The sequence below is a fragment of the Mus musculus genome, chromosome 11 (genome assembly GCF_000001635.26).
Source record: "Mus musculus strain C57BL/6J chromosome 11, GRCm38.p6 C57BL/6J".
NCBI classification, from domain to species: Eukaryota; Metazoa; Chordata; class Mammalia; order Rodentia; family Muridae; genus Mus; species Mus musculus.
The window spans coordinates 79,589,850-79,730,114 of NC_000077.6; the positions used below are offsets into that span (position 1 = coordinate 79,589,850).

Here is a 140,265-nt window from a genome sequence, read left to right on the forward strand (position 1 = left end):
GGTGGGCTCTGAGAGACATTTTTGCAGCTCCCACCAGGGGGCAGGCCCCAGCTGCAACCTGCTTTCCATTTATCATTCATTCATTCATTCATTCATTCATTCATGTGTTAGTACCTCACAGAGAGGCATCCACCTACCAAGAAAAGAAAAACAAAAACAAAAACAAAAATCACTTTTCAGGACGGTACACCTCCCCTCTCTAGTGGTTGACTCCATGAACACGGTAGACTCTGATCCTTAAAGCCACAAGGCTTTCTTCCCAGGGAGATTGGACCTCTGGAAGAGTAAAGCATCAAATGGGGGGACAGCCTGGCTCACCCTTGGAGTCCTGACTCCAGGGGAGACTAAGCAGTCGCCACTCAGGACATCCATATTTAAGACTCATCCTGAAGACCAGAATGGAATTGGAGGCTCAGAGAGGGAGGCCCTGTGTGGTCCTTGTGCCAAACTGGGTACAAGTCCCCTGCACTCCCTGTTCACACCACTGAATTGCTCTGGGCTCACACTTGACCAGAGATCAAAAACATGAGGACACTAAGACATAGCATAACCCTTAGAGTTTCCCACCATGCACACCCTAGCAAAGTTTTAGAAATGCATGGGGATTTGGAAGAAGGGCTCAGAACTGAGGTGAGACAGACTGAGGAAGAAGCCTGCGCATATCTGGGGGCTCAGGCAAGGTCTGTGCTTGAGTTGGGCGCAACCACTCCTAAGTGGTCTGTTGTGCTGAACAAGGTTGATGGGTAGACGGGAGACTAGGCTTGACCTCTGCTCAGTTGAACTTCACTAGGAGAAGGCAAAATTGGTTGGGTCGTCCACACCCAGGATGGAGTCCCGAGCTCTGAGAGGCTGCCAGCAAAATAAGAGAGGACAGGAGCTACGGGTTCCCAAGCCACCGGTGTTTCTGGGCCCTGTTGACACTAAGCCTAATGGAAGACACTTCCTCCCACCACCACTTCTAGTCCCCTCCACCCGCCACCATTCTAAGGTTCCCTGCTCCTCCACACTGCGCCCATCCCTTTCCTTCAACAAGCGGAACGGCTTCTCAGGGGTCTCCGCTTCCAGGGAAGCGAAAGCAGCAATCGAATACTAGGCAAGGAACACCTGCAACACCCAGCGCTGACAAAGGACGCGGCCGGTGCACACTGGCTAGCCGCGGGGTGCACGGGCCGCGCTGAGTTCCAACCACCCCCCACCCCCCAACTCCAGCTCAGGTCTAGGAGGGGCGGAGCCTGGGGAGGCTCGGGTCCTTTTGTCTGCAGCCCCGCCCCGCCCCGCCCCCACGCGGGCCCGCGGCGCGCGGCAGACACGAGCGGCTGACACGAGCGGCCGCCGCGGGCGGAGGCTGCGCGCCGCAGACCCGGGCGGTGCGAGCGCGATGGCGAAGGCGGCAGCGCGGGGCTTGGGCTAGCTGCCGGCGGCGCGGATGGCGGGTGGCGCGGGCTGGGCGGGCGCCCCCGCGGCTCTGCTGCGCTCCGTGCGCCGCCTGCGCGAAGTGTTCGAGGTGTGCGGCCGCGACCCCGACGGCTTTCTACGCGTGGAGCGCGTCGCGGCGCTCGGCCTGCGCTTCGGGCAAGGAGAGGAGGTAAGGAGCTCGGGCGCGTCCCCGGGCCGGGGAAACCGCAGGGACCCCGCGCAGTCACATTCCGGGCCTCTCTGTGGATCACATGGCATGCCCGCGGTGGCCGGCCGGCCCACCTGCCGTTCCCCCTGGTCTGTCTCCAATCCCCCTTGATGTTTGGGGAGGGGAAGAGGTGCCCTTAAAATCCAGTCTCTGAGCACCCCCTCCCACACACAACCAAGTCACAGGGCTATGTGTGCACCGTGCCAGGCCTACGGGTGACAGGGATAAGCAGGGATGTTCTGCAGTCTCTGGTCCTTAGCTGTACCTACCCAACCTAGAAAAGAAGGGATGTCTGCTCCGGGCCACCCTGGATTCTGGTCCAGTTCCTGGTGACCTTCCACTCAAGCTAAATGGGCAGGCCTAGCTGGCAGCAGACTGTGCTGGCTGCAGAGGGCCAAGCAGGACCAAGCCGGGAGTGGTTAGCTGAGCCTCTGGTGTTGGTGTTGGGCCGCATGGGTGGCAGAGAGCAGAATTGTGGGTACTGTCAGCCAATGTGAAATGGCAGGGTCTGAACTGCCAGTGTGTAACGAATACCTATGCGTTGGGCTAGTGTCCTCCTGCCATCCTCACAGGGGCTAGTATCCGTGTCTGAGAGAAGGGCAGGACACCGTGTTAATGAAACCCTGCAGTGTTGAGCGTCTCTGGATTCAAAAGACCTGGTTGAACTTTGGGTTTCTAAGGTCATCTGAGACCCTCTGGGCCTTGGTTTCAACTGCTGTACTGGATGGCAAGTGGGAGGTGATGACAACCCCTTTCTAGGTGGCTGGGCACTCGCCAGAACCTGGAAATCCCCGAGAGCAGGAGGTGGAGGAGGGAGGCAGGTGTCAGGTGTGAGGACTCTGGTCCCCAGTCTCAGACAGCTTACTACTGCAGTTCTCCTTAAAGTCCTTTATCTCCTCTCTGGTTTGCTCGGGAGCATCTCCTGCTGCTACCTCAGCCTTTCTTCTACAGAGGATGCCAGCGTCCCACTTCTTGGCCAATACCTTCTACCTGAGCAGGCTGAGCAGCCCAGGAGGCTACAGGCTGCTGGTGTGGAGAATTCTCCTTGCTTTGGGCGGAAACCTGGGATCCAGAATCAGAAAACCTCAGGCATGGGGATGGCCCCCACTGGGGCCTCTGGCAGAGGGCTGGCTGGAGCCGTTTAATAGTATTCCTAGGCTGGACAAACACCTCCCATCCTTAGATCCTCTTCCCTCCGCATTCCAGACACCAACCAGCTTGTCACTGGGTCATTGTGGTTCTGCACAGGAACCTACCTGGGTTTCCCTTCTGCACTGTAGCCTATAAACCTTTGAAAACATCACTCCTCTACCCTTGTCCCTTGCCACCCTTTCACCCCTGTCTGAAGCTCCAAACCGTTTCCAAGCCAACTACCAGGAGCTAGATTCCTACAGAGGCTGCTGGTGAATTGTCAGACTGTTTTCTTAGCATTAGTGGGCCTGGACCTGATCAATACACACTCATGGGGTGGGGGCTACCTTTTCAGTGGTCCTACACACTCTCCACTCTTACCAAGTTTCTGGCTACTAGAACCTCTGGAGATGTGTTTGGAAAACTTCTGCCTAGGCAGAGCTCCTCTACCCTGGGGCCGGCCAGCGGTTCTTGTGCTTTCCTAAATCCACGAGTCGTAGCAGGAGTTTCTGTGACTACAGCAGGTTGCAAATGTGGACAGTCAAAAATAGATCCGTTATATTTCTGTCCCCCAGGGAGGTGACACTCTGGTCACCTCCTTCACAAGCTGCTCCTGTGCTTGTATGTAGCGTTCTCCATGAAATGAGATCATACTGCACCATGTATTCTAACCTAGTGCACACACACACAACACACACACACAAAGAGAGAGAGAGAGAGAGAGAGAGAGAGAGAAAAATGATCCTCATATTTGACCTTATATAAGCTATCATCAAATGTACTGTGCAGACCTGTTCCACGTGTCTCTATTTGGCCCCAAAATGTCCACTTCTGATGTTTTTTGTTTTGTTTTAAGCTGTGCTGCGCACCTGTTCCATGTGACCCTGGCACGGCCCCCTCCAGTATCCTGACTTGTTAACGAGGTCAGGCCGATTGTCTCTCATTTGTTTCTTAAATCTAAACCGGTGGTGCTTCCCTTGTTCCTACTCAGTTTGATCTTGTCTTCCCGCGAGACCCTCCGTTCTGACCCACGGTGCTGACTGCAGCAGCTGGTGCTGTCCATGTGGGAAGCCAGGGGCTGAGGGAGGAGGATGCAGGGCAGGACCACGGACAGGGTCTGCAGCTGTTCTGCTCACACACACACCAGAGCACTGCTCCTTATAGCACTTTCACAAGTGCTGTGGCTCAGAGTGTTTCTGTTGTTTGTTTACACATCTGCGGTGACATTGACTCCCCAGCCCACTGGTGTTCCAGACAATAACCAACCACTCGTTAGACATGAGACTCAACCTCTACATTTTACCAACTGCCCTGGTATACCACGGAGCCTGGGATCAGATGCAGTAGGTCTTAGAGACTGAAATAGCCTTGAGAGTCTAAGGAGTTGATGAATTAGTAATGCAAAAATCCCCCATACAGGAGAAACCCAGGGGCTGGGGATGGAGGGAGTGCTAGCCTATTTTCCTAGCACGTAGGAACCCTGGATTTGATGCTCAAAACTACATTTTTTTTTTTAAATTAAAACATTTGCCAGGCGGTAGTGGTGCATGCCTTTAATCCCAGCACTTGGGAGGCAGAGACAGGTGGATTTCTGAGTTCGAGGCCAGCCTGGTCTACAAAGTGAGTTCCAGGACAGCCAGGGATATTCAGAGAAACCCTGTCGCCAAAACAAAACAAAACAAAAAACAACCTCCCCCCCAAAAAAAAACCCAAAACAACAACAACAACAACAAAAAATTTAAGAAATGGATATTGCTATACACCATTGAGCCCGTCAAAATCCTGTCATGGTGTGGGGAGGGACCCACAAGGCCTTAGCCCTCCATGTACATTTATATAGGCAGTTAATAGTAGCCATGGGGGAGGGGCTTATGAGGTCTTGCCCCTCTCTAGAGCCTACAGGCAGTTAATGGTTGCTGGGGGGGGGGGGGAGGAAGAGTCATTTTCTTTAATGATGTAGCTGCTGGCGAGGTGGCCATGCTTCTGTAAATAAAATCTCTCACCCATGTTCCTGTAAGCATCCCTAGTGGAGTCATTCTGATGAGGAAGGGGGTGGGGGTGAGGACATGAAAGGGGAGAGAGGTGGTTGGCTGAGAAGGGGAGTGTTAGTGGGAGGAGGGCGGGAGAGGTTAGTGGAGGTTGAAAGTGATCAGCATACATTCCATACCTGCACAAAAATGTCATAGTGAATCCCATTATTATGCATATTAATACAGGCTAATAAAAACAAACAAACACACTGAATTTTAGAGGCAGACACAGCATCACACACCTGTAGAGGCTCTTGGGAGGTAGAGACAGAAGGATCAGAAGTTCAGGGTTGGAGCCTGGAAGATGGCCCAGTAGAGACAAGCTTGCTACAAAAGCCTGGTCAGTCTCCCTGAGACCTTACTCCTGGAAGCTGTCCTCTGAACTCCACGTGCACACAGTGGCACTTGTGTGTCCCCACATCACAAAGAAAAGAAATTTAATGCCATCTTTAGTTACAAAAGGAGTTTGAGGCCAGCTGGGGATATACAAGACCCTGACTCTAAATAAATAAATAAATAAATAAAGCAAGCTAGCTTTGGCAGTACATGTATTAAAATTGTAACTATACAGAGAAGATTAACACGGCCCCTGTGCAAGGATGATAAGCAAATTCATGAAACATTCCATATTTAAGATGAATACATATGTAATTTGTATGAGATAATTCCACGGAGGAGAAGCCTGTCTCCCCATCCCTTAAGTACAAGTTACTTTAAGACTTCCTCAGAGTCTGGTGGAAGAAGAGGGAAAAGGTAGCCTGACAGTGAAGGAAGCTGACAAATGCCACCCTAGAATGCCACCAGATGCTTCTCCCCTGCCCATAGCTACGGTGTGATTATCCCTACGTGGTCGTGAGAGAACGATCGGGCAGCCCCGCGCTGGGACTCGCAGCTGCTCCTCCTTCCTTGGGTCAGAGCTCCAGTGCTCTGGAAGAGCATGTTGGGCATACTGTCTGGGAAGGAAATGCAGAGTTAGGGCTTGTTCCCCGAGGACCCGGTGCCCCTGGCACTCACGCAGAGACCCTCTCAGCAGAAGCACTGGTATTCCCCAGGCCTTTATATGGGGTGTGGTAGGAGGGGTATAGTTTTGGCTCTGGCTTCTTCCTTCCTACTCCAAGCAGTCCTACCGGGTTGAGTAGACAAGGAAACCCGAAACCTTGAAAGCTGTCTGGGCTTGAGAGCTGAGCAGAGCAGAGCCTAGGCAGGGTGCAGCAAGCAGCGGCCTGAAAACATGCTGCAGGCATCCCCACTCCCAGTCCCAGCAAGCAAGATTGTAACGCCTCATATTTTCATAGAGTGGTCATCTTCCTTTTGGTTTTTGTTGTTGCTATGCTTTGCTTTATTTTTCATATGGTTGTACTTAACCTAGGCTAACCTCCAACTCACTGTGTAGCAAGCACGACCTTGAACTCCTGATTCTCCTGCTTATACATCCTGAATGCTGGGGTTCAGGCCTGTGGCTGCACCCAACTCTACAGAGTAATTGTGAAGGCTGTCTCCTCCATTACTCTCAGCATGTTTCTAGCGTGAAGCCTGTTTCCCTCTGTCTCTTGTGTCCCTGTTAAGGGCCAGGGCTGGGAAATAGCGGGGCTGTGAGCCTAAGCTCTCCTGAATGGGGCTAGAGCCATGGTTGCAAGAGACTGACAGCCAGACATAGTGGTGCATTCCTTTAATCCCAGCACTTGGCAGGCAGAGGCAAGTGGATCTCTGTGAGTTCAAGACCAACCTGATCTACCTAGAAAAGCCAGGGCTGTGTGGAGAGACCCTATTGGGGTGGGGTAGGGAAAGAAACAAAGAGACAGAAACAGAGACAGGGGAGGGAGGGAGGGAGGGAGGGAGGGAGGGAGGGAGGGAGGGAGGGAGGGAGGAAGGGAGAGAGGGAGGGAGGGGAGAAAGGAGAAAGAGAGAAGAGGAAGAAAGAGACAGTCAGGGAGGGGGATGGACAGAGGGAAGGAAAGAAGGAGCAAGAGGGAAGAATGGGAGGGAGGGCAATGAGGGAGGGGGAGAGAGGGAAGGAAGGAAGGAAGGAAGGAAGGAAGGAAGGAAGGAAGGAAGGAGAAGGGGAGGGAGGGGAGAGAGGGAAGGAGGAGTTAGAATGTCTGGCTGGCAGCTTACAAGTTGTCACCCTTAGGGACTCTGCTAAAATCCATTACTTACAGCCTCTGTGTCCTCAGGGACAAGGTAGCAGAAGAAATCAAATCCCCAAAACCTGTCCAGCAGGCCTCCAGGTAGCCATAGGCCATCTTATCGCAGTGAGAAGGTCTCTTCTTCCCTTTGGACTCCTGTCCAAAGTCCAGCCCACATCATAGTGCTCCTAGCTTAAGCCACACAACTCAGAGAAGAGTGACAGAGTTCTTTAGAGGCTGTTCCTGTGACCTGTAGTGAGCATTGTCCCCAAGAGGGTCCCAGGCTAAAGTCAGCACCCAGACTAGGCAACAACAAGGCTCCTATACACAAAACCCAAGCCTGAAGGTGGGGAGGGGTGGCGGGGGTGAGGGGAGGTGAGGCTTCTCCATGAGACCTTCCATTCAGTGCCTGTGTCTTTCTAGAATAATCCTACAGGGAATTGGAGACTCGCCACTTCCAAAGCCAGGCCATCCCGTCTAGGCAAAACTCTTGAGTCTCTTTGATGTCATGACCTGAGGCTGTATTCTAGCACTCCATCCTACTGTCTGCCCATTCATCCATCTGCCCACTCACTGGGGAATCCATTCGTCCAGCCACTCTTCCATCACCCACTCACCTGTCACCTCCCGTATCCAGCTTCTACTTTGCAGATCCATCCGTCCACTGAACCGCCTGTCAGCAATGTCTTCCTCCACTCCTCATTCACTGTATGTTTAGTTAGGGTTTCTATCGCTGTAATGAGACACCATGACCGAAGCATCTTGAGGAGGAAAGGGTTTAGTTGGCTCACACTTCCACACCGCTGTTCATCCTTGAAGGAAGTCAGGGCAGAAACTCAAGCACGGCAGGAACCTGGAGGCAGGAGCTGAGGCAGAGACCACAAAGGGATACTGCTTACTAGCTTGCTCTTAGTGGCTTACTTAGCCTGCTTTCTCCTAGAACCTAGGACCACCACCCACAGTGTGCTGGGCCCTCTCACATCAATCACTAATTAAGAAAATGTCCCGAAATTCCCTGCAGGCTTGCGTACAGCCTGATTTTATGGAGGCATTTTCTTTCACTTTTTAAAAACTACTTGTTTCAGTTTATTTATTTATTTATTTATTTTTATGTGCATTGGTGTTTTGCCTGCACGTATATTCAGTGTGAGGGTGTCAGATCCCCTGAAACTGGAGTTACAGACAATTGTGTGCTGTCATGTGGTTGCTGGGAATCGAACCTAGGTCCTCTGGAAGAGCAGCCAGTGCTATTAACTGCTGAGCCATCTCCATCCCAGAAGCTTTTTCTTAATTGAACTTCCCTCCTCTCAGATGACTTTAGCTATGTGAAGTTGACATAAAACTGTCCAGTACACCCACCGTTCTTTAGTCATCTGCCTGTCCATTCACCCACCCACTAATGCAGTCTTTGCTTCTACGGTGCATATGGCCACGTACAGACTCAGGAGTGGGACCTCATTGTCACAGGATGCCAAGTGGCTGTGCGTAGTTAAAGTCACAGGAAGGGCTTGGAGAGTGAGGACTGAGGCCGAAACAGGGGCAGATGGTGACCAGAGGAATGAAGCAGGACTGTCTGGTTCTTGTGTTTAGAAGGACAGCACATCCCAGTACGTGCTGTCCCAGCTGGCATGAACTATTTTTATAATTTCTCAGTTCTGCAGGCTGTTGCCTGTAGAAAGGTCTGGGGTCATCTTGAAAGGAGTTGCAGCCTGGCTTCTTCTTAAAGGAGCTCATTAGGAGGGATGGGTCTGCCCACTTCTCTATAAAGGTAGAGCTCACGTGGCTGAAGGGACAGCTTAGTGTGGCTGCTCTTGCAGAAGGCTTGGGTTTGGTTCCCAGCACTCACATGCCAGCTCACGGCCAGCTGTAACTCCAACTCCTGGGGATCTGGCATCCTCTTCTGGACGCCAGTTGTGGCTGCCATGTGGGCACTGGGAACTGACCCAGGTCCTCTGGAAGAGCAATCTATGCTCTTAATTCCAGCCCAGATGATTTTTGGAATTGTTTGTTTATTTTTTTCAAGACAAGATATAACCCTAGCTGTCCTGCAACTCTATAGACCAGGCTGGTCTCCAACTCAGAGAGATCCACCTGCCTCTGCCTCCTGATTGCTGGGAATAAAGGCATGCACCACTTCTGCCAGACTTAATTTTTTTTAAAGATTTATATATATATAAACACATACACACACACACACACACACACACAAAATTGCTCTCTTCGGACACCAGAAGAGGGCATTGGATCCCATTACAGATGGCTGTGAGCCACCATGTGGTTGCTGGGAGTTGAACCCAGGACCTCTGGAAGAGCAGTCAGTGCTCTTAACTGCTGAGCCATCTCTCCAGCCCCTGATTCAAAATTTTATAATAATCTTTTCAAAAAGGATTCATAAAGTAGCAGTCAAGGCGATTTTTTTGGAAGGCTAGCATAGACTTACCATACCCTTCCCAGAGTGCCCTGGACCATGGAGGTGTCTCTAACGTCCCTCAGTCCCAGATGCCGCTGTCGCTTTCTGCGTGGTACTTTCCACTGCAGGCTCTCTTGTGCAAGAAGAGAGTTCTTCTCACCTCCACTGGTGGTTTTTTGAACAGGAAGAATAAGGGACAGACAGAACCATTTGTCACTGGCCTTTGTCTTTCTCCATTCATCCTCCAGCAAACAGAGGTTCCAAGGGCTGAAGTGACTTGTGCAGGACCCATGAACACAGGTCCCGCTGGTTCCAAAGCTGCCTCCTTGCTGCCTGCAAGATCTGGGGTCTCAGGCTCTCAGAGGCCAGGGATGGGGAAACCACAGCAGAAGGCTTACCTGGCTTTTTGAGCCTGGAGTGGCCTGGTTGGAAGCAGGACTAAGCGGAATTGGGTTGTGATCTGTGAGCCCTTTTGGAGCCCAGCAGCAACCTAAGTGTTCTGGGAAGACAGCCGGCCTCTGTGGAAGGCCCAGAGGCTGGAGGATTTGATGCTTGGGGTGGAAGAGGCTGCCAGTAACCACACCCTGTTCTGTTAAGTAGGCCAGAGAATGTGTTCTCGGGCTCCTCAGCACCTCTGCTTTCTCATGGCTTGCTCTCTGCTAGCAGCCTGTTCTGTTTATCCCACCTGCATCTCAGCTCTGGCCAAAGGGCCCTGCCTTCAGGGGGGAGAGGCACTGGCTGCAGGCATCTCCCCCCCCCCCCGCCCCCCCCCACTACAGGATCCCAAGAAATCACTGCTCTGGCCCCCTTGCTGCAGTGGGGTGCTCACTGCAGTGCCTGCTGGGTCCTACAAGTGACAGTTAACTCTGTGCACTGGCTGTGTTTGAATGGGTGAGATGTCCATTTATTTTTTTCCATAGGCCTTTTCTAGAGCCTGCCCCATGTCACACTGGTGGCTACAGAGCCACAGAAGAACAGGGCATTCCTCTGCTTAGCTCCCTAATGTGGGCAGGAAGGCTAGGAGAGAAACCTGGGGTGGGGGGCATTTTTACATTGTGCATGTGTGCATGCGCATGCGTGTGTGTGATTTGTAGTTGGGAACGGGGATGGCGTACAGCATGACGCTTCACTACATAAGTGTACTGTGGAATGAGCCAATCAAGCTAATTAGCCTACTTCCTCCATTCTCAGCATTTCGGTTTAGTGAGAATATTGGAACCCACTCCTGACATATGCATAGTTATTTGCTGTAGCCACCTCGCAAAGGAGCAGAGGGTTGGAGCACAGTTCTCTTGTCTAACTGGACCCCTCCCCTCTCACAGTGATCCCTTTTGCTGGTGTAACCTGATGAGCCTGGACCCTGGCGGGATGGAGTCCCTGGGTGCAGCACTCCCCAGAGGGTGGAAGGGTCCTGTGTCTGGAACCGAAGCCCTAAGGGAAGACTCCTGAGCTGTTCCCACTAGGCTGGGCCTCCTTTGTCCCTGCTCACTGTTCTGTGGACATGACTGCTAGCCAGAGGACTGGACCAAACTGGACTATGGTGTGGGTGTCTCAGAGCCCGGGCCCCAAATGCACACTGCCAGCTACATTCTTTCTCCTGCTCTCAACGGTCAGGATATAACCTAGGGCTTCAGCATGCTAGGCACAGTGACACCGAGCTAGGCCCTCAGCCCTACATTTTCATTTGTAACTACTGCTGTGGCTGTTGTTACTATATGTGTCTGTGTGTGCATGCCTGTATGTGTGCATGCATACATTGCTGAGAACTTGGTCTAGTATTGAGCTGTCCCCACCCCATCTTCTAGGTCCCCCCCCCCCCCCAGTTCATGGATTCCTCCCTTTCCCATAGGCTATAATCCAGGTCACTATCCTTTTTGATGCTTAAAGGTTTCTTTTGGTTTGTTTTAGTATAGAATTGAAACATGTTGACATTTGATATAAAATTTTATTTATTTATTTTGGTGCTAAGGATGGAACCCACAGCCTTTACCACAGATCCATATCCTGGTCCATCACTGCCTTGCTTTTTGTTATTGTTTTGTTTGAGACAGGGTCTCATGTGACCCCAGGCTGGCCTCAAACTGCAGCCAAGGATGACTCTGCTTCCAGTGTTCCTTTCTATACCTCCCAGGTGTGGGTATCACTGAGATGTGCCACGGGCTCTGCTCAGGTGCTAGGGGCTGAACCAGGGCTTTTACATGCTAGGTAACACTCTACCAACTGAGCCACAGAGTCAGCCCCTCACCAGCCCCTGTCAAAGAACTCCCTGAGGCTGGGGTTGTATCTCAGTAGTAGTGTGTTTGCCTAGCCTGTGTGACACTGGGGGTGTGATCCCCAGCACCACAAGGATGGATGGATGGATTGGTGGATGGATGGGATGGGTGGATGGATGGGATTGGTGGATGGATGGATGGGTGGGTGGATGGATGGATGGATGGGATGGATAGGATGGATGGGATAGGTGGATGGATGGGATGGGTGGATGAGTAGATGGATTGGTGGATGGATGGATGGATGGGTGGATGGATGGATGGATGGGTGGGTGGGTGTGTGGGTGGGTGGATGGATGGATGGATGGATGGATAGATGGGATGGATGGGATGGGTGGATGGTGGATATGATGGATGGATGAAATGGATGGGTGGATAGATGAATGGATGGATAGATGGATGGATGGGTGAATGGATGGGATGGATAGGATGGATGAGATGGGTGGGTGGTGGATATGATGGATGGATGGATGGATGGATAGATGAATGGATAGGTAGATGGATGGATAGGTAGATGGATGGATGGGTAGGTGGATGGGTGGGTGGGTGGGTGGATGGATGGGTGGATAGATGGATGGATGGGTAGGTGGATGGATGGATGGACGGATGGGGAGATAGAGCTCTGACATTCTCTAACACTTACAGAATTTATATCTATTTATAGATAAAGTCAAGCTGTGTCATCCAGGCTGACCATGAACTCATAATTCTCCTGCCTTAGCCTCCTAATTGCTGAGATTATAGGTGTACACCACACTCCTGGTTTCATAAATAGATTTCAAAGTAAATAGCACTGTCTCAAGGTCTTTAATAAATATTGTATTCAACCCACTAACTTAGACAGCCCTTACTGTATATCCAGTCTTCCTCATGAGAACAAAGTACTAAAAAGTAGCATCTTATGGGGCTGGGGAGATGGCTCAGCAGTTAAGAGTTCTTCCAGGGGACCTGGGTTCAACTGCCAGCAATCACATGACAGCTTACAACTGTCTATAACTCCAGTTCCAGGGGACCTGACACCTTCATACAGATATATATGCAGGCAAAACACCAATGCAGATGAAATAAAAATAAATAAATAAATCATTAAAAAATTAGGATCTTAAAACTATGCTAAATTAATGTTAAGTGTTGAATGTGCTCTGTTACCACTAAGAATAAAGTACGTTTTTCACTCTTTACTTATTTTTAAATTTTTTTTTCTTTTTATGTGTATGGGTATTTTACCTGCATGTCTATCCACAATACTGATAATGTTCAGAAGAGGGCACCCAATCCCGTGGGAGTTACAGACAGTTGTGAACCACCATGTGGGTGCTGGGAATTGAACTCACTACCTCTGGAAGATCTTACTACATAGCCTTCCTGGCTTCAAACTCACAGAGATCAGCCTAACTATCAAATAAATGCTAGGATTAAAGGCATATGTCATCACACCTGGCCCCATTATTATTATTTTTAAACTTTTTAAAAAAGATTTATTTATGGCCGGACAGTGGTGGCATACATCTTTAATCCCAGCTCTTGGGAGGCAGAGGCAGGCAGATTTCTGAGTTTGAGGCCAGCCTGGTCTACAGAGTGAGTTCCAGGACAGCCAGGGCTACACAGAGAAACCTTTTCTGGGAAAAACCAAAAAAAAAAAAAAAAAAAAAGATTGATTTATTTATTTCATGTATGATGAGTACACTATTGCTGTCTTCAGACACAGAAGAAGAGGGCATCAGATCCCATTACAGATGGTTGTGAGCCACCATGTGGTTGCTGGGAATTGAACTCAGGACCTCTGGAAGAGCAGTCAGTGCTCTTAACCACTGAGCCATCTCTCCAGCCCCCATTACTTTTTAAAGCTACATGTTAGCAGCATATAGGAATACAATTTATTTTTGTCAATGTATCTTTATTTGACCACTAGCATGAATTCACTTATTCTAGTAATTTTCTAGCTGATTTCCATGGATTTTTCTAGGTAAGTCTGTCCTCTTCAAAGGTAATTATTGCTTTTCTGTCTGAGGTGTGAGATAGAATGAGCATGGGAGATGTGTCCTTGTGGGAAAAGGAGAGGGGCATGTTGGGACATTGGCCACATGGCCTCATGCAGAATCAGGCGAGCAGGCCAGGTTAGGGCAGATAGCTGGGCACTGCCGCCTGAATGGCAGGCTGTGTTGGGCAGGAGATGATGGATCCTGGAGTCTGAACATGGGCTGCTGTGGGTTAGGGGCTGATGTAGAAGGAAGAGGCCGGGCAATAGTAAGTCAGGAGTCTTGGTTACGGATCTAGTGAGACTCCAGCCCACAAACAAGACAACCTGGACAGAAGTGCAAAGAATGGACCAGTGGATGCTGGCCTTTGCTGGCAAGGCATTATTAATTATTAGCCTTGGGTTCAGAGTTGGCCTTGGGCATCCAGAGCCGCTGTGCAGCCCAGGTAGCTCCCTGAGCTCTGCAGTGGTCTGGACTGCTGGTAGAGCCAGTAGGTGTAAGGTTCAGTGGGGCTGCCAGAATCGGGACTTTTCTTATCACATGTAAAGGGGTGAGCCTGAGAGATGGCTCAGCAGGTAGGGACACTTGTGTGGCACAGGTCTTACAACCCAAATTTGATCCTTGGATTGTTCAAGGTGGCAGGAGAGAGTTGTCCTCTGACCTACACACACATAGTCAAGTGTGCGTGTGTGCACACACACACATAGTTATTTTTTAATGCATTGACTGTAGCATACCACCATTACATTACATTACATCGCATTAGCAGCTGGCGTCTCAGCCCTGATCTTCTTTGGTTTTATTGTAGAGCAAGAAGTTCATTGCTCTCCCAGAGGTCCTGAGTTCAATTCTCAGCAACCACATGGTGGCTCACGACCATCTGTAATGGGATCTGATACCCTCTTCTGGTGTGTCTGATAACAGCTACAGTGTACTCATATAAATAAAATAAATCTTTAAAAAAAAAAGGTTCGCTGAACATACTCCTGCCTACGGCTCTCACAGACGTAGTCCAGGTTTGCCCGCCGGTTGGCATTGGGCAGAACCCACTTTTTGGCCTTGTCTGTGAGGTGGGTTGCCCAGTGGGGGTACGGGGGGGGGCATTACTGTGCCTGTGACTGGAAGAGTGAGGGCAAGTGCTTGGCACAGGACAAAGTGGTGTGTCTGAAGCTCCTTGTTCTGGGAACTATCATTGTGGACACTGTGACCTTAGGCACACTCAGAAGAGATGGTACCCTGGGATGAGGTGGTTAGGACTCTGGCCCCTGGGGACGGGACACTGTGGCCTTGTTTCCACTGTTGCCGTGCTGGCCGTATGACCCAGGTTGATGGTGGTGACGGTGGTGATACCACTGCTCAGCACAGCAGTTTTAGAGCAGATCAAAGCACTGGTAGAGTGCAGAAGAGACCGAGCTCTGGTGAGTTCTGACTTCCTCACTTCCTAACAAGCTGAGGGTAACCATTTCTCCTTAGTAAAAATAGGCCTAAGAATAGCAGCTACTCCATAGGCTTGTGGAGTATGTCTGGAATGATTCTGGTAATGCTCTTAGGAGTACCGGGCTCAGAGCAGCTGCTCCTGTTGTCCGTTGTTATTGTGCCATTATTATCATTACTGTGACTCTGGGGACCTCACTTTAGGGAGCTTGCTGTGGTGGGCGGGGCTGGTAGTAGGTGAGCTACCACATCTCCAGAGGATGGAGTCTGCCCTGGGGTAGAGGTGCGGGTGATGACACGGCCCCTCTGCTTTTCTGTTGGATTCTGGGACCGTTCCCCTTCCCTGCCCCTAACTGCCCTGGAGTTGGCTCAGAGAACTTGAGTGTGTTCACAGACAGGGCCCTCAGCAAAGGCCATCCCTGCCACTCCCTGCCTGGCAGAGTCTAGCGCTGCTCAGCCCGGTTCCTTCCCAGGGGGAGGATTCCGTAGGATTTACTGGGAACTGAACACTCAGGTTCCAGAGGTTCCCTGCTGGCTGCCAGGCTGAGCAGATCTGCGCTGGGATTTAGAACTGGCCTGTGCCCTCAGCCCAGAGGGCCCACGTCTGAACGCTTGCCTCTCTCCTGACCTGGAAGACCTAAGGCTTGTCTCGTGGCTTGTCACCTCCACACCAGGCAGTCTGCAGCTCCGTCTTCTCTGGTACCCGGAACCTTCTTGCTTTTACCCTTCCCGCTCTGCCGCAGCCTCCAGTCCGCATGCCCGCTTTGGGAAAGGAGACCTGAATTATGAATCAAGGCCTGAATCATGTATGAGGACTCTTGCCCTATTTGGTGTTGCAGTACCTGCCGGGGAAGGGTTTGCATCTGCAGAGAGCCCTTGGTAGAACAGACCTGAACTTTTTCTAGTCCCTAAGGAACTTCCCCAGCCGGCTTCATTGCCTCCGGCTATGGAGGAAAAAGGCAGCCACAAAGAGGCAGCCCTGGGCCTGACCCTGGTCCCCTGCTCTGGCCAGGGCTGTAAGAGAGCTGCAGCCATTTTGGGGAGTCCAAAGCTGCTTCTTCACTTAGGACGTTGCTTGAGGACAGAGCTCACCTAGGTTCCGCCCTTCTGAGGCGCGTGTCAGGTACAGTCTGGGAGGAAGCATCCCTAAGAGGCTCTGGCAGCAGGGGATGGGCAGGTGGATTGTGTGTCCTCACTAAGGACCGGAAACCCCTCTCACCCAGATTCTGTCTCTGCTGCCAACATGGCCGACTTAGTGTCATGTGCAAAGCAGCACAGCAGTAAAGGGCAGCGCCCAGGACGTGAGGAATCCTGGTCCTTCGGAAGTCAGAGGGAAGCTTCATGAGCAGGGACAGGGGGTGGGGGAGCCAGTGGAAGCTGACAGGCCTGTGTGTCTCAGACTGACTGATCTGAGAGGGCTGTGTGTGTGTACATATGTGTGTATGTATATGTGTATGTACATGTGTGTGTTTGTGTCTGTACTTTTGTATAGGTGTGTGTGTACGCACGCGCCCACACACACACACACACACACACACACACACACACACATGCTCATGTTAAACCCGACTGTCACATATTCCGGATCCTTTCTCTGTCACTCCTCACTTCTCTTTCTTTCTCTAAGCTGATTAACTAGAACATTGCTGTCACAGAGAAGAGCAGTAAAGGACCTGAGGACACATTTCAGTTTACAACTGAGGACGCTAGGCAGACTGAACCTGCCACACTTGCTGCAGCTCTTGTTACTCCTGGCAGTGTACAATTAGGACTTCTGTAAGAAGTGGAAGAGAGGGCTGGAGGGATGGCTCAGTGGTTAAGAGCACTGACTGCTCTTCCAGAGGTCCTGAGTTCAAATCCCACAACCACATGGTGGCTCACAACCATCTGTTGGGGATCCGATGCCCTCTTCTGGTGTGTCTGAAGACAGCTACAGTGTACTCATATACATAAAATAAATTAAAAATTCTGAAAAAAAAGTAGAAGAGAATTAAAAATTCCCGAAGAACATTTATATACACATCCAGAAAGAAAATCTGCAACATCTTAAGTCTCTTGATTATTTTTTCAAAAAAAAAAAAAAATGTTGAGACAGGGTTTCTCTGTGTAGCCCTGGCTGTCCAACGAACACCCTCAGTAGACCAAGGTGGCCTCAAACTCTTAGAGATCCACCTGACTCTGTCTCCCTCCCAAGTGCTGGGATTAAAACTGTGTGCCACCACTGCCCAGTTTGAACACTGTGTTTATTCTTTGTGAAGTTCATGTGATGTATTCTGATTATTTTTACCTCCCCTCCCCTGACTCCTCCCAGATCCACTCAACTATGTGCCCTCTTTTTAAAATTTAAAAGTCTAATTTGTGCTACCCAAATACCCTTAGGTGGGGCCACCTCCTGCAGTGTTATCCCCTCACCAGGGGTCACACGCTTAAAGCCGGCTGCCCCTCTCCTGGCTGCCTTCAATTGCAAGGCTTGTCTCCGTCTCCAAGCTGGGATTTGTCGAGCATGAGCAAGTCTCTCGCATGCTGTCACAACCACGTGAGTTCATACATGCACCGGCCCTGTTGTGTGCAGAAAATGCTCTCTCCCTATGGTCACCCAGCGCCTCTGGCTCTTACAAGCCTCTACTCCCTCTTCTGAAATGTGTGAGCCTTGGGAGGATGGGTTGTGATACAGATGATCCAGTTAGGGCTCAGCACTCCACATTCTTCTATTCTCTACTCCTTAGCCAGTCCTGGGTCTCTGTGTTAATTGCCATTTGCTGCAAAAGATGAGGGCCAAGAGATTCACTAATCTAAGGGTACAGCCGTAGGTCGTTAGCAGTGGATTCAGTACTTCATTACACCTGACGCTCATTGTTGAGGCTAGGCTGGCTGGCCTGTCTCCTCCCTGGCACCGGATTACAGGCACACACTGCCACACCTGGCTGAGAGAAGGCTTTTCGTTGTGGTCATTCTGGGGATGGAACGGCAATTGTGCATGTTAAGTGTATGCTCAGCCTCTTGAGAACCACTTTTCCTGTGATAGACCTTGAGACTCCTAGACCTTGAGACTCCTAGAGACTGTGGCAAGGGGCTCAACCTTCCTGGGCACAGCTTGCTTCATGGACAGAACTAGGCTGGTAGCCCTCATTGTTTCAGGGCAGGCATGATGGATGGATGGATGGGCCAGCTTAATCTTTGCTTTCTTCATTGGTTTGAGATATCTTCTTGGTAACTCCAGCAGGGCCTGATTACTGAATCCATTACAGGACAGATAGGTTTCTGGAAATCGGCCCTGTGCTGGTTTGAAGGATACTGGCTCCCATAGGCTCATATGTTGGGATGCTTGGTCCCCAGTTGGCAGCACTGTTTGGGAAGGATTAGGACATGTGACTCTTGTTGAAGGAGGTGTAAAGCCCACAACAATCCCAGTTAACTCTCTCGGTCTCATGCTTGTGGATCAAGATGTGAGCTCGTGGCTGCGGCTCCAGTACCTGCTTATCAAGTGCCATGTTCCCCATCATGATGGTCGTGAACTCACTCTCTGAAATTGTGAGCCCCAAATAAACTCTAAGTTGCCTTGGTCATGCTGTCTTATCACCACAATACAGAAATACCTAAGGCAGGCCCCTTTGGTCGATGGGCTGGTGGGGGCAGGTCCTTTGCCTGGCCTGTGGGCACTGAGGTTCCACTCAGGACCCCTGTGGAATTTCAAGAGAACAGAAACTGTCTGGTGAGCAGGACACCATTCCCCCAGTAGCCTTCCTAGGGGCCTGCCTGATTCCCACAGGATTCTTAATAAGCCACTGCTCAAATCAATAGCTTTCAAGTCCAAAATTCTCCTTGGTCTCCATGGTTACAGTGCAAGTTGGCCTTTGCATCCTGGTCATTTCACAGGAGAAAACCCCAGGCTCAAGGGGGCTACAGTTTGTTTGTGTCTGGGTGGGTGGTGAGGCTATGGTCCTCTCCCAGGACCTGTAACCTTTCCTTCATCGTGTGGAGGAGCGGCACCAGGGCTTCTGGCTGGAGCTGCCTTAATTTGTTTTGCCTCGGAAGCTAAAACGTGATTCCCCAGAGGCTGTGAGGTCTTCAGCCCAATTGCAGCTTCTGAGGAAGAGAGGAAGGCATTTCATTTGAGTGTGGGAGAAACCCCAGTAAAGTTCTAGGATGAACAGTGCCCCTCCAGCAGCCCCAAGAATCAGCCAGGCATGGTGGCGCACGCACTCGGGAGGCAGAGGCAGGTGGATTTCTGAGTTCGAGGCCAGCCTGGTCTACAAAGTGAGTTCCAGGACAGCCAGGGCTACACAGAGAAACCCTGTCTTGAAAAACAAAAAACAACAACAAAAACCCAAAAGAATCAACAGTGTCCACAGAGGCCCTGACACTGGGCTGGAGGATACCAGAGACCACTTGCCCACGGTGTGACCCCTAGTGTGCCCCTCCCTTGGGGAAGCATTGTCCAAGTGTCCTTCTTCCCCCTTACAGGCTGAGCTCCCTGGCCCACAGCCAGGAAACAGTTCCCAGGGGTGCGCCCTGCCTTGCCCTCATTAATTCTTAATCTTCCTAAACCTTAAAAAAACCAAAGCAAGTAGCATGCATAGATTGGACCTGGCTTCAGAATTCAGGACTGGGCCATCAATGTCAACTAGAACTCTGCTAGTCCAAGGATGGCTGGGATTGGCCTGGTGCTAGGAGCAGTTAGAAAGGCAGGCTCAAGAGGGAGGGCCAGGGGATGTAGCTCAGTTGGTAGAATGTTTGTCTATCATGCACAAAGCTCTGATTCCCTGCACTTCATGGAGACAGGCATAAACAGTGTACAGTAACAGGCAGCACTAATCCCAAACACGCTACAGGTAGACACAAGATAAGGAGTTCAAGGCCAACCTGGGCTACCTGAGACCCTGCCTCAAAATAAATAAATAAAAACAAAAATAAAAAATGAGAAAGGAAAGGAAAAGAAAAAGGGAAAGACCGAAAAGCAGCCTTGCAAAGTGAGAACCTCCACCCAACTGATTGGTCGAGAGTCTCCCAGTCTCTGTCCTGTCAGTAGCTCAGAGTAGGGGTATCCATGTCTTTCCTCCCCACTGAGAGAACAGGGCGGTGGTGGCTGTGCCTTTGAGCTATCATGTACCCCGATGTACCCTGGGCCTCAAACTCATCTGCCCGCACCCTGTGGACCTCAGCACACCTGGGGGCTGGTGTTGGCTGAGTGACCGAGAGAAGAAGCTGTGTTTGTGGCCTTCCCTGAAGCAGGTCACTGAAGCCATAGGACAAAACCTTGTCCCTCACAGTCAGCCAGAGCCACCCGTGTCCTCTTGGTGGAGACAAGTTCCCTCTTCTGCCACGGCTGCCCTTGCAGACCGGTCTGTGTCATCAGTGAGACAATGGAAGACTGGCCGGGAGGGCCTTGTGTCTGAGAGTCCAGGGGACCTGGATTTGTGATCAGGCAGACATGCCACCCTGGCCGACCAAAACCTACCCGATGCCCCAGGTGCATTGGTCACCATCTCCTTTTCTATAGAGATTCAGGAAATGACCCCTAGGTGTCAACCTGGCCTCCCTGTGTCTGTCACACCAGAAGCAAACTTCCTTCTTTCCATCCCCACATGGCCCTGGCTTCTCTTCTGGACTGGACTGGCCTCATTAAGCTCTACCTGTCTTCCCCCCCTATACCTTCCAGCACCTTCCTAAGTACAAACCTGGGTCCTTGAGCCCCTGCTAATCACTACCCTCACCCCCAGCAGAGGACATGGTGACTTCCTGGCCAGCTTCCCTGCCCTCTGTGTTCTCCAGCCACCAAAGCAGGTGCTGCACCCCCAACCAGCTGGTACCACTGCCGCCTGTCCTGAGCTCCTGTCCACCCCTCCCATGTCTTCTTGTTCTCTCCACCTTTTCTCTGCTCCCCGGTATTCCCCACAACTGAATGTTTGCTGTGTCCATCCTTTAGGTCCAGCACAGTCACATCCTCTGGCTGCCCCAGTGTGAAGTCCCCAGCCCTCTGGACTCTCCTTCCTTTAAATCTCCACCAACAGGACTCCAGAAACATCCAGGAGGTGACCTTATGGCCACTTCTGTCTTAATTACCCCTGAAATACTGTGAGCCTTCCCTTTTTTACTGTCCCCACCACCCTGCTGGGGTTCTTAAATGATCCAATTCCGTTTTTAAATTCAGCAGATTGAAAACTCTTGTGAGAGGAAACGGAAGGATTAGCCACCAGCCAATATGCAGCCGCCAGCCAGCACGCAGCAGAGCAGCGTCTGCTGAGAGCAGCCTCTGAGGAGAGCAGCTCAGGGAGTTGGGACAGTGTTACTTCTCTAGAGCCTGCGTGTTTCTAAATCCCAGCAGATAATGAGGTGGAATTCAGAGGCTGAGTCATTGGCCTTTGCTCACACCACTGGTGAACGGAAAAGGGGGGATTCCAGCCCAGCTCTGTCTACCACAGAGACCTGGGGTGACATACGGCCCAGACGTGTGGGCGGGTGATCAGTCACCTCCATGCTTTTATGCTCTTCCCAAGGCTATTTTTATTTTACTCCTAATGTACAGCAGGACATCTGTCCTTTCCCTGGGGACTTCCTGGGAGCTTGTCATTCTCCCCGTGGAGCTGAAGAAATGTTTGCTGAAGGCAGGGACAGAGGACAGCCTACTTCAGGGGCCACCCACACGCCTGTCATTTTCATTACTATTCAGACACTAAACAAAGCTCTCGTGGGTGGCCAGAGGGACTCTGCACTGTAGCAGCTCAGACTGATTAAGGGGCCGCTGGTGACACCTGGACATGCTGGATGGAGTCTTGAAAGGGCTCCAGCCACAGCTTAGCTGAGGCTACACTACCCAGGACGGGTGGCCTGGGCCATGGTGACAGGTCTCCTTTCATGGTATCTTACCCTAGCCAGAGACGTCCCAATAGTCCTTCTTCACCACCTTAGCTCTTGAAATTTCCTTCATCTTTTTCACCAACAAACCCTGGAAGGGGGAGGGGTGCTGTGTACACGCGCGTGTGCAGGGTTCAGCTCCTGTGAATAAGCAGGGAGGCCAGAGCAGGATGCCAGGTGGGTGTCCTGCTCTTCCTTATTCCTTTGAGGCAGGGTATCTCCCTGAACCTAGAGCTAGACTGGTTGCCAGCAGGCCCCAGTGATGCCCCTGTCTGCACTCCCAACAGCACTGGGGGTGCACATGCAAGCCATACCCAGCGTTTTACAACACGGTTGCTAGGCTCCAAGCTCAGGTCCATGAGTTGCAGTGGGTGCTCTTACCAGCCCAGGAGAGTTTTTCCATCAGGGACCCTCAGCTTTGGGAAGAAAAACCCATATATGGCTCAAATGCAGAGAAAAAAACCTGCCTGTGTGTGTGTGTGTGTGTGTGTGTGTGTGTGTGTGTGTGTGCTATGTTGAGAAAGCACAGCAGCTCAAAGGTAGCTTCCTAAAGTGGCTTGGAGGCATCACCCTTTGGGAAGATTCTTCCCCAGTGTCACCCAAGATGCATCCTCTCCAGGAAAAGAGGGTAGAGAACCTTTCATGACTGGCTCACCCCTCCCCCATCAGAACCCCTGCAGAGTTCTCTTCCTGTCTCATCTCAGTGAACCGAGGTTTAACAGACATTTGCCTAAAGCAAACTCAGGTTTGGCTCAGTCTGCTCTTTCTGGCCCTGACTGAGGTATCCTGTGCACCTGGTCAAACAGGGGTGGGTCAGGAGGAGAGGAGAGCAGCCATCAGGACCTGCTTCAGGTCTTGCCATTATTTGTGGACATTGGTTGAGTCCTCCACAGGGCCCTGTGCCTTAGAGGGAGACACTGGCTACTCTGGTTTTCATCTCTTCCCTAACCTCGTGTGTACCCCAAACAACCCTGGGGAGACACCCCAACTCTATAGACTCCCAAGGCTGCTGGTATTTAGTGTTATTCAGCGCTTCCATTTTTTTCCAAAAAGGGAAACTGAGGCATAAAGAAGAAGGTGCTCTCCAAGACTCCTGACCAAGTACCTTGATGGTGGAGCTGCAGGCAGGCCCCTCTGCCCATTCCTGCCAGAACCTGTTCCCCTCCAGCTCCCTCAAAGCAAGCACCTTTTCACCCAGCATCCTTGGCGAGCATGGTGCAACGTTCGTTATTCCTTGCTTAGTTATTGTCTTAGTTGATCCTGAGAGTCAGCACTGTAGATGTGTGAAAACCAGTCTTCTAGGGGTAATGTGACTGCACAGATTCCACTGTAGACACAGACCACAATGCCCTGAGCATCCCATGGGGTGCAGGCTTTGGGAGTGGTGATTAGGAACTGACACCAGACTCTTCAGCCTGGCCTAAGGTATGGGGACTGAGTGGTAGGACCCTCTTTGGAAACTCTTCCCTCTCTGTCTGCACCTGGCTCTGTGGGAACTCTTGCCTTGCTCCCCTCTCCGCCCTCCCTGAGAATCCCTCCCTGAGAATTAGCGGAGGTCAGTGGCTGCCTGCACCCTTTGTCTTCTGGATTTCAGAACACAGGCCTTATTGTGTGCCTGGGAAAGTGGATAAACAAGCAGCTGGGCCTTTGGCCCTGAGGCCCCAGAGGCCCCAGAGAAGAGTGAGAGCCCTCTGGGTGGGTGGCAGGGGGAAAGACTGGTCTGCAAAGAGAAGAGTCCCGGATGCTAAGGTGCTTCTGCCTCTGCCTCCTGACTCCTCTAATGTGGGGTGAGGCCAGAGGACTATGTGCTGTTTCTCTTGGCCAGTGCTTCTCAATCTTCCTAATGCTGCAACCCTTTAATGCCTCATGATGTGGTGAACCCCAACCATAATAAAATTATTTTCGTTGCAACTTCATAACTAATTATGCTACTGTTATGAATTGTAATGCAAATAGTTTTGGAGACAAAGGTTTGGCAGAGGGGTCTTGGCTAGGTTCACAGGTTGAGAACCACTCCTCTAGGCTGTTGAGAAGACTCTGAGGAAGAGGCCTGGAGATTGTGTTGTTAGGACAAAGCACTGCAGCCAGCCTCCTGTCTGCAAACCCAGGGTAACTGTGACTGTCCCCTCCTCCCACCTCCTGAGTACCGATCTGACAAGGATGCCACCACACCCAGTTCCTGCAGGGGATCTAACTCAGAGTGTCCCATTGCAGCTACACCCTAAGCCTCTGGGCCTCGGAGCTCAGGGCCAGCCCTCCAGCTTTGCTTCAGCTAGCCCAGGCACCAGCCTTTGCTGGAGTCCCCCTTCCCCAGCTTCTTTTGCCATTTGCTATCCCTATATCGCTCTCCTAGCCAGCTGCCGGCACCCTGGCCACAGGTCCAAGGACCCATGCTACCCAAATCAAAAAACCCCAACAAACCTTTGATGAAACATGGAAACAGCTGGGTCATCTTAGAGTCAGTAACTTTGTTACCATGTTTTCCAGTACACAATGTTACCATCTTTTCCATTTGTGTGGTGAATAATTTTGGATTGTGTTCTGGGCATCTTGAAGACTAGAAGACTCTAGGTCTCATTAGATATCTCAGGGAAATGTCAGCATAGTGTAGGTTTCTTTTTAATTAGGAAATTAGTCCAGTTAAGTTGAAGCCTAGCATCTCCGCTTGCCCGCTCTGTAAGCAGCTCTTCTAACGTAGCCAATTCCGTTCCCAAAGCTGGTGCCGGGCTCTTCATAGCTTCCCCATGGATGCACACCCACGGCCGGTCCACTGTCTCCTTAGTCAGCTGCTCAATTCTGAAATGATCTGTTTACTCCTGTCTGCAGCTCAGGACTTCAGTCAGCCTCACACAAGGGTCTCCAACCACTCCCCAGCTCCACCTTCTCAGGGTCCTGCCCTGCCCATTTCCCAGGGGCTCTTTTCCTAATTTCTCTCTCACCCCCTCTACCCCTCCTCTCTTCTCTGCCACCACTGCCACATACACATGACTGTGTGGCTGCTGCCACCACTCAGCTTTGGGACCTAAGCTTGCCTTGTGGGAGAGACAGACAGACAGACAGACAGACACACACACACACACACACACACACACACACACACACACAGAGGAAAAGGGAGAGAAAGAAATACCTAGGGCATTTTCCTTGTTTTTTTACTCAGGTGGGACCCCTCTCCAGCTTTGCATCAGAAAGGTTTCTTTTAGATTTAGAGCCCCCTCTCTCCCCATCTGCTGCACAGGAAATAGAAAGAAGGGTAAAGATAATCCCCCAAATTCAAGGTTTTGTTTTCCCTTTGTTCACCCTGTGGAGCCTTGGCTCTTTAGGTTCCTCACTTAGTGCTCCGGCTGTGGTCTGTGGGAGAGACAGGATGTGGGGTACTTGTGTAGCTCACCCAGAGCCAGGTGTCTTCTCAGGTTGGTTTTATTTGTGTTTGGGGAGGGGGTTGCTTTGAGGTCTCCCTATGTGGACTAGGCTGGCTGGATCTAGTGACCATCCTGTTGGGGGTTACTGCACATGCCACCACGCCCTTCTTCCCAGAGCTTTAATATTGGCATCTGAGTAACAGGCTCGAAGTCTACAGTCTGGATGATGCTAGTGGCCAATCTTTCTTTAGCAGTTCAATGTCTTTTAACTATTCTTTCCTTTACTATTCCAGTTCTTAAGCAAGGATTGTCTGTACTGGTGCAAAATTTCTTAGCTTTGTTTTTTTCTCTGGTCAGAGCAAGGCCTGGAACTTATTATAAGTGATCAAAATTATTTCAATAGCAATAGTTACTGGGGGTTGTCTGGGCTCAGCTGCCTCCTCATGGTTTTAGGACCTTAACCCCAAACATCTGAGCCTAGTGTATTGTCCTCATCTGTAAAATGGGAATAAGAATACTATTCAGGACCCAGAAGCCTGTGAACCTGGAATAAGTCTGTCTACAGCGTGATCAAACAGTGCCTGGCATAAAGGCAGTTGCTCTGCACTTACTTGATTCTTGGTAGGAAGGGCTAATGTTTATTCACTACCTCTAAGTGCTGAAAGCCTGAGATCTTAGAGACAAAGGGCTGCTTGACCTTCACTGGCTTGCCAGGCCTGTGTGGGGGAGGTCTGGGAGGCAGCTGGGCTTGGGAGAGATCTTACCAGTAAGCTGACCACAGCTGGCTCACAGCATCACAGCATCCTTCCATCAGAGACATGCGACTCTGGGGGATAGATGGAAGAAACCAGCCTGAAGAGAAGAGCAACAGAAATAGAAGGGGAAGCCTGGTAATTGAATGGTTCCCAATGCGAAAGATCAGCATCCCTCTGCCAGCAGAACCACCAGTTCCTCTGGCAGCATGCTGCTGGTCCAGCTGTGCGTGTCTCAGCTGTTCCATCACCCCTGCCAGCCCCGGGGCTTGCTCTCTCCTCTCATGGGAGCCAGAGGAGCCCGGGACTGCTGGCTCTCAGTGTTACCTGCTGTACTCCTTGGTGTGAGAGTGAGCCCCTGCCTCTTCCTGGAACTCAGCAGACCCAGCATCCTCTGAGACAGGATCTCTCTTGTAGCCTGACTTCAAATACAATCCTCCAGAATCTTTATATTCCTTTGACCATGTTAGGAAGTGAGGCCAGGGCTTGCACACACTCACAGAGCAGCACCTCAGCCAGATCTGTCTTCACACGTGGGATGTAGGGGCTTTGAGTCGGTATTCCTTGCACACAGGTGGCCCAGTAGAGGCCACTCACTTGCAGAGGGCAGGGAAGCAGTAGAAAGCAGTTGCTGGTACTATAGGGTCAGGAAGCTCCTGTTCAGTAGCTGCCAATGCTGGTGACTGCCTAAATGGCTCAATTTCCCTGAGCCTCGGTGTCCTCAAATGTAACATGGGACTGTTACAACAGCTGCTGTTTAAATAGCTCAAAATGAGTCCTGATGGTCTTGCAAGGATTTTTTTTTCCCACCCATTTTTACAAAATACTGATAGAGCCTTGTTTAAAAAACCACTGTGTCAGGTGATGGTGACACATGCCTTTAATCCCAGTACTTGGGAGGCAGAGGCAGGTGGATCTCTGAGTTCAAGGACAGCCTGGTCTACAGAGCTAGTTCCAGGACAGCCAAAGCTATATGGAGAAACCCTGCCTCAAAAAAACAAAACAAAACAAAACAAAACAGAACAAAAAACTCAAATCAAACCAAACAAAAAACCTAAATAAATGAGTAGATAGATAAGGTAGATAGATAGACCATTGCAACCACTGTTCTGGTCTTTATGGATGCTAATTGTATGTGATATAAGAATTTACTAATTATAGTTTCCACAAAGCTGTCTTAGTAGTATATCTAGCCACTACCCTGGGACCACCACCCTCCTGAGCTCAGTGGAGGTAGCTGAAGAGAAGTGAGTCACTGTAGTTGTAAGCTCTTAACTGCAGTCTGGATCACATCTCTGTCGACTGTATGAAGGTCCTTACAGCCTCACATCTCTGTCTGTCTGTCTGTCATCAGACACCCCAACCCCTACCTCTGAACTAGCTTTCTCTGGAAGCAGAGGATGGACAGCCTGCCCCAGTGATGTCCCCAGGTCCTAGGCATTAGGGATTACCAGTCTGGTAGATTATGGAACCCTGCTGTCCCTCAGAGTGTGTGAGGTCGGAGCTTCTCTTCAGGCCGTTGACACTCTGGAGTAGATGCCTTGGACTTGGCCTCAATTAAGGCATAGGCCTTGGCTTTGGAAAGGGCTGTAGGGGTAAGATCCTAGAGGCTGGGGGTTGGGGTTAGTATGTCCCAGGCCCTCCTTACATTCATAGGCTCTCTTAATAGCAGGGGAGGGGGCAGGAGGAGAGGATGGCCAGTGGAGCCATGGGTGAGCTCCCCGATAGTCTGCAGGTGGCACCTGGGCTGTACTATTCTCAGAAGCCCCATCATTGCCTGGCAGTGTCAGCAGCTTCCTTGGTAGTGGGGATGGGAGCAGGGCTGGCAGCTGCAATGTTGGGGATGCTCTGTCCAGGCCTGAGCTGGCAAAAAAACAAAAACAAAACAAAAAACTCTTCCCTGTTACCTGACATTCTACCACTCCATGGCAGCTGAGGGGAAGGACTGGGGCTTTCTCAGCTTTGGATAGTGCACAGCACTACGGGTCTCTCTGAACCTCAGCTATAGCATTCCCCTGAGAGTTGAGGATATCTGGAGCCGAGGGATGCGCTACTAGGTAGGCAGGTTCAGAAACATCTTAGGACGTTGCATAGCTCCTGGGTTATCCTTTGGATCCAGCAGAGCAGGAAAGCTGGAAAGAGGTACAAAGCCACAGCCACCATGCACAGGAGTGGAGAGTGGCCATGGTGGGAGTTGTGCTCCCCGAAGCCCACCAAGCCAGCCCGTGATGCTGACTGCTGCAGTGACGGGGACTAGGTGCCCGCTGCAGCTGCCATGTTGGACAAGCATCCTGTGGATGTGCAGGGAAGACAATGTGAGAGCAGATGAGTCTTCCACACCTGCCTGTGCTCTGGCACACGTGACAAGCAGAGCTGGAGGGAGGGCAGACCCGGCTGTAATGATGCCAAAGGCACAGCAGTGACAGATCTCTACCCTGCATGTGTGTCTGCAGCCCAGCCAGAGGGGATTCCAGAAAGAGCTTGCCCTTGCTTTCTGAATCTTTCCCCGAGGAAGATACACACAAGCGCTTGCTCCCCACCATGTAGGGCAAGCCAAAGTACCATTCCACCCAAGTACAACTCTCGGGGAACTATTGTGTTTATCGGGCTTACTTGCAGAACCTGGGTAACCCCAAAGCAGCTGTATCATCAAAAAAAAAAAAATTCTCGCTCTACCATGGACGACGGTTTCTGCAGATGGTCATGACTTGGGGGGAAGTTGCCTAAGGAGGTGCATGAGTATGGATGTGTGTACATGTGTGACTATGTGTGTGCGTGTTCATATATGTGTGACTATGCATGTGCATGTTCGTGTGACCGTGTGTAACTAACCAGTTACCACCATCAACACCAGGCAAATAGGAGGTGCACAGTGGACAGCTGTTGAATGAGTGAGTGAGTGAGTGAGTGAGTGAATGAATGAATGAGTGTTAGGAAGGGCCGCTACTAAGGTACAAGCTAACTTGGAAGAAATGTCAAGAAGCTAAAGTACATAGACTAGGGACCTAGCTCCTTAGTAATTTGCATACACAAGGCTGTGGGTTCAGTCCTCAGCATTGCATAAAGACTGGCGCAGTGATACATGCTTGCAGTCCCAGCATTCTGGAGGTGGAGGCAAAAGGCTCTGAAGTTCAAGGTTATCCTTGGCTACCTAACAACTTTGAAGCCAACCTGGGACAAATAAAATGCTGTTTCCACTAAAAAACCCAAAACCCAACCAACCAAACAACCAAACAAAAGTTGTTAGCCAGGCATGGCGGTGCATGCCTGTGATCTCAGCATTCAAAAGGCCGAGGCAGGAGAATTCAGTTTTAAGCTAGTCTGAGCTACATAGCCAGACCCTGTCTACAAAGTAGACAAACAGTGAACCTGGCAGCAGTGTTGGCTTTCAGTGTGCTGTCTTTGGAGAGGCTGTAGGAGCATGCTCTGCACCCTTGAGGCCTCTTTACTTTTTCTCACTTGAGCCTTTTTGTTTGTTTGTTTTGTTTTTTGAGACAGGGTTTCTCTGTGTAGCCCTGGCTGTCCTGGAACTCACTCTGTAGACCAGGCTGGCCTCAAACTCAGAAATCTGCCTGTCTCTGCCTCCCAAGTGCTGGGATTAAAGGCATGTGCCACCATCTCCCGGCCTCACTTGAGTCTTAATCAGAGAATGACATGATCCTAGAGGGAAAGACCACATTGGGAACACTGGTGTCCTTTTGACCTAGTTGGCGAGACCCACCCACCTCCATTCCACCTTCTGCCTGGTGCCCTGGGCCCTTGGGATGTCCAGGGTGCTTCAAGCATGTCCTCTTTCCTTCCCAAAGGTGGAAAAACTTGTGAAGTGTTTGGATCCCAATGACCTGGGGAGAATCAACTTCAAGGATTTTTGCCGCGGAGTATTCGCCATGAAAGGTGAGGTCCTTTTGGGAGCACTGTCCAGATAGGAGGCCAGCACACAGGGTACCAGAGCCCAGGGTGGGTCCCAGAAATGGGTTCTGTTCCTGGAGGGAGCTGGCTGCCATGTCTCTCTCCTCTTAGGGCTTCCTTATGTATTATCTGCCCTCTCTTCTCTGAGCCCTTCCTAACTCCTCCCTTTCTTTCCTCAATCCTCTCTCTCTCTTTTTTTCTTCCAAAATTCCAAAGGCAGTTTTAAGAACTCACAGAATACTCAGCTTTTCTGTCAAGTTCCCCCAAGCCCCCGAGGAAATGAAGCTGAGGAAGCCCAGGCGCCCCTAAGATTTTCTGGAGGCATTTGTTTGTTTGATTCTCTGTGCTGAGCAGGGGGTAGGAGCCTCCTGACCTCCTAAGAGTGGCCCTATCTAGGGCTGGGGGGTTGCTAGAGAACCTTGTGGGCGGCCCCTGTGCAGAGGGAAGTACCTTTTAGCCTGGTGCTTCCCTGCGTGCGCCCAGCATGCTTCTGTATATGTGAGTGTCTCCTCTCTTAGTCCCCGCTGCTGAGGTTCATCTCATGGAAGAAGTTCTTCTCATCAGGTGCCTTTCTGACACCTTGAGTGGGGCCCTGGACCAGGCCCATGCAGCTGGCTGTCTCCTCCCCTGCCACCCGTTCTTCCAGCTCTTCCCTCCAAGGCCCATTAGTCAGAAGAACAGCCTTATGGACTGAGGCTCAGACCACTCACTGCCCGTTTATCTGTCTGTCCACAGGGTGTGAGGAGCTGCTGAAGGACGTGCTGTCGGTGGAGAGCGCAGGGACCCTGCCATGTTCTCCAGACATCCCAGACTGTGTGGAGCAGGTAAGGGCCCCTGCCTCAGCGCCTGCTGCCTTCCGCCACCCTCTGCATTTGCACCTGGGCTCAGCTTTGGAAGGTCTGGAAGGACTGGGCTTTCCACTAATGATCTTCTGGCATCAAAGTCAAAAGACAGCTACAGGATTGCTGAGTAAGGTAGCACCTGCCTCTAATCGTAATCCTCAGGAGGCTGAGGCAGGGGGACTGCCACAGGTTTGAGGCCAGCCTGGGCCACATAGCAAGACTGTCTCAAAATAATCAAGAAAAGAAAAAAATATCACTTTGGAATCGGTACAGTGAAGCCCTTAGGAAGTCTAGTGTGTACACACACACACTAAATATGTAATTAATTTTTTTTAATTTTAAAGTTAGTTTTCATAACCCAGTCTCTAGCCCCTCCTTCCGTCTAGAGGTGGGGAGTTAGAGGGGCTGAGAGTCCCAAGTGTGATATTTCTGTGACCAGCACCATCATGGGGCACCTAGAAACACCCTAAGTCATCTCAGTGACATAAACTCGGGTGTGGGTACCAGGCAGTGGTTAGGCAGAAAAGCCACTCCTTTAGGGAAATAACAAGGCCTCCAGAGCTCTGTGCCTCTTTGCATCCTGCTGATGTGGTAAATGCCATGACCAGAACCAAGTTAGGGAGACCACAACCCAGTACCAGCAGTCGTTCAAGGCAGGGATCTGGAGGCAGGAAGTGAAGCCAAGGCCATGGAGGTACCCTGCTTGCTGGTGTGCTCTCTGCTTCTGTTGAGCTAGCTTGGGGACAGCTGCCCTGGACTGGACCCTCCACCATCAATAAATAATAAGCTGTCTCACAGTCGTGCCCACAGCTCAATCTGATGGAGGCAAATCTTCAGCCGAGGATGTCCATTCTTCCCAGGTGTGTCGGGCTGACAACCAAGAGCAGCCATCATAGAGACCACCTTCATTTTGTATTTGCATATATCCTTGGCTTTAGTTGACCTCTAGTCTCCCCACTCCCTCTGCTCCTCATACTCACAGAAAGGTTCCTAGTTACACGTGTTCCGTTATTGCCTCTGCCCATTTCCCTTAAGGCCTCTCTTGTCCCTCTCTAGTTTCCTGGCTTCTATACACATTAGCTTCCACATAAATGCACAGAGTGTGTGTGTGTGTGTGTGTGTGTGTGTGTGTGTGTGTGTGTGTGTGTGTTTTAATTTATTCTGCTGTTATCGCCAAATGATCTGTTTATAATGCATTGGACTGTTTGCAAGCACAGCTGTGTACCACAGAGACAGTTTAAGTTGCACTATCCACAGTCTCCAGGGAACCTTCCGGCTGGATGAGGACTCTTTTGGTTTCTCACCCAAGTCAGCTCCAAAACCCCTCTGGCTCTGGGTAGTCCCTCATCCTGAGGCCACCTCCCTGAGAAATGGAAGAAGGCTAGAGCCATAGTATTCTGCGTGGTGGTGTCCAACTGGGCTTCGGCAGGGAGGAAGCTATATGAGGTGTCTGGTAATGCTGAGGGTGGCCAAACAGACCGTGTCGGAGAAAGCTAAGGCACTATCAAGAGACAGAAGTGTATCAATTCAGTTGAAGATTGCAGTTATGCGGGCTGAGTATATCCTGGTGTTAGATTATTTACCTAGGTTCTCATAATTGAGCCTGATCAGATTGAGACATACTTGCAACAATGGTTCTCAACCTTCCTAGTACTAGGACCCTTTCCTCATGTTGTGGTGACACTCACATCCATGAGGTCATTTTATTGCTACTTTATAGCTGTAATTGTGTTACTGTTATGAATTGTCATGTAAATGCCTGATATACAGGATCTGATATGTGTCCCCAAAAGGGTCAGAACCCACAGGTAAGAAACACTGACTTAGAAGATTAGGAAAGGCCATTCAGGGTGGGTTGGGGAGGGTGTTTTCAGAGAGGGTTAACTAAAAGGAGATGTGCCCTGAATATACAGGCCCCGCCATCCTGTCAGACGGAATGAAAGGACAAGAAAGGGAAAAGTCGGTAGATCAGGTTCACCACCACCACCACCACCACCCTGCCCTTCCCCACCATGAGGTATGACGCTTCTACCACACATTCCTACTGCCGTGTTACTCTGTCTTACCTCAGTCTCCAAGCAATGGATCCCAGTGAGACTCTGAAACCATGAGCCAAGATAAGTTCGTCCTCCCTCCCTCCCTCCCTCCCTCCCTCCCTCCCTCTCTTCCTCGAGTCCTTCATTGACAACAGGACTAACACAAGATCTAGGGCAGGAACAGGACAGTGGGTTTTGTAAGGTGGGAACAGTAACGGATCTGGTCATTCAGAGATTCACCATCTGACGATGACTTAATTCTAATACAACAGGGTTTATTAAATACTGACCGGGGAGCTGGAGAGATGACTCAGAGGTTAAGAGCATTGGCTATTTCTCCAGACGTCCTGATTTCAATTCCCAGCAACCACATGGTGGCTCATAACTATCTATATTGAAGTCTTCTGGCTTGCAGGCATACATGTAGGCAGAATGCTGTATATATTATAAATAAATTAATTAAAAAAATATACTGGCCAAGACCATTCCTGAGACTCAAGCTCAGAGAATGGCCCCCGAATTCCATTAGTCAGGAGTTTATAAAGGCAAAACTCACGAGGCTACAAACTTCCTGCCTTTGTCCAACCAGGGGCAGGCATATATCCTGACGTACTTCCTGCCTATGTACCTCCTCCGCCTACCCATGATCAAGTGCATATCCTGTGCAGTTGGGGCAACCAAGCTTGTTTACAGAAGTGAAAATGTGTGGTTTGTTATCGTACATAAACTACAGCATTTCAGGAAGTTATCTGTCCTTGAGCAAGTGGACCTTACAGGTTACAGGCTTTTGTTTTGTTTTGTTTTGTTTTGTTTTGTTTTGTTTTTTAGAGACAGGGTTTCTCTGTGTAGCCCTGACTGTTCTGGAACTCCCTCTGTAGACCAGAACGCCCTCAAACTGAGAGAGATCCCCCTGCCTCTGCCTCCTGATTAAAGGCATGCACTACCCCCTGGTGAAGCATTTCTGCTTTATATTTCTCTTAAGCACAGTAATTTAAACTTAAAACATAGTGTTGCTATCACAGGAATAAAGAAACTGAATAACAGGAACAAAAAGCTGATTGGCCAGCATCAAACTGCTATTTTGAAAGGGTTAAGGTAGCAGGAGACTCCCTTACCGTACCAGCTAAGACCCTCCTGATTTCCACATAGCAGTTTAGTTTCCGTCTTAGTGGCACGAGACACTGTCATGAGCAAGGCTCTTTCTGTCCAGTCTGCTTAGTGCAGATGCCTGCTCCTCACAAAGGGAACCTGTAAATTTTGTCTAACAATTTGAAGATGACAGAGACTAAACGTCCAGCCGCTGTGGGGCCAGGGTACAAGTCTGGTTCCAGACTGTGCTCAGCTTGAGAACCGTTAGGGGTAGACCTGGATAACCAGGCTCCAAGTGTGTGTAAGGCCAGCGCTGAGGGCTCCAGAACTGTTTTACTGTGTCCGGTCCATGAATGCATTCAGGACCAATGGAACCAGACCTGGGACAGAGAACCCCCAATGTGGGGCTGACACTAAGTGGCCCTGGACTCTTTTTGGGCCCAGCCTTTGTGGAGGGTGCAGAATGAGTAGGCGGTACCGTCATTTAAAAATGGGATCCGCACCTCACTAAGGCCACTGACTACCCATACAACTTCAGCAAGTTCCCCTCAACATCTCAGAACCTCAGTTTTCTTGGCCAAAAAGCAGGACTTGCCCAGCCAGGCTAGGTCTGATTTAATGCAAGGACAAATCAGGGATCCACAATCATCCGAGTCTCTGCATCCCCTTCACCCTTGAGGTCCAATGTTTCAAAGACATGTCAAAACGAAGCTTGCAGTGAGAAGTTGGAGAACAGAGATGCACTGAGGCCAAGAACCCCAGGGGTACCCAGGAGCAGGGACATGTTCCATGGGCTCCAGCAGCTTCCGTGGCATCCGTACTGTCTCAACCACAGCCAGAAAAGATGGTGCATTTAGCAAAGAGGGGAAGTAGGCTCGGAGGACCTGACCCTCAAGAGGGAATTCTTTATAAGCAATGGTCTTGTTGTATTGTTTTCCCAAAATCCAGAGGTCCCAGAGAGGCAGAAAGACGGAGCCAGCAATCTCAACAACCTGGCTCTTCCCGTCTCCCCTGTAGGACTGTAGAATGTGACTGTGAGTGTTATGCCTCTTCCAGGAAGACAAACCTCTTCCCATCCTCCACACAGCTCTGGCCAGAGCACCCACTGAGGCTGTGTATTCCTAGGCATGGCAGGTGACTTGGTTTGGCTTAGTCAGATAGCTTGGTGGACATGGGCCAATTCCTGCCTGTGGGCTCCTGAGTGTCCCTGAGCCATCCAGGCAGAGTGAATCCTTAGAACTCACCGGAATCCCAGCTCCTGGAAGAGATGGAGCAAACCCATAGCTCATCAAAGTCAGAATTCCGAGGAAGCCAGCTAGAGGCAGATCCTAATGCTGTGGACCAGGCACCCAGCACCTTGCTGTGCTCCAGCTGTCCCCTAGAGGTCAGTGTGGGACCAAGAAGCCAGCCAGATTCTGGTTCTTGTGGGGGGGGGGGGGGTTGCAGTGTGTCTCCAGGGAGTACAGATCTGAGCCTGGGATTGAGGAGGTAGAGAATGGCACACAGCTGGATGTCAGGACTGCAGCTGAGCGCCCTCAGTGGAGGGACGTGAACCCTTCAGGGTGTGGATGTCACTTGCAGCTTGTGGCTTGTTGGGAGTCACCTTGAGACTATAAAGTGCTTTCCTGTTGGCTGTAGGATACATAGGCTTCTGCATCTGTTCCTCTTCCAGGTCCCATGGAGGCCGGTGCTGGGCACCACAGGCCTGGGCAAGTCCACTCTGGATGTTTATTTAACCATTCCTGTGCAGCACTAGATGCTGACTGTGGGGCATACCCTTGTCCCCAGAGCCTGGCACACCTGTTGGGGAAAGTGTCACTGTGTGTTGCTACATGTGCTGTTGACCATATTTCTCAGTTCAGGAAATGTTGGTCTGGTGAGAGGATGCCAGAAGATATCCAGGGATGGTGTCTCCAGGACAAGCTTCCACCACCACCACCCCCAAATACCACTCCCCAGTCTGCTCCAAGGGCTGCCTACTGGCTTCCCTTTTGTGTGGCCCCCCAGTCCCTATGGTAATGAGAGCTGTGGAGGAATGGGCCCATGGGCATCAAAGCAAGGGCATGCTGGCTAGGGGCTGTGGCCACCCATGTCAAGCAGTGAGGCAAAGCCTAACTATGAGAATCTGGGTACCTGGTCATCCACCTATGTGGGAAGATTAATAGGGAACCCATCAAACCAGAAGGCAGCAGGTCACCTGCTCCTGCTGTGTGGCTGCCAGTGTAAGAATCTAATGTTACCATCCATCTAAAGATGCCCAGGTCAAAGAGTCACCCGTGGTACCCTTATACGCTGCAGCCTCCCCTCCTGTGCTCTTCATAATTCTCTTTGTCACAGCTGCTGTCTCCCCAGCCTCCTAGTTCCCCACTGTTCTCTCTCCGGAACCCCCACCACAGCCACAGCAAGTGTCCCTCCCCCCAGGAGGTGAAGTAGAACCTGGGGTCCCACCTGCTTCTCACTGTAGCATGTCTCACACCCTAAAACTTGTGACGTCAAATCTCTCCTAGTTTGTTTAATTTTATTGTGTCAACATGCATGTGTATAGTAGAGGCCAAAAGAGGACATGCAGTGCTGCCTCTATCTCCCTGTTATCCCTTTGAGGCAGGGTCGCTCGCTGAACCTGGGGTCACCGGTGTGGCTGGGATTGTGTCCAGTCTGTTCCATGGGTGTTAGCATCTAAGAGCTGAACCCAGACCTCATGCTTGAACAGCAAGCACTCCCCACCGATGACCGATCTCTCCCCCTCCCATCTACTTACATTATGGGAAAGCCGTGTTCTGTCTCGGTTCTGGGCCTTTGTGATGTTTGTCTTTCTTCTGGGCCATCTGTTCTGCCCACTGATTGTCACAGGCTGTCTGGCATTTCTTTCTCTGGGTCCCCTTTGCTCCACCCTAGAGAAGGATCTGCGCTGGGCCTCCTGGAGGCCTGGGAGCCATCACTGCTCAGTCTTACTCTCCAGAAGGTTCCATTGTACTGTGGGAGGCAGTGATGACAGTGGCAGAGCCCCTTTGAGCTCCTCTCCTTCACAGCAGGCAGCACCTGTGTCCTCGGGGTTTCTCTAAGCATCTAGAAGACTAGATATCTTGTTGCTATTATTGCTTGGAGACAGGGTCTCACTCTGCTTCTACCAGTTTTTGAACTCAGTGTGAAGCCCAGGCTGTCCTAGCACTCACTATGTAGCCCAGGCTGGCCTTGAAATAACAGTCACCCTTCTGCCTCAATCTCCCAATCCTGGTATTATAGACACGAGCCACCAATCCAGCTTAATATACATCTTTCGAGCTAGAGAGATGGTTCAGTGGTTAGAGCACTGGTGGCACTTCCAGAGGATCCAGATTTGGTTTCCAGCACCCACATGACAGCTCACAACTATCTCTAACCTCAGTCCCGGACAATCCAGTGTCCTCTTCCTACCTCTGTGGCCACTGCACGCATGTGGTGCACATGTAAACATATAGGCAAAACATATAAAATAAAATTTTTCAAAGTAGATTTTTAATAGTTTTGCATTTTTTGTTTTTAATATAAGAAGCCAAGAAGACTGTACTAATTATATTTTACCAACTATACCAAAACTGTATAATATACAAGTACTGTTTACTCCCCGTCCCCAAACCTTGATATCCTGCAGTCTCCTCCTCCCGGCTTTCTCCCTCCCTTGTTCCACCAAGAACAACTCATTACCGCTTGTTATTCTGTAGTGTTGACACATATACTTTGCTATAATCTTGAGAAGTAACAAATGCCATGCAGTAATCATGCTTGTGCCTTAGTCTGTCCCCTGACAGTAGCCAAATACTCTGCAAAGCTACAGTAAGCAAAGAGGCGTGGCCCTGTCATGAGAATGGGCAGCCAGCGCAATAGAGCAGAACAGAGAGCCCAGAAATAAGTCCACATATTGGCAGCCAACCTCGCCTTTGACAAAGGTGGAAAGAGAAGTGACTCTGTTTTATGACGCTGAGAAAATTGGATAGCAAATACAGAAAAAAAGAAGAGTAGACCTCTGCCCCTCATCTCAGATGGATTAAAGACTTGATTGAAAGCAGAGAGACACAGATGGAGAAATTTGAGCCTATCAAGAATTTTTTATAAATAAAGTTTTATTAGAATACAAGCATGTCCGTTTGATAAATGCGTTCTCACCCTAACCTCCAACCCACCCCCTTTTTGAGACAGGGTCTCTCTGTTTATTTAGCCTTGACTAGCCTGGCTATGTGGACCAGAGGTCAGCCTGCTCTACCTCCTGAGTGCAGTACCACACCCAGCCCTTCTGACTGTTTTCAAACCATGGCAGTGGATTTGAATTAAAACCAGCCCTTGGTATCCGCAGAGGATTGGTTCCAGGACCAGTAAGGACACCTAAACCCGTGGGTGCTCAAGCATCGGGTATAAATGGCATGGTATTTGCATGTAGCCCAGTCATAACCTCTCATGTCCCTGTTATCATCTCCTGGTTCCTTGTAATACCTAAAGCAATGCAGATGCTATGCAAATACCTACCATAGCTCACAGTTTAGGAGCAAGGGCAAGGAAATAAGAAACAAGTCCAGGTATGTTCAACATGGCTACTTTGTCATTGCTCTGTTGGCTGTTGTGGCTTGGTGCTGGGAACCATCTTGAACCTAGGGCCTAGCATATGCTAAGCACAGCCCCTCCCACTGAGCTACACCTCCAGCATTTTGTTTTCTGCTCATGGTTGGTGGAATGCGATGCAGGACCCAAGGAGGGAGGGAGGGAGGGAGGGAGGGAGGGAGGGAGAGAGAGAGAGAGAGAGAGAGAGAGAGAGAGAGAGAGAGAGAGAGAGAGAGATAGATATGCTGCCTCCGAGTCTGAATGACTGCAGGTTCTGAAATAGGTGCCAATGCTTTTTTTAGGGAAGAGTTGTTTTTTGTTTTTCGAGGCAGGGTTTCTCTGTGTAGCCCTAGCTGTCCTGGAACTCACTTTGTAGACCAGGCTGGCCTCAAACTCAGAAATCCTCCTGCCTCTGCCTTCTGAGTGCTGGGATTAAAGGCGTGTACCACCACGCTGGCTCCCCATGAGTGCAGACTGTTCATTTAAAGGACACAAATACCAAAGCTCCTGATACACCCACAAATCCCTCTCTGAGGAGTCCATCAAGATTACATTAGATCCTTTAAAAAAATTCTTATTTGTGTTCTGTTTATGTGCATATAGGTGTGGGTTTGTGCACATCCTCACAGAGGCCAGAAGAGGGCATTCAATCCCCTGAAACTGCAGTTACAGTTATGAGCTGCCCAACACGGATGCTAGGAAACAAACTGTATCAAAACTGTCTGTAAGACCCGGTACCACCTTCTGACCCCTGCAAGTACCAGGCACATATTTGGTGCACATGCATACATAAGAGCAAACACTTTTACATACAAAAGAAAAATAAATCCCTCTCTCTTGGGCTATTGGGATACCTCAGTGGCTAGGAGTGCTTGCCACCAAAACTACCAGAGATTTACCACTGGGACCCATGGGGTGGAAGAGGAGGGCCAACGCCTCCAAGTCACCCTGAAGCCCTTGCAAGCTTGTGTTTACACAGCCTTCCCTCCCTAACACACACAGTCCAATACAAATGGGGTTTGGTAAGGACCAGGACTTTATCTTAGACCCCAAATGGCTTCCACTCACATTCAGAGATTTTGCAAAACCCATCTTGTCAGAGCAGGTCTTTCTATCCTGTACCCAGCCTGAGAACGCTTCAGGACCCTCCATCCAAGACCACCATCCCTTCATCCATCCACCCAGAAGGAAGCATTCTTGAGGCTGATTATGACAAAGTGCACTTTTCAGTTCTAAGAATACTTCCTTCCTAAGAGACAGTACTGCAATTCTACAGAGCTTGGAGGTTCAGGGTGGCACCCTGTGTGCATAGTGTGGCGATGACTGGAGAGTTTGTAGCTCAGGAGGATCCGCCCTTAATCCATCCTGCTTGTGTGTGCTCCCTCCAAAAGGAAAACCCCTTGCTTTAACCTAAGGCTCAGAGCTTCTGGAAGAACATCCTCGGGAAGTGGTTGACCGCTGAGCCTGAAGGCTGAGCAGACAGTAGGTGCTGAGGAGGCCCTCTCCATTCACCTCCTCTGCCTGGGCTCCCCCACCTCCAAGCTCCGACTCCCTCACCCCACCAGCCAGCCCCTCACCTCCTGCCCTAATCAGCCCCTGGGAAGTCTGGGCTGAGCTAGCCTGAGGTACCTCCCTCCGGGGACAGCCTCACCCTGGTGCTCAGGGGCAGGGACATTTTTATGGGGTAGCCTTACCATTGCAGGGCGCCAGGAAGCTGTAGGGAGTGGGCAGGCGCATAGGTTCCATCTTTCCTGAGCCTGGCAGGGTTCTGGTTTTATTAGCCAGAACTTTCTCCTGTAAACCTGATCTCTCTACTGCCCTCCCCTACCAGTGAGTTAAGGGAATCTCTGACACATGTGGGAAAACACCACGCAGGTGTGTGCACTGAAAGAGGTTAGCTTTCCAAAACACCGCAGGCTAAGCCAGTGTTCTCAGGCCTGGCTGCACAGTGTAAGCATTTGATTAATTAGTTCTCTCTCTCTCTCTCTCTCTCTCTCTCTCTCTCTCTCTCTCTCTCTCTCTCTCTCTCTCTCTCTCTCTCTCTCTCTCTCTCTCTCTCCTCTCTCTCTCTCCAGGTAACCGATTCTTATACAAATTTACTATCTAAACCAGTGTCCTCAAGGTTTGGGACAAGTTAGAATGGCCTGTTAGCTTGTAAGAGTCCCCAGACTCAGGCTGGGCCTCTGACCCAGGAAATAATTCCATGAAGCCACAGTGCACTGGCCACTCTGCACTCTGGCCCATTCCTTCAATGCTTTCTCTGAGTCTAGAAGACTGGACTGGGAAGAAGGGACCGGTCCCTTGCAAACGGCCACTGCCTGACCCAGCTGTGCACTCACGAGAGTTCCTGGTGTTTTTATATTTCTCTGTGGTTTGATAGAAACCTGGCCACAGCCTGTGATTGTTCCCAAGCCCAAAGCACTCGCAGTCCTATAGCACCAACTTCATGGAGTCGCAGTTAAGGAAGGAAGCATTCCTAGTGTGCAGTGAGCCGTGGCTCAGGCTACTAGGAGTCACTGGGATGCTGTATCCTGACTATTTAATTTAAAGTGTTTTCAACTTTTGGAAGAATGATAAGAGTAAAACAAATGCATTTATTTAAACACAGCAGTTAGCATGTTGCAACATGTGTGTGTGTGTGTGTGTGTGTGATATCTGGTTTGTTTGTTTGTTTGCTTTATTTTTTATTTTATATACGTTAGTGTTCTGCCTGCATGTATGTCTATGTGAGGATGTTGGAGTCTCTGGAACTAGTTACAGAGAGTTGTGAGCTACCATGTGGGTGTTTGAAATTGAACCTGGGTCCTCTGGAAATACAGATAGTGCTCTTAACTGCTAAGCCATCTCTCTAGCCCTTGCTTGTATGTTTTATTGCTGGGGATTTTGTTTGCCGCTTTTGGTGGGCTGTATAAAAATCAGTTGCAAATATAATGACATTTGACTCTAAACTTTGTTATTTGTATGAGGTTGGATCTCATGTAGTTCAGGCTAGCCCCAAATTCACTATGTAGAAGAGGGTATTCCTGAAACAGTGATCCTCCTGCCTCCTCCTGATTGGCCTTGATCTTTTTTTGGAGGGGGGGTGTTGAGACAGAGTTTCTCTGTATAGCCCTGGCTGTCCTGGAACTCACTCTGTAGACCAGGCTGGCTTTGATCTCGGAAATCCACCTGCCTCTGCCTCCCAAGTGTTGGGATTAAAGGCGTGCGACACCACTACCCGGCTGGCCTTGATTCTTAAAGTCTTGGTGGTCCCTTAGCCTGAGGGCCCTCTCTCACATAACCACAACAGCCTTGTCTCTTTCAGGAAATTTAGGATGGATGCAACATATTATCTAATTTAAACTGCTTTCCTAGTTCCCAAGTTTCTAGCTTCTGGTCCCAACCTCAGACCTAAGCCAGAAACACACAGCATTTTCAACTGTCGTGTCTCCTTAGCAGCCTCAGCCTAGACTAGCTCCTGAGACCTTCCCCACGCTCCTTTGTGCCAGGTGTTCAGAATTATGTCTTAGCAAGGCCATACCTCCTCCTCCTCTGAGCTGAGTTGAAAATATCAAAGTAGCTTACAGAAAACTTAAGGCAGGGCTCCTAACAGGGACCTCCCTGTGTCTGGTGGCCTATCTGAGGTAGCACCGGACAAGATGCAAGGGTCTGTGTGTGACGAGTGATGGTGCCTTTGCAGACACATGCCTGAGGGTGGTCCCAGCCCGGTGCTGTGCTCTTTAGTCCACTGCCCTCCTCCACCCTGACTGCACCTCGTAGGCTCCCCATCTAGCTGCTCCAAGGTCAGTTGCCATTAATGAGCCCATCCTTGCTTCCTCCCTCCCTCCTTCCTTTCTGTCCTCCCTTCCTCATTGACAGCACTGCGAAGGCCTGTGGGTTTGTTCTAGAACATGTCTTGAGTCTCCTGAGCCTTTCTCCCCACCCTTGCAGAACCTGAAGCTGCCTTCCAACCCACATCCTACACCCTCTTGCCTTTCTACCGCAAACCTTCCATACAACTGCCAGAATTGTCTTCTAGGTCCTTAAGTCAGGACCTGGAACTCGTCGAGGGGCACAGAAGCAGGAGACCCAGCTCCCCTCTGCCCATTGCAGCCTGAAGAGCTCCCCTGATCTTTTAAGGGCCTCACCTCAGGCCAAACTGGAATGTGCGACTTTGACATAGACATGGATTTCAAGGTAGGCCGGATGAAGCAGAGTTGATCTTTTTACTATAAAGCTTTTTGATATAGATTTTAACCGTGAGGGTTAAGGAGGGGAGGTTGCTTAGAAATAAAGACAGACACACCAGAGAACACAGCTGTGGGATTCTCTGAGAGAGACTTACTTCATAGTCTTTTATAGTCCCAGGTAGGACTTTGGTGAGATTTGAGACTATTATCTTCAAAGGGTTGCTTAGAAACCCACATGAGATCACAGGATGGCTCCTGAGTGGCACCTGATGGGATCATACTCGATAAGGTTGCAGAGATACAAGGAGGTAGGCTGTCTTCCCGGCAAGCAAAATTAACTGCCTTGAAATCCCCAGATCCTTGGGAAAGGAGTGAGGCCCTACCCAAGGTCATAAGCATACAGGCCTTAGAACAGAGTCACTGCTGTTGACATCAAAGGTCCACGTCTGAAAGGGACAGTGCCATCATGCCAGCAACTCCACAGCACGTGTTAATTGTGTGGGACTTTTCACCTCTCAGATGGAGCGGCCTCAGCCAGAGCAAGGGGCTCCTCTCTACCATGTTCCCCAGAATTTCCCTTGTCCTTCCATCCTTCTTCAGCATGCTCTTGCTTGAGACCTTCCCATGCTAAATCTTCCTAACAGAGTCCTAGGCCAGAGTCCTGACTTCCTTCACCTGCCTGGGAGAGCAAACTGGTCGGAGAGACCTGCTGGAAAGGCTGGATGCAGGCTTACAGGACACAGTGGAGAGCAAGCACCACCCCCCACCCCCTGCCCCACTGCAGGATGCTGCCCTGAGATGCAGGCTTATATAGAGGAAGAGGTATGATAGTCAGACTGGCAGTTAGTCACTATCATGGCTCCTGCTCTGAGAGTGGTTCCAGAAATCACCCCACTGTTGCTGAGATCAGTCAGGCTCCTAGGAGACCATTGCTCCTGCGTAGCAGGGAGAACAGCTTCCGTTTCCGTCATGGGGGCGGGGAGGGGGGAGCAGTGTTCTCATCATGGATGATAAGTCTGCTAGGATTTTTCTGGAATCCAGACTGAGGGCATGACTGGGTGCTACTCTAGGAGTCTGGAAGAGGACAAGGAAAACTCCGTTACTCTTATCTTGGAGACTTCAGCATTGAAGGGGGCAGGGAAAGTTAGATAACATAAGGGCCACTCATCCTTGCGTCACTAGTGTTTGGTGGCATTCTGTGTGATTAACAAGCTCACGGGCAGAACTGAGCAGAGGTCTGACCAAAGTTTTAAGGCCAAGGAGACAGACACAGAATGAAAGCCGAGAGGCCAGGAATTCTCTTGCTGTTAATCCCATGTGGGCCTGCAGGTCTAAGTGAAGTGATGGTGCTCTTTAAAATGGAGCCGCTAAGCCCCTGTCACACACAATCTTGTTAGAAGAAAGTCCTAACTTCTCACCACACCCTATGGGATTTCACCTCTGCCTGAATTTCTGCCCTGGTCCCTGCCACCTCGCAGGGTTCCCAGCTCTCCTGGCCTTTTTTGTCTTCTTTGCTGTCTATAATTTGCTTTCCACTGTAGTGATAAAGACCACGGTCAAAAGAAACTCAGAGAGAGAAAAAGGTGTATTTTATCTTACAACCTCGGGTCACACTCCATCAGTGAGAGAAGTTGGGGCAGGGACTCAAGGCAGGAACATGGAGCCGGAACAGGGCAGAAGTCATGGAAGAAAGCTGTTTACTGGCATGCTCAGCCTGCTTTCTTATACACATCAGGGCGGCCTGCCCAAAGATGGCAAAGCCTCCAGAAGACCTGGTCTTCCCTCACCAATTATTAATCAAAGCAATACCTGCCCCCCCACCCCAGACCTTTCTATAGGCCAGTCTGATAGAAGTATTCCTTCGTCAGGGATATGCCTAGGTTTGTGTGTCAACTTGACAAAAACCATCCAGTGCATTCCGGTGATTCTCCTACCCAGGACCATGTCCCTCTACCCTAATCAGGTACCAGCACCAGTGTCACCTCCTCTAGGAAGCCTTCCCTGCCTGACCCTTGGTCACGTCAACTACACTGTGCACCGTTTCTCCAGTCCCTCTTGTCCACATCTGGTACCTCTCCAGGGTCACTGAGTGTGTGCCTCCCTGGTTCACAGATGCTCCTGGGACACATGGGCTGGGTGGATGAATACCAGATGGGAAGATCACCCCAGGTGACAAGGTCACCCCAGATGGGAAGGTCACCCCAGATGGGAAGGTCACATCTGGGCTGGGGAGGAACTGGTTCCCACCTAGAAACCCAGGAGCACTAAGGAAATCAGTTCAAAGGCCTCAAAATTCACACTATGCATAGGCACTTGGGAAAGAAATCATAAAACTGGAGGCCCTGAGCCCCTCCCAGCTACGCCCTGGCTCTCATACTTTTATCTCGCACAGGAATCCCCTGCCTTTTTTGATGTCTCTAATGACAGTGGCCGCATTGCTGCCTAAGTCTCACCTGTGCCTCTGTGATTTGAAGGTGCTTTCCCTGGCCTCACCTTAAATGCTGTAGACGCCACGGGAGCAGTCCCTCCTTGCTGCCTCTCTTCCTCCATCCACCAGTGTGTCCTTTCCAGCCTGGCTGTCACTCTCACCTGCAGTGAGGGCCACGGGATTCCTGTCTTCACATCTGCTGCTATGACAGACAAGACTGGTTTTCTGCCAGGAACTGTGCTCAGCCTCTGACTCTCCCTGTACGTCTCAGTGAACTGCTGGGGCATGTCACATCTGCCCTAAGCCAGGCCCTGTCACTGCCAGGGATGGGAAGGCGGTGCCTGTGACCCAGTTGATGCTATTGATTTCAGGAAGTAGACAGATGGAAGCCCACTTGGCTGGTCTTGGGGCAGAGTTGATCCTTGTTTGTTTGTTTGTTTGTTTTTCATATGGAATTCTTCAGAGATGTTCATGTCATTCTTGCTCAGGGGCCCTGTTAATTTTCTGTGTATTTTTGCAGTGTTAGTGTCTGTGCTGTGGAAGCAAGAATTCATGTTGTTTATTTGAGATGAAAGTCTCCCTGTTGTCCAGACTGACTTGAGCAATCCTCCTGCCTTAGCTTCTGAAGTAGCTGAGACTACAAGTATATGCTACCATGCTGGGCTCCAAATTGTGATTTTTTATATATATAAAATTTTTTAAAGAAACATTTATATTTATTACTTATTTATTTGTTACTTAGTAAGTTTTTTGAGACAGGATCTCTCACTTATGTAACTCTGGCTGTCCTGGGACTGGATCCAGGCTGCCTTGAACTCACGGAGATCCAATGTAAGTTTCTCTGAAGCATTGGGATTAAAGAGTCACACCACTATGCCCAGCCAATTTATTTCTTTTTATTTCACGTGTCTGAGTGTTTTGCCTGCATGTCTGTGCACCACATGTGTGTAGTACCCATGGAGGCCAGAAGAGGGCATTTGATTCCCCGGAGTTGTAATCTCAGACAATTGTGAGCTGCCATGTAGGTGCTGGGAATTAAACCCAGGTCCTAAGGAAGAGCAGCAAGTGCTCTTAATCACTGGAGCCAAGTCTCCACCCACTCACCCCAAATTGTAAAATTAAACTTGAGAGCAAGGCATTGGGGCCCGAGGATCCTGGGTTCACCTCTTGATCCTGTCCAATACTAGTAGGGCTGATAGCAAAATCTCAGACTTCCACCTGTGCCACTTTTCCTGCACTAACTGGGAGTGGTAACTGGTGTGGTTCTCCAGGAAGGCCTGCTAACCCAGCAGAGCCTAGAAAATGCTGACATCTCAGGCTGTAAAACAAGTCTTTTGTTCACTGATACCTTTTGCCCCAGGGGTGCTGACCTCCCGTGGTGGCCAAGCCCATGCTTCTGATCTCTACTCAAAGGTCCCCACCCCTGTCATCAGGGGTCCTACCTAATTGGGAAACTCAGCTCAAGGCCTTCCTGCAGGGTGGGGACTACCTGGTCCCAGGGCAAAGATGTTTGGAAGGCTCCCTGGAGGGGAACACCTGAGCTCCTTCCAATCCCTGCCACGTTCTTGACCAGGAAAACAAATATGGCTGAAATACTATGATAACTATGGCTGAAAACAAATATGGCTGAAATACTATGATAACTCTGGCTTTTTGTTGGGAGTATGCTGACACCAGACCCAGGGTCTCTGGTATGGTAATGGAAGCACTCTATCGCAGGCTAGCCCCTCACACTAGGCAGGAGACTGATCCTGTGTGGAGGAGAAAGAATGTTATCTTTCTCTCCCTCTATCTAGAGCCCACAAATTAAACTAACAAAAGATACCTCTCAATCAATCTCTCTCTCCCTTCCCCTCCCCTCCCCTCCCCTCCCCTTCCTCTGGTCTCTTTGTGTGTGTCTGTGTCAGTCTCTGCCTCTTACCCCCCCACACACACACATACAATGTAGGCCTGAGACTGAAGACCCACATCTTTGTTCTTCTCTTCCTGACACAAATTTACAAATTCATGTTGTTGTGTTCCTCCTCCTCCTCTTCTTCCTCCTCTTTTTTTGATTTATATTTCTTACTTTTTATTTTTCTCCCTTCCTTTTTCGAGATGAAGCCTTACTGTATGTAGCCTAGCTTCTAGGCTTGAGCTGGCTGGAATTACAGTCAGGAGCCGAAAGGCCTGCTTCAAGTCTGCTTTATGGAGGGAGATGTGTGACCTGCTTTCCCACACATGAGACAGCAGCAACTTGCTCCTAGTGTCTGCTATTTCTCTGTTGCCTTTAACTCAAAACAATCCTATATCGGCTGGGCATGTGACACATGCTTTTAACCCCGGCACTGAAGAAGCAGAGGCAGGCAGGGGGTTCTCTGAGTTCTAGGCCAGCCTGGCCGAGAGAGAGAGAGAGAGAGAGAGAGAGAGAGAGAGAGAGAGAGAGAGAGAGAGGGAGGGAGGGAGGGAGGGAGAGAGAGAGAGAGAGAGAGAGAGAGAGAGAGAGAGAGTTAGTTCCAGAACAGCCAGGGCTACATAAGGAAGCCCTGCCTAGAAAAAACAAAACAATAATAATCCTATGTCAAAATAGCCTATCTGGGGGTGCATTTTGGTCCTCTCAGGTCCCTGCCTCAGTCTCCCTCTTAGGCCCTTCATACACACAGGCACCTCCATGTCCACCTGAACTAAGTCTCTTGGTCCAACAGTGAGGGAAGCTTAGTGCCTGACCACCCCCTGCTCTGAGGTCTTCACAGGGGCTGCCTCCCTCACAGTCTTTGTTTGTTTGTTTGTTTTTCTTTTTGTTTTTTCGAGACAGGGTTTCTCTGTGTAGCCCTGGCTGTCCTGGAACTCACTCTGTAGACCAGGCTGGCCTCGAACTCAGAAATCCGCCTGCCTCTGCCTCCCAAGTGCTGGGATTAAAGGCGTGCGACGCCACGCCCGGCCTCGCTCACAGTCTTGCCTCCCCACTACACTACAGTTACTCCTTTAGGCCTTACTCTTCTAAGGTGTGTGATGAGGAGGGGGGGTTCTTTGTTTGTTTTGCTTTACTTTTTTTTGTTTAGGTTTACTTATTTTAATTTTATATGTGTGAGTATTTCATTTACACGTACGTTCCCATACCTCGTGTGTGCAGTGCCCAAGGAGGGCAGAAGAGGGGATCAGATCCCCCAGAACTAAAGTCAGGAATGGTTGTGAGCCACCATGTGGTTGCTGGGAACTGAACTCAGGACCTCTAGAAGAACAGCCAGTGCTCAGTGGTTACTGAGCCATTTCCAGAAGGAAGTTCTTAATCTAAGCTAAAGTATTCTAAGACAGTGGCAGGTTGGAGCTGTACTGCCAGTGTTGGGCTGATGTAGGGCAGGTGGCTGCCCTTCCCTACCTGCAGGGCCCCTGTCCTGACTGTGGGCGGGAGCTTAGCTCCAGGAGACTTGGGGCACTCAGCCTCTGGGAAAGGATAGAGCCTCTCTCTTTAGAGCTCCCATCTCTGTCCTGATCTCCTGCTCCAAGCTTGGTTGTCTCTCGTCTCTGTGCCCATTCCCACCACGCCATGTGAAGCGCCCTGAGTGGGAGCCTTGGGAACTCCCTGAGACCTGTCACTAGAGTGCATTTGTGATCTGTACTCTGCTCAGGATGGTCTCCGGGTTTTGCACCAGGTCTTTCCTCATGGAATGAAATCTCTGTCAGATGAGGAGAATCACTCCAGCTAACTCGAACTCTCCCTGGTGAGGCCTGTGAATGCACGCGCTGTCTGTCAGTGTGGCTGTTGTCCTCCTTTGCCTCTGTAGGTTATTTCTATCTTGTTGGTCCAACTCTGAATGTGTCTTTTATTGTAAATAATTATACAGATGTCCAACTCTGAATGTCTTTTATTGTAAATAATTTTACAGATGTCAGGAAAAAAAAAATCCACAATGAAGACTAAGGAAGGAAAGAGACACTGTATTGGAAAATAAGTCGGAAGTCTTCATCAAGGGAGGGGCTGTTGCCATAGGGATGAGACTGCACCCAACTGGCATCTGCCAGCATTACCAGGGCCAGCTGGATTTTGGTTTGGGGATTTGGGTTTCCTTTTGTTTTGGAAGCTAGGTCTCAAGTGGGCCAGGCTGGCCTGGAACTCACTTTATTGACAAGTGTTTTCTTTTAAAACTTTCTTTTGTAAGGTACATACTTTTATTAAGACTATGGGACCCTCGGTGAATTTTTGTATCATCCTCGCACAGGGGCCGTGCTAATCTGCTCCGTATTGTTCCAGTGTTAGCATGAGTGCTGCTGAAGAGAGCACCTAAGGACAGTCCTGAGCAGGTCCTCTTCCCTCCCGGCCTGGGTGCTGGAATTAGGGTGCCCCAGAGCTTCACAGAGGCTGGGCATGCGCTTCACTCCCAGCCAGCTTCAGCTCCTATAGGATAGAGGTGGCCCCAGATGGGGTAGGCGGCAGAGTCACAGAACACCGTGTCCCTGAGACTGACTTCTTCAGGCAGTGGGAGTGGGCTTGTCCTGCTCAAGAATAGTTCCAGGGTTGGGGCTGGAGAGATGGCTCCATGGTTAAGAGCACTGACTGCTCTTCCAGAGGTCCTGAGTTCAATTCCCAGCAACCACATGGTGGCTCACACCATATGTAATGGGATCTGATGCCCTCTACTGGTGTGTCTGAAGAGAGCAACAGTGTGCTTACAAACATTAAATAAATAAAATCTTTAAAAAAAGAATAGTTCCAGGTAAAGAATGCGTTTGAAGGTTGGAAGTATGGAGCCTACTGTCCCCTGCTTGCACCCTTTGCAGATGCAGGACCAGCCTTGCTGGAGCTCTGTTCTGCCCAGCTGTTCCATGTTTATGGACTGAAAGGAGAGTGTTGCTAGAGTGTGGGGCTGGCCTATCCCTAAACTCCAGGAAAGGAAGGGTCCCTAGCCTATCATAGGGCCTTACCCTGCATCCTCGAGAGTCATCCTCATGGCCTGGCTTCTAGCAATCAGCACTGTGGGCCCCTCCTCCTGACAATGGCTTCCCATTTCCACCGTGACAGGAAAGACAGGGGTTACCTCATAGTCCTCAGGAGACCCAGATGGATTGATCGTTCAGGGCTGTACTCCTGGAAGAAGCAGGACAGGGCCTAGTGTCCATTTGCTGGCTGGCCTCACTAGGCAACCACACATTTTACACTATGGCTGCTTTCTCTTCCTTCCTCCCTCCCCCAGTCTCCCATCCCTCTCCATCCCGTCTTTCTGCTGTTTCCCTCTCAGCATAGGGCACCTTCCCATTGAAGCCCTGTCTTGGCAAGAGGCAGACACAGGGTGGGGTGGGCTGTTGGAATGTTTGCAGTGTAAGCCAGGTACTCACACTTTCCATGGCCAATTTCTCTGACTGCCACCCATCCTTTCTGCTTAGGCTATATAGCCCGTTGTGCCCACTGCATTTTGAGGAATCTGAGGAATCTCAGGCACTTGTCTGAGAGATTTGGTGTGCAGTGCCTGGGTTGTCACTCGCCCTGTCTGCACCCAGGACTCCTGGTAGCCAGCTCCTTTCTACTTGCCCTGCAGCTTCTCTGCATCCCAGGCCTCTCCTTGCACTCTGTCCCCGCCTGGGAGAAAGGAACAGCTGGGCTAGGAAGGGCTTGCAGAGCTTGTCCTCGCTCTACAACCTAAGCATCACAGGAGACCCACAGGGTAAATGACAAGGGAGAAGAGTGTCCCCCCCACCCCACCTGAGCCCCCCCCCCCCCAGCCTGCTTTGTTGGCATTGCCTGGACAAAGGTCCTAACCAGGAGACTTTTGTCTGGCTATGGAGCAGGGAACTGTGAGGTGAATATAAATAAGAAACACTCCAGAAAGGGAGCGTGTGTGTGTGTGTGTGTGTGTGTGTGTGTGTGTGTGTGTTTGTGTGACACACATATGGAGGTCAGAGGGTAAGCTGAGGGAGTTTTCCCTTTCCACTGTGTGGGTCTTGGGATCAAGCTCAGGTCTTGGTGGCATCTCTAATCTGCTGAGCCTTTGTGCCTCTGGATTTCAAATGACTTTAGGGACTCCCCATTGGGGAGGAGGTACCTTACCCACCTTATTGGCTCTTGGGACCCCTTTCAGTCCAGACTCTTTGCTGTAGAAATGCAAACCCAGCTGACTCAGGGTGTGGTGTGCAGTGCATTTGGGGCTTATTTGCCACTTCCTCCCCTAGAGGAAACAAAACTTGTGATAACAGTGTGGGCTTGGTAGACAGCTATTACTCAAAGACCGAAAATTGTCCCCAGACTCCCAGTCACGGGTGTCTGCTCCCCCCATCGCTCTGTTCTTCAAGCCCCTGGGCTTCACAGCTGCAAGGAAGAACTAGTCTCCTGCAGTCTGTGGGAATGCCACCTGGGAACCCATGCCACCAAGCACAGCAGTCCCAGGCCATGCCTTTTTTTATGGTCGTTGTCTGGCTATTGTGACAGCCCCTGTGCTGACTTCCTGTCTCTAGTCTGCCTCCCTTCACTACAAGCATCATCCACAAACACGGGGACCCTGGGTGGAGGTTCCTGCCTGTGAGATGCGTTGGCTGTGCAGCACTGGGCAAACTGCTTAGCCTCTCTGTAGCTAGAATCCTTATTTGAAAAATCATGATAAAATGCCCATCAGACTATAACTGTTTTTATTGCTATTAGTCACTAGATTCTGACCTTCAGGAAGTCAGGGCTATCTCTGGTTCATCTCTGTGCCTCAGTGAACGAATGACACACTAGGACTGGGTGAATATTTATGGAAAAGTTGAAGGGCCCGGAGCTGCCCCTTTGACAAGAAGCCATCTGTAGCTCCCCTGCCTCCTGACTGATATTTAGTGTCTCTGGCAACAGGGTCCTCCACCTGCAGAATGGTGCTCCTCTCTCTCTTAGAAGGTCCCCCTTCTGCCTCTGCTATGTTTACTGGGTGCTGGCTCTGCCCCAGCAGGTTTTGCCAGCCCTCTAGACTGACCAGAAGCAGCCCTCCCCTGTACCAGGATACCTTATCTCATATGATGGGCTGGGCCTTAGAGCATCTTCTGTGTTTTAGGGCACAGGGACACTTGGACCTTTGAGGTGGCCTCCTGTGATCCTTAGAGCTGGGGGCGGGGGCATTGGAATGATTGGCTGCTAAAACTCACTCCTGCTCTCTGGCCACTTTTACCTTCAAGATCACCTTCCAGAAGGAATGAAAGGCAGGTGCTTCCCCCCCCCCCCCCAATCTGGATTGGATGAGTGGCTGCTGCCTCCCCAGGCCCTGCCCCGTATCTTAATCCCAAATGGGGTTGGGGTAGGGCACTTCAAGTTCACGTGTAAGGTACCCATTGAAAACAACCTTTGGGCTGGGTGTGGTGGTACGGAAATCCCACTGCTAAGGCAGGAGGTTGATCAGGCCAGGCCAGAGCAGGTCGGGAAACAGGAACTTGTCTCAAAACAACAGCAGAAAGATAAAAAAGCAACTAGTCTTTGGGTCAGCTGGAGAAGGAACACTCGAGACCCATATGTGTTGTCCTGGCTATTGAAAAATGGGCAGTTCTTAGTTTAGGGCTGGCTCTAGAGATCGACCAATCATGTCTGTCAATCCGGAAGGAGGGACAGGGTTTCCCTACCAGCCTTCCCCACCCAATAAGACCTTGAGCTAGCAATCTCTCCTAGCCTCAGCTTGTCTGTGAAATGGGTGCCATCTTGCTGCACCCCTGGGCCTGATGGAATGATTCTGGGAGGTTCAGTTAGAGCCCTTTCAGTGTTAGCCAGGGAGTGCTGGCTCCTGACAGTGAGACATGATGTAAGAAATGTAGGTGGCTGTAAAGATTCAAACTTTAGTTCCAGTTCCTGTTGGCCATCTCCACTTTTCTCCTATGACTATGACTAGTTATAGGTGGTGGCTTTATCCCTGGGACTGTTTTCCACAGAAATCAAGTGATATGAGTGAGTGAGTGAGTGTGTATGTGTGTGAGTGTGTATGTATGAGTGTGTGTATGTATGTATGTGTGTGTGTGTGTGTCTGTGTGTGTATGTATGTATGTGTGTGAGTGTATATGTGTGTGAGTATGTATTATGTGTGTGTGTGGTATGTGTGTGACTGTGTATGTGTGTATGAGTGTGTGTATGTGTGTGTGAGTGTGTGTGTATATGTGTATGTATGTATGTGTGTGTGAGTATGTATTATGTGTGTGGTGTGTGTGTGACTGTGTATGGTGTATGAGTGTGTGTGTGTATGTGTGTGTGAGTGTGTGTGTGAGTGTGTGTGTGTGGTGTGTGTGTGACTGTGTATGGTGTATGAGTGTGTGTGTGTATGTGTGTGTGTGAGTGTGTGTGTGTGTGTGTGTGTGTGTGTGTGTGTGTTATTTTGGCAGGCATTAGCCAGTGGAACTATAGCAAACAGCACTATGTTGCAGCTTCCAGCTGGAGCACACTCTCCCTTCCCTGCTACTTGCTGCTCATAAGCTCCCCACTACCCCAGTCTTTAACAGCCTTACCACCAGGTTCTTGGTGTCTCTCCCCCCTCCCCTGGCCTGCCACTCCCATCCCAGGAGTACAGGCAGGGCAATAAAACCCCTCCCCAGCCTGGCTTGGTTCCTGACTCACACCATCCATTGATCATACCTCCAGTAGCCTCAGTTTCCCCATCAAGAAGCACAGAGCTTCAGAGCACTATGTGACATGGGGTACTTCCAAGCACCTGGGAACCAAGAGCCAGGAGATAGACTGGTTTCCTCAGCACAGAGCCCCTCAGAGCTTGACAAACCAAGAACCCTCAAGAAGAACACGGGGTGCTACAAAATTTGCACTCAGACTTGACCAGGGAGGCCATTCTTTTCTCCTGGAACACACTTTGGGACATTCACAGGCCTTGCTACTCCTCTGTGGCTTGTGTGTGTCCTGGTAGCTGATTAGACCACCCAGTCTGTGCATATACAAATTCCTACATTCTGACCTCCAGGCGATTTATGCTTCTGCCCAGTCTCCTGGGCACCCCAGTAGGTCACATATACTGGGTTCACCTGGGGAGCCTTAAAACCTCCAGATTTAATTGACCTGCAGTTTCACCAGTCACTGGGAGTTTGCCAAGCTGCCCTGATGGTTTTAAAGTACAGCCAGCTATATGGATGGGTGCACACCAGACAGGGTTAGGCGGATCCATTTGAATTTGAAATCTTGAGGAAAACAGGGGACTGTCTCAAGGCCCCGGCACTGGCTGGTTGCAAGGCCTGAACCAGGATAAGGCGCCTGCAGTTCTAGCTGGTGTCATCACTCACCCCACCTCGTGGCCTGGAACGTTCTCCTTCCGAGCCTCAGCTTGTACGTGCGTGTGTCGTGTGGGGGGTGGAGTCCACGTGCCACAGTGTATCTGTCAAGTCAGAGGACAGCTTTATGGAGCGGGTTCCCTCCTTCCACCTTTATATGGGCACCAGGGATCAAATTCGGGTTTCCACGTTTATCCAGCAAGCTCTTTCTCCTACTGAGCCATCTTGTTGGGATCCTCAGCCTTAGCCTTTTGACCCCAAACAAGAGCCTTGGTTGAGCCCGGTCCTGAAACCAGCTTTGTACCTGGCCCACTCTACTCAGGATTCTAAACGACCCATCCCCAGGACGGAAAAGCCCAAGCCATCCGGGAAGGGAAACAAGCCATCAGGGCTTGGTCCTGTTATAAAGCAAGCACTCTCGGGAGGACGAATCCCAGCCTGGCCCCTTGTGGGCTCTGCTGCCTTGCCTTACCCTTGATCCCTAATGCATCTCAGTTTCCTGGCTTATGGACGGGCACAGTGGCCCATGGCCCTGTGCAGAGAAATAAAGGAGGTGCTGGACTCTTGGCTGGCATCGTGTGAAGTTGCTGGGGGCTCTTACGTTGGCAGTGATGCAGGAGGCCTGAGGTTTTTGGCTGCCTGGAGAGCAACATTCCCTGCACTCTCCCTTCCCTGGTTCCCTTGCTAGATTCCCCAGCCTGGCCGCTATCCCACTGTCCCTTCATGTGTGTGACTGTGGCTAGGAGGAGCCCTGTGTCCTGTGCTGCCAGTGTAGGGGACCAGATAACTTTGCCAGCCACAGCTGGTGGCAGCCTTCCCACCGAGTGGGCCCACTCCTGACGGGGCAGCTGCTACCGTCAGGGTTGGTTTATTTTTATTCCTCCCTCTAGAGCCTGTAATCAAAGGGCAGTATCATACTGCTGCTTGCCACGGGGAACAGAGATGACGGGGTGTTATTCACAGCCAGGCCCTGGGAATGGGTCAGTGGCTGGCTTACACTTTCATCTCTGAGGGAAACGGAGGTTGTAGACTCAACTCCTTCAAGGTTGCTCCCTTCAGCTCTGCTCTAGATCACGGGTCTTCCCCTGGCCCTATGACAGCTGTGGTAAGGGCAGCATTAAGAGCAGCACCCCACGGACCTCACACCTTGGCCAGAGTCAGCTGGCTAAGTGCAGATGGCAGGCCACATTCACTCCCTCCTCTCCCCAGTCCTGGGTAGATCTGAGAATCAGAATCCTAACAAGTTCTCTGGACCAACCACAGATCTAGACACTGCTGCAGAGCTGTGGACACTTTTTCTCCTGTGCCAGTTCACCTCCCAGGGCTCCCAGCCCTGACCAGTCAGTCGGCTTTCTTTCGGCTTTCGGTCTCAGAAGCACCGACAGTCCTGGGGGAGCAGGCAGCAATGGTCACAGTTAGACCACCTGGTTCACAGTCCATATCTTTGTCTGCTGCCTCCTGTTCTGTGACTTCTGTTTTCTCACCTGCGGGATGAGGGTGAGACCGGCTCCCTCCTGTGCTGTTAGGCAGGTTGTTAAGTCAGTGCTTATGCTAGTCTCCAGCACACAGAGAGCATCATCTCACAGGTGAGCAGCCGGGATGTAACTCAGTTGGCAGAGAGCTCACTTAGCATTCATGAACCCCCCAGTTTGATTCCCCGGCATGATATAAACTACGCCTGGTGCATTCGGAGGGCTAGAGAGGGAGCGGCGGGGGGATCAGCAGTTCGAGGCTAACCTGAGCTTACGTGAGATACCTACTGTAAAACTTTAATTAAAAAAAAAAAAAAAACTTCTATTTTATGTATGGGTGTTTTGCCTGCATGTGTGTGTACCACGTGTGTTTGCTGTGTTTGTGGAGCCCAGAGGAGGGTGTCAGGTTTCCCTGGCACTGGAGTTACAGCACTTTGTGAGCTACCATATACGCTCTGGGATCAAACACAGGACCCCTGCAAGAGCAAGTGTCCTCAACCTGCTGAGTCACCTCCCGACCCCTAAAATGATAATTAAAAAAAAATACATTTATCTATTTATTTTGGTGTTCTGAGACAGGTTCTGCTCTCTCTGGAGCCCAGGCTAGCCTTGAATTGCCTCAGCCTCCTGAGTTGCTAGGACCGCACCTGCCTGTTTGAGCGCATTGTCCAGGTTGAAAGTGCTATTGAGGGAGGTGAAGAGATTTTCCCAAGGTTACCCAGCCACCGAATGGTGAGGTTGGCCAGCCGTGTGTGTGTGTGTGTGTGTGTGTGTGTGTGTGTGTGTGTGTGTGTGTGAGTGTGAGGTGTGTGTGTGCATGTGTGTGTGTGTGCTATCACAGTCAATCCTCTGCTGGCCAGCTGCAGCTCAGCTGGTGGTGGGTTCCATACAGCTTGACTTTGAAAGACCCCTCCATACTCTGCTCTCTCTGGCCACACACACACTGTAGTTTCTGATAAATTCCAATCCCATTAGCCAGTCAGGAGATGTCTAGAGAAAACAGGTGGCCCGAGAGAGGGAGCAGCAACCCTCTGCTTCCCCAGGGTCTGAATGTCCCCTCAGGGAGGAGAGGCCCCAGGCGAAGCTGCTGCCCTCAGTCTAGAAAGCTCGGCGTTTGTTATGCTAATGTGCGTCGGCTCACAGAACCTCCCCAGTTTCTGGAAGAATGCACACTTGGAATCTTTGCCTTTGGTCTGGGCAGAGTGAACCTCACCCTCTGTCTGGCGCTGGGTGGATGCCATCAGGATCTTGCTCTTGTTTTTGCTTCTGCTCCCAAGTGTTCCAGAAAAGCTGCTGTTCCTCGGGTCTCACTTTCTCCTTGCCTTGATTCTCGCCTCTGACTGGTTCTCATGCTGCGTTTGCTTGAGGGCCACTTTTGTGAGCCTGTCCCCGATGGCCCTCAGAAAGGGCTTTGTGTCCTGTCTCTCTGGTTGCCTGTGGAGTGTCCAGCGTTGCACCCACTTCCCACTCAGATCTCTGTCCCAGCTGCTGGGCAAGGGCAGTTCCTTGGGGACCTTTCTCTCTGCTTTCATCCCTGCTCTGATGGAGTGGGTCCAGAGGTCAGTGGCTGCCAGCTCGGGGCCCATTCTAATGAAGGGAACTGAATGCCTGGGCCGCCAAAACTGGCCCTTTGCAAAACAGTCAAGGGAGAGCCTGTCCCCAAGGCGAGCGTGCCAGCTCTTGTTTGCCCTAGCCTGGTATTCTTAGACACGGACTGGGCCATGGGGCCCCGAAAGAGGGGCCCAGGATGGGGAAGGCGACAGAAAGCAGGTTTATTTAGGGTGAGCTGGTGCCTTTCATGGCATGGTGCCTTCAGAAACTGGAAGAGCAGCAGGGCACCTGGGGTAGGAGTCGGGCTCAGCTCTAACAGGATCCTGATGCCAAATGCTTGGGACTCTGGACTTGGGACCCTTCTGATCAGAGGTTCTCCCTCCCTCTCCACAGAAGCCCACATAGCTGCATGCTGACCCGATCCAGCCTCATGCTGACCCGATCCAGCTGACCTTCTGCTGGATTTGGAAGGGCTGTGCACAGTGCAGGCAGGCAGGCAGGCCTGCATGTCCTCTGATGGGCCAATCTTTCAGAGTCTCAGCTTCTTAAATCTGTGAAATGGGAAGAATGGTGTATACTCAGCTACATTCAGGTTAGGCGGGGTCTGAAGCTCTTTGCAGGCAAAGCACAGCATCAAGTATTAGTATTGCATGTGCACACCCCGGGAGGGCCTCTCTCAAGCTCTCGAAGGTCTAGGAGTTGAGGCTTGGAAAAGTTGCACTGCAAATGCAGCTAGCTGCTCCCTGCCTGGTGGACCAGGGAGGGCAGTGTAGGCTGACTCTGAGTCCAGAAACAGTCTCCCAACCTCAGGCAGCCTTCCTGTGGTCCTCAGGCCATGTGTGCTGGTGCAGCCACTTCCACCTGTCCAGTAGCCCCAAACAACAGCCCCCTCCTGGCTTACTGGCTCGCCCATGTTTCTTTCCCCTTGGAAGGGAACTTAGGTTCTATTGCTCCCTTCCTCGGAGGCCTGCAGGTACACACAAAGAGACATGCATGCACGCTGGCCATAAAAAGAGTTTAGAAGCTTGAAAGCAAGCAGGGAGAGCCCACGTAGGAAGCCCAGCAAACAGTATGGAAGGAGCAAGCCTCTGCTGAAGGTTCCCACGGACCCAGCAGAGGGGAAGTTGATAGTAGCTGTTCTGATCTGCCACGAGGAAGGACCGACCTAGCAGGTGGCCTGGGCAGCATGGGGACAGAGGCTATGCTGGCCACCACCATGTGTTGGGAGCCTGCCCCTAAATGCTCCTTGTGTGGTAAGTACTTTTATTCCCATTTCATAGCTGGGAGTATGAGGCACTAGGTAGAAAGACCAAAGTCCCCACACTCTGTCACTGGCCAGGCAGAGAGCCCCTCATCTGGCATTCATGTTGGCCACAAAGCCTATAGGCTGTGCCTGGACTTGGGTTAAAGTCAAGTGGTTAGATGCTGAGCCTGAAGCAGGGAAAGACTTCCTTGTCGGGGGGCTGGGTGTCCAGACTTTGGGTGAGTGCTTCACTGGTCAGGGCAGATCTTGGATGTCTGAAGAGTACTCAGGCCAGGTCTGGTGTTGAGGGAGTCGCAGGAGCAAGCATGGTGGTCACACTAGGTTTTGGAAAGCCAACAACCATTATAAAGCTTCGTCTGGAAAGAAAATGCTACATGATCCCTCTAACCTACAGAACTTTACAATTATTTTTAAAGGGAGCTGGTGAGACGGCTCAGTGGTGAAGAGCAGTTGCTGCTCTTGTAGAGGGAGGGCATCTTGGGATGTGACAGGTGACATGAGTCAAGCCTAAGGGCAGTGAGGCTAAGAAGATGTGAAGGCAGAGCCTGCTCTGCTGAGTAAGAGGGAACTTGGCTGATGGACGGTTTCAGAATCCGCTGCACACTTCAGAGCGGGGCCTGGGAACCCCGGGGGAAGGCTGCTGGGCAGAAACCTGAGCCATAGGGGCCCTTGGGTGTGTGCTAGGCCTCCAGGAGGCCAGATGAGGACGATGCTCACACATGAAGAGCCCTTTTTGGCATTTTAGAGACTGCTGGGGACTTTAATCCCGGATGGTAACAGCAGGTGACTGCAGACACACGACCTGCTGCTGTGGGGCCATAGGCTAAGAGACTCACCCTGCGCTGGTCACCCTCAGTGAGCTCTGGGTGAATGCATATCTGGTTAGCTAAATGCAGTGGGAATGGGGCTGAAGGACACAGCAAGTGTGTGTGTGGGAAACTCGGCATCAAGCCTGTCGACATGTTCCCTTTGGATGCCTCTCAAGTACTGGGGCCATGTTACCAGGAAGTAGAAGGAGGAATTCAGATCTCTGTAGGCCCCAGCCCCTCATTTTCCTACCTTCAAAAGTGTGTGCTGTAGCAGGCCCTCCCCAGGGGGCAACCCGGGCTTTCTCACCAAGGAATTGCAGCTACCCCTGGAGCCACCTGCCTTCCATTGCTGGCCAAGAGGGATTCAAAGCTTCTACCTCTGTGCTTCGTTTTTGGACAACTTGAGGTGATCATCCCTACTCTGGAGCCCCGTGAGAGCCGGTGAGATCCCTCAGCCTCCTGCCTTTCTTGTACTTTCAAGGGTCTGATGCCTAGGACACCCCTGTGGCTTCCTTCAAGCGGCTGGGTGTAGGGGTCTGGAGCTCAGGAGAGAGGTCCAGGCTGGGTATCAACATGCAATGAGGGGGAAGCCTGTATCTCCAGGGGCTCAGGTGTTGAAGAATGCTGGGTCATTATTCACCGACTCAGAGCTGGTAGTGACTTTATAGCGAACGCAACCGCTGCAAATAACGATAAGGGGCTGGATGCCGTGGTGTATCCCTGTAACTTCAGCGCTCTGGGAGGCTGCAGCAGGAGGGCCAGAATGTAAAAGCCCTGTTTTAACCGAATGATGATAATAAAAATTAAACAGGCAGTGGGTGTAGCTCGGTGGGCAGAGTGCTTGCCTCGCATGCATGAGGCTCTTAGGTTTGATTTTTAGTACCACATAAAACCGGACGTGGTAGTGCATGCCTGTAACCCTGACACTCGAGAGACAGAAGCAGGAGAATAAGAGAAGTTTGGGATCACCCACTTACATATCCAGTTTAAAACCAGCCTGGAATTCAGGAGGCCCTGTCTCAAGGAACAAACAAATGAGCAGGAGAGACGGTTCAGCCACGAAGGACTGAAGACAGCCAAAGAGCACACAATCAAAGACAAAATATCCAGGGAAATGACTGCTGTCCACCCTGTTGTCCAGGTTAGAACCCCACACTGAGATACTAAAGTACAGGTGGCCAGCAGCAGGCCAGCTGGGGCTGTAGCCTGAGCAGATTGGATACCAGGGGCCTCACCCTATGAGTGCAGCCTTGTGGTTAAGTTGGGACAGCAGGAAACCTGGCCTGAAAACAGCCTCTTTGTAGGGCAACCCCCAACTGGCCTTCTCTGGGCTCAGCCTCTCCAGTTTCCACCTGAACACAGTGGCTCCTTCAGCCCTGGGCTGTGGTTTCTCCTTAAGGAGGAAGAACAGTGGCTCAGTGTCCCGAGGCCAGGCGCCTTTGGTTTTCCTTTGCTGAGCCCAACCCTGGCAGAGAAGCCACAAAGAGCTGTGTGTGTGTGTGCTGAGAGGAGAAACTAGCCGGTCTATCTGCTGCTGTGGCCTTCTGTTTATCCAGGGATAGACTGGGGAGGGAGGCCCAAGTAAGCTGGTGGCAGTGGGCCCTCCTGGAGTCTCTCCAGGCTCTCTGCCTTACGGGTGCTGGATCCTAGGCTCCGGTGCCTCTGCTGCAGTCCTGGGCCTGCAAGCCTGCTGAGAAGATCACGTGTCTGCTGTGGCTTGGGGGTGTTTTCCACTGAGATGATTTGGGAGACAATTTGGAGGGATTTGTTTGCTTTCAACGTGGGATTATAAGCCTTTTAGTGTGTCCTAACCAGAAAAATCACTGTCTACATCTACCCATATCCAGAAGTAGGGGTGTGTGTGTTTCCTGAGACTAATGGCCAGCCCCCTGGAGTGTCCCTTGCAGAGGCCTTCATTTGTGCTGCGGATGAGGCAGAGAACTAGGAAGGACAGGAACATACTAAGGAGTGTCACAGCAACTCTTGGGAAGACTTAAGGGCAGACAGAGCACATGTGGGCGAGTTCCCAAGACCTGGTAAGAAGTGACCGTGCTGGACAGTGGTCACCTCTGGACAGCTGATGGAGAGCGGAGGGAGCCGCTTCCTGGCCCAGGCAGACCTGAGGCGAGTCTCAGCTCTGATCCAGGCTTGTCACTCCTTTATTCCCCTTCTGTAGTATGGGTCCTGCAGCGGCGGCTGTGTGGCTGGTGAATGTGAGCAGCGCTGTGAGGGAGACACACAACAGATCGGCAATCATTGATGGTTCTTGTTAAGAATCAGTTGAGGAGGCTGGGTGTGGTGGTGCGCACCTTTATTCCAGCACCTGGGAGGCAGAGGCTAGTGATTTCTGTGATCGGAGGCTAGCCTGGGCTACAGAGCAAGTTCCAAGCCAGTTGAAACGACACAGAGAGACCCTATTTTGGAAAACAACACACACACACACACACACATAGGAAATGATCATTTCTTAGGGCGCAGACTCCACGGAGCAGAGGGGGCCTCCTCAGATCTGTTCTGGGATAAGATGATGGGTCTTGAAGAAGGCCTCTTTGATACCCTCACTGTCTCTCTTCAAATGCATGTCTCAGAGCTGGGCATGGTGTCTGTCGAATGCCTTCACCGAGGAAGCAGAGATCTCAGAGTCATCACAGCCAGCCTGGGCTCCACAGCAAGACCTCATCTCAGAAAGCCAACAGAGTCTTAGGAACTCCCCCAAAGGCTCCGCTAACCCACACCCGGCAGGCCCTCTGCCCTTCATGCTATGTGTGTGATCCTCAGCCCGCTGTACGCCTGACACATAAGGAGTTGAAAGACAACCGGGGACATGTCCCTGCTCCTCAGAAATAGCAACCTGGTGGGGGGGCCTAAAGAAAGGACAGTTCCTCACAGCGGCAGTTCTTATTCTTAAAGCACAGGGATCATTGTCACTTTGACAAGACAAGGGAATATTTAACCGGAGGTCACACTGTGGTAGAGTTTTACAGGAGAAACGGGAGTTTTCCTAATAGCCGGAAAGGACCGCATGTTTGATAATAAAACAGTATTCCCAGTTTGCTCCTAGTTGTCTCTACTACTCTCTGTGATTATGGGCGAGCCTTTTGTTGTTGTTTTAATGTAGGCTTCAATTTCCCACTTAAACTGCCACCCCTTTTGGGACAGTTCATCCCCCCTCCCCCACCTCCTCTGTTCTGGAAAACTGGAGCTTGAACCCAGGGCCTGCACATGCTAGGGAAGTACTCTGTCCTGAGCCACACTTCAGCCCTTGGAGGCTCTCAGTGAGGGGAAGTTACACTCGTGTGCTCCGGGCTGTTGTGCAACTGAGCCAGGCCTGGGGACTGCTCACCGTTGCTCCCCAAACCCAACACCCCGTGGTGGCGCACGGAGAAGGTCCCCGAGGAGCCGCATGCCCGGCCTGGCCCTGTGGTGGCTGTGGTGATGAGAGGCAGGGGGCTTGAAAGTGAAGCCTGAGGTGTAGAAGCCTGGTCTCTGCCAGAATTGTAGCTGGTGGGAAAGAGGCTAGCGACAGACAGCCCCTGATGTTGGCCGAGTGACAGCTTTCCAGGTAGCAAGCAGGTATACTGTGACCATTTCCAGAAGCAAAGATCGTTGCTTGAATCCTGGAGCTGATACGTCTTCACACCCTAGTGCCTCTCTATCCCTCCCCCTTCGCTCCTCCTCCCCCTCTCATTCCAATATGTGCTGGGTTTTGCTGTTACTGTTTTTGAGCTAGGGTCTTCCGCTGTAGCCCTGGCACTCAGTGCGGGCCCTGGCTAGCCATCATCATTTTCTTCGGAGCCCGTGCTTGCTCATCAGCTGACTACCCTGATACTGCCAGTTCCACAGCACCCAGCCGAGACTTTGTACTGCTCACAGCTGTACCCACAAGACCCACAATAGCATCTGGCACGTAGCATGTCTTCACCCATTAGGAAGGAGTAAGGGAACAAGTGGTGCCTTTGGCCATGACCATGTGGTCACGCCCATTGCTGTCAGCGAGGCTTAAAGCAGGGCAGCTGCTACGGCTTTCCCGCTCACCTGAACAGTTTATACCCAGGGTCACGGGCACCTGGCTTCACACTGCCGCTTGTCAACGGTAAGCCGCCTGTAGACAGTTGTGGGTTCCGAGAGAGTCAGCAAGCCGAGCAGGGCAGGAACGCAAGCCGAGCAGGGCAGGAACCGCTGTCTTACCAGCCATTCTGAATGCTCTCAAAGTTGGCAGTAATTGATCTGGGTGGGGCGACCTATCCTGACTACCCTAGTCTAGGGGAAAGTGAGAGTCTGGGAAGAGAAGTATTTACACGGCCCTGGGTGTGGTGAGCAGTTACCTGCTGTCACCAATGGAAGGGAAAGGAAGTTCCCTCCTAGTCCTCCCAGTTCTGAATCAAAAGAACCCCTGTTCCTTTCCCTTCCCCAGGCGCCTCTTCTTGGGTGACTGCATGACTCAAAGGTGTGTGTCAAAGAGGAAACATGGCTTTTCTCACCATCATCCCCTCCTGTCAGGTTTAAATGACTAAGAGAACTCACTCCTGTGAGCACTGGAGCTATAGGCCCAGGGTGGTGGTGTGTGCCTCTAATCTCAGGAGGCAGAAGCAGGCAGTTCTCCGTGTGTGTGTGTGTGTGTGTGTGTGTGTGTGTGTGTGTGTGTGTGTGTGTGTGAGGGCTAACTTTGTCTCATCTATATATCGAGCTTCTAGGCTAGCTAGAATTACAAAGTGAACCCCTGCCTCAAAAAGGAGGAGGAGGGAGAAGCAGAAGGAGGAAGAGAGAAAATGGAGCTGTGTACCCTGAAGACCTGGTGCCACCCCCAGTCTGCACACAATTTGCACAGGATCTAGCCAGGTATTAGGAAGGAGCTGGCCTGAGGCCCTGATGCTGCCTACAGAGGACAGATGCTTATTGCAGGGTCCATTCCTGGTGTAGCACAGGGTGTGGAGGTGGAGTCCTCGCCTATGCTGTCCAGCATCAGCTTTTCAGGAGAGGCTTGTGGATCAAGGGATGGGAGTGGGAAAGAGGAGAGGTCCTGCTTCCCGGGAAGATGCTCGGCTCCACTTCCCAGGAAGATGCTGTGCAGTCCATGGCACAAACCTGCTCGAGAGGAAGGGCTCAGGCTTCCAGGGGCTCCCGGGTTGCCTGAGTAGGTGATTGGACGTGACTTTCCTTTGGAGTGACAGGTCACTTGGGGTGACTGCCACTTAGGCTCCTGTCTGCCTGCTTGTACCTCTCTTCCTTTCCTGGGCCACTGTACCATTATGATACAACCATCCACTGTGTTCTGAGACTGGAAACTGAGACTTAAGTCAGCTGACACTTTCTAAGTGTGTACTCTAGGAAACTCTGAAGAGAGGTGACAAAGGACAAGAAGAGCATGTGGTGCAGTCCCAGCAGGCTTTGCTGCACAGTGACACCGTATTGAACAGGAGTTGTCATGCCCAGGGTGTGCGTGTTGACAGAAGCAACTCGCTCATGTGACTCAGTGTGACTGATATTGACAGTTCTAGTTAATGACTGATGTCTATCATGGAGAGAACTGGACTGGAGGGGGAGGAGATGCCTGGCTAAGATCCTGCCTGTCACAGGTAGACTGGACAGCAGGAAGGAGTGAGGCCATTCCTGACTTGGAGCTGCTTTTGGGTGTGGTTACACTGGAGGAGAAGTTGTAAATGTGGCCTCACGTGGAAGACCATATGCTAAGTAGACCAAGGGAAACTCTTACATTTTTTAATCTTAAGAAATGTTTTAGCCAGGTGTGGCTGTACACACCTTCGATCCCAGCACTTGAGAGGCAGAGGCAGGTAGATCTCTGTGAGTTTGAGGCCAGCCTGATCTACAGAGTGACTGAGTTCCAGGACAGTCAGGGCTATGTAGAGAGACTCTGTCTCAAAAAAAAAATTTTTTTAAAAGACCTTTTTATTATACTTATTTATTATGTGTGGGGATCAGAGGACAGTCTTTAGGAGGCCACCATGTCGGATCCAAGCGTTGAACTCAGGCCATCAGGATTAGTGGCAGCTGGCAAGTGACCTTACTGAACGATGCTGGGTGGTAAATAGATGTCAGAGGCAACTTTGTGGAGTATGTTCTATTTGTTTTTTCCAGCTAAGGTTTCTCTGTGTAGTCTTGGCTGTCTTGGACCTCTCTGTAGTGCAGACTGACCTCAAACTCACAGAGATCTGTCTGACTCTGCCTCCCAGGTACTGCGATCAAAGGTGTACACCATCACCGCCTGGCTTTTCTTTACAGTGTGTGTGTGTGTGTGTGTGTGTGTGTGTGTGTGTGTGTGTGTACATGTGAGCTCACATGCCCTCAGACTTTAGAAGAAGACATGAGATCCCCTGGATCCAGAGTTACAGAGAGTTGTAAACTTCCTGACGTAGATGCTGGGAACTGAACTAGGTCTTCTACAGGAGTAGCATGCGCTCTTACCCATGGGACTTCTCTCTGTCTCAGACAGGGTCTCCACAGAACCCAGGGGGTGTTCAAAGAACCCAGTTTGAGACCCCTGGGGCCAGACTTAGGTGGCGGTTTTCTATTTGCTGTTAGCCCCCAGCTGTGGTCAGCTCACTCACACAGGTCGGTAAGCTTGGGTAATGCTAACACCGAGGAATGGCCCCTTTTCTGCATTCAAGGTTGGGCGAGTGAGTCACTGGGTGCCGGCAGTGGGAAGAAACATCATTATAAGTCAGGAGGGGTGTACTCACCTAGTAACTGACCATTCCCACCTACACCACCCAAATGACCGTGCGGTTTTGGAGGGCAGGGGCTTTGCTTGCTGACACTTTTCTCTGTCAGCTTCTACCAACTCTGCCATCCAACTTCATGGGAGTATGGTGTACCCACACCCACAGGAAAGTCAGTCCCATGACAGGAAGAATCAATCTTTCAGAATGGCTGGGCCATCTGAAAGTTATTCTTGGATACATTCTCTGGAAGAGGGTTTGTTTTGAATGTTGTTTTTTTTCTCCTCAAAAAGCAAGTCAGATTCCTTAAGAGACTCAAGCCACTGGGCTAACAAGGTAAAAACAGCGACTAACTCCCTGCCACTCGCCGCCTCTGCCCATCTTCCATCCAACAGAGCAGGAAGACCGGGCTCCACTGGCAGGTAGCATCAGGGCCTGCTTAATAGACAAACGCTGTGTGGTTTTGAGACTAGTCTTGGTTATCTCTGAGCATCAGTTCTCCCTCGCATATAAGGGAACAGAGAGTACATGAACTGTTTATCCAGTTTCCTACCTACATACCGTTTGATGTCACAATGTGTAAAACACACCCACACCTAAGAGACTAAGGAATGCTAACTAGAGACACCTGATGTCCCCAGCCTCAAGGGCAAGGGCAGAGCTATATTTCCTGCTAACTCATTCTTGGGTGCTTTCTTTGTACAGTGCTGGGTATTAAACCCAGGGGCTTTGGGCCTGCTAGACAAGATGTCTCCAGTGGTACCACATACCCAGCTCTTTTCTACTAACTCTTTCAACCTTCATTTGAGACAGTCTCATGGCTGGCCTAGAATTCCTGCATAAACCAGACTAGCCTTGAACTCCCAGAGACCCCAAGCCTCTGCCTCAAGAGTGCTGGGATCAAAGGCGTGTGCCACTATACCAAGCTTTATTGCTGTTTTGAGATGGTATCATGTAGCACATAGGCTAGTCTCAGACTTTGTAGCTGAGGCTCTGCCTCCATCTTCCAAGAATTGGGGCACTTGGCTCCATACATTTTAGGTATTTTGTTGTTGTGAGTTGTTTTGCTATAGTTTTCTTTATGTTTGTTTTTTGAGTTAGGGTACAGGGTGGCCCCAGCTGGCTTTACACTCACTGTCTAGCTGAAAGTGGCCTTGAACTCTTTATCCTACTGCCTCTACCGTCCAAGTGATGGACTTTCACAGAGCTCCACAGCCTTAACCCCCATCTGAACCAGGGGCACAGAGATTTGCCCTTAACTCTCGGGTCCCCACATGTTGTTCAGTCCTTAAAGCCACTCGCCAGTCAGCCCCTCCACCTCAACATCTCCTCTGAACCCCGCTGGCAGGTGGCAGGCCTCTCCTGGAAGTTTGGGGAAAGATTCCTCCCCAAGGCTTTCAGTTCCTCTCTGCTCTCCACTTGACCCTTCGCCATGAAAACATTGTATCCACAGTGTAGATAGATAGGGCTCAGCAGAGGTGAAGAACCTCTCTACAGGAGCAGAATTGTTCTTTAATCAGAACAATCAGGGAGTGGAATGGAGACTATGCACAAGAGTGTAAGGGGCTTGGGTTTTATAGGGAAAAAAAAAAATTCTGGAGTGGGAAGATTCTTGTCCGTAGACCTACTTTCTGCTTTCCCAAGGTTGCAAATGTTGGCAGAGGTACCAGGAGTTCTCCTGGCATGTTGAGTCCTAGTCCAGAGCCTCCCTCTCCTAACTGCCCAGGGAGAGGCTCAATCTTTCTGCAGGGAGTTTCTCAGGCGGCCTGAAGCTTTTCGTTATTAACCCTTCATATAGTTTAGTAATGACTTCTATTTTCTGAGTGCCTGCTTTCTCTCAGATTCTGTGCTAAGTATATATATATTTGTGTGTGTGTGTGTATGTATGTATATATATTTCTTCCCAACATTTTAAAAATCTTTTTATTTTTTGGTTTTTCGAGACAGGGTTTCTCTGTATTCCCCTGGTTGTCCTCGAACTCAGAAATCCGACTGCCTCTGCCTCCCAAGTGCTGGGGTTAAAGGCGTGCACCACCACTGCCCGGCCTCTTCCCAACGTTTAAAAATGTTTCCACAATTTAATTTAATTCCCAACGATCAAGATTGCCAGGTGGTGGTGGTGCATGCCTTTAATCTCAGCACTATGGAGGCAGAGGCAGGTGGATATCTGCGTTCAAAACCAGCCTGGTCTACAGATTGTTTTCTAGGACAGCCAGGGCTACACAGAGAAACCCTGTCTTGGAAAAAAAAAATTCTTTGTAAATCAGGGGTCTAACCTAAGATGCCCATCACTGTTACCTCTAAAACCTAAAAAGCCAATCACTGTTCTCTCGACTGAGTAGATGAATTGCAGGGTCTTTTTGCCATGGCCTTGGCTCTGGGGCCTACACTGAGTTAGAGAGCTGGCGAGTGCTGGGGTTAAGGGATCCCTTGCAGGGATGCTATGGTGTGACAGGCACTGGCCTGCACAGGTACCTCACTGTCCCACCCACACCCCACACCTGAAAGAGGAAGCGTCTTATTTCTATTTTATAGAGGAAGAAACTGAAGCCTCAGCACATTGGGCAACTTCCTGGTGGCAAACAGAGGCAGCAGTGATGTGCAGTGCGTCTGCGCACAACTATCGCTTTGCCTTTTGGTTATTTTTGTTGAGAAAAAGGTCTCAGTTTGTAGCACAGACTGTCCTGAAACTCATAGCAATCCCCCGGCCTCTGACTCTGTTAGGGTTACTGCCATAAACTACCATATCCAGTTCAATTTGGCTTTTAGGATAATAACCTAACCCTAACCCACTTCCTGTGAGAAAAGTCAAAAGGGCCCCACTGACACCACCCACTCTATGGAGTTCTTAAACATGTCATCCGAGGGGACGGGGGAATCAGAAAAAAAGTGCTTACGAAGACTAGTGTGTTTTAAAAGCCTGGGTTTCCCGGCTTAGTGTGAGCTGGGGGTGGGGAGGGTGTTACCAGGTCTCACTTGTCCCACTGGTTAAATGACTGCAGATACCCGGAAGTCATGACTACCTCAAGTCCTGCTTCCTGGACTAGTTCACATTATGGGCCTTGGAACCGATGAGGAGAAAACAAGATAGATCACCTGGATTTAACCATGCCAAAACCACTGGAGACCACGGAGTTCAGGCCTCAGAGCCAAGCACCCAAGAGTCTCTCTCACCTTTGCCTGGGGCTCAGCATTCAGATGTGCTCACAATGAGAGGGCACACAGCAACCCAGGAGATGGCCTGTAGCGTTCTCGTCTTACAGACTGAGTCTCAGGAAGCTTATGGAAACTCCCAGGTCAAGGAGCTGGACTCAAACCCAGCTCTGCTGTCCTCCAAAGCCGAGATATGGTTCATTGACCCTGACTAGCTAGGATGGAGACTGGACCGAGACAGTGTGAGAAACTGTCTATGGCATCTGTACGCAGTTCCAAAGGTTGTGTAGAAACTACAAGACATAAATTCAGAGAAGGCCTTACAAGATGGGATTCACCACTCTCACAGACCTTACGTGGAGGTCCCCTCTAGCTAAGGCTGTCCAAGCAAAGCTGCAACTCTAGTGGGCTTTGACCAGGTAAGCAGAGAGGTAGTTGGAAATTTATTGCTCACACACAGCGGGTGAGAAAGAGGTTGAGAGCAAAGGGCCAGAGTAGTGGTTCTCAGTCTTCTTGATATTGTGACCCTTTAACATACAGGTCATCGTGCTGTGGTGACCCCCAACCATAACGTTATTTTTATTGCTACTTCATAACTGTAATTTTGCTACTGTTATGAATTGTAATATAAATATCTGAAATGCGACCACCGTGAAAGGGTCTTCCAACTCCAAAGGGGTTGCAGCCCAAAGGTTGAAAAATGCTGAGCTAGAGAGCAGCAGAGGTAGGTGTGTGTGTGTGTGTGTGAGTATGTATGTGTATGAGTATGAGTCTGTATGAGTGTGAGTATGTGTGTATATGAGTGTGTGTGTGTGTCTGTGTGTGTGTGTGATGTGAAGCCACCTTGCCCATTCTAAGTATACCCAAGTATTTGTGTCAGTGTGTAGTGTATGAAGAACATGAGAACGTGGCTTGAGGCCAGTCAGGAAGGTAATCAGGCTTTTCCCGAGTTATGTAAAACACTACCAAAATGAAGGGAAACTGGTCCTAGCGTTTGCTGTCTTGCTTGAATTCTAAACATTTCGGCCATGTTTAAATCCTGAATGGTGTGAAAGCCTGAGAGGGAGACGGTGTTTCTGATGGAAATCTTTCTTTGTTGAGTTCTCTAGTTCTTATCTTGGTACTTGTTTCTTGTATACTTGCCACTTGTGTCTTGGTGCTGGGCTAGCTATGGATAGCTTTCGCTTGGTGTGAAGAAAACAAAGTAGTGGGTAGGACTCCAAATCAGATTTCAGCTGGTGGTGGGTTGGGGCAGGCTTTTAGTTCGCGAGTTTGAGCTGAACAGTGCTGCCGGAGTCTCGCAGCACTGAGATATTAAGTTTGAGGACATCAAACAGGGACATAGCATTGAGATGGCCGGAGAATTTCATCCAAACTCTAGTGTTTGACCTGCTGGCAGTAAACTGCACGCTCAGACAAGCTCCACCCACCGAGGCGCCGACCGTGTGGCCATTGGCGGCCACCGCCTCCGCCACCTGCCCCTTACCTTGGGTGGGCGGGGCTACCTGGGCCCCGCCCCCTCGGCTCGGGTTCCCAGGCCTCCGAGCCTCAGGACCCGCCCCCTGTGCGAGGCCCGGCCGCCGGAGCCCGGGGAGCTTGGGCGCCTCGTGATGTCACGGCAGCTTTGATACAAAGAGCCCCTTCGGCCCACGCGGGTCTCCCGGCAACGGGTGCGGGCGGGGGCGGGACCGGCGGCTTCAACTGGTGCGGAGCAGCGCGCCTCCCGGATTGTTTTCTGAGCACGGTGCTGGCTTCGTCCCCGTGTACCCCGCCGGACCCGACTCGACCAGCCGCTGGCTTCTTGTTCATCTACAGCGGCCCGACCTGCAGCCGGTCGGGGGATGCGCTCCCCGCCGGCTCCCGGATGCCAGGTAAGCGGCGACCGCGGGACGCACCTAGCTTGCACCAGGAGTGGGAAGTTGGTGGATTCGCCTCTACCCTCCCTGTGCTGGCCAGGGAGATCAGAGTACCTTCGCAAAACCACTGACCCCTCTGCTTGCTCCGGGCCTTCGGCCAGCGCCCAGGTGCGAGCGTGAGCGGAACCAACTTGGTGCCCGAGGAGGGTGCCCGCGATCCCTGTGGCGCTGTTCCAGAAGTGTTTTAGGGGGAATCTGGTGGAAATGGGAAGAGAGCTTGTCAGCCCCCATCAGTGTCCTGCTCTTAGCTGGGCTGCTTCCCTAGGGAGCTGTAAGTGGTGAAGTTGTTTCCATAGGTGATGGCTGCTGCATGAAGCCAGTTTCCTGCTTTTCCCCTCTCACGGGGCATCTGAAGGGTTAGAAGACAGAACCAGCCTAGTAGTGTAGGGATTTGAGACAGGTCCTGCTTCCCCTCAGCAAGATGCTCCTATGGGTGGAGGTGTGCGCAGGCCACCAGCCTATGCCCTTGAGTCCCGTAAGAGCCCACAGTCCACCTCAATGTAAGTTGTTGACATAGTTGCTTCTCCGTTGCGACAAGTGTTTCCCAGGGCCTAGCATCGAAGCCTCTGTAAACGTGGTACCAATACAGCCCTAGACAGCATTCCGTCACCTCTCCATCTCCCACTTCTGGTCTTGCTTTCCCCAAAAGAGCTAGAAATGATTCGTTGCTGAACTCTTAAGGACTCACCAGTTTTCTACTGGCTGATTTATAGCACCCCTGCCCCCTCCCCCTAAAGTAGCAGAGGGGTCAGAGGTCCTGCCTCCGTGCTTGCTGCTCTAGTCATTTTGGATTGGGCCCCACTTTGCACTGGTTCCTGATGCTCTCCAAGCCTCTGTCTCCCTTCCCAGAGCAAGAGGCAGGTGATAATTGCTTGGGTTCCCACATTCCCTGGGGCAATTTCCAGGGCCCTTCCCTGGTGAAAGATGGTGTCTGTTATTGCTAGGGAAAGGAGTCTCAGTGGGGAGGGTTTTACGACTGCAAAAGACCACTGCTAGCTCCTCCACCCACCTTCACTAGCTGAGATCTCACGGTTCAGCCCCAGCTTCTGGTATTGTGGCACTGACCCAGACTTTAACCTGCTTAGCGGACTCTCACAGAGGCAGGGTTAAATACCCAGGGAACTTTATATGTGGGACACATCCTTGCCCTCCAGAGGACCTTGAGTTCCAGGGTATAATCTGACACCACCCAGCTACCTTGAATGCCTGGGCCAGTTCATGTTGGTTCTTTGAGGTCAGTGGCCTATAGATGTGGGGTAAGCTGGTGAAGAATGTGTGGCTGGAGCCTGAAGGCAGCACAGCTTGCTGGCTGTGCTGCCTGGTGGAAACCACTTCGGACCTTCAGATTCTGGGATTTAGGTGTGGGGATCGGAGTAAATGACAAGTCAAAGTTTAGAGAGATAAGACTGGGCTGTGGGGCAGGGATGGTTTACTGGCCAGGCCAGGTAAGCAAGCTGGACCGTCTGACCTTTGCCCCGAGGGAGATCTTATGGGACAGACTGCCTGGAGCCTGTCCTTGGTCAGGGCTTTAGCCAGGGGAAGGAAGAAAGGCTGAAGTTAGGAGGACTTGAGTGGTTTGAGCTGTCCTTTCTGGGGCTCCACAGGGCAACAGCATGGGGGCAGGAGGGGGTCCCCTTCTGTCTGTGCCAGGCCTAAAGCAAGTTGGCCCCTTCCAGCCTCTTGCTGTCCTGGGAGGCCTTTTCTCTGGGGCTGTCACAGCTCACTTAACTTTCCTGGTGGTGATAGCTAGGTGCCTTGTTTTAGGGGGCTGGAAGTTCTTCTCGGTAGCCTGTTGTGCCTATGGTTCCTCCACAGTGAATCTTGTCTTGAGGGACCTTAGGATATTACTTCTGTACATTTATTTTAGGTGAGGGTCAGGAGGAACTGGAACGGGGGAGGTTTCCTGTGAGATTGCAGACAGGCAGGCATTTCTAGGGTTGGAATAGCCTATGCAGAAAGTTCCGATCCACCCTCTGACCTATGCTGTCTCCCGGCACAGAGCTTGTGTTTTAAGTAGGAAGATTCATTGTCTGTCTCACCATCTGGCATTAGTGGGGTCTCGAGCCCAGGCCTCACCAGGTACACAGGACCCTGGGGTGTCGCTCTGTTTTCTCTGGGTCAGTTCTGCTAGCTCACGGCTTAGTAACTAGTTCTTTATGGTGTCAAATCACTGGTCATGACATGAGGAAGACCATCCTGGTGTCATTGCTAGAATCATGGGGATCCTGCTTCAACCAGCTGGGCGTATGGTTTGGCATGCCTGCCTGGTGTTTCACCGGTCACTGTGATCTTCTTTCCTGGATGGCACCTTGTCTCCTCCTCTGTCAGGTGGCATTTCAGGGCTTTGTGCTTTTGCCGTTCCTGTCAGCTCATATTGCCTGGCACAAGGCAGGCACATGCTGCTTCACTCGTTCACTACATAGAATCTTAGGTTCCTGTGCTCAGTGTTGGCGGAGGCAGTGAGTGAGATGCATGTGAGTCCTTGCTTCCTGGAGCTGCGATGTGGGAATGAGGCAGACTAGCCAGGAGTTAGACATCCAGTAAGATGGGGTGGGAAACAGGCAGGGTGAACAGAGAGCTGCTGGGTTTTAACCAGCGGCCAGAGAAGGGACACCTTGACGGAAGAGTAACAGGCGGCAGGAACAGCGACTGTAACGTTCCTGAGGTGGGCCCTGTGTCTAATGTGGTGTGTCCAGCAGGACTGCAGGGTTTAGCTGTGCCTGGAGACAGACCAGGGGAATAAGCTCTGAGAGACAGAGGGATCCTGCTGCTGTCAGACAGCTGGGGAGTAGGGTGCGGCTGGAAATCTGCCCTAGTCGCCGTTCGTGGAGTCCTTGGTTTTGAGGGGTAAATGGTATCTCTCAGAGAAAAGATGTCTGTGTGACTGAGTCTGCTGTCAGCTTCCTGACCTCAACCTGGGACTGGTCAGATAAGCCTGTCCACGTGACTCTGTGTGGGTTCGGAACATGTGTTCTCCACCACAGAACTGGAACTAGTAAAAGCCTTGCTGGTGACACGCTGGTAGCTGGGTCTTAGAGTTGTGCTTGGAGCTGGTCTCCTTATTCATACTGGTCAGCTCCTGTCGAGTGGAGCAAGACCAATTATAAGACCCACTCTGTAGCCCACAAGCTCACTGGCTCCCATCTGTCTGCAGATCTTCCTTGGCCTCAGGGGCCTAGATGTCCCTCCACCTGTCTGCTGTGGGCAGTTGGCCTCTTAATTCAGGACACCAGTCCCTTAAGGATCCCGAAGAGGCCTTCACATACCTGGGCAGCAGCTTTGGGGTTCATCTCTTTCTGGGCTTCAAAGTGTGTGTCTTAGACACCTCTCCCCATCCACTGACCCAGTATGGTTTGTGACCAAGAGTTAGGGTGCCATTGAGTTCTCAGTGGCTGGAATGAGTTGGTGGCTATTTCTCCTGGGCAAGACTGTTGGCAGCTTTCAGCTTGACCTCATTTCAAAGCAGCGTTGCTCCAGAGGCTCCAGTGGGCAGCAGGTTGTGGAGAATATGCCCTCCAAAGCCTGAGCTTGGGGGTCTCATTTTCTCATGCCAGCTGTCTGACTGGGCCTGGCAGTCCTTATCTAGGCACCTAGGGCCTCATCCAGCTACTGCTAATTAAATGGAATTTAGCATCGGCCAGTTCACATGGGCCCATTAGAACTAAAGGACCTTACTCGGGCTCTTATGAAGTCTGACTCTTAGGGAGTTGTGACACGGACTCTGAGAACCTTCCTGGGTACCTGGGGAGCCTGTTGATCCCTTCCTTGATTTTACCGTGACCTGAGACTGGGATGAGTGGCAAAAGCAACAGCCAGGGATGTGTGTATCCTGGAAAAGTCGGCCAAAAGGCCAGTGCCATAGTTGTCCGGGTGACCTCCAGTCTCAGCCTTGCCCAGCAGTGGGTTCTAGTAATGGCAGCGTGTCTAGCCCTGCTGCTTGACTCCTTTAACAAAGAGGAAGGAGTGTTTACCTTGGTCAGAGTTGTAAGTGATTCAACAAGTTTTGTCTTCTCAAATGAGTTCTTTCTCAACCATGTTAACATTATTTAAATGAAGACAGAGATCTGACAGTTAAGATCTGTGTCTTTGCCTGTGAGATCCTTACCTTTAAATTGATTTAAGTGTGTGTGTGTGTGTGTGTGTGTGTGTGTGTGTGCAGAGGCATCAGGTGTCCCTTGAGTTGAAGTTATAGGCAGGTATGAGCCACCTGATGTGGGTGGTGCTGGGAACCAAACTTTGCTTCTTTTAACTACTGAGCCATCACCTCTCCAGCCTCTGAATATTTTTTAAAGTGTGTGCGTGTGTGTGTACACTCATGCACACCTGAGTGAAAGCACTGGCCTAGGCAGAGGAATTGGATCCCCGCTGAAGCTTGTAGGCAGCAGAGAGCTGCTCACATGGGTGCTAGTAATCCAAGCCCAGGTCCACCAGAAGAGCAGACACACACTCTGAACCTCTGAGTCACCTCTCTAGCACCCCTACCTCTTCAAAAATGAAAACTGGGGGGGGGGGATCAAAAAAAAAAGGTAGGGTCTCACCCTGTAGTCCTTTAGGGCCTGGCAATCAATGTGTGAACTAGGCTGGTGTGGAACTCACAGACATCCTCCTGTTTCTGCCTCCCTAGTTCTGGAATCACATAGACACATAGGAATATGTCACTATGCCAGGCTGAGTCTTTCTCCTACAAGCCTGGTGTCGTAAAAAGAGAATCCATACATCATAACTCAGCTAGCTAGAGAGGAAAAAGATGAGAGCCAAAGGTAGGGTGTGTGTGTGTGTGTTCTTTTGGCCTCCAACTTAAGTCCCTGTGCTCAGATGGGAGAGTGTAGAAGTTGTTCCTTTGTTTCTGTTCACTGGTTTCCCCTGAGAGAAAAAGCCTGTGTCAACCACCAGGAAGTCCCTGTTCCTCACACAGCCAGATTCCCAGGGCCTGTTTTCTTAGGGTAGAAAGATAGGTTTGGGAGCTTGAAAACATCTGAGCATAGACCTGGCTCTTGGCTCCACCACTCGCTGCTTGAGGTAGACCGTTTAATTCTGTACCTTGGCTTCCTCATCTGCTGCACAAGAACAAAAGTCCTGCCTCTGGGCACGCCCCATGCATGACCCTACAGTATGTAAACCCGAAGGGCACTTGTGCTGGCATTTCAGATCATGCCATCTTCCCCAGCTTTTTCTCAGGACTGATAAGCTTAGTTCCCAACAGAGAGGCTAGCAGGTTTTGTCTTGATGAGATAGGAAGGGCACGGTGGGGCGCGGGGACTCCACCTCCTGAGGGTCTGTCTGTCTAAGAGAAGCAAAGTCCTTTCTCAGTGCCTGTAATTTTAAAGAAACCATCTTGGTCTCTGCACATCACCCTTTGGGTCCAAGAAGCTGGCACCTTGGTGGCAGTCTGTGAATGAGATGCGAAGCACATTCTGAGGTGACAGCCTTCTCCCCAGGGGCTTGGTCTGTGTGGGGGGCTGCATTTGGCCTTTGCTCTCTGGGGCTGTGCACTCTGCACAGCTCTGCCCACCCCACTCTGCCCCGTCACATCACAGTAGTCTAAAAGGGGAGCGGCCCCTCTTTTTCTTTCTAGCCATGACCTGCCCGTGCCTGCACCTGTGCCCAGGGAAAGGCTCACTTGGAGCAGGGCTGCTGTCTGTCCAGCAGCCCACAATCCGCCTTATTAAAGTGCTGTGGCTTCATCTAGCTGCAGAGGCTGCGGGAGGACTGGAGAGGGGCCAGGCTAAAAGGTGCAGGCTGTACAGCCCCTGGCCACATTAGGTGACTGTCCTTGGTAGTCTTCCAGGGAGCCCGATGTACCTGCTGGTCCAGCTTGGCCTCTTTGAGCTCTGCAGATCCGCGGAAGTGAGGCCAGACAGCCTGACTTGGCTGGTACAGTGGGTGGCGGTCAGAGCAACTCTGCCTGGCACAGGGAGGTAATAACCTTGAGGTGATGGCCTTGGGGCCGAGCGAGGTCCTTGTTTGCAAGGCAGTCCTGGCCAGCACATCTCTGTGTAGGTAGCTGCATAGTGGGTAGTTGTACCCATTAGAGAAGAGGGCTGGAAGGCTCTTACAGCATCAAGAGGGGTGGGGAGACAGAAAGTGTGTGTGTACATGTATGTGCTCATGTGTACAAGTATGGAGTCATTGACCACCATGGGCACACACAGGATAAAGAACTGACTGGATCCTCATTCCCATTTATACTCTCCCTAGATTTTGAGACAGCTTTTCCCTTTAGCATGTTGATGTCTCCGATTGGTGTGTGTAGTATACACTTGGTGGTGTTATAACTTAGCTGACAGCACCTTTCCTTTCTTGGTATACTTAAAATAACAGTGCATCTAAAACAGAGTCACTGTTACTGGATTTAATGAAACACAGAAACTAGGTAACCTCTGGAGAAATTATGTAATTCACCCAGTTTCTACAAAGCAGGGACAGAAGAGCCACCTGTAGTGGTCCCAGAATTGATTGAGGGACAGCGTTATGTGGTTCAAATGGGCAAGCTTGTGTACTGGACTCAGATCCCTGTGGGCTCTGCAGCTGTGTGGGTCTGAGAGCAGAACAGCCACTCTGAGCCTCAGGTTCCTTCCCTACTACGTGGGACTGTGAGCCCAAAGTTGTCGTGTGTGTGTGTGTGTGTGTGTGTGTGTGTGTGTGTGTGTTCACCTTTCCGTGTTTCTGCTGGCTGTCAGTTCACATAGTCCTCTTTTCTAAAAGGAGATCAGGAGCAGGGAGCTGTTACTCACACACACACACACACACACACACACACACACACACACACACACCGTCCCTACTCCCCACCCCCACCCCAAGGCAGCAGCAGGAGACCGATGTGATAGGAGGGCCTCTTAACTAGTTACAATTTATAAATGTGTGTGTGTGTGTGTGTGTGCGTGTGCATGTGTGCATGTGTGCATGGGTGTATGGGTGTCTGTGTGTGTTTATGCATATCTGTACCACATGCATGCCTGATACCTACAGAAGCCAGAAGAGGGCATTGGATCCTCTGAGACTAGAGTTACACAAAGTTAACCACTTTGTGGGTGCTGGGAACTGAACCCAGGTATTCTGGAAGATCACCATGTGTGTGCCCTTAATTGCCGAGCCATCTCTCTAGCCTCCTTGACCCGTGTATAACCCTTGGGCCTTCCCTTCCTTCATTTTTTTCACTGTGCCTGAGGTTTTGTTTTGTTTCGTTTTAACATACGATTTCCCTTAAAGCCTTCTTCCACATCTGTCCCCAGCAGTTTCCTGAGGCCAGGAGGACAGGACGAGTACCCTTGGGTCTGTGCCGTGGGTTCTGCCCCTTCCACCCAAGCCCCAGTGCTGCCAGCACTATTGGTGTCTGTCTCGACAGCCTTCACGGTCAACTCTGGATTCTCTGGTGCTCAGAGTTCTTCACCAAGAGTCTGGGGATTCCTCTGAGCCCTCCTCACTGAGCTGAATATCAGACTTGATCCTTACGGCTCTGCGGTTCTTTGTATGTCTGCCCGTCTGGGCTTTCCCCTCTGAGAGTGGATAATACACGTGGCAGGTGCTTAGCAGAAGGCCCTTCTCGCTTGATTGTGACAACAATGTGCTGCTCTTCGTGACAGGTCTCATGGAACGGTCCATGGATGCTCTGGGCAGGGAGCGATGGTGGAGTCCTGTGAGCAGGTGTCCTGAGTTTAGTGGGGCTGGGCTGCAGCAGTCAGTAGGATGGAGGTGGAAGGTAGGGTGAGTCCTGACCCTTCAAGGGTTCCGGTGGACCTTGTGGATACTCTCTGGGATACTCTCTGAGGTGGGAGCAGGGTTTTGGGGCAGTGGGTCATGTTTGAGGTCCTGGCAGTCAGGTCTTGGTGATGGGGCTTTGCTGGGTGCTCAGTGAGCAAGTAGTGGCTTCAAGCCGTGTTTCCTCAGGTCTCCTCTCCGCTCCTTGCCTGTCTTCTCTGAAGGTTCTGGTAGCTTCTAGCTGACTTCTCCACCTTTTGTGCAGTCAGGGATTTCCAGCCCCTGCTTTCAGAAGGTAACACTAACTTGTGGGTGCTGCCGCAGGGGGTGAGCCAGGTAACAGGAGGTTGGTGCATGTCAGAGGAAGAACTTGTGGAAGGGCCTTAGGAGCAGGCCCTATCTATTGGTATGCCTTTGAAGGGTTGCAATGGTCTCCCCTGTGAGTCTGTGGCCTTTTGAGCTCAGACTATAGCTATACTCTGGTCCAGTGCTCTTACCTGCCCCTACTGGGCAGAGCTTGGGAGGGCACTAGCAGAGGGGCCCTGGGGCAGGAAGGACCCCACACTAAGACAGCAGGAGGGATGCTGCAGCCCTGAGCAGGAGAGGCATCTGCATACAAGGCCCTGGCCTAGGTGGTGTGCATGTTGAGGGAGGAAGCCACTGGCTATCCATCCCTCCCTCCCATCAGCTTGCTCGTGTGTCTGCTCCATACAGAGCCTCTCCAGCAGCTGTGGGTGAAGGTTGGCACCTCACTGGGCCTTCCATGGCCTGAGGGGTTTTGTGGCAGAGGGAGTTGGGTAGTTCCCCTTTTGGCTTCGGGTTTCAGGCTGTGTGTCATTTCACTGGGGTCACTCCCTAACAGTGGTGAGGACAGAGGGCTGGCCGCTGCTTTCCAAGGCTTCACCTGAAATCCATGCCCCTCCCGACACAGCCATAGAATACGGAGCTCCCAAAGCCAGCCTGAGAGCGCTGGGCCATGTGAATAATTAAGCCCTCACTTCCAACAGCCACATCTTTAAAAGCTATAATTTGTAGCCCGAAATAGCTGCCTGTTCCAGGAGCCAGGAGAACCCTTGTGCAGGCTTCAGTGTAGTCTATGCATTTTGCTTTGACAATAACACATGAGTTGCCCTGGCCCACAGTTTCTTGGGAGAGCCTGAGGCACGGTGACTGATAGGAACCGAATCTTCCCAGGGTGCTTGGGGAATAATTTCTTTGAGAACTCAAATGCAGTGTAGTGGCGAGCCTGGGAGGCAGAGGCAGGCAGGTTTTTGTGAGTCCTAGGCCAGCCAAGGGTACAGAGACCGCAAGATCTTATCCCAAGAACAAACAAAACAGGGAGAGAACATAGCTGGGGTGTCTGATGTGAGGTTTTAGGTGCATGTGGCCTTAGATGGTAGATGTGGACATAAAGAGGGGAAATGGCCATGTGTTGAGGGAAGCCTGGACTGTGGCCAGGGGTGGCCAGTGTGGCTCTACAAGCCCTCTTTGTTTGTGGAGGGATCTTCTGTGTGGGTTCAGATAGGTGGGTGAAGGAACCTCAGGCTAACAGGAAATGCCTCCCTGGACCCTCTGCTTCTCCGTGGCTGGCATGCCTGGAATTCTTGGGGCTAGCTGCCGCTTTGGTTTCCAGATGTGGAAGCAATTTAAAGTCTGTTTTCATAAACCCTGGGAGTTTGCCTCTGAAGTCCACGTGCTCATTTGGAAATCAAGGTCATTGACTCTGACTAGTGGGGAAGGGGTAGACCAGATATCCTCTGTGAATCCTTCTTATTAAAAAATAGATTTACTAGGGCACTTGGATATGAGACCCTGGGTTTTTGTACAGTCACACCTCAACCGGGGCTGAGTTGAAGGCCGGTTCACCTCCTCTCCTGTGAATTTTTCTTGGAGATGATTCAGCCAGGCTCTGCTGGATCCTTAGTTGCCATCCCTGTACTGAACAGCTGTGGGGGCAGGGGATAAAGGCCCTCAGGAGGCTGGCATCACCGCTGAGCTGGGTGCCCACGTGGCCCCCCGAGTGGTAGAGGCCCTTTTTCCTGTCCTGGCCACAACAAAGGGAAGAAATCTGCTCTGGATTTTAAGTAGCCAGAAATACTGTCTGGTGTAGAGAAACTGGAAATATCTTGCTCAATTACTGGGCCCTTCTGGCCACAGAGGTGGCTGCCCCAGGATTAGAGGCTGTGTGTACATGCAGGGCCTGTGGTCGTGTGGCTGCCTGCCTGCTGTCTCTGTATGTGTTAACCAGTCACTATTCACATCTGTTTTATAACCCACGAGCAGGATTGTGAACAAACAAAACCACCTTTGCTGTTGCACTGTCTGACTGCACTTGCAATTTTTTTCCCTCCAAGACAAGGTTTTACTGTGTAGCCCTGGCTGTCCTGTAAATCAGTCTGTATAGCAGGCTGGCCTGGAACTCAAGGAATCCACCTGCCTCTGCCTTCCGAGCACTGGGATTAAAGGTGTGCACCACCATACCTGGCCTCCACACTGTCAGTTTTTAATATCCATGGAATTGTTGTTGTTGTGTGTATGGGCACCTGTGCGGATTTGGTGTGCACATGTGGGGAGTCTGGGTGGAAACATCCACCGATTGGGGATCCCTATGGGCCTCCCCTGAAGCAAAGGGAAGGCCTTTAGTTGTTGGGACTATCACATCAAAGTAATTCAGACCTAGTGGTTGACATAGATTTCCTCGGGGTTCTGGAAGCTTCATTTGAGAGCAGGGTGCTATCAGGAGGGTTTCTTATAAAGTCTCTATCCTTAGTCTCCCCCACCCCCCAACAGACACCCTCATTTCTCTTCTGAGTTGTTTGTTTGTTTGTTTTATGAAAGAGTCTCATGTAGCCCAGGCTGGCCTCAAACTTGCTATGTAGCTCTCTCTCATGGATGGCTTGGAGTCCCTGGCGCTCCTGCCTCTGCCTGCAGGGTGCTGGGCTTACAGGTGTGCATCACCATGTTTGTAAGGACACCAGCCACATTGGACGGAGCTCACCCTGAAGGTCTTGTTTCTATTCAGTTGTTTCTTTAAAAAGCCCTTACTCAAACACAACAACGAATTCTTAGGTGCCAGGTGCTGAGAGTTTTACATATAAATTTACATACATCACTGAAGGGCTGTGGGAGCCTTCCTCCAAAGGGAGGAGCAAACTGAGGGAGCACAGAGCCTAAGATCCCAGGAGAACTCACTGGAGGGAGCTAGCCCACTTCCATTCCCAGGCCCACCCTCAGCGAGGGCTCCTGACCAAATGCACCATTTGGAATTGGGGGGCGGTTTAGCTATCACTGCCTCGTCAGCAGCTCTCCTGCCTGCCCCCTTGTGGTCTTGTGGGGTGCTTGGTTCTCCAGGCCTGGTGTTTCTGGGGTTCTGACCCTGAAGGGTTTTGCTTTAAGGGTGCTTTGCTTGTTTATGTCACTTTTATCTGGTTCTTCAAGACAAAGTTTCCCTGCGTAGTCCTAGCTGTCCCAGGAAGTAGGTTTGTAGACCTGGCTGGCCTCAAATTCAGTGACTTGCCTGACCCTGCTAGAAATGTTCTTTAACCCCTTTCAACTTGGAAACACACATTTCCAGATCCCGTCCCAGTTTAATTCCCCACCGTGTGACATGAAATAACACTGAAGTTGGAGGGCACTGATCTAGAAACCCCCCTTAATCTAGTTGCATGGCATTCCTTTATGTGATTTTAGGCAAGGTTTCACTGTAGCCCAGGCTGGCCTCAGTCTCTCAGCGCTTCCCTTCCCTTAGTCTCCCGTGTGCTGTGAGTATAGGTGTGAGCCACAGGGACCTTTTGTTGTGGTTCAACAGGCCAGTTGTCTCACAGAAGGCATGGTGTTCGTTTGTTTGGGGGTTGGTCCATTTTTTGTGACATGTAACTGGTGGTACCTCCTGCTGTGGGCCCCCTTGGGAGGACACCGGCCAGTGTCTGTCTTTCCATTAATGATGCTGTCTGATTACTGTGTTAAAGGAACAGTAGCCTGCTCAGTGCTCAAAGACTTGAGGGGGTTTCTGAGCTTTCCTGTGGTCTGCAGTGTGTGTGTGTGTGTGTGTGTGTGTATGTGTGTGTATATGTGTGTGTGTGTGTGTATATGTGTGTGTGTGTATATGTGTGTGTGTGTGTATGTGTATGTGTGTGTGTGTGTATGTATGTGTGTGTATGTGTGTGTGTATGTGTGTGTGTGTGTGTGTGTGTGTGTGTATGTGTGTGTGTGTGTGTATGTATGTGTGTGTGTGTATGTGTGTGTGTGTATGTGTGTATGTATGTGTGTGTGTGTGTGTGTGTGTGTGTGTCTGGTACTGTGCAAGTATACAGAGTCCCATCAGCCTCTCATCTGCTGGCTTTATTCTCGTGGCAGGTGTTGGGAAGTGTGCTGTGTGAGCACGGTCAGGTTGGAGGTATTCCCACCTATCTTTCCTCTGATCCACCATTGCCTGCTCCATCCCCCCCAGAGGAGGGAAACTCTCGCTCTCAGTCCTCTGAAGTTTTCTGTATGTATTTTGAAACTTGTAAAAGATGCACAAATTCGTAGGAGGGCTACATCTTGGTAAGTGGGTCCTCCGTCATTTTTAAGTGCCTCCTACCCCTTGAAGTACTTCTGAGACTGTGTGGCCCTGCCAGCTTTCTCTCGGTTGCTGTGGTGGTAAGGGGTGTGGCTTGGCAGTAGGGCCCCTGCTCACCTGCATGCTCACACAGGAGCAGCAGCCAGTCCCTTGGCAGCACCAAACAGGCCCTGGCCAACAATGTGGGCAACTTCTTTCTCTTCTCTGTCAGTAGGCCCTTGGTCAAAGGCACAGGAATCTCGGTCAAAGGTCTGCCTAGGTATTGATTGGTTTCCAGCTTGGGCACTGGCTGAGCCGCAGCCTTCTGGGCAGTTGGACATGCTTGTCAGTCAGAGCTGCGCTGCCCAGGTCTACCTCAGACCCTCCTTCTTGGTGCTGTACCTTACGCCAGCCCCTCTCTGTGGACTTGGCTCTTTAGATCCCTTAACACTGCTCATGCCTCCAGACCTTTTGGAACAGATCTCGGCTCTGCTCTGGGCTGTTTGATGTCTCCTTTCTAAGTTTTTCTGGGAGCTACAGTGTGCTATCTTCACCTAATCTCTGCCATTTCCTGTCAGCAGGTGGGAGTTAAGACCGGTGTGGGACCTGGGAGGCAGTTGAAGTTGGGATGAAAAGCTGTGTGGGCTTCCACAGGCAGTGGTTGGCTAGGTCTGTGTGCCCATGGTCTGTGTAAATAGCACTAGAGGCCTGAGAAATCCCGGCATGACTTGAAACCAAAGAGGAAGCATCTATTGTTGCTGCGGCGCCCTTCCCCCCTCCCCGGCCCTGTCCTCAGACGAGTTGCAACTGAGTTCCAACTGAGGTTAACATTGGAATATCTGCACAGAGATTGTCACCTGAGGGCTCCTGCTGAGGGGTTGTCTTGACCTAAGGTGAGACTCATCGGGGGTTCAGGAGTAGACTTGGAGCCCAGGGACCAAACCCTGCCCTGGCTGCCATTCTTGGCGTGGTGCAGGTGGGGTAGGTCTGGGAAGAAACATGGTAGTCTGTCCTGCCTTCTAAACCTTCGCCTCCTGCACCAAAATAGGAAGCCCAGGGCCATAGAGCTTCGATCTCACAGGTTAAGGCTACTCTCAGAGCAATGGAGATAGCAGAGTGACCAGTTCTCCTGTGGGTTCCCTTGGACTTGGAGGTAGGTCAAGGTTCTGGTCTTTTGCTTGGATGCTAACCTTAACTTGATCCCACCTTTGACCTTTGATTGGCACCAGGCAGCCACTGACAAGCATCCGGTCAGTGTGTGTATAGCAGGGTTGGCAGCCCCAGGGGAAGTCAGTTACTGTCAGGATTGCTTCACAGCCACCATGGTCGTCATGTCTCTGTGAAAAAAACAGCCAAGTATGGGGGGGTCATGAGGGTGTGTGTCACTGTAGGCAGTCCTAGCCCACCCTCTTTGAATTTGGGGTGTTGGGACCTGGAGCCCCTCCTCGAGGGGAGGTTCCTGCCACCCAAAGGAAAAACCCATCATGACCCTGGTCTGTTCCATGTCTCCAGGGTATTGACTGGCCACACACACAAGAGATTCCATTGTTGGCCTGTGCCCACTTACAGCCCCTTCCCTACAGTGGGGAGATCCACGTGTACCCACGGGTGCCTGGTTTTCAAGGGAAGCTGAGATGTGCCCGCCCAGGCTATTTTTACCCAGCCCTGTCCCCACAGAGCTGCGCTTTGGCTCCAAGTCACCGCCTGCGGAGTGGAGCCTGTTGCCAGAGCTGGGGGTGGATGAGCCCGCACCTCAGGGCCTCCTGGACTCCCTTCTCCAGGCAACATCTCATCTTAACACTTATTACAGGCTGTGACTAATGTGCAGGCAGACCTGCCAAGGCAGTGGGCATGAGAGGACCCTGGTGCAGGGAGGAAAACCTAACTTGGCCTCCTAGAGCTCAGCCTACCTCTCTGTCCACCCCAGTGTATCACCGAGGGGTCAGTCAGAGGGAAGCCTCCCCGGGCTTGGATAGAATTCGGAATGCTCAGGTGTGGCCCTGGAGACCGTCCCTTAACCTACTAATGACAGTAATCGCTCACGAAGCCCTTCCCATGCATTCTAAGAACAATTACTTAGAACAGTTGCCAGTTCACTGAACTCCAGTTATGGTTAGCTCAGCTGTGGAGGTGAGGGAACTGAGGCACTGGGTAGGGTAGTTCAGTAACCTACAGGCCACAGTGCTCATATGTAGTGGAGTGCGACTGGAACCCACTCTAGATCATGTCCCCAACGCCCACCATCTCTCTGTCATGTTTTCAGTGTCCTCAGACAGTGAGCCATTGTCCTTAATTAGATCCTCTGACAATCCTGGTCACGTGTATGCATCGAGGATGCTCAGAGATGAAACACCTCATCCAGCGGTCACGCCGCTGGACAGCGGCCACAACAAACTCTTAGATCAGTGAGTCAGTGAGTGGTTCTCAAGCTGTGGGTCGCAACCTCCTGGGTTTCCAAACGACCCTTCCACGGGGGCCACCTAAGGCCATCAGAAATGACAGACGCTTGCATTTTGATCCATAACAGTAGCAAGATTACAGTTCTGAAGTAGCAACAAAATCACCTTATGGTTGGGGGTTGCTACAGCATGAGGAACTGCGTTTTAAACGGTTTTAAGCGTCAGGAGGACTGAGAAACACTGCCTTAGATGCTCCTTGGATGGTCGTCCAGGTCCTGTGGCGCAGTGCAGTTTGATTCAGGCCGTGCTCAGTCATGCGCTCCTGGAGTGCTAGCTGCTGAGGGTCAGGATGTAGACCTCCCTGTGGCCACCACTTCACCCTCTCTGCCCTTGTAGGGAATGGAAATACGTAGCCACTCTGTACCGCCTGTGTTCTCTGTTCATCTTTGTTTCGCTGCCAGGAAACCTAGGGTGTGTGACCTTGAGATTCCCCCTCTGCCACCCCCACCCCCCTAGGTGGATGAGGGTAAATACCAAATGAAGCTGTTTGGTTTGGGTCCTGCTGTACCTCCTGCCTGCACAGCGGGGACAGTGGGCCCTTGTGAGCCTCTCTGAGGCTTGGACAGCCCAGCACGTGTACTGATACTGGGTCTTTTCAGCAGCCCTTGAATTCAGCCCTTTCCAACTTCTTACAGAGGAAAGGGTGACCGTGGGACCTTCTGACGGGGGAACACAGCTCTTAGAGAGGCTGAAGAGGGGCTGCCTGGGCAGCCTGTGTGCCTTCTGGCAACCACTTCCAGTTAGAGCCGGCTTTGTTCATCCCTAGATGAGAAGACTAAGTGGAAACATGGAGGTGGGGGCACTCCGGGGATGTAGCTGGGTCCTATTTCCTGGGACTTGGGCTCAGTACTGTCTCCAGTAATCCCTGTCCTTGGAATTATTCCCCAGGCCCAACCATATATATCTGTCAGGCTCTTGCTAGCTGACCAGCCAAGGACCTATGGCAGGTGAGACAACCTGGTCCCTGAGCAGACAGCCTCCAGTCTCTCTCCACGCCAGGTCTGACTTCTTTAAGCTTTCATAGCTGCCAACTGGTACTTGTCATGCAGCCTCTCAGGCAAAAATGACAGTCCCTGCTCTCTAGGGGAAATCCCAGGGCCTTGTGGAGGTAGAGTCTTGTCCAGGAACACAGGACTTAATGAGCAGCTGAGTCTACCAGGACTAACTGCCAGGCTCCAGAGCTGTGCCCTCCAGCAGTCCTAGCCACAGAGGTCCCCTGGGTTTACACAGGGGCACACTATATCTACTTTATCTTCCATCACCCCGTGGACCCCAAGGTTGGGGAAGAAGGTGTCCCTGAGTTTGGACACAAGCAAGCCAGGGTGGCTCATGGGAGTATAGTCCCTGTGGCCCAGAAGGACAAGAACTCTGTATGTAGCGCGCACCTCTGCGCCCTCAGGGACAGAGCCCTGGGAGGCTAGATGGGGCCACAAAGAGCCATACTGCCTGCTGAGGATACTGCCTTCCTGAAGCTTCCTTAAAGACCAGCCGTAGCCTTTCTGTGCAGACTCTGAGGAGGCCTCTGTAAGCTCCTGGCTTGGACCTGTGTACTCAATGCCAGGGCAACTGCGTGATGACCTCCCCTTCTCCCTGTGCACGCAGACACACACACGCGCACACACACACACACACACACACACACCACAGACACACACACACACCCCACTGGTGATCAGGACAAGAAAGAAGAGTTCTGCAAGCTAGAAACTCAGAAACTGCTCTGAGCATCCATATTTCTCAGTAGAAAGTCAGTCTCCTCGGGTACCGGTTTCCTGCTCTACCGGCTCTCGGGACAGGTCCTGGGCACCACGGGAGATGCAGGGTGTAGACATGTGCTCCAACCGGCATGGTGATCAGGTGGGGTGATGACGATGCTGCCCCTCATCTCATCACACATCACACTTTAGGGAGAGACTCTGACCAGCCAGGGCCTCCTGCATTTGTTCAGCACAGAGATCTGTATCTTGCGTCAGCCTGAGTAGAGTTTGCATGGCATCCTCTGGAGGTTCGTCATCAGCTCCTACACAGTCCCCAAAGCTCTCCAGTGCCCTGAGCCACGTGACACAGTTTCTCTTTGGGGTTCTGGCCTGAGCGGGTATAGCTGGGGGATGGCACAGAGCAGAGCCACCTAGACCCCTGGGAGGGTGATTTTATTGCTAGGGGGTGTCTCCCTTGCTCGTGTAATCCCTTCCCCGTGCAACTTAAGAATCATAGAGAAACATCACCAGCTCCGACGGGGTCCTTGTGTGACTTAGCTCTCCGTGCCTGCTAGGAGGGGTACAGGGTGGGGGTCAGAGGCCTCTTCTGTACCCCCAAGAACTACCTCCCTTCCTGAGGTGTGTGGGGTGAGAGCTGCTGACCCGGCACTTTGCTCACCGTTCCACAGAGGCCTGGCCTTGCAGGAGGGAGCAGACTGAGGAGGAGGGCTGCTTGGGTCCGGCGCAGGGCCTGTGCCATCCTGCTCACTTCTTTTACTGCCTGCCTTATGCTGCTTTAATTTGGGGGGGGGGGGGGGAGCTGCAAGAAATGATTTTGAAGTTATAATTAAAATTTCCACTTGCCTTAGGCAAACAATTGTGGGTTGAATGAAAAGGTGTTAATAAAAGGAGAGGTTAATTTTAAAAGAAAATGTTAATGTGGGCATGCACCTGCGGACGCAGCTGGGGGCGGGTGGCACGCCACTCTTGGCAGCCTCAGCCTGGCTCCTGGGTCCTCCATCAGCTGGGCAGCTTCAGCAGCCACCTGCCTGCTTTAAGCCTCATCTGCATTCGATGGGACAGGAGTGGGCATCAGAGCCCTGTACACCTCTGGCACTCTTGGGTGAGAGATGGTCAGAGGTCAGAGGTGAAGGGCAGATGAGTCCTCTGCTCAAAAGTCCGCCAGGAAGGAGGGTTCGTCTGGTCTTGGGATAGGAAGGGTGTTTTCAGCTTTTCTTCTGTCCTTCCTGTGACTAAGATAGTCCCCTTGAGCCACTTTTTCCACCCTGCCAGGAGCGTATGTGGCTCGTGGTGTCACTGTACTGCTGTGGGTTGCTGGGTGAAGGACTGGGTGAGCACTGGTGTGCGGTAGATTGTGGGTCATGGCTCCCAGGAAAGACCTGTGATCTAGAAAGGGTAAAGGGACTCGTCCTGGGACGGAGTGAGGTCGGATGCAGCTCCTGCCTGCAGCTGGACGGCTGACGGTGGCAGTCCCCACCGCTCATCTCATGCCAGCCTGGCCTGCCTGTCTGGTCAGGTGACATTGGCAGGTCTCGTTGTGGGAGATGGTGTAGAGGACTCAAGCTGCTCCCTTGAGGGACAGGCCACCCCCTCACTTTCCCCTAGGTGTTTGTGTGCTGAGCAGCATCTCCCGCGGGGGTGGCGTGTGCACGTGGACTGTTGCCTTAGGAGGAGAACCTGGACATCATCACCAGCATCTAGTCTCTAGAGAGTGACTCACCTTATCACACCCAACTCTGGAAACTAGTGAGCTTCGAGAGTAGCCGTGACAAAGGGAACCGAGTGTGTGGCAGGCAGACCCTCTGCCCAGCCTACCAGAACACTGGCAGGTTACTCTCTGAGCTCCTGTTTCCCTATCAGTAAAATGGGAACAAAGACGACCGTTCTGGAGAATTGTCCCCAAACAGAAGTAGGACATGTGAATTCTCGTCAGTCTTTGGTAGTCAGTGGCTGCTCTGTGACATTAGTTCCCGTGTTTCGGGTGAGCGTTGTGTGAGCTGAGGGTATGTAGCTCAGTGACTTTGGAGCTGTGTGTGGTTCAACCCTTGGAGCGTGAGGAAGACTTTGATTGCTCACCCCCTGATCTCCACCTTTGAGATTGCCTGTGCTGATTTCATTGGTCCATCTGGGTTCAGCTGAGTGCTGGTGCAGGCAGGTTTTGCAGGGCATAGGCTCAGCCCAGCTCCAGGTGGCTTCTGGTGTCCTGGAACCTTTTCTTGTGGACACTTTTGTGAGGCTTCTGGCTCCCTGGGCAGCCTGGGGAGATGAGGGAAACACCTACAGTGCAGTTCTCGGGTAGCCCTAGACAGAGAGTATACCATGGGCTTGAAAGCAGAGCCACTGGGAGTGCCTGCCCTCTCAAAAGCCAAGTACCATGGGAACGGTTTGCTGAGCCAACTACTTACATTAGGTTAAATAAGCCAGTCCTGAACTCCGCTATAAGATGATGTCATTAAGAGTTCAGCGAACCTCCTTGCACATCAGCATCATTTAAGGCATTGGAGCATCTCAGGCCCAGGAGTGAGAGATCCTGGCTGGTGGTGTCTCATAGCCTTTTCTTGGCTGCTTACTCCGGATAGCCCACAACAGACCAAAGTATGGATACAGCAAAGTCCACCCCAGGATACTACTCACAAAACGTGGGAACCTGGAGCACACCACACAGCCTCCGGGCAGCCCAGGAGGCTGGAGAGTGTCCTTTCCCCGTGCCTCGGCTAGCCTAAGCCTTCTCCAGGCAGTTGGGCTATCTCTGTTTCTTTCATGCTGTTTGACTGGTCTACGCCTGTTTGAACTTGGCTGTGACTCTCAGCAGTCTGTCTTGGGAGGGAGGGGCCAAGATAATCTGGTCAGTTTCTGGGAGTTCCTGAAACTGATTTGAGTTTACTTTCTGTCTTCAGGGGGGTTACCTGGGAGATAAGATGTTTCAATTTTGAATAAAGTGTTACATAACAGCTGGCAAAGTGGCTTAAGGGAAGACAGACAGACAGACAGACTGACTGACTGACAAATAGATATGTTACTATTACTGTTTTCTTTTTTGTGCTGAGATGTTGTGGCTGTACAGGGTCTTGGAGGGTACACCCTAGCTGTGTGGACTTCCCCGCACCATTGTGCCTCAGGTTCCTTGTGTGAGGTCAGGGTTGTCCCTGACAGTTGGCTAGGGTGGGTCCTCAGTCACTACAGCCAAGAAGCCGTCATGAACGTATGCGGCTCCCTGTGCAGACTGTGATGAGGGCTCCAGCATAGCTGCCCAGTCCTCAAGGTAGTTGATCTAGTTGTAGCCCTTTTCTATGGGTGGCTCTACCTGGGCGACAGAACCCTTACCGAGCTCTCGTGACTCAGCCACCATGAGAGGCCCTTGCTGCTGACACCCCCACCCCACCCCCAGTCCCTGCAGACGCACTTGTAGACGGGTGAGTACTGAGTTTCAGGAGCCACCTTACTCATTCTGTCCTTCTGACTTTCCAGGGCAGCGACTTCTCTGGCTCTACTGATGGCGAGCAACTCCCCAGGGAACCCGACTTCTTCCAGGAAGACGAAGAGGAAGCGATGACATTGGCCCTACCTGAGGGACCCCAGGAGTTAGACATGGACAGTCCCATGGAGAGCAGCCAAGGCCCGGAGGGCTCTGTCAAGGGTTGTGGCGAGGAGAAGGAGCCTGAGCTGGGGGGCCTGTTCCTGCCAGAGGACAAGTGAGTAAACCCAATTGGCATGTGGCCCCGGAGCTAGAAAGTACCCGTGACACCTTATAGGATCAGCACGCGCGTGTTGCTTCCCCAGGTGTCTGGATAGTGGGGATAATGCTGGAATTATAAGCCCCGTGCAGAAGTCAGCCTGCTGAGGCAGGGAAGACGGGCTCAGTATGTATTTCTGATGGGGCCTAGAACTTGCTGTGTAGACCAGGCCAGCTGAATTCACAGAGACCCACCTGCCTCTGGCTCCCGAGTGCTGAGATGAAAGGTGTATGTGTGTGCATGTGCTACCTCTGACTTATTGTTAGATGTATTTTTATACGTGTGAGTGTTTTGCCTACATGCATATGTGGGCATCCACCACGTGTGTGCCTGTTACTCACAGAAGAGGGTGTCGGATCATCTGGAACTGGAGTTATGGATGGTTGTGAGCTACCATATGGGTGCTAGGAACTAAACCTGAGTGCTTGGCCAGATCAGCAAGTGCTCTTAACCACGGACACAGCTCTCCAGCCTGAGTGTCTAAGACTCATTTATATGTATTCTGAATTGTGTGTGCCAGAGTGGGTGTGCATTCTGGGTTATGGGGAGGCTCAGAGAGGGTGTTTGTGAATTTGTAGGGGCATTTGTGGGTACTGGGACTGAGCTCAGCTCCTCTTTTGTAAATTTATTTACTTATATCTTAAACACATACTCTGCCTCCTGGTCCCCCTTCACAGAGTCCCTCCCCCAACCCCTCCCCTTCTCCTTAGGTATCTCCCAGGTATTCCCCAACCCTAAGAGCAATGTATTCTCTTCCCAGCCACGGTGACGTTTCACTCACATTTATAAGGGGAAAGGGAGTGTTGAGAGCCATTCAGCTTGAAGTACAAGTGACCCCCCCAGGGGGGACAAAGTGTGAATAAATAAAATGCAGATTGAGTGCCAGGGGACTCCTTAGCATCTGCCAGCAGGGCTGTCTGTGGTCCTTACACAGAAGCTGGGGTTCCCCAGGGACAGAGTTTCAGAACTAACCCAGGTGTCATCTGTCCTCCCCACATCCCCACCCTCCATTAAAAGTTTCCCATTGTGAGTGTAGACTCCCTGGACTTGGGGAGTCATGGTCTGTGGGTGAGCAGAGAATTTGCTGTGACTGTCGTGGGGAAGATGGATGCAGGCAGGCTACTAGCTGAGTCTCTTTGCTCTCAGGTTGTAGTCAGCCCCAACCAGGCCCTCATGTTTCCCACGGGTGGTCCATGAGATGCCCTAGAGTGTGGGGCCTCTGGCATGTGTAGATAATTCTTTAGAATTAGGCATCTTTGGACTAGACATGCCACTTTATACATTGGGGGCTGGTTCTCCCTGTGTTGTTTGTCATGATAAAAGATAGAGGGCTAGAGAGCTGGCTCAGTGGGTAAAGGTGCCAGTTGCCCCGAGCCTGAGCTCCAGAATGCATGGGCATGGGGGGGGGAAGTGGGGGCATCTATGAATCCCAGCCCTCGGACAGGGAGACGGGCGAACCGACCTGGCAGATGCAGCAGCAAGAGCAAAGCAGGGACTCTGCTGGCCTCTGGCCCCCACATGTGGACTGTGGCAGGAGTGTACATGTGCCCACATGCACTAATAATAATAATAAATTTTGAAAAATTAAGGGATAATTAAAGATTGGAAAAGATGGGGAAAGTGAGAATGAGAGGAAATAACCCTTCTTAACCCAAGTCCCATGGCCATGTTACTCTCATGTGCTCTTTGCTTCTCCCTTCCCTTCCCCTTCCACTTTTCTAAACACGGGGTCTTGTGTAGCCCTGGCTGGCTTGGAATAATCTATATAGCACAGGCTGGCCTTGAATTTATAGATAGACCTGCCTCTGCCTCCTGAGTGCCAGGACTAAAGGTGTGCACTATTGCTGCCAACATAGTATGACACTGTCCCAGAATAAATGTATTAATCACTGTCAAAGCTTATATCTAACTTATCATTGATAATGTATTTCTCTGCCTTGTTACCAATGCTTATATGAGTCTTTCAACAATCATTTGATACTCTATAATTTAATAACTGCTTTACTGATACATATTCTAATACAGTAACTATAATTATAGTGTAATTTTAATCTCTCTGTTGCTAAACCATTAAGAAATAAGCAGTGTTTCGCTGTCTGGGGATGGCACAATCTACTCATCTGTTATGGAGACATTTCTATGTGGGATGTTCCCCTTAGGACGGGGTCCCCAAAAGGGTAAGGTTTATCCAGGCTCCTGTGATCTGTTGGGCCAGGCTGGTTCCCCCGAGACACTGCATGCGGGTCACGCCCTCAGCCCTCCACTAACTGGGTGCTTATGGCCCTAGGTGCCTCGTCCTCACTCCATCTGTGACCACATCAGACCTTTCCACTCACTCCACCGCCTCTCTTATCAGCAACGAGGAGCAATTTGAAGACTATGGCGAGGGGGATGACGTGGACTGTGCTCCCAGCAGCCCATGCCCCGACGATGAGACCAGAACCAATGTCTACTCAGATCTGGGATCTTCAGTGTCTTCCAGGTGCTCCCTTACTCTGGGTGGCATTTGCAGTCCATGGAAAATGTCAGAACCAGTCTAGCCTCGTCCCAGACAGGCAAAGAACATCCTTCCTCTGTCCAGGGCTACTGCCAGGCTCTACTGGCAGGCAGGGTGCCACCGTCTTACATCTGGTTGGGGCGGGGGTGGGGGTGGGTCACATAATAAAAGGGAAGCCTTTTATTTTGGAGAAGAAACAGTTAATTGGCCTGGGAGTCTGCAGACCCCTGTGAGGGAATGTCTATGTCACCTTGCCTCCTAGAACCTCAGTGTTCTAAGGACCTTTCAAGTGACCTTCTGTGGCTCCTTCCTGCCTGCCGGAGTCATTCCTTCCTGTGACCCTATCTGCTAATTGGTAGCACACATGCACACAAGCATACACATACACTCATACTCTCTCTCTCTCACACACACTCTCTCACATACACACACTCACATGCACTCACACGCACTCACACTCACTCACACACACACCTCTATCTCTGGCAGCCAAGGAAAAGGATGCTCTGGTTTATTTCCATTCCTCTGCCACAAAATAGAAATAAGAGCCTTGGGGAACTAGGTTGAGCAAGCTCAGTGAGGTGGGGCGGGGCACAGCCTGCCAGCAGCACAGAGAGTGACCTCCCCTGCCTGTCCAACCCCCCCCCCCCGCCCCCCCCCCCCCCGGTCCAGTGCGGGACAGACCCCAAGGAAGATGCGACATGCCTACAACAGCGAGCTGCTGGACGTGTACTGCTCTCAGTGCTGCAAGAAGATCAACCTGCTGAATGACCTGGAGGCCCGGCTGAAGAACCTGAAGGCCAACAGGTGAGGCCACAGCCAGAGGGGCAGGGCCAGGCGGGACCCATAGCACAAGGCCCATGTGCGGTCAGGTACAGCGTCCCTGCAGGGCTGCCCCTGGGGCGTTTCCTGCAGCACCTCACTGAGTGAGGTGTGATGAGTGATGTCCCTTCAGCCCATCATACCCGAGTGTCGGGCAGTGGGCAGGGTGTGGAAGTGTACTCATGACCCTCTGTTCAGTGACTGTGTCCCCCTTCTCTCTCTCTCCAGCCCCAACCGGAAGATCTCAAGCACAGCCTTTGGACGGTAAGACCCTCTTGGGAGACAGAGAGCTGAGTGCTTACCACTCAGAGACAGCAGAGGGGCGGAGCAGCCCCTTCCCGTGCCCTTGCCACCCTGTCCCCACTTAGTAGGATCAGCATCTTCAGATCCTCACTTCGTCAACCTTAGTGGGCCTTCTAGTGTGCCCATGGCTGTTTGTGTTACCCTTCCGCTCAGGACCGGGCTTGGGGAGCGCCCTGTCTACCATCCTTAGAGTAGAAGTCGTTTGGGTGGGAAGGTCAGGTGGTCAGGTGGAGGATTCCTCCTGTGACCTCTTTTCTGGCAGCCCCTGTACTGAAAACTCACCCAGCCCGTAGCCTGAGTTGGGGCCCAGGCTGTGGCAGACATGGCAGGCAGGTGCCCTCCACCCCCACAGGCAGCTCATGCACAACAGTAACTTCAGCAGCAGTAATGGCAGCACCGAGGACCTGTTCCGTGACAGCATCGACTCCTGTGACAATGACATCACAGAGAAGGTGGGCCCTGGCACTGTCTGCACGTTCCTGGGATGTGTGGGGGACCTGCTCCGGGCTGCTCTCTGGGGACTTGAACCCTATGCCCACCTAGGAGTCCAGGGCAAGAGGGGCTCTAATCACGTGGCCCTCCCTTCCTCTCAAAATATGAGCGTTCTTTTTTGCGTAGTCATTTGGAGATCCTTGTCGTGGGCTTTTCTAGATTCTCAGTTCCGTGCCTTCAAAAGCCTGTTGTACCCTGCCCCACCCTCCATGCTGCAGGTGAGCTTCCTGGAAAAAAAGGTAACAGAACTGGAGAACGACAGCCTGACGAGCGGGGGCCTGAAGAGCAAGCTGAAGCAAGAGAACATGCAGCTGGTGCACAGGTCTGGGGCACGGTGGCCCCGGGGAGCGCAGAGTGGGTCCCCAGTCTCTCCGGCTCTGAGCCACTTGGTCTAGATTCTAGACCTGCTAGATAACTCCCCTGGGTGTATAGCCCCAGGGCTTGTGACTCCCACCGAGTGAGAACAGCTGTTCTCAACCTGTGGGCTACAACCCCTGCAGGGATTTCATGTCAGATATCCTGTATATCAGATACTTACAATTTATAACAGTAGCAGAATTACACTTATAAAGTGTAAAATAATTTTATGGGTGCAGGGGGTGGGGAGGGGGGGAAGGTATTAGGAAGGTTGAGAGCCACTGGCTTAGAGTGCTAGGGCCTGACCTCCCTTCCCGGGGACATGCCCCTGTGGCAGGGAGTGGAAGGCAGGAGGGCCCAGGAGGCGCTGTGTGTGGCCAGATGGTGATGGAACGGATGGACAGCAGGGAGACTGGGAAGGACAGATAGCAGGGAGACTGGGAAGGATGCTTCCCATGCTGTCTGGCCTCCCAGATGCAAGAAACTTGGTAGACTTCTCTGTGCTGGGTCTGGTCCCACATGCTGGGTCCCCACATGGCCTTTTTGTATGCCCCAGCCCAGCCCGATGGAGGGACTGTGGACTGTTGGACTTCCGGTAGCCAGCATTGGGTTATCACTCCAGAGGGGCCTGACCTCTTCCTGGCTCTGGATTTCTTATGGCCATTTGCCAGGATGGACCTAAGTAATTGGAGTGGCTCTGGTCAGGAAGTCCATAGAAAAGAGAGGGTAAGAGTTGGAAGCCATTGGTGTAGCTGTGGCCAAGCCTGCTGCCTTCACTGTCTTCCGTGTGGCCTCGCTCCCCTCTGGAGCTTTTTCTCTAGATCTACTTCTCCCTGGAGTGTGATTGACACACTTCTTGTTAGATGTCACAGTGTCCCTAATTCACCTGTCAGCTAAGCTCAGGGCCCATAGGCCTGGGAACCCGCCACCATCACAGTGAGTGTGCTGAGGGCCTCGACAGGGCTCAGGCCCTTGTTCGATGGGACGAGAGTGCACCCCGACTGAACGCGTCTGCGCCCCACCTCAGGGTGCACGAGCTGGAGGAGATGGTGAAGGATCAGGAGACCACAGCGGAGCAGGCGCTGGAGGAGGAGGCCCGGCGACACCGTGAGGTCTACTGCAAGCTGGAGCGGGAAAAGAGCACAGAGCTGGAGCTGCTCAACACCAGGTGGGCACCAGGCGGGCACCAGGCCTCGTGCCTGCAGCGCCCCGCCCCTCTGCACCCCGAGGGTAGTGCTGCCCCCGAGGGTTTCCGGTAAAGCTGAGCCAATCGTCCTAGCATTTCTACTTAAGATACTATAAAATTGCACCGGCCAGTTCTTCAGGGAGTAGGCAGAGTGAAAGTTCATGGTAGCCATGGTGCTTGGGCAGAGGAAGCCACAGAGGAGGGTCAGAAGGCTGGGTCTCATAGCTAGGCCTGGAGCGCCCCCTGCTGTCAGATCGTCTCCTGAATTTGAGTGTGGGTAAGCTGAGCCTGTGGCCTCCTGCATACACCAGCATCTTCCTTGCTAGAACCCAAGTCAGAGGCTGGAAGAAGAGTACCGGCCCTGGTCACAGGGTTTCTGTCTGCTGTGTAACCCCGTCTATCCCCTTCTCTGCCTGCCCCACACCATGCATCGTGTGCTTTGTGATGAGGCTGTGGTCTTGTCACTGGCTGGGCGTGGTGGGGCCCCTGGAGGGACAGGCACTGTCCTGGTATTCCCCGGCCCAGGTGTTTAAGCAGAGATTGGTGAGGAGACCTCCCAACTCATGTGCCTGAGACTCCCCACCTTTCCCAACACCTTCTCAACCTTCCTAAGGCTGTGGACTCTTCACTACAGTGCCTCATGTTGTGACCTCCAACCATAAAATTATTATTTCGTTTGCTATTTCATAACTATAATTTTACCACCATGAAGAATTGTAATATGAATGTCTGATATGCAGGCTCTCTGATAAGGGACCCCCAGATTGAGAACCACGGCTTTCGAGGCTGTTATTTGCAATATGGCTCTGGGGCTGGAGTCCTAAGGGGCTGCTCACATTAAACACTCCTGTTTTAAATGACTACAGGCTCAAGAGAGGTGGCTGGGAACAGAGAGGTAGAGGAGAGAGGGCAGTGAACAGGGCCTGAAGCAGGAGCACAGAAGGTCAGGCTCTGAGGGTAATCTTACCTGCTGCCCTTCCCACAGCTCCTGGGGCGGTTCGTGTGCAGCCATGGATGGTACTTCCCATCATTGGCATACTCCCTCCTCACTTCCTTAGCCAGCTTCACACCTCTTAGCACGGAGGTCCAGACTCCTCCCTGGCCCTTGTCTGGAGGCCTTCCTAGGGTACCCAAGGCCTCATTAAGGTTGATAAAAGCTTCTCCAGAAAGAGGAGGCAGAAGCTGGGGCGAGGGCACTGCCAGAGTCAGATGTGGTTCTGTACATTCTGTAGCCATCTCACCTGCCTATAAAACCATCTGAGTGCCAGCCCCACTGGGTCACTGTAGGGCAGCTGTCTGGAATCACTCCATAGAGAATCATTGCCTCCGATCAGAGAAGCTGCCGTGAGCACTCCGAATTCCAGACGAGGGCTAGGGATGGAGAATAGAGAGCAGATATGGGCATAGCCTTAAGACTACAGATGCTAACGGGAGAGCCCTGTGCTTACCAGACATAGGACTATTCTCCTCCTCCTCCAAGAAGTGGCCTTCCTCGGTGTTTCATGAAGGATTTTGTGTATGTGCATGTGTGTTCACATGTGTGCATGTTGAAGGCCAGCTTTCAGAAATTTTTAGATTTTGAAATATATATTTATGCATACATACATCTTGGAGATAGGATCCTGTCTAAACATGACATTTCTCTTTCTTTTCCTTCCTCCCTCCCTCCCTCTCTCCCTCCCTCCCTCCCTCCCTCCCTCCTTCCTTCCCTCCCTTCCATTCTTTTTCTGAGACAGGGTCTCTCTGTGTAACCCTGGATGTCCTAGAACTCACTCTGTAGACCAGCTGGGTTCAGACTTAGAGGCCCACCTGCCTCTGCCTCTGAGTGCTGGGATTAAAGCCATACACAATCAAGCCTGGCTCCTTTGTTTTTTTGTTTTTTCTTTTTTTTTGTTGTTTTTTTTGGGTTTTTTTTTTTTTGTTTTTTTGAGACAGGGTTTCTCTGTATAGCCCTGGCTGTCCTGGAACTCACCCTGTAAACCAGGCTGGCCTCGAACTCAGAAATCCGCCTGCCTCTGCCTCCCGAGTGCTGGGATTAAAGGCGTGCGCCACCACACCCGGCTCCTTTGTTTTTAAAATAGCTGATGGTGCCAGGGGGATGGCTCAGTGGGTAAAGTGCCATACAGAATTCGCGTCTCCAGAACATACATAAAACCAAACACAGCAGTGTGTTCTGTAACCTTAGTGATCTGCAGCAGAGATTGGAGAACCCCCAGAAGTTGGAGGGTCAGCTGGTCTGGCAAACTAATAAAAGATTCTGTCTCAAATAATTTGAAAATTCTGTCAAACTCATTTTCAATGTGACCCATGTACACTACCCCCCCGTACATGCACAACACACTGAACTCACACACAGTTAAAAAGTAACTTAAGGACTGAAAGTAGTTTTATATATACACACACACACATATACATACATATATATATACACACACACATACATACATACATATATATATATATATACACACACACACACACACATACATACATACATACATACATATTTTTGAGACTGTCTCATGTTACTCTGGCCACCCTGGAACTCACTATGTAAACTATGCTGTTCTCGAGCTCAACAGAGATCTTCCTGCCTCTGTATCCCGAGTGCCAGAATTAAAGGCACTAATAATTCCGCACATGAAGCCATTTCATGGTATACAGGATTTTGGCTTGTGGTATCACGTTAGTGCTTAAAAAGCCTTGGATTTAGGAACATTTGGGATTTTTGGATCGGGGACGCTGGACCTGAGTTATCCTGTGAGACATTTTCTTACTCTTGTCTCCATTTTCTCTTGGGTGGTAGTTTCTTTCTCCTGGAAGCAGAGGCTGGTTGTCAGATGCCTCCTCTCTAAGGCCGTTTCTGCTCCAGAGTCTCTGAGCCATGCCATCTTTCTTTCCCAGGGTGCAGCAGTTGGAGGAAGAGAACACAGATCTGAGAACGACAGTGGCTCGACTCAAGTCACAGACCGAGAAGCTGGACGAGGTGAGCCGCAGGTCCCAGCAAGATCTGGGTTCACAGAGTGATGGCAGTCAGGGCTGGATCGCAGTCACAGGAGCCCTGACGTATTTCCCTACAGAGAAGACGTACCAGGGTATGGTAGCACACACCTGTGATCCCAGCACGCAGGCTGCAGAGAAAAGAGGGTCATCCTCTGCTACATCATCAACTTTGAGGCCGTCCTAGGGTACATGAGAGTTTTGTCTTAAAGATAAACAAAAGCAAGTTTATTAATTAAATAGGAAGGACAAGTGAATGACTTTCGTTTCTGAATTTACAAAATTTCAAGTTTTCTACTGTGGAAATTTAGCCTGCCTTAAAAAAAAAGATTTATTTATTATTTATATGTAAGTACACTGTAGCTGTCTTCAGACACTCCAGTAGAGGGCATCAGATGTCATTACAGATGGTTGTGAGCCACCATGTGGTTGCTGGGATTTAATTCAGGACCTTCATAAGAGCAGTCAGTGCTCTTAACAGCTGAGCCATCTCTCTAGCCCCCTAGCCTGTCTTATATACTGTAAATGCCTTACATTGTAGAATTCTCTTCTTGAAGAGGGTGGGCTTAGCTCCTGTTTGGACAGACAGCTTCTTCTCAACCTCTGTCTGACACTACTGAAGGACATCAGGGGCCTGGGACGTTTCCTGCTATGTTTCTAGAATGTCCCCATTTGCCACACTGAGGTCCTGCAGAGTGCAAGGGCCCTCTCAGGATGCCTGCCCTGACCATGTCTGCCTTGTCCTAGGAGCGGCAGCGCATGTCTGACCGGCTGGAGGACACCAGCCTGCGACTGAAGGACGAGATGGACCTTTACAAGCGCATGATGGACAAGCTGCGGCAGAACCGCCTGGAGTTCCAGAAGGAGCGGGAGGCGACGCAGGAGGTGAGTCACAGGCCAGGGCCCCCGGGGCTCCGCTCAGAGTTACTGCTGCAGCCAACAGGCTTCTTTCCCCGCACAGCTCATCGAGGACTTGCGGAGAGAGCTGGAGCACCTGCAGATGTACAAGCTGGACTGCGAGCGGCCAGGTAGGGGCCGCAGCTCCTCTGGCCTTGGCGAGTTCAACGCCAGAGCCCGGGAGGTGGAACTTGAACATGAGGTCAAGCGTCTGAAGCAGGTAGGCCCCAGAGCCATGTCCAGTGGCTTTGAAGGTGGATGGGTCAGCCATTCCGGATTCTGTTTAGAAGGGGGGAGCCACGAGCCCCAGTCTGCCTCCTGCCACCTCTCCTGTCTCTTCTCAGCTACCTGATCGCCAAGGCCCATCATCCCATCCCCCACTCAGGCAAGCAGCTTACCTCTGGTTACTGCCAGCAGTTCTTGCACTCTCAGGCCCCTGTCTTGTTCTGGGTGTTGGAATGAGAGAACCATGCTCAGGCTGCAGATGCATGCCTGGCTGGGTTGGGACCTCCGTCAGATAGGGCCTAAGTCTTTAAGATTCTGCTTCTCATGGTGTCCCATCATTCCTGATGCTGCAGCCTGTGTTAGCGTGGGATCGGGAGGGGGTGGTGGCTGTGAAGGGAGTGAAGTCCAAACTCAGCTGGGCCTGTGAACCAGAGGCTGGGCATGGACCACACCTGAGTTCATTCACCCAGGCAAAAGTCTTAGTGGCCGTCTCCTCCAGTACCGCTAGCCTGTCACCTGCCCAGGGGCTCCCAGGTTCCTGGGATAAGCTAGAGGTAAGAGTTAGAGGGGCAGCTGCGGAGCTATAGTGTCACCTGCCTTCTGGGGCAAGGGTGTCTTGAAGCAGCTCCCACTACGCAGGGTCCAGAACCTGGCTGCAGGACGAGCCAGGAAAACCAGCCCTCCCTTCCTGCACAGAGAATCCAGAATAGCACCTCCCTTGTGCCAGGTCAGGGCTGCATGCTGAGCTGCTGGTGGGCAGAGCTCCCTACAGGACCCTAGAGAGGGAAGACCTCTGTCACCTCGGTTCTCCCAGGCAGGGCTGTAACTCCCCTTCTCGCTGAGGACACAGACACAGGGACATGGGCGCCAGCGGGCTCTGGATGCTTTCCAGAGTTCATGATGCCTTTGTTCTGTTGGCACAGGAGAATCACAAGCTGCGGGATCAGAATGATGATTTAAATGGGCAGATCCTGAGCCTCAGCCTCTACGAGGCGAAGAACCTCTTTGCAACCCAGACCAAAGCCCAGTCTCTGGCTGCAGAAATCGACACAGCATCTCGAGATGAGGTAGCCTTGTCCTCCCATTCTCTTGGACACTCACATTTGTCTCCATGGCGACTTGTCTCCATTCTGTGGGTCCTGCCCCAGCTTCCACCTGCTGATACCACGAACCCCAGACTACATGGGATCCCAAAGGCAGGCTGAGGCCTGGCCCTAATAGTCCTCCATTTGCTACTGTCTCAGTGACATCAGAGCTGAGCAGGAGACAGCATGGGGCAGGGGCTTAGCTTTCCTAACTCAGGAGCTCTGGGCTCAAGTCAGAGTGGTCTTAACCCAGATGGAGACCAGAATTCCCGAAGCATCTACTTTTGCACACGGGTTTACTTGGTCTCTTAGCTCACGGCTTTAGTGCTTCCCCATAGACATGACAGGCCACACCCATGGCAGCGGGAAGGGAGCCCAGCTCCTAGCACTACAGTCCATCTTCTCTACATCAGATACCAGAACACTCAGTTGAGTTTTAGTGTGAAACTGAGCCTCTGTGTTCCTGACTCCTCTGGCCTCAAGGAGAGCAGGTAACTCCATGGGGTTGGAGCAGCAGTTTAGCTGCACTTAAATGTCGCTGTGAGAGAGCGGCTAGATAAGGCAAGGCTGGAGTGAGAAGGGCACTGGTCTCAGTGGAGAAAAAGCTGGCAGCCCCAGCCCTGACTATGAGTGCATCTGGCCAGTGTTCCCAATCTCTGTGAAAAGTTCCCCATACTTTAGCCCCTTCCCAGGTCAATGAAATTGCCTTAGGCTCTGATCCCTGCTTAAAATGCTCAGCTGATCTGGGCGCCTCTGTCCTTGGTCACTGGCTCAGCATCTGACCCACCTTTCTCATTCCCTTCAGCTAATGGAGGCCCTGAAGGAGCAGGAGGAGATCAACTTCCGACTGAGACAGTACATGGACAAGATTATCCTGGCTATACTGGACCACAACCCCTCCATCTTGGAGATTAAACACTGAGTCAGGGTTGGCTGCAGAGCGGCCGTCGGACCTGGGACCTAAGGGCAGGCCTGCCTGAGGACGAAGAAAGATGCAGGCTTTGCCCACATGCACTCTGTGATTGTACCTCTGAGCACCCTCTCTGTGTGTGCTGGTGTCCGTGCAAGGAGTGAGCTTGGGGCCATGGCTGTGGGTGACAACCCACGGTGAGCTGTGTGTGCACTTTGTAGCCCCTTTGTGAGGGGCAGAGGGGGCTGGATGTGGGGGAGACACTCTCAGGAGTTAACAGCAAGGCCTGGAAGCTTGCATTTAGGATACTGATGAAATGATTCTACCTCTGGGATAAGGGTTAGAAGATACTCTCAGGAGATGGGTTCTCTCCCCTCCCCCACTGAAGTGGGGACAAAACTGTTACATTCTCCAGAATTTGGTGTCCTTGCCAACCTTTCAGGCCACCTTTCAAGCCGGGTTTTTTTGTTTTGTTTTCTTTAGCTCAGAGGAGGAAGGGGTATTGGAGAGGCCCCTGAGGTCTAGCCCCCTGGGGTGCAGATAAGCAGGTCCAGTGGACTCGGACTTACAGAGCAGTTAGAGTGCACTGTCCATGCCTTTGGGCTAAGTCCATCGTAGTTTTCTGAGCCCCTCCCAGTCTTGCTTGCCTACCTCCCCTTTCTGGTTTGGCTTTGCTTTGTTTTGAAGATGGAAAATACAAGCAGCATTCAGCTGGGGGTGGAAGGAAGGCCAAGAAGGGTAGGGTGCCCCAAGGCAGGTGTGTGTTAGCACTGGGGGCCAAAAGGAGTGATTGCCTGGGAGAGAGGTGTGTTTTCATGGCTGCATCGTCACACATGACCTCTCTGGGTTCCATGCTCCTTGGTGAGGACAGGCCTAGGGAAGGGTTTGCAGGACTGATACCCTTGCCTCGGCTTTCAGACCCATCTGAATCAGGTCCCCAGTTAGAGAGCCGACACGGCTGGCAGGAGGTCCAGTGGAGAATACTGGGGGAACCTTAGTCTTCGGTTCCGTCAATACATGATGGGAATTCACATACACACACCCGTGTTGGGGGTTGAGGGAGGGTTAAAATGTGATCTGGGAGTAGGTACTGTATAGAACATTCCGGTTTATCTCAGTTTTATACAGCTTGTGATTGGTTGGCTTCCTTACCCCAGCTCCTATAAAGGTGTATGGTTCAAGTTTCCCCTTCAGTTTGTTTTCTTGAGCACATCTTGTGTAAAAAGGAAGGTTTAGGGATGCTGGGGAGGCTAGCGAACAGAAAGGAGGCACAGTTGAAAGAAAATAGGGGATCTAGGGTGTGTGCCCCGGGGTGTGTGCCTGCTTGGCAGAGACGGGGCTTCGGTCAGTTTCAGTCCAGTCATGGTGCTTTCTTTGGCTTTTGAGACTCCCTGTAATCATGTGCTTGGAATTCATCTCATGCTGCATAGATAGTGCGTGGGCCTGGTCTGCCTGGATGAGCCACACCAGGAAGACAGGAAGGCTTGATCTGGGGATACGGGGTTTCCTTCCCTGGCGTCTGGGAAGATAGAGAAAAAGGGGGCTGGGTAGGGAGTCTTGTGAGGAACAATGGGAAGATAACCATGGCTTGAGGTTGGTCCGTGTGCCGTGCTAGCAGAATGCAGAGGCCAGCTGAATATAGGTCCTGGTAAGAGGGGCCTACGCTCAGGTGAGCAGTTCAGACTTGAAGTTGTATGGGCCGCCCGCTTCACTTGTATGTGGGTTTCCAGAGAAGGCCACAGAGACCAGAGTCAGTGTCACAGAAGAGGAAGGAGTCTGTCAGGGAAACAGGCAGGGAAGGAAGGCTTTAGGCCCAAGTTGTAGGGCTGGAAGAGTGGACTCCCTGAGGACATGACCAGGTTTGGAGGCCCCTGTGGATCTGGACGCTTGCTATCTAGGCCTCTGGAAGAATGATTTCTGAATGTGGTCTGACTTCCATGTAACACACCTCAGGCGAAATCCAGCCTTCTTACAGAATACACTTAGAAAACTCTGTCAACTTCCCCATAAGATCATGTTTGCTGTTTGCTGTTTCTTGTAGTGGTGACAGTAGGTTTCTGGTTTTTTTTTTTTTTTTTTCTGTTCTGGGTTAGAAGGCCCAGGGGTCCCAGTGCCACACCACCCATGGGAGGTTCCAGAACTTCCCTTGCTTGGCAAGAATCTAATCTCTCTTTCTACTGCCTCCCTGGCTCTCGCTCCAGTTGAGCTCCCAGAGACTTTCGGGAGTCTAGAGCTTACACTTGGCATTCAGTTACATTTGGATTGCAGATAAACAAGAGGTTTTAGAATCACCGTGTTCCATGCTATACCTGGTTAGAAAGCGTTTTTACCATTCTGATCCTCACGTGTTCTGACAGTTGGTAGAGGTGTGGCCCAGGCCTTGGAATGCTTTAAGAATGCCACAGGTGACGCTAATTTAGTTAGGTCTCCTGTGAAGAGGGTGTGGCTCTTTCTAAGTTGAAGGGTCTGCAGTGATTTGCCAAGGTCCAGGAAGGTTGGGGCCGTGAAGGAAGTACACCTTTCATGTGACACTTAGCCATCCTTGTATTCCACTGGGAGCCAAACAAGATGAGCTTCTGTCTCCCTGATTTGTTTCCTTTTATTTTTGAATTAGCCACTTTTTTTTAGACCAGTAGTTTTCTTTGAGACTCTACAGAGGAAGTTCCTTTTGAAAATTTTATTTCTGATATACTAAAACCACAAATCTCAAGGACCAAGCAGAACGCCAGGCCTTGAGCCTGAGTCTGCCAGTTTGGCAGTGTGCTGGTGTCATACCTGATGCTGGAGGGCCTGGGAGTGGAACACAGGAGTGGCGTGCCTGGCATGAGGTTCAGTCCCTGGCAGCATGGAAGAAAGTTGATGACAGAACCACCTCTGACTTCCATATATAATTGGTAGCACAGTGTGGCCCGGCACCTGTGTCTTCAATGGCCTTCCCAAGTGTTGTTCATGCACAGATCAAGGTGGAGGCCCGTAAATCATGTGAAATGTCTGCTGAGGTCAGCAGGGCTGGAGAAGCTTGTGTGTGGCCCAGAGGATGGGTAATTATGCCACTGAGTGGTCCTTGCCCTGAGAGTCCAGCTGTTCCCACTACTCTGAAAGTCTCACCCTAGACGGACAGGATATAAGTGCCAGCATTTGACTGGGCATAGGCCCATTAGGAATTGGAGGCAGGTAGGCGGGAAGAGCTGGACCTTGAGAGCAGCCTAGACGCAGTGGCCACTTGTCTCCGCGGGCTTTGTCCATTTCATAAGGGTGTCTCAGTTGCTTCCCTGTCAGTGCCAAATCAGCAGCACCCAGCCCACACTCTGGAGAACTCTAGGTGATGGTCTGATAGCTAGTTAGTCCTGAGTTGTGGTCCTTCTGCTTCTGATGGTCCTGGGGCTGTTGGTACATACCGGGCTGTGTAAGGGATCCAGAGACTCTACAGCAAGGCCTAAAGAATAAGGAGGACTTCACTCATCTGAGGGGCATTGGCAAATCTACACCTGTCTAGATAGGACTGATGGGAGTGGGAAAGGTACAGGGTGGTCACCAGGCTAGTCACCAGGATGTCCAGTGACTCTGTCGAGGTCCAGGTGAAGCTCTTTAGGGCCTCAGTGATGCCTGTTATCCCCAGTCTTTCCTCACTGGGGCCCAGCGCTTCCCTCTGGTGGCTCCTCAGGCTGGTATCACTAGCATGCGCTTGACGAGGGGCCTCCAGTTAGAGCAGCCAGATCTTGGAAAGGACCTCCCTGTCCTGACTTGGACCCTGACAGAACGTACTTGCAATGGGTTTATCAGGAAAGGGTAGAGGTAGCACCTTCAGGGCGGGGCAGCTCTGTGGCTCTGTCGCTCTGTCATCGTTAGCTCTGTGGCTCTGACATCGTTAGCTCTGTGGCTCTGACATCGTTTAGCTGCTCTGCTAAGAAAAAAAGCCACTTGCAGAAAAGGCTTTGTTTCTGGAAGCATAGTCAGGTTACCAGCCTTGTCGCTCTGTGCACTAGGGGCTGGGTAGCTTTGGTGTTCCTTCCTTGTGGACTCCTCCTCTTCCCATTGTGACTGTATCGTAGGGATGTGCATTCCTGAGGTACCATATGGAGGACAGAGTCCCAGGCCACCTCTCCTGCAGGCCTAACTTCTGGTGGCCCTGTCTCGTGTTGGGACTGTCTTCTTTACCGTTCTGCACTGTTTCTTGTCTGCATGGTTTGGGGTCCTCGTGCCTTTTTACCTTGTTACCACCACACAGGATTCTCTGTTACCCACTGCCCCCTTTTGTACGTCCCCTTCCCCCATCTCCCCCAGTCCTGTGCGTACTCACGTGTGCAGCCATATGGCTCAACTGAGGCCAGCTGGCAAACACTTTACCCCACACCAGGCCGACTTCCCATAGCTCCCCAGCTCTGTTGACTTGGTAACTTTTGTACAGGATTTTGTTACAATCTTAAGCATAGGGACCACTTAATCCCCATGTACCTGCAGCTAGTTTAGAAGCCCTGCATCCCAGACAAGGGTAGCTTTGTGCAGACCAGCCTCTCCCGCAAACCTCTTCCTCGTGGGTTCAGGTATTTATAAAAGACAGATTTCCTTTAAAATGAGGCCCTGGCCCTAGCAGGGAGGTGACAGGTCTACAAAGCTCTGTGCATGGCTCTTCTGGAGGAAGCCCCAGCCATGTGGTTTCCAGTGCTTGGCAATACATCTGGGTTTAGGGCCATTGCCTCTCGTGTCTCCCCTGATTTGTGCTGAAGGAAGTCACTTGCCACTGTCCCTGCCTGCTGTCACTACCTGTCCAGCCCTTCCTTGTTTGCTGGTGCTCAGACCAGAGTGCCATTAATCACCAGACCAACGTCAGGACCTGCACAGGACAGAGTGCGCTGAGGACTCTCGGCCGGCTGCCTCCCAGCTTCAGCTCCCATGGGGCTGGGCCTTCTGGGGTCCAGGTGGAAGAAGCTATAGGCAGATAGGCTCTGCCTTTCCAGGGATTACATCTGGGGCTTTGCCTCAGAAGCCAGTGGTTGCAGATGGCCTTAGCTTTGGGCTTGGGAAGGAGCTTCCACTTTAGGCCCCAGGGAAGGGAGAATGGGGTACAGCCCAGGCCCTGAACTGTTTGTTTCCACTCTGTTCTCTCCAGAAACAGGCTTTCAGTGGGGGGCACCTTCCAAGGAACTGTATTGTACAGACCACAGTGTAAATAAAAAGTTGGCTTTTTGTGCCTGACTTGTGTGAACTTCTGTGGGGGACTGGGAGAGGGAATGGAGGTGATGCAGGGGAGAAAGGCAGGACCCAAATACGGTCATGTTCAGTTCACAGGTACATTATCTTTAGAAGCTGCAACTCACACACCCCCAGCCCCACTGAAGAAATTGTCACCTGTACTACAGTGCTGGAAGGCGTGGGAGTAAACACAACTGGAAATGTACCCCTCCAGCCCCACCCCTGCCACCCACATGCTCACCAGGTCCTCCCGTGTGGTTAGTATGGCAACCTGACCCAGTCCCCTGGAGCTTGAGTTTGCTGCCTCTGGACCGCCACTCAGGTGGAGTGTCATAACAGTAGCTATATATGTGGTTTTGTGGCTTGTGAAGTTGTAATGCTCAAAGAATGTAACAAATAGATTCAGTGTTTATAAATTATAAATTACGGTAGGCTGGATACAGTAACACAGGTCTTTAATCTCAGTTCCTGGGAGGCACAGGCAGGTAGATCTATGTGAGATCACAGGCAGCAGGATCTATATAGTGGGACTTGTTCGCAAACTAACAGTTTTTAATTTTTTTTTTGAGACAGGGTCTCAATGTGCATCTCTGACTGGCCTGGAGCTCACTAGGTAGACCAAGCTGGACTCAGAGGTCTGCTGGCCTCTGGCTTGATAGTTCTGGGATTAAAGGAATGTGATCCAGCTTCAAACAACAAAGAAATGTTTATAAATTGGTTAATGGACTTCCCATCTTAAAAATTCTCCTTTTGGGGCTGGTGAGATGGCTCAGTGGGTAAGAGCACCCGACTGCTCTTCCGAAGGTCCAGAGTTCAAATCCCAGCAACCACATGGTGGCTCACAACCATCCGTAACAAGATCTGACTCCCTCTTCTGGAGTGTTTGAAGACAGCTACAGTGTACTTACATATAATAAATAAATAAATCTTTAAAAAAAAAAAAAAAATTCTCCTTTTGCAAATGAAATGGTGCGGTGGTTTATGGAGCCTGTTGCTCGGGTTCAAGGGAGAGGGGGCATTCGATAAAGTTCACAGACCACACAGGTAGGCTGTATCACCAAGGGACTTCTCTGCTGCAATCTCATCTCTCAGTAGCAGTGTTTGTTTCTTGCAGACAATATACAGACTAGATCTGGGGATAAGGGACCCCTTTCCCTGTCATGTCCCCTTATTTCTCTGTCTTTCTGTTCTGTCTTGAGTCCAGCTTGCTTGATAGCCCTTTCCAGCCCATGCGGGGCTGGTGGGACATCATACTGCTTTGAACCAGTCCTTGTACCGAACACTGGAAGACTCCAGTGGGGTTCATACCACCTACTCCTGGTTCCAGGGCTGCCAGCAGACACCCAAGCCTACAGGTGCTCTGGAAGAACGGCCAGTGTTCTAACCACTGAGTTATCTCGCCAGCCCATGATAAATCTTTTTTCAGTCCATGGTTTGCAGTTTTATCTACGGCACAGAAGTCACAGACTCTGGGCACACGGAGAGGCTGCGCCGGCTCACATGTACTTAGGGCCCACTGAGTGCCAGGTAGAGTTGAAGTGCTTTTGCAAGGGTGGCTTATTACTAGATGAGGACACTGAACCACCCCAGGGACCCTGCTCGCCAGTCGCCCAGAATTCAGGCTCTGCTGATATGGAGACTCATCACAGAGCAGGATCAGTAAGATCCTGTTCAAGTGAGAGGAGGGACTCCAGTCCTGGAGAGGCCCCAAGGGGAAGGCGTGGCATATGTGGAGCCCTGAAGCTGGGGCACCTCTCCCTAACAGGGTGGTCTAAGAGGCTGAGGCGGGAGGGGTAGGCTAGGAGTGAGTACCTGGGGCTCACTCAGGAGGAAGAAGAGAGGTCTGGGAAGGAGGGTGGGAACACTGCAACCTGGCTTGGCTGCCTGGGTGGGTTGACAGGGTCAGCAGTTGGCCAAGTTTTCTGGGTAAACTGGGCCATAGGCCTAGTAGCTCTGGAGGCAGTACCTAGCCTGTCCTGCCGTCAGCCCAGGTTTTGAGTCCCAGGTTTCTGAGCTAACTTTAGTGTCTCAGATATGACTTTTGTGTTTAATAAAACAAACAAACAAACAAGCCAGGCATGGTGGTGCATGACTTTACTGCCAATACCAGGAGGCAGAGGCAGGATGATCTCTTTGAGTTCAAGGCCAGCCCAGTCTACATAGTGAGTTTGAAGTCAACTGAAGTTACATAGAGAGAGACCTTGTCTCAACCCTACAATAACAAAAATTGAAAAGCATTGGGGTTTTTATCTTGGTGTGTTATGTGTGGATGGTGGAGGCAGACATATGCCACATTGCATATATGGAGGTCAATACAAGTGTGGGTATCAGCCTTCACTTTCTCCTTGTTTGAGATGTTTCTTTGCTTCTGGGATTCCTCTTTCTGCCTTCCACCTTCCTGTAGCAGTGCAGGCATTGCACACACCACTGCCTGCCTTTACAGGGTTCTTGGGACTTGAATTCAGGTCGCCACATCAGCCTGGCACTTGCTCAGGATTTGAGGTTTTGATAGGCTTACCCCTAAGAGCACTAACTGCCCACTTACAGTACAGGCTATAGGATGACACTGTGCCTTGGAGACTGATGACCCGAGGGAGAGCTGTATGGTCTGCAGAACCAGGAAGAACAGCTGAGACAGCGAGCTCAGAGACAAGTACATGGGGTGGCAGGCTTTCCCAGTGTCCCCTCAGAAGATGCACCTGTCTCTAAGGGAACCCACCTGAGCAGAACTGGTCCCCCAGCGTCAACCAAGCTGAGTTCTTACTGTCCAGGAGTCCCATGGGCAGTCCTCACTGTGTGTCCCTGCAGGCTCACATTCAGGGGAAACTCCCATAGCCTGCTGCAGCTGTGGGTGATACTTGAAGAGGATTCTGTCTTCTCTCAGTCTCCCAAGGAGGTCCAAACGGTTACTCTCTCGATTCTGATACTGAGAGCGCCTCTCTTTCCACTCATAGTATGTTACACACTGCTGATCTTGGCTCTGGGGAGTCTGAGAATCAATCAGGAGTTCTGGGCCAGCCTAGGCTTTATGGGGCTTGCTCTGTCTGTCTGTCTGTCTGTCTGTCTATCTATCTATCTAATTTGAGACCTTTTCTTAAAAAAAAAAAAAAAAAAAAGCCACAGACCAGATACCATGACGGAGCAAGGGCAAGGAGGGAGTGAGCAGGTCCTGAGCATGGTGTGGAAAGCAATCTGACAAGACGTGAAAGGGTGCTGCTGACACGCCAAAGGCTGCAAGTTGCACCCTGCCGCTAACCCGGTATTCGCAGATTTATTTCGAACTTTGTGGTGTCTGGGAAATTTGATCAATAGGAAAAGTGTCAGGTTGCTACAGTCCCAAAGAGAAAGGAAAAGGGGTCTCGGTGGCCTTTCCTACTCTGGGACCTAACCTTAGCAATGAAAACTGAAGCGGCCTTTAAATTACAATTTTATATATGTGTATGTGCATGTGCAGGGGCGTACATGCCATGCAGTGTCTGTGGAGGCCCAGAAGCTTGCGGAAGGTGGTTCTTTCCACTGTGGACTCAGGCCTGGCATCGAGTACCTGTCCTCACTGAACCATCTCTAGGCTGTTTCCATTTCTCCAGAGTCTCAGATAGCCCTTACTGGTCTTGAATTCCTGATCCTCTTGCCTCAGTCTCAGAGTGCTAGGATTAAAGGCTGCCATGCCCAGCTCCCTGATCTATTTTTGATTCATGCAGGGCCACAGTTAATGGCTGACACCTATTTTGTGGACGAAGAAACTGAAATTCAATAGTAGCAGTAGGGACGCTGGACATGGCTTTGATTGTTTGCACCCAGCAGCTCGGCAGTCTTATCTACTCCACGAAGAACCCAACCTCAAACCTGGAAAGGCACCGGATCTGTATGTGACTGTCCCCAGCAGGGTAGCTCTATGACCTCTGTGGTCCGCAGAGAGAATGGCTTATGGTTTTCCCAGTCTGAGTTCAGCTACAGGCTGTGTCTGGCTCACCTCCCTGCTGTATCCCTTGAAGGCTAGCTAGACTGGATCCTTCCCTTGCTTCATATACAAAAATTCACTGAGCACAGGTTAAAAGGAAGCTAGTAACCATGTTTTAAGCTGCAACAAACAAAAAGAACAAATAAGCCAATTTTAAAAGGACACGAGAAGACATTTCTCCAAAGACACACAAATGGCCGGCAAGCCCAGGAAAAGATGTCACGCCAGTAATCAGCACAGTGAGGACGGCCACTATTCACAGCCAAGAAAATGATACAGGGGCATAGAGCTGCTTGTGTGCTGTGGTGGGAATTCCAAACAATGGAGCCATTATGGAAACTGCAGATCCCATTTAAAAAAAGACACACACACACACACACACACACACACACACACACACACACACACGGACGCACACCTTCAGGCCCAGCATTTGGAAGACAAAGGGAGGCCTACCTCACCATTCTGTTCTACAAATCACAAGTAGTGGGCTAGCCAGGACTTCAAAGAGAGACCCACCCTGTCTCAAAATAAACAAAAATGTAAAAATAAAATTAAACCCACATTGCTGCTTCTGGGTGTGTATCTCACATGAACTTGCCACTCTTCTCATTGGAGTATTATTGACAACCAAAAAAGTCTACCAGGCAGTGACAGGTAAAGAGAATGTGGCCTAAGCTGTGAGAGAACAAAGCCAGCACATCCTTCTGCAGTTACAAAATGGAAGCTGAGGGGCTGAAGTAAGTTGGTCCCCATCAGACACGCTGCATCATTCCTTAGACATGAAGGGTCTAAGGTTGTCAGCCTCTGAAAAGCAGAAAGAATGATGGTTGCCAGAGACCCGTGGAGAAGGGATATGGTGTCTAAGGGGCTGGGTTTCAGTTCAGACTGGATCCCAAGTCCTGGGGCTAAAGAGTACCAGTTTGGGCAACTCAGCAAGACCCTGGCTCAGAACAGAAAGTAGAAAGAATTGGAGAAAAATACTTATTCCTCATAGAGAGGACCTGAGTTTATTTCCGGGCACTCACCCAAAGTGTGAGTGTGGGGGGGGGGGCTCACAACCACCCATTACTAGTTTCAGGGGATCCCATGCCCTCCTCTGACCTCGGCTGGCACCAGGCATACACTTGGTGCACATACATAGCTGCAAGTGAAGCACTCACACGCATAAAGTAACATTCTAAACAACCTCTTAGAGAGAGTTGGGGGGAGGGTGCTGGGGTAAAGGTTGGTGGTGGGGTCCTTGTCTACCGTCCAGGAGACCCAGAGTTCAGTCCAGTCCCCACAGTGAAAAAACAAAAACAAGAAACAAAAAAATCTGTAGTGCTGTGGTGTACAAGGTACTTATGTCCAGTTAACACTATGTAAACTAAACAAAGTTATAATAAAAGTTGTGTTTTTAACATACATCCATAAAGATATCCTTAAGTTTTACAAATCTCCCCAATTTTACATTAAAAAAAAAAGTTCTGGGGGCTGGAGAAGATATCTTAGAGGATAAGAGCACACTGGCTGCTCTTCCTGAGGTCCTGAGTACGATTCTCAGCAACCACATGGTGGCTCACAACCATCTGTAATGAGATCTGGGGCCACCTTCTAAGTCTGTTAGGCATACATGCAGGCAGAATGATAAATACTTACTAGTTATAGCATGTCGGGCAATAATAGCACAAGCCCTCTGGAGGGCGTTTCCTTCGCCAGGCTGTGCTATCCTACTTACAGGAGTGCACTTAAGAAGGCTGGTGAGTGGGACCTTTGACTGCCCGGTTGGCATCACAGCCCTGCACCATGGGGAGGGCCACCCTCTCCTCTCTCCTGGAACAGATGCCATGGCCATAGGATTCAGAGACCTAATTTCCTTACTAAAACTTTAAAGACTTTTTTTTTTTTAATTACAAATTTAAATACTAGATCTAGGAACTAGGATTGTAGCTCTGTTACGTTAGTTCAGCACGCACGAAATCCTGGGTTCGATCTCCAGCATCCGGTAAAACGGGCCATGGCCCACGCCTGAAATCCCAACCCTTGGGAGATGGAGGAGTAAGGATCCTGAGTTGAGAGTCTGACGTCAGCCTGGGAGTCTGTCTCCAGTAAATACCTGACGACGTAAACGTCGACGAAATGGAGGACCGAGGAGACAGTGGGAGAAGCGCCCCAACCCCTCACCCATCCCTCGCCTAGAACTAAACCTAAAGCGAATTAAAGTCCCGTCTGTCCCTCAATCCCCGTCTCCCTCCGATGACCGCCCTCCGTCTCGGTAGTTTCGCCCTCCTGCCTCGCCCTCTTGGCCTCCGTTATTCTCCCGGGCCTCCGCGCCGTGCCGGGTCCCCGCCGTCCACAAGCTGGTTCCCCGCTCTCACGCTCATGCCGGGCCTCACGCACAGCTCTGAGGCCTCTCCCGGCTGTGTGAGGCCCGAGCGGGGCGGGGAGAGGATGGCTCCGCGGCCGCCAAAGCTTTCCCGTGTCCTCAGGGCTTCCGCCCGCCCGCCCGCAGCACTGTCCGCTAAGCTGACGCCGGGCGGAAGGAGGCCGGGACCCGTCAGTCAGAGCCGCTCGGTGGGCGGGCTTTGCGCGGGGGCGGGGCCTGAGCGAGGGGCGGGGCTTGTCCGCCTCCCCACCCGCACCACCTCCCCTCCACTGAGAGCTTCCACCAGCCGCTCGGCTGTCAGGCGCGGTGGCCAAGTGGTAAGGCGTCGGTCTCGTAAACCGAAGATCGCGGGTTCGAACCCCGTCCGTGCCTGCGTTTGGAAGAGATATTTTCTTGTTTTCAGCTCCCTTTTGTTTGTTTGTTTTTGTTTTTGTTCAGGAGTTCAGCCCCTCCTCTACCGGTTCGTGGCCAGAGCACTGTAACTCTTTCCAGAGGCCCCGCACAGCTGCTGAACTCCCTGCATCCTCTACCCTTCAACTCCGGTCTGGATCCCGCGACGAAGGCAAGCCTTCTCTGTGAACTTTCCTTCCCTACAACGTGCGTGCGTGTCGCCGCTTTCCCCTGCTCAGCCAACTGTCCTCCCCTCCCCCAGGCGCCCACACCTTTCACAGCCTTGACGTTTTATATCAGGACCCACATATTTGTGACACTTCCAAGTCTTTTGTAAGGTAAACAGCCAGATATCATGTGACAGGACGTCCAGTGCTTCAGATTCCTGATCCCATTTTTTTGTTGTTTTAGGATATGGTCTCCTGTGTCCTGCCGGGATTACTGAGGTTGGCTTACCACCAACTAGCTTCTCTCTTCAAAACTATACTAAAGGGTAGCAATTTTTCGTTGTTTTCTTGTTTGTTTGTTTGGATGGATGTTTTTGTTTTGGAGACAGTGTCTAACCACATGGCAATGTAGCTTTAACCATCCTGGTGCTCCCTATGTAGACCGGGCTGCCTTTGAACTGTCCATCCACTTCTGACTCCCAAGCGCAAGAGTAAAACCTTGAGTTTTATGCCAGATTCTGTAATTTTCAGTTGTAACACTTAACATATCACTCTGATTTCATGAATAGAACTCCACCTCTTCATTTCTAACTCATACTTCTGTTACTGTGGCTCCTCCCTCTGTCACTCCCCCCCCCCCCATCCCACCACCCCTCCCCAATTTAAAGTATATTTCACTCCCCAGGTATTGTTGCTTAGATGATCACGGGGTGAGCTGAGTATATATAGATATTTATTGTAAGAGCCCAATACCTGAAGGAGAAACACTTGGCTTTGGAAGGTGTCCGTGCCATCATAAAATTGTTACTACATACAAAGAGGATTTGTCTCTGACAATACCATGGCCTGAAGGTCTAGACATTAGGGGTAGGATGGGGACAGGAGCCTTGTACTCTCGGATACAGCCTTGACTCCAGCCCCTCCCTGTGCATTCCTGGTGAGAAAGCACCCCTAGGTGGGGCTCCTCTTTTCTGTAGTAGCTGGCACAGAGAATTCTGCCGCCAAAGGAGTGAGGGCCAGGAGACAAAACAAAGGCAGCAGAAGAGGTTCAAGGTACAGAAAGGGTTAACATACAGACACTGGGGAAGTGTGAACTTCCCAAAAGGTGAAGAGCCAGAGGCAGGAGTCAAGCATGGATCCCAGGGCCTAGGTCTGTGAGATCAGAGGAGAGCTAAAGCAAGGTGGAGAACAGAGTTCTTGCAATTACCCTGCAAGCTAGCTGTGTCTAACCAGGCTGGGGGTACTGGAGGGCACGGACAGAGCTTTGCTGAGTTTATGGTGTCACCTGCACGAATCCCTTATAGACTCTGGGCTCCCATTGCTTCACTTGCTAAACTCCAAAGCTAATTAATGCTTCCCAGGGCTGGGGAGGGAACTCAGTTGGTAGAGCACTTGCCTAGAATGCACAAAGCCCTGGATTTGATCTCTAGGGCCCCCTAAACCCAGCACAATGGTGCAGACCTGTAACCCTAGCTCTGCAGAGATAGCAGCAGGGATATCACAAGTTCAAGGTCACCCTTAACTACATGAGACCCTGTCAAAGAAGGAAAGGAAAAAGGCTTTTCCAAATGCTTTGTGGCCTGAGAGTCTCAGTTCCTGCCTGAGAGCTATAAGCTAGGGACCTCAAGGACTCCACAACCTCTTTATGATTGCCCGCTGTCCCACCAGGTTTAGCCACTGTGAGCCCATAGTAAGAATTATATGACTCCCACCCCCTAAAACCAGTCAAAATCCTCCTTGATGGCAGGACCAGAGCTGCAGGCTTCTCTTCCAGTCCTCTCTCTGAGTGTCACAGTCAGGATCTAGAACAAACCAGTGTTTGTACTGCAGTGTGAGCCACAGCACAGCCATAATAGTTTGTGGGCAGCTCGATCTCCAGGAAACTTAAAGCAACCCAGTTTACTGCCAGCCCTCTTCCTTCCTGTGAGAGAATACTATTTGACTAAAAAGCAGAATTTAGCAACTGTACCTCTTAAGCCTCCTGCTGTGAGTTTTACTCCAATCTCTTGGCCCTGGAGAGACATCTTCTCGAATCTTTCATTGTACAAAGAAATCCAGATTCCTAAACTAATCAAATCAGGTGAATGTTGAGTTTCATGGGATCCCTGCCCATTCAGAGATTTTCAGCAGATACTTCAGAAGTCTCTTTTAGTCCCCTTTCCAGTCACCACTGTATAAACACTAGCCATTTTCTTTGCTTCTGTACTGATTGTTTATTTTGTCGACTTGGGGTCTAACTGGCCTGAGCTCTCAATGAACCTCCTTCTCCTCCCCAGTTTGTTTTGTTATTGTTGTTGTTGTTTTTGCATCTGTTTGCCTATTTAAAAATATTTACTTTATGTATATGAGTGTTCTATCTGCCCAGAAGAGGGCATCAGATCCCATTATAGATGATTGGAAGCCACCATGTGGTTACTGAGAATTGAATGCAGGCCCTCTGGAAGAGCAGTCAGTGTTCTTAACCACTGAGCCATCTATCCTGGCTTCTTGACTATCTCAAAATAGATGAATCTTTCGGGAGTCTGTCAACCAGTGGGAGCTTTCAGTTCCTAGTTCCAGGCGTCTGCTGCCACACTTGTCTTTATCCTTTTGGTCTTTGACCTTGAAGTACCGGACTCTAACATCTGTGTAAGGAGGCAGAGGCGCTTCTCTTCCCCTTTTGGACAACCCTCACAACCTACAGGACAAATATATTTTTGAGTAAAGATATAATTATTCTTTATAGATGGTTATAGTAGCAGTCTCTGAAGGTCCAAGGCCATCCTTGAGGACAAAGCTAATCTAAAGCCACCAGCCTATCAGGTCATTTCATAGCCTCCAAAATGACAAGGGAAGAGAATTAGTTCAAGGTTACCCAAAGTCCTTTGTGGTTTGTTTTTTGAGTCAGAGACTCCTGTATCCCAAACTATCCTTAAGCCTGAGGCTGACCTTGAACTCATGACCTTCCTTGTCTCCACCTCTCGAGTACTAGGATTGTGGACACCACAGCTGATTTTATGTGGAATTGGAGATCCATCTTTTATTCCTGTTTGACAAGCCTACCTCCTGGGCTCCTTCTCCAGCCCCCAAATTTAGCCCTCCACAAGATGAGCAGAAATGTCTTAGAAAAGCTTGCTCTCCTGTTCCTTGACTTTTGCATCTATTCCTTTGCTAGTTGAGAGCCCAGCAGGCACTGTATCAGTCTAATAAACAACACTTTGTTTGTTTGTTTGTTTGTTTGTTTGTTTGTTTTGAGACAGGGTTTCTTTGTGTAGCCCTGGCTGTCCTGGAGCTCACTTTGTAGACCAGGCTGGCCTCAAACTCAGAAATCTGCCTGCCTCTGCCTCCTGAGTGCTGGGATTAAAGGCGTGTGCCACTACACCCGGCTTCCCAACAGGAAAACTAGGTAGTAGTTTCCCCAAATCACCAGAATCAGCCACACTATCCAAAGAGGAGATGCCAACGCACTGTCAAAGGCTGCATTCCCCAGAGGCCCAGACACAGGTTCTTCTTGTCCTATGCTTGGGAAGAGTGGGGGCTGGTGTGGATTGGGCAAAGCCTCCCTCCCCTGTCCCCCCCACCCCCAAATCACTGAATGTGAGCTAGATTTAGACCAGGTAGCTCTGATAGAGGATAGTCTTGTGCATAGTTGCATAGTTGTATACCCTTCCTAAAAAGTAATAGGTCACAATGACTGACACACCACACACACACACACACACATGCACACGCACGTGCGTGCACATACACACAGGGGCTGGGGGAGGAGGCTTAATAAAGACGTCAATCAAACCAGACCTACAGGAGACCTAGTGGCACAGGCTTGAAATTCCAGTTACTCAGGAAGCTGAAGCAGGAAGATTAAATGTTCACGACTACCTGAGCTACAGAAAGATACTCAAAGCCAGCCTACGGAATTTACTTAGACCCTTGTCTCAAAAAAATGTTTTAAGGGTCGAAGATACAGCTCAGTGCTAGAGTACTTGCCTACCCAGAGTGAGACCCTTGGTTCCATTCCCAATGCCATTAAAATAAGTAAATAAATAAATCTATCCTAAATGGCAGAGCAAAAAAAGAGGCTTGTAGAACTCTGGCCAAAGGCTTGGCCCTCAACCAAGGACGTTGGGACCTTCCAAACACTTACTCTGCCCACAGAAAGTCATTCAGAGACTCCTGTGCCCAGGTCAACAGTGACATTGTATAGACAAAGGTCATCAAAATCAAGTAGCAGTCAGTGCTAATGTCCTTCCCCTTTCCGCAGCTGGGTCCGGGCAAGCTGGGAGAAGTCACAGAGGGGAATACCTCTCACCTTGCCAATGTGGGAACTGAAGCCCACGGGGAGGGAATCACCTGTGGACGTCTTCGTGGGCGGTGGGGAGTGAAGAAGGTTCCACCCGTAGACAAACCTAGTGATCCTAGGGACGTTTCCTGCAGTAAACGGCCCCTCCCTGGTGTTCCTCCCTCATAAAATTATCTGGGCTAAGAGAAGACATCAAGGTAAACTGCTATATATGAGGGGTGTGTGAACCCCATGCTGCCCATGGCTATAGGTTCTTTGTAACTCTTTGTTCTCTCTGAACACCAGGTGACAGCAATACTTAAAACAATTAGATTTTAAACTGTTAGCTGCTGTTTTTTTTACTAACACTCTAAAGTGTTTTTTTTTTGTTTTTTTGTTTTTTTGTTTTTAATAACCTATCAAGGTTTGGGAAATGCTCCTTCCTATCTGTAGCCCACATTAGCATTTGCCTTGGGATGTGCTGGGGCATCAGGAGCCCTTGCAAGATGGAGCCAATAGACTGTGACAACCTTTCAGGAATCCTTCCTTTCGCTGGGTCCCTTTCTGGCCCTGGAGGCAGGACCAGTCCCACTGTCTGGCTTGACCAGTGCCTGTGCTCATCTTCCCTACAGGGCCACCCCAAGAAGCAAGGGATTCTGTCTGTTTATGGACTAGCTAGTGACGGAGAGGAGGCATTTGTCATGTAAGGAGAAGGCCAGAGCCCTAGTAACCGTCCTTCTCTAGTGTAATGTGGCCTTGCAACCTGCCTGTGGCTACCCCAAATTTGCAGAATTTCCTTTCTTGACCACCTTTGATTCCATTGATGGGATTAGCCCCCCTCCCCCAGCCATGTCCTTTGATGTGGGCAGGGGATAGCAGGAGGAGGTGCCAAGTAGCAAATCTTAACCTCTGGAGGGTTTCTCCGGATTCGGTGTCTGGGTAAACCCATTACATCCCTGTTCTTTTATCCCTCCAGGACACTGGCTCCTCTAGGCTCCTGAATCTCACAGATCCAAAGGGTCTGTCAGACATCAATAAAAGGCAGCATCACGGGCCACGCCAGGGTATCCTCACCAGGGCATCCTCCTTTCTGCCCCGGGCTCTGAAATAGTAGGGATTACAGAAGCCTGAAGCCTGCACCCATCTCCTTTAAGGGCATGGAGCCTTCTGCCCTCAAGCTTTTTCAGAGCTGTTGTCTTTTGAGCACCTGCCTCAGCGCATCTGTCTGTCCTAATCGGGGAATCTGAGTGTCACAAGCGCTCAGCCCCGCCACAGGATTTAAAGCGTGCATTGGATAGTGGGGCCAGGAAAGAGGAGATAGGAACGTAGCCAATGTCACGGTATTTTAAGTAAATGATTGCAAGATTCCACCTGAAGATAGTTAGGGAACTCAGTCTCGGTGGTTATTTGGGCTTCTCTAGGGCCCCTGGAATCAATCTTCCGCTGATTTATTTTGGTAGAAGCCTAAGGATGGTACACATCCAATTAACCCTTTGTACGCCGGCAGAGAGGTAAGAGAGAAACCGGTAGCGGGTTAGGCTTTCACCTCTACAGTTTTCGGTTACTCCCATCTGTATCGCAGCATCTCAGTCCCACCCTTAAAGGAACCCAGGTTTTCAAGAGGTTCTCTCCCTGGGAACTACACTGGGTACTTTAAATATATCATCTATTGGGGTTGCCAAGAAGCCCTCAATGGCAGGTCTGACCTAGGTTGCGGGTAGGGTGATCGAGGCCCGCTGCAGGGTGCTGCAGGGCGCTGCTCCGCGACAGTCGCGCGGCCCGAGAGCAGGGTGGCCGGCAGGGGGCTCCCGGCGCCGGTCTTCACGGGAGAAAGCCCCGGCAGCGGATCGGACCGGTCAGAGGAGGAAAGGGGAAAATTACTGAGGCTCGGGGGGCAGGAAGGGCTGCGTGACTGGGTGGAAGGCACTTGAGACTGTCTAGTCGGGTGGCTCAGATCCTCTGCCCCGGGCGATTCTGGAGAGGGACACCCCAACCCACTCCAGGGTCTTTCCGCCCAGATTGTGAGCGTGAGCCGGCGTCTCGGCCGGGGGCGGCGCCGGTGAGGGGCGGGCGGAGGGCGGACCGGGGCGGAGCGCGGTCCGCTGGGCTCGAGGAGGCTGCGCTGGGCGGGCGCTGGCCGTGTGGGTCCTCCGGGAGCCGCGGGGCGCGCAGCCTTCCTGATGTGTCACCAGCACGTGGAGCCAGATAGCGCCGAGAGAGCAAGCGAGAGGAGCCCCGCAACTTTCCGGGGACCCCGCAGCAGCGCACATGTCTTCCGGGGCGCGGCGGGGGCCCTGCGGCGATCCCTAGGTCCCGGAGCAGGTCTCGAGAGGCCGGGGACCCTCGGCCGGGAGCGCACGAAGCTGCGGGAACATTGGGGTACGTGGCGCGGGCTGCGGCCGCGGTGCGGGAGGAAGCAGCCTGCGTCGCCGCGGCTCGGTCCCGCCTCGCCGAGCTGAGCGCAGGTAACCGGGCAGCGCACCGCTGGGCCTCGCGGGCACGGAGTGTGGGCGCTGGGAAGTTTCTCGGCGTGCAGCCCTTGCGCTCGGGTGGATATGAGGCGGGGGGCGTCCGGGGGCGCTCACTCCCGGCGTCTCCAAGACTGCCCTCTCGGTCAGGGTGCGCTGCGCGTCGTGTAAACCTTCGAGGGCTGGTTTTGGAGCCCTCGGGGCCGAGGCCGGGAGGGGCAGGTGGCTTCTTTGAGAAACTGTCCTCGAGCCAAGAGCGGGCGGCGGGACTCATGCCCTGGGCAGCCCGTCGTCGGGGGACGCACGGCATCCGGAACTCCAAGACGGACGGGAGCTGAGAGCTGGGTCTTTGCGGGCAAGATGAGAGTGTCAGTTCAACTGGCCTACAAAGTCCCAGTCCTCGGTCCCCAGGACCGGCATTTTCTTCACTCTCCTCGCCGCCCGCAGCCCGCCCCTTCTTGGTCCTCGTGCGCTCCGGCTGGGCCCCCCCCTCCCATGTCCATCGGGATAGAAGCGACTGGAAAGGCGTGCGCCGCGGGATGTCTGTGCGGTTTTGGGGGGAATCTCTTGCTTCGGCAGAGAAACCGCAACGTGCTTGAATGTCCTGGGGTGGGGGAGAAAGGACGTTTTTCTTCTGTACCGGCCTGCCTTGCTGTATGGCGCCAACCTTGAGTTTGGGGGTGGGGAAGCTAGAGCCTGGTTTCTGGACTTACTCCTGGGGAGGTGGCCTCGATGCGGAGCCCAACTCCAGGTCCTAAGTGGAGTCTGTGGACACTTCTCTAACCAGTCTTTTGCCCTCTTTAATAACCCATTACTGACCCCCATCAAGTTTTATGCTGAAAAAGCCCCCCCCCCCAGTTCTATTGCTCTTAAAACTTTGCTTACCACCCCCACCCCCACACAAAATTCCATACAAAGCCCTGAAATCTCGAGTTCCTGACCTTGGTCCCTTTTGTCATTTTGTGTTGTGTGACTGTTCTAGGAGCACTTAGCAGACTTGAACTCCGTGTATGAAGGGCAAGCTGACCAATAGGGCACCTCCTGCCCCCTTCTTCCTGGCATTAGGAAATGAGAGAGGTTTCTAGAAGCTGGGAGGCTGGAGACAGAGAAACTAGGTTGGTCCACCACTTTGTACAAAGTTGCACAAAGACCATATAAGAGGTATTCCCCCCCCCCCCGGCTCCCCGTGCTTGTGAACCACGTGCAAAGTAGTCCCTGTGCAAATCACACTCGGGCTGCTGTCCCTGTCCCTTGCTGGCATGTAGCAGTAGGGACAGGAGAGGGAGCCAGGTGTGGAGAGAAGTCTCAGAAATGTGGTGTCGGGCCGGCTGATGAGCCCCAGCAAGGATCATAGCCCGAGCTGTGTCTGTGCTAGCTCTAGTTGATGGAGTACACTGGTGCCTGAAGAATGGGAGAAAAGAGTTTCTTTGACCAGGGTGTAGATTTCCTACCATCTTGATAGATGACCATTTTGAGACAACTGTTTAGGGAGTGGACAAAAGGCACTTCTGGAAGCCTCGTTCCTAATTAAGAAAAATGCTTTCTTTGGGGGTGCAGAATCAGGCTGGAAAAAACAGCTTATCCTGTTGTCCCAGCCCCCAACATCAGTCCCGAAAAGTAAATGAAGTGGAAATCTCCATAGTATTGTGTAGTCATAAACCATCCACAGACGTGAGCCGGAGCCGAGCGATGCAGAAAAGCTTGCCGGACTGGCTGCTTGGCACCCACCCTGGAGGGGCCAAACTTTGGAATCTGGGACATAAGTCACTGGGAATCAGGAGCTCCTAGCATCCAGGACCTGCAGTTCCTAGTCAGGCATGGCTGTGGCCAGCTGTTAGGGATTCAGTTAGATAATGATTTGGTCCTTCATTGCTTTAGGGTAAGTGAATTGTTTAATTTTGCCTTTCTTTTCTCTCCTTTGGAAGGAAGGAAGGAAGGAAGGAAGGAAGGAAGGAAGGAAGGAAGGAAGGAAGATTGACCGAGATAGGCATTAGGCTGGGTTGGCCTCTCCTCTAGCAGCTGATTTCTGCTTTTAAATAAGCAAATGCATTTAGCAAAAGCAAATGCTTCACTTGAGGACTTTGCGGCTCTGCCGTGTCTCCTGGCAGACTCCTCCTTCCTGGCCCCAGCACCTCACCCTATTCCATCCTTGGAAGATGGGCACCTTCAGGCTTCTCAAGGGGATGTGGCTGGATGGCCAGGCTTGTTTGTGCTGGAACCTTCTTCAGGAAGCAGCTAAAGGCAAGGTGGAAAGCTGACAGGAGGGAAAAGATTTTAGCTAGACCTCCAGGGAGACCCGTGTGAATTCAGGTACTGCTTGCTGGGAGGAAACACTCGTTCCCTCAGCTCTTAAGTAAATTGCAACCCTGTGAATAATTAACCTCACCCTCCTAGGTTTTTTTTTTAAATAAAATCTCAACTTATTAAAGATTAAAGATCAATTTTTGCCTAGCAGGATAAGAATGATAAAGGGTGATAGTGGAGAAGCTAGTTCTCTGCTCCTCTACCTTCAAGTCCTGGCAACTTTGAAAGCTTTATTTTTTGCTTATGTGCATAGGTATTTTGTCCACATGTATGTCTGCATCACATGCATGCCTGGTGCCCGAGGAGGCCAGAAGAGGGTGTGTCTGGAGGGCCACATGATTGTGAGATGCTTTGTGGGTGCTGGGAAGGACAGCCGGGGCCCGTAACTGCTAAGCTGCACGTCCAGCCTGAGAAGGCTAATACTTAGAAAGGCTTGGTTTGTTTCACCGCTGCCCGCCCTGCCCTCTCGAGTGTCTTCCTGGGCTGTCTTCACTGCCTCTTTGTCCAAAGTGAAGTTGTCGAGTTCTCCAGGGTGGTGGCTTTCTGCCCCTGTGCCTGTACCGCCTTTATCTAGCAACTGCTTGGCCCTCCTTACCTCATTGGGTTGATTCCCTGTCTCCGGCTCTGCTGCCTTCTGGAAGGCTGGTAAATATTTGGCTAGTGTCAGGACTTTTGCACAAAAGCACGGAGCTCCTGATCTGTGATAAGTCCCTACAAGAGAGTTATAGCAGGAAGGGAGGGGTCATTTTAACTTCTAAAGGCCACCGAGGCACACGGCAGGGTGACCTAGGTGACTTGACTCTTCCCCAATTTCTCCTTTGTGAATCGAGGGTTGTGATTTTTTACTTTGGGAGGGTGTGGTGAGGTTTATATTTTCAACTGTGTACAGTGGCTGGCACAACTTAGCAGCTCGCCCATGAGAGATCCATGCTACACACCCACACACACACATGCACACTGTGAGTGTGGAGGTGTCCATGGTGGTGTGGCCATGTGCCCCGCTCGTATTTGAATCTCCATGCTTATATCTGTTGGTTGAGAAGGGTGCCGTGTGACTGAGACCTTGTGCTTTTGAGTCTGGCAGGTTCTCATACTGACTGTTGTTTGCTGACACATATGGCCTTGGGGAAGTTATTTGGTGTCCTTGGGGAAGTACACCGGGAATGGTGGTAACTTCATGATCAAAAGCTGGGGGTAATATCTGGAGCCCTTCTCCTGCCCCAGGCTTGCTCCTTCATTTTGTTTGTTTGTTTGTTTTAGAAATGTTTAGCATATTTTGTTTATTTATTTATCTGTATGTATATGCATGTATACCTGTATACATATGCATGTATATGCACATATACCTGTATACATATCCATGTATATGCATGTATACCTTCTACCACGTGGATCCCAAGGATTGAAATCAAATTACCAGGCTTGGTAGCAGAGGACTTGACTTCGGTCTTACCAGCTCTCGTTGCTGTTTAGTGGTTGCTGGAGCATCTGTGGGGAAGCTCTGGTTCCCCCACTGCTCACCCTGGCCTTTCTGCCAGCCCTGGGAGCACGTGAGAGGAAGGGTGAGGCTGCGATCCAAAGCAGAAGAAAGTCTCCTCCCAGGGTCTCCTAGCCAATTCCCTGGCCTTCTGGGGGTAGCTCCCCGGTGGGGAGGCAGCAAGCCTGAGTGAGAGCACAGGAGCTGAGAGGCCTGAATTTGCCAGGGCAGACCTCAAAGGAACCCCAGCTTGTAACGCATGGCGGCCACTGTGCACTGTTCTGCAGAGCAATCAGCCTGGACAGCTTGAAGACCCTTCCACCTCTGACCGTAATACAAGTCCTGAAAAGTCCCAGGAGAAAGATCCCAATCTCTCTGGTGGCTCCAGGATGGCTTCCTCCTACTGGCTTCATGGCAAGTTCAGCATGCTCAATAGGGGAACAAAATAGTTTGCTATGGTTTTTTTTTTTTTTTTTTTTTTTTTTTTAAGATTTATTTATTATGTGTAAGTACAGTATAGCTATCTTCAGACACACCAGAAGAGGGCACCAGATCTCATTACAGATGGTTGTGAGCCACCATGTGGTTGCTGGGGTTTGAACTCAGGACCTCTGGAAGAGCAGTCAGTGCTCTTAACCGCTGAGCCATCTCTCCAGCCCTGCTTTTTTTTTTTTTTTTAAGCTGAGATTATCATCAGATTGGGGGAAAAATCAGAACTTCATGAGCCTATACTTTCTTATGGCACAGTGATGTTTTTATTTAGAATTTCTAAGGCATTAACTGTCTTCTTTAGTACTAAAGTCTCTAGTTGCCTTAACTGGCCCTGCACAGAACGAATGGGCAGACGACTTCTCACCCGCTATGGGTGTGCCCTCCCTCCTCTTGGCATGATCTGGGCAACTGGGGAATTTGGAAATCACTGTGCAGCCAGCCCCCTGTGTTGGCTGCCCAGGAGGACTGAGGAAATGAAGGTGCCCTGTGGAACCAGCTGTCCTGCGATTTTGATTTCAGTGTTGCCATCTTGGGGCCTGAAATTACCTTCTCTGCCCAGTAGGAACTGGGCCAAATACACTACATCCCCTTGTGGTCTTAGCCCTCCTGAGAGAGGACATGTCAGAGGAGAGGGGGATGGGCTGCGTGCGGAAGTGGGAGGGGTGTAGGAGGAATCTGGAGATGTGCAGCTGTGAAGTTTGGATCTAGGAAGACTTTGTGGTCCATGTGCCTGCAAACTGCTTCCTTTCACTGGATCTCTTGCCCTGGGGAGTGTGGGGTTCAGGGGTAAGCACTGGCTTCCCTTTCTTAGAAGCTAAAATCCCAATCTCCCAAGCACATGCATAAAAAATAACCCTTCAGGCTGAGCAAGATGGCTCACTGGGTAAAATCACTGCTGGGCATGTCTGATATCTGAATTTTAATCCTTCTGATGGTGGAAGGAGAGAATTGAGTCCCGAATAGTGTCCTTCGACCTCCATGTGTGTGCTTCGACATGGGCACACCTGCATTTTACACATGTGCTCGTGCACATGCGCGTGCATACATGAGGGGGCACACACACACACACACACACACACACCAGTGATGAATAATTTAAAAAATAGCCCTTCACCTCTTCCCTTTTTCTTCCTGATCCTCTGAAAACAGAGAAAGGGCGTGGTCCCCTTGCTGGTAGCACCTTGCTTTCCAGAGGCCGTCAGGGACCTGTTCTGCTGCTGCAGACGGGGCTGGGGAGGAGGCACTGGCTGACTAGATTTGGGAGCTTGGTCATTATAGACACTGGCTGGATTGGGCTGGTAATACCTCCCCAAACTCAGTTTTCCGACTCCATCCAAACCTGCTTTGTGGGGCATTATGAAAAGTGAACAGAAAGCCCGTGGGAATGCCAGGCACAAGGTGGAGGGTAGGACATGGAGGCTGGTCCCAAGTGATACCAGAGTTCACCCCTGGGCTTGTGGGGGCTGATGAGCAAACTCTAGTAAGGTCAAGATAGGACAGCCAGAGGCTGGCAAGCCCGATTGCTAACTTGATATCTGTAGAGAAACCTGGAAGAAAAGCCTTTGCCAGAGAGATTTACCTGTAATCAGCTGGTTGGGGTAGGGTTGCCAGAAGTGCCTATGTTCCAGAGGAGTCCAGTGATCACTACTGGAGATGGTTGGAGGAGACAGGTCCGTGGGAGGGGCAGGCTGCTGTCTGACCTCTTACCACTGACCTGGCTGTTGTGGGCTTCAGAACACAGAGGCAGGAAGAAACTATGTCTTTGCTTTTGGAAGTTTTGTTTTTGTTTGCTTGGGGACAGGGTCTCACTGTGTAACGCTGGCTGGCCTGGAGCTCACTGTTGCTTTTGGAAGTTTGAGTGCAGCAGATCCTCGCAAGCAGGACTTAAGTATAAGCAGAATGTCCGGTCAGTGTTCCTGGCCAGACCCTTCCATATCTGTGAGAAGTCAGCAAATCACTAGCTCTACCCTGTTAGTGTGGAGGGTGAGCCCTCCCTTCCCAGACTCTCGGACACATTCACTCACCCACCTTCACGCTCTCTCCCGCAATCTGGTGACAGCAAGTGCTCATCTTTGGCCAGGTCTGAGAACATGCATTCGCGCACTCACAGTAACCTTGGCCAGATTTTGAGTGTTGAAACATCTGGCAAAAGGAGCCCATCTCCACAATGGCTCTTTTCTATAGACACAGGCTTGGGGGGGGGGGGGTGGGCAGAGCCGGAACTCAAGGAAAGGGGTCTTGGGGTCCTAACTTAGATATGAGGGGTGGGAGTGGAGCAGGGGGTCAGCTTCTGAAAATAGAAGTAGCTAGAAAACCAGCCTCTCCTCGCCAGCTCCCGAGTGGGGGAGGGGCTGCTGCCAACCTCCCCTGGCATTCTCCCTGTCTGTCCTCCTGGTGGATTTTGTTGTAATTAGACAAGTTGTGACAAATATCCCATTGCTTTTCGGGCCGGAGACTTGAGAGAGCCCTGCCTGGAAACCCAGCCTCATTCACTTGGAGCCATAATTAGGCAAGAGAACAGTTCATGGGCCTCTGATTCAATAAAGACTCTTTTATGATGTTGGTTTTTCCCAGAAAAAATAATACCACTTTGCTCCATTTATTGCATTTAATGTGTAATCATATTAGAGGCAGGCAGCCCAGGGGACTGAAGTTACGTATGTGGAGTTTTTTCACCAACGTCTGTCCATGTCTTCAGAGAGAAGCAGTGTCGCCAGCAAGAAAGAAAAAAGTGACTGGGGACATTGTTGAAGGTCTTTGAGGATTTTTCTCTCTTGTCATTCAAAAAGATGTTTTCTCCCTTCAGGGTGAGAGGTGACTTAGGTTTAAAACCCAGAGAGTGAAACTATTGTACTAGCCCTGGGCACTCCCACCTTGTTGCTCTGGGCTGTCCCATGTTGCTTACCCAAGCAGTATGTGTGAGCCTCAGGTTGCTCCTTCAATGTCCATATTTGCCCAACGAACATGCATGCCGCAGAGAGCCAGAGAAGGTGCCCTCCTCCTTTCTGTAATGCCCTGACGGACCTTAACCACACCACTGGGCTGTAAGCAAGCACGACTGTAGCAGGTGGCTGGGGCAGCTAGCCTTGACTAAATATAGCCTGGAGTTCCCCAGTAGCACTGGGTTTATCAGGCAGGTGTGCCAGGCTGCTGCCAACACTAACAGAACATCTGACCCAGGTACATGGTGCTTAAAGGGTATGCTCTCCCGGGCAGCCCCCAACCCCAGCTATCTCTTTTGCCATTTTGTCCCCAGAGCAGTTCTCAGCCAGACCCAAAGTGTTTCCCAATCAGGGAGTAAAATTACTCCCACAGATCTGCCCAGTGCCAGGGCGAGGTAGAAATCACCAATGGAATCAAGAACTTCTTTCCCAATTTGGGGTTTAGAAATCTTAGGCGATGAGGAAATTGCTGGTAGTCACTTGTAGGAGTCGTCTTAAGAAAGAGGGCTTGACATTTCAGAATGCTGAAACTGGGTTGCAATAAACAGAGAAAATTCATTTAATTCCAGGTCGGGTGGGAGTCACCCCACCCCCAATCCCGAGTCTCTTCAGACATCCTGTAGTGGGGAAGAGCTGTGCATTTTCTAGGAGATGGGTTGTCTTTGTATAATGGGACACATTATAATAAATATTCTTAGTTTGGGCTGACAAAATGGATCAGCAGGCAAAGGTGCTTGCTGCTAAGTCTGAGGACCTGAGTTCGATTTCCAGAACCCACATGGGAGAAGGAGAAAACTAACTCCTGTGATTTGTCCTTTGCCCTAAAGGTGTGTGTGCACGTGTACACACACACAGACACACACACACACACACACACACACACACACACACATGCCCTAAAGTTAAAAAACAATTCTTAATCTACTTTAAGACTATTTTTGGAAATTTATACTTAGGCTTTCTGGGTGTTTTATACTTTTGGAAGAATTTCTGTTATATTTTATATTTTTATTATAATTTATACCCCTCCCACCAAGGAGTATAATTAGAACAACTGAAACCAGATTATCCAATTAGCACATTTTTTTTTTCTAATTAGCTTCTAGGAAGTTGTGATGAGATAAACCTTTTTAGGTTTCCAAATGGAACTTTGGCCACAGGGAGGCTCTGAAGAAGTGCACAAGGGAAAACCAAGAATGGGGTCTTTAAAGTTTCAGCTCCCACATGCTCCTCTGCTCCTGATAAACAAACACAACCCATCAAGTCTGCCCCTCAGACAGCAGCAGTGACCAGAGGAGTTGTGTGTCCTTGTCTGCATTAACCAGAGGAGTGAGTCCTTGTCTGCATTAACCAGAGGAGTGTGTCCTTGTCTGCATTAACCAAGCAGGGGAACTATTCATTCACAACTCCACTACCTCTGATAATACTAACTGCAACTGTCTCCTTTTAGCCATGTTAATAGCTGGTATTTTGGAGAGAAAAGATGTCTGTTGGTATGTATTCATCCAGTGTGTCATTATTGAATGTCTTGTGTTTGCTTTCTTGTATCTACTTGCAACAAAAGCCATCTGGCCAGGGTCAGAGTGCTGCCCAGCCAAGGCCAGGAATGTGAAGTTGAGACTGCACTTCGTAGCCAATGCTGCTGCCACAGACCCACACCCTAACTCCCAAATTCTGAACCCCACAGAACTTTGAAAACCCCAAGTTTCAACTTTTGTAACTAAATCTTTGGGAAAACTTTGAACTAAACCAAACTAACACTATTAGTCTATATTTATCTACCGTGAGGGATATGAATATTCATAAGCCTCATTGTAGCGGTATTAATTAACATGTTTGATTACAGTTGCTGCCCCACTGGGGTGCTGCCTAATGTGTAGCACAGGTGTCATGTTCCAGTCTAAAACCTGGACTGGGTTACAAGCACATCTGGCCTGAGAGACTGTTGTAAGAGACTGTGGCTCTTATTGTAGTGTCCACTTAATTAAGGCAAGAACAGCGATGTGCTCAGAGCTGGGGAGAGTCCACTTTCTAGGGTTCTTTTCTGGCTATGGTAGGAGGCAGCCAGCCTGCAGGCGAGCTGCCCAAATAACCACATTTCTTCTCATGTCAGTGGCTGGGCTTTGCCACATAGCTCTTCTAGCTGCCTGTCACAGGCCTTGCAAGCTCGCTCAGCAGTCTTTGCTTATGTGTCTTTTGGATGTAGCCAGTGGTGCCTGGTGCTGGTGCATGTGAGCAGCCGTGGCTCAGAAGCAAGCAGAAGCAGTTTTTTAAAATTCAAATTACAAATCTTTTATGCTGGGAGGGTCATGTCTTATAACTAAGGAAGTCTGTCTTTTTTTTTTTTTTTCAAATTTTATTTATTTATGTATGTGAGTACACTGTCACTCTCTCCAGACACACCAGAAAAGGGCATCAGATCCCATTACAGATGGTTGTGAGCCACCAAGTGGTTGCTGGAAATTGAACTCAGAACCTCTGGAAGAGCAGTCAGTGCTCTTAACCACTGAGCCATCTCTCCAGCTCCGAAGTCTCTGTCTTAACAATGGTTCAACTTAGGATTTCTGAACCTTACAAAATGTGTGGGAATAATATACTTACTACGTGTCTGTCTGTCTGTTTCATCCAACTTGGGGCATTGTATATGGTAATGTATGTAGGGTCTGGACCACTAAGCTGCATCACTTGGCTCAATAAGCATTTACTAAAATCTTCCCTTAGAAGTTTCCTTCCTGTTTTTTTGGCCAAGTGCAGTGATTCAAATTTCAGCACTCAGGAGGAAGAGGCAGGCAGATCTCTTGAGTTCAAGGCCATCCTGGTCTACAAAGAAAGTTCTGGGACAGCCAGGACTTTTAAATAGAAAAACCCTGTCTTAAAAAAGCCAAGGGGGAGCCGGGCGTGGTGGCACTCGCCTTTAATCCCAGCAATCGGGAGGCAGAGGCAGAGACAGGCAGATTTCTGAGTTCGAGGCCAACCTGGTCTACAGAGTGAGTTCCAGGGTAGCCAGGGCTATACAGAGAAACCCTGTCTCGAAAAACCAAAAAAAAAAAAAAAAAAAAAAAAAAAAGCCAAGGGGGAAAAAAGGAGTTTGGTTCTTTAAAAAATGATTGCTATATGTATTTGTGAATGCCTGTATGTGTGCCATGTATGTACTTTGTACCACAGAGGCCAAAAGAGCACATCAGGTCCTCTGTAGCTGAAGTTGCAGGTTGTGAGTTGCCATGTGGGTGCTAGGAACCAAGCCTGGGTCCTCTGTAAGAGCATCAAGTGCTCTTAACCACTGAGCCATCTCTCCAACCTTGCCCTTCTGATTTTGACCTTTTTCTGGGCTGACAATACACGGTGTGAATCTCTCTCACGCTGCTGGATAGTGGCCATGAGCTGCAGCTTCCAGCCAGCCCCATGATCTTAAAAGAGGAAGGACCCATCCTCTACAGTATGCTATTGCTAAGCGAGGACATCTGGTAGGTTAGGTGTGGCACACACATTTCCTCACTGGCTTCGGATAGGTGATTGACATGACCCCATGGAGGTTGAGGAAAGCCTCTAGTCTGTTCTGTGGTCTCATAGTAGCCATAGAAGGTGCATACCTGTGCTCGGCTGGCATTGTATAGAAGCAGATGGTTCAGAAGGAGAAACACTTTTGCACAGTTTGGATCCCTAGGTAGTCCACAAGAGGAGTGACCAGAAAAGCTCACCCCTCTATAGTGTACTCACTGGTCTGCAAACACGGGTGAAGGGACGTGCACTGGTCTTGGGGGCAGATACATGTATTTATATGGAAAGTCCATCTAGGCCCAGTTCCAGTAGTACTGAGGATACTCTGGGCGCTGAGTTGTGCCCCATGATGTGCCAGCCATCAGCATAGACCCGATAGTGCTGGTGCCGGGGGAGCCAAACCCCTGAAAGTGAATGTTCTTACCAAAAGAGTTTCTGGCAGATTGGTTATGGTAAAGCCAGCAGCTCTGCTGAGTGACTTGTAGATCTCCTGGCTTTGTTCATCATAGGCCAGAAAGGTCAAAAGGACTTTCCAGCGCAGCCCAGGATGAAATCCAGCAGAGCCTCTGTCCTCCGACCCATAGCCTGCTGCCCTGGAACTGCCTCATTGAGATAATTGGAAGGAGAACCAGATCCTGCAGGCAATGGCCCCTGACCTGCAAACCTGGCCGAGTAGGGCAAGCCCTTGCCCCAGTGGCTTCTCTCTGTAGGACGGGTTCCCCTCATGGCTCTTTGGGCCTGGCGCCTTCCTCCTGGACCACTTTCCAGCTAGGGTGGGGCTAGCACATAGCTTTCCCTCCAGAGCACATTCCAAACAAGGGCTGATACCTAGTTGGCTTTTCTTTTCCTTCTATCATGGTTTTGTGGGCAACAGGCTATTTTAGGGATTCTGTTTGCTGGGAGCCTCCTCTCCCTCCAGCTCCCTGGTAAGCCTTGGTGCTCATCAGCCCCAGAAGAAAGGCCTGGGCCAATTTGGCCAAAAGCATATGCCCATCATGGGCCAATTCAGCCAAAAATATATGCCCATCTTGGACTTGCACAGAGTGAGGACTCTGAGGAGCCTAGCCACACTGGGTTGGGTGGCCAGGGTTTGCGAGTGACTAAAAGTATCACCTAGCGTAGCAGGGGAGATGTTCCTCTGACCCCTGCCAGAGGTCCGATCCCACCTCAATTTGGAGCTCCTACACCAAAATGATGAGGAGTCCCAAGAATTGCCAGGGAGACGGTTGCCAAGGAGAGTTCCAGACCCGCTCATGAGAGAGTGATGAAAGCACTTCTGGGACCATTTTCAGATGGGGTGGACCATGAGGTGAGGCAGCATAGTGTTACACAGCCACAGCGTGGTGTGTGTTGAGGCAGGGGTACAGAACAATATTCTATCCCAGGGATAGGCTGAGGTCAAGAAAGGTCACCCAGAAGAGGTGAGCTAAGCCTTGAGGCCCAGGAAGGAGGATGGGTGAGGACAGCCACTCCTGACTGAACCCTTTCAGTGAGAGCACAATTCTGAGTCCTTTACACAAATTTTTTTGGGGGGTGGGGGTCCTCCAGACCACCTGTGAGGTGGGTAGACCCCAGTCTCACAGGCTCAACCCTAAACTTCCAGGAGTGAAGTACCCCTAGTAGGCCTCTGCAGCTAGTAGGAGGAGAGCTGGTATTGCCTGTGATGTGGGGGACACACCCATGCAGCGGGTGGCACAGCAGGAGCTGTGGAGAAAGGCTACATTAGCAGATAAAAGCATGACACGGTCACAGAGGTGCAGGTGATGTTGAGTCCTAGTGTTTGGGAACCATCCGGGTTTTAGTTTACATGGGCAAGTGTGAGGTACAGTTAGGCAAGACTGGAGCTGAGCTCATTTCTCTTAGTATGAACCGGGAAGGGACCTGGAGCCTAGGCAGGACGATGGATTGTCAGTGTTGGGGCACAGTCAGGCACACCTGACCCCTATTCCCAGGCCTCTTAGAGGGCATGAGTTCTCACAGCCCTTGGCATAGAGTGGACTGGACTTGTTGAATCTGCCAATCACTTTGTCTACTTGGGTTTTTTCTATCCTCACATTGCCTTGCAAAGGTAGGCTTATTATTCCTAATGACAAAATACGAACCAGAGCCAGGCAGGGAAATAGTTTTCAGTCACACGTTGAGAAAGCCTTGACCCTCGCATCCCTCGGGGATGTTCTGAGAGGAAAGCTAGACAGGGCTCATGGCCCCACAGAGCCTGTCTTAACTGGAGAAGTCCTACTCCCAATGTCAGTGGGGTAGCTTCTAGCCTTTTGGGGAACCTGGGTAGAGTGGCCTGGAACCAAGTGCCCTGTTGATGAGTGGCCTGCAGTGAAAGACCAGGTACTGTGGAGTGGGGTCTGTTCAGGGTCTTCCAGGTTTTGACAGCCCGGGTGCTTCAAATTAACCCTCTGTTGCCTGGTGGCTCACCCAGGTCTGAAGCAGGTGAAACCCTCCCATTGAAGAGGCTTCTGAGTAAGACCCTGAGTCTGGAAGACCTTTTAAAAGTTGTTTCTGGGTAAGTATGGCGAGAGGGAGACACTGCGTGAGAGCGCAGATATGTGCACAGGCTTTCTATGCATGGGTGAGGAAGGCCGAAGCCGGGTTTCAGTGGTGTGTTGTCTCCCTTCCACTGTGGGATCTGGACGTTGAATTCAGGTCACTAGGCTTGTGCTACAAGTGCTTTTACTTGGAGCCATCTTGCTGGCCCGGAAAGGTTTTTCATTTTGTTTTTTCCATTTTCCTACTAGGAAAAAAAAAAGTCAGTTATTGGTCCTTCCTTTTTGCCATTTTCTGACACCTTTGTACCCTGGCACTCTTTCAAAGCTTGCAATTCCCCAGAGTCAGTTTGACGGTTTAAACCTAAAAAAGCCCTGTGGAACATTCCAGAAGTCTGTCTTTGCTCACTATTTCAGTAGAAGGGCATAGGGTAGAGCCACCTGAAGCTCCGGACTGTGAAAGGTGGGGCAGGGTACAACAGAGAAGCCCGAGGGCCAGCCTCATCTCGAGGTTCATACAGCACTCACGCTACCCCACCCCTATTGTCTCTCAACTCACAGTGACTTGTGTTTCTCAGTGATGGCCAACCTGTGGTTAGATGCCATCACTGGCAGTCCTACTGGGTTCCATGACAGAGAAGCCATCTCATTGCCTCGTTAGATTGTGCAGATACGCATGCCTGGTGGCAAGGTGGAGCCCTCGGAGCTGGAGTTACAGGTATCTGTGGGACACATGGATGCTGGGCTCAGAGCTCTAGTACTTGTGATTGCACAGCAAACCACAGAGTCGTTTCTCCAGCCCCTGGCTGGTGAGTCTGATTTGAAGACAGTAGTTTCTCAAGTAGCCCAGGTTAGCTTTCAGCTCACCGTGTAGCCAAGGCTGTTCCTGTACCTGTCTCCCAAATGTTAGGATGACAGGAGTGCACCGTCTTGCTTGACTTGGTTTCTTTGGGGGTTGCTTTTTTTGTTGTTGTTGTTTGAGACAAGGTTTCTCTGTGTAGCCCTGGCTGTCCTGGAACTCGCTCTGTAGAGGGGGTTGCTTTTTAATGAGAGCTATCATGATGGGAAAAGATCCTTCTGCCCTCTTTGTAGGGCACCCCAGGCCAGAATGCTGTTATAAAGTTGAGCTCTGCTCTTCTAACAGTCTCAACTTTCTCAGACTCACACCTGTATATTTTTCTTCCACAGGGGCTGAAAGGGGAGGCAATGCTGGCTCTAGGCTTCCAGGCCAGGCTGGTTTTCTTATCTGAATTGGGGCTGGCCTCCACAGGACCCTGTCATGAATACACTAGAGTTCCCTCTTCCCTCCTTGAGCCACATTAGACCTGAGATTCTCACTTGACCCCCAGGACCAGTTGCAGCAGGGTGGGTCCATGTCCCACCTGGGGGCCAAATGAACTACACTCCTTAGTTCAAGTCCATGGATCCCTGTGGCTGAATGCACCAGCTGGGTTCTGGAGTGATGGCCTGGAGTGGGGCAAGGTGATGGTCAGGGTTGGGTAAGAGACCAATGTTCTACCTCGCCTCACGCAGGCTGGATAACCGACCACCTTACTTGGAGAGTGATCAAGGACAGCAAGAAAAATGAGGGACTTTCAGGGGCAGCTGTGTTTCCTGACTCAGTCATAATGCCCCTAAAAATCCTTATTGTTCTTGCAGTGTGCATCGGAGCCGCTGTGCCACCAATCCCGCCCTTGCCCACCTGGTCCTTCCAGGATGGAAGAACCCTTCCTGTTCTTAGACTGCAGTGCACCTGCCAAAATACGACGGGGTGGGCATGTGCTGGTTGCACACACTAATTTGCGGGCATGTTCACAATTTCCTTTCAGGGAGGGTCGGCATGGGGTAGAGGAGGGTGGGGGTGGAGGGGAGGGGTGCGTTCCTGGGTGTCCCTGTTTCATACAAGGGCAAGGGGTAGTGAAGACTCTCTGAGAGCCAGTAGCTACTTCGGTCTGGCCATTTCTCCTCGGCTGTGATCCCATAACTTGCTCCTTCTCCATCCCTGTTACTCCAGACAACACCTCTATGCTCAGCCTGCATCTCCACCTTCCCCAGCCCCATCCTACATGTAGTTTGACTTGGGGGCCTCTGGGTGTAGATAGGAACTGCAAAGCAGCATACATTCCTTTTCATCCGTCCGTCTGTATATCCATCCATCCATCCATTTATTTTTAAAATAGGGTCTCATGTAGCCAGGATTGGCCTCGATCTCCTGATCCTCCTGCCTTTGCCTCCTGGCACTGAGTAGGTAGACGCATGCTCCCTACTGCCCTGGACCTCTTCAACCTGAGTCATCTTGTGACATGCTCTTCTTCTCCCCTACCACATCGATGTCACCCGATCTCAAAGCAACTGTTTGTCTGCCAGCTGAGGCTGGGGGCTTGTCCCTGGATAGACAGACAGGGCCCGCTACAGCAAATCACCCAGTGTCTCAAGGACCTCACGTCAGCAGGGGATGGTCATCTTCAGGTCACCAGGAGGAGCCAGCTTGGAAACGCTCATCTTCTGACAAGATACTTTCAGTGTTTGGGGTATGCTGGACCACCATGACTGCCCTGCCAGCCAGGCCTTGATCTGTGGATGGTTTTTAAGAGGCCAGGTTTGTTCAGGAGCTGCCTGCTGGTGACTTGTTGGGTAAAGACGGAATGGATTTCCAAGCAGCTTGGCTGGCTTTTGCTAACTTCAGTTACCACCTTCCCCTAGATAGAGCCCCTTTGCCCTTGCCTGACCCTGCCTCAAACCTCCTTGTTCCTTCCCGTGGTCCTCATTCCTTGCCAAAGCACTTCCAATACTACAGGGCTGGGGAGGTGGCTCAGGAAAATGCTCACCACAGGTTCCAGCCTGGATACGTGGTGGCTCACCTGTGAGCTCAGGTGGCCAGACAGAGACGGTTCTCTGGGTCTGGCCAGCCACCCAGTCTATCCAAATCCAGGTTCAGTGATAAATCTGTCAAAGAATAAGGTGTAGAGTGTTTGAGGAAGGCACTCTGAGGTGGACATCTGGCCACACACACTAGGAGAATTCACAAGAGAGCCACCTGCCTCTGCTTCCCAAGCTGAGACAAAAGGCATGTGCTACTATGCCTGGTCTAATACATTAGTTCCTAAAAAGCAAACTGATAACTTTTTTTTTCTCTCCCAAATAGAAAGAATTGCCCTCAAATGCTATTAAGCATTGGATCCAAGAAAAGAGTGAGATTCGTAAACACGCATCCCTGAACTGTCTGTTGTGAGCCAGGCCTTCACACTTTTTATCCGGCCACACCCCATTAACAGGATGGGGATTTTTGGAGGGGAGGGACACATGCCGTGTGCACACTCTGAGGTCTGCAGTCTGACTGTGGGTCTCCTGGGATCAAGCTGCCGTTTACTTGTAGAGCCATCTCAATGGCATCTTTAAAAATGTAATATGGGCTGGAGAGATGGCTCAGTGGTTAAGAGCACCGACTGCTCTTCCGAAGGTCCTGAGTTCAAATCCCAGCAACCACATGGTGGCTCACAACCATCCGTAATGAGATCTGACACCCTCTTCAGGTGCATCTGAAGACGGCTACAGTGTACTTAGATATAATAATAAATAAATCTTAAAAAAAATGTAATATTCTGTGAGTTGTTGGGTTTTCCACTTTCATATGGGTTCCGGGGATAGAACTCAGCTCTCTTATCCACTGAGTCAGAGGGGGACTTTTTTATGGGAGCCAGGCCTCTCACCCAGTGAGCTATAGGCCTGTGCCTTCAGGAGCCTAGATTTCTTTCATTTTTTTCCAATGAGGATATGAAGATGTCTGCCACTAACTGCCTTCCAGCCAGGACCTAAAGAGATCTTGCTGGAGGGAATGGAAGCCTCAGAGTGGATGTCCCTGACTGACAGCTCTGTCTGGCCTTTTGACCCTTGAGTAACTTGAGGAATACTAAAGGCCTATGTTTCCGGTGTCTGTTGATACAGCCTAGATCAGAGTTACAGGAATCAAGAGGAACCTGGGGTGGGTGCCTGGGCTTGCTACGCCTTTTCTGCATGCCTTTGTGTCTTGGTGAGCAGCCAGGAGGAACCATCGGGCTACAGGCCCACAAGAGGGAACCGAAGAGAGTCCTTTGGAGAATGGGACCATTTGCCTCTGGCAGGCAAAGGTGACCAGGGGACTTACCGAGGACAGCATGGGAAATGGCAGAGCTGGGGTTCCCATCTCCAATTCTGACTCCCAAGATGAGTGACATTTCTGTAATAATAGTGGTATTCATTGTTAGTATATAGGAAACATAATGTAGTTTTTACATATGTGTACTACGTGCATGCTGGGGCCCACAGAGGCCAGAAGAGACCATCAAGTTCCTCTAGAATTGGAGTTCTAAGTGGTTGTAAGCTGCCCAATGTGGGTGCTGGGAACTGAACCCAGGTCCTCTGGAAGAGCAGCAAGTGCTTTTAGCCACTGAGCCATCTCTCCAGCCCCTAGTATAATATAATATTTAATAGCAACCACTTGGTCATTGTATCCAGAGGTAGATGGGAGCAGGTGTCTGACCCACAGTAGGGTGGGTCACTCCCATTAGCTTCCAGATTGCAAGTGTCTACTGGCCTGACCCTCAGTGGCCATTCAGTCTGTTATACTACCAACTAATCCAAGCTCTAGGTAGGGCACAGGTAAGTCCCTTTTACAGACGGGAACAGCCTGGGCTTGGGTCATCTGCCTTAGGGTGACAGCGTTAAGACCGATGCCTGCTGCTTCTCTGTTCAGGGACAGCCAGGAAGGAATGAGGCCATGCTTGGGGCCTGTGTGGAGGGAAAGCCCCGGCTACTGGGGTGCCATGGTATTTGGCAAACTGCCTCTCCTCCTCTGCCAAGTCAGCTCTGCAGCAAGCACGGCCTGAGGATGAGCTGAGTCGGTCGGCAGCACAGTGAGCTGACCGAGGCTTCCATTGTTGGCTCCAGGAAGCGGGTAGCTGTTTTCCAACAGGTCGGCAGAGCCAGCCAGCCAGCCTGCCTTGGAATTGGCGGATGGGAGTTGAGAACACTCTTTTCCTGGAGCCTCTGGGCTCAGGGCCAGGCCCTCAGGCTTCCTTTGGAGGGGGCAGGAGGTGGGAGCAAGTGATGGAGCCATTCTTGCCCAGCTTGGCACGGGCCTTTCCCTTTCCTCGGTCTGGCTCATGCCCTGTTCTCTACCCAGCCCTCTCTGCAGCAGGGTGCACACTCTTGGCACTGGTATCCATTAAGCCTTTTTTCCAGAAAGCAGGACGGCCACAGAGGCTCACTGCCAGCGCCTCAGAAGGGATGGGATGT

General features: G+C 51.1%; 1 protein-coding gene, 4 long non-coding RNA genes and 6 other non-coding genes across 15 annotated transcripts; 6 read left to right on the forward strand and 5 right to left on the reverse strand.

The window, feature by feature from the left end:
* Positions 1-1,171: 1,171 nt before the first annotated feature.
* On the forward strand, positions 1,172-108,167 carry Rab11fip4 (RAB11 family interacting protein 4 (class II)). 4 transcript variants are annotated; one of them, XM_006533403.2, is made up of 15 exons: positions 1,172-1,585; positions 29,780-29,867; positions 30,618-30,706; positions 90,939-91,162; positions 93,561-93,686; positions 94,374-94,508; positions 94,752-94,787; positions 95,179-95,278; positions 95,537-95,640; positions 96,703-96,843; positions 99,766-99,847; positions 100,609-100,746; positions 100,823-100,978; positions 101,907-102,050; positions 102,874-108,167. In XM_006533403.2, exons 1-15 carry the CDS (start codon positions 1,427-1,429, stop codon positions 102,988-102,990), a joined length of 1,839 nt encoding a protein of 612 aa, XP_006533466.1. In that variant the 5' UTR covers positions 1,172-1,426; the 3' UTR covers positions 102,991-108,167. The 4 variants fall into 4 exon arrangements, with proteins under 4 accessions (XP_006533466.1, NP_780752.1, XP_030101895.1 ...); NM_175543.3 differs by having other exon boundaries at positions 1,363-1,585; positions 93,492-93,686; positions 102,874-104,163; XM_030246035.1 differs by lacking the exons at positions 1,172-1,585; positions 29,780-29,867; positions 30,618-30,706 and adding an exon at positions 63,376-63,399 and having other exon boundaries at positions 93,492-93,686.
* Positions 5,315-5,419, forward strand: Gm23293. The gene has a single exon (XR_003949882.1). It is a non-coding gene; the product is annotated as a U6 spliceosomal RNA (small nuclear RNA).
* On the reverse strand, positions 17,230-33,314 carry Rab11fip4os1 (RAB11 family interacting protein 4 (class II), opposite strand 1). The gene is made up of 3 exons (NR_003283.1): positions 33,051-33,314; positions 25,986-26,047; positions 17,230-19,090 (listed from the first exon to the last, which is right to left on the reverse strand). It is a non-coding gene; the product is annotated as an RAB11 family interacting protein 4 (class II), opposite strand 1 (long non-coding RNA).
* On the reverse strand, positions 45,462-45,564 carry Gm25867. Its single transcript, XR_003949893.1, has one exon. It is a non-coding gene; the product is annotated as a U6 spliceosomal RNA (small nuclear RNA).
* Gm30718 lies at positions 47,586-56,985 on the reverse strand. Of its 2 annotated transcripts, XR_001780096.2 has the most exons (5): positions 56,896-56,985; positions 54,223-54,314; positions 51,045-51,158; positions 49,921-50,083; positions 48,852-49,393 (listed from the first exon to the last, which is right to left on the reverse strand). It is a non-coding gene; the product is annotated as a predicted gene, 30718 (long non-coding RNA). The 2 variants fall into 2 exon arrangements; XR_001780097.2 differs by having other exon boundaries at positions 47,586-50,083.
* LOC115487854 lies at positions 49,172-49,279 on the reverse strand. The gene has a single exon (XR_003949886.1). It is a non-coding gene; the product is annotated as a U6 spliceosomal RNA (small nuclear RNA).
* Positions 80,524-85,237, reverse strand: Rab11fip4os2 (RAB11 family interacting protein 4 (class II), opposite strand 2). Its single transcript, NR_045898.2, has 3 exons — positions 85,204-85,237; positions 84,484-84,630; positions 80,524-80,699 (listed from the first exon to the last, which is right to left on the reverse strand). It is a non-coding gene; the product is annotated as an RAB11 family interacting protein 4 (class II), opposite strand 2 (long non-coding RNA).
* A 6,553-nt stretch (positions 108,168-114,720) lies between the features above and the next one.
* On the forward strand, positions 114,721-115,165 carry Gm11205. The gene is made up of 2 exons (XR_880034.1): positions 114,721-114,817; positions 114,939-115,165. It is a non-coding gene; the product is annotated as a predicted gene 11205 (long non-coding RNA).
* Positions 114,801-114,872, forward strand: n-TTcgt3. The gene has a single exon. It is a non-coding gene; the product is annotated as a tRNA-Thr (tRNA).
* Positions 115,166-122,119: 6,954 nt separating the features above from the next.
* On the forward strand, positions 122,120-122,185 carry Mir193a (microRNA 193a). Its single transcript, NR_029579.1, has one exon. It is a non-coding gene; the product is annotated as a microRNA 193a (primary transcript).
* A 14,365-nt stretch (positions 122,186-136,550) lies between these two features.
* Mir365-2 (microRNA 365-2) lies at positions 136,551-136,662 on the forward strand. Its single transcript, NR_029959.1, has one exon. It is a non-coding gene; the product is annotated as a microRNA 365-2 (primary transcript).
* The last annotated feature ends 3,603 nt before the right edge of the window (positions 136,663-140,265 follow it).

Bases quoted from the DNA above. Each gene is read 5' to 3' on its own strand.
- Rab11fip4 (NM_175543.3), top strand. From the start codon at position 1,427: ATGGCGGGTGGCGCGGGCTGGGCGGGCGCCCCCGCGGCTCTGCTGCGC. The intron at 29,868-30,617 runs GTGAGGTCCTTT...GTCTGTCCACAG, and splicing joins CGGAGTATTCGCCATGAAAG to GGTGTGAGGAGCTGCTGAAG. The intron at 100,979-101,906 runs GTAGGCCCCAGA...CTGTTGGCACAG, and splicing joins AGGTCAAGCGTCTGAAGCAG to GAGAATCACAAGCTGCGGGA.